Below are 137,084 nucleotides of genomic sequence, written 5' to 3' on the forward strand. Positions count from 1 at the left end.
ATATTATCATTAGGAAGGCTTTATCTGTAAACTTGGGGGAGGGAGATTGATTGTGTTATTCGTTCAGGCAGGTCGGTGGAGGGGAAAGAACTTGCAGATCCAGTGTCGGTTAAATGGTTTCAAAGTAAAATGTTTTAAGGTTTATATTTTTAAAATTTTGTTTAGACATACAACACAGTAAGAGGCCCTTTGGACCATGAGCCTGTGCCACCCAATTACACCCGGTTACGTTTTAAAGGGTGGGAGGAAACCGGCATCCCCGTGGAAAACCCATGCAGACACGGTGAGAACTTACAAACTCCTTACAGACAACACGGGATTTGAATCATGATCACTGCCGTAACCATGCCAACACTTTGTGTTCATGCAAGTGAAGTTTGTTCAGTCTAAGTACAGTATTGTATGTTTGTATTTTAAATGGTTTATTAATGCAGGTGCATTAGTTAGGCACTGTAAGAGTGAGTCTCAAGCAACTGGAAAAATCACTTATCTGGCATCTACCAATTCCCTTAGGTGCTGGATACCAGGGGTTTTACTGTATCTACATTACAAAAAGCAAGACTGAATCCTGATGTCACTGTCCTCCAGTCTGGAAAAACTGCCCACTCTTTGACTCCATTCACAAAGCCAATGTTTATCCATTTGGCTCATTGGGCCTCCTATCCCATGTGGCCTCACCTTTTATATCAACCTAACATGTGGGACCTGATCAAACATTTTACTCAAATCTATGTAAATAATATCTACTGGCTTAGCCTGCTTGACACCTCTTCAAAAATTTCTATCAAGTTTGATGTCTATTTTCCCACGTACAAATCAATGCTGGCCCTCCTAGATGTTCCCTTGACCATCCAAATGTTGATAGATTCCATCTCTCAGAATCCTCTCCAACAGTTTCCCTCCCACTGACATCAGACTAACAGCTGTGTAGTTGCCTGGATTATTCTTACAGACCTTATTTAAATAACAACACCAATATGCCATCCTCCAATCCTCTGGAACTTCTGTCTTCAGTGATGAGTTAAAAATAATTCCCTTCCTGGCTTCTCTCAGTGTTCTGGGACGCAGCTGGTCTGGACCTAGAGATTTCTGCAACATGATCAAAGACTGCTGATGCTTCTTTGCTATTGATGCAGGCGTACCCTCGGCCTGGACTATCTTTAGGTACCTCCCTCACCTCCCACTCCTGCTCCATTCACAAAACATAAACTGATGATCTTCCTCATCTCCTCTGGTTAAACACATACATGGCACTCCTGATCCTCAAGGGACCAATTCTTTCCCTCGTGATCCGTCTGCTAATATACTTAAGAACCTCATTGGATTCTCTCTTGTGGTGTCTATCAGTCATTTCATAACATATTTTAGCCCTCCTGTGCCTCGATCTCTACAAGGGTTCCTTTCCCTTGCTATTCCTACCCTTTACCCTATATTGAACAACATCCCAGCAAAACTCTTCTATTCAATGAAACATGTTACACTGAGAGTCAAAGGTTGTCAGGGCAAGTTCCTTCTGTCCAATGCAGGAACTGAGCTGCCAAGTTTTTTTGCAAGATGTTATATTCCTGACTTCCTGCCCCTGGATGAAAATAATGCAGTGTTATCTTATGCAAGAAGATCCAAGAATAGCACCCAACAATTTATTAAACAAGCTTTTCGAACTCTCCAGTTATGTAGAAATTGCAGCGCCCGAAAAGGGCTGGACGTAGACCCCCAAGTCCTGGGAGCATTGATATTCTTTGAGCAGTGGGTGAACTGTTTCAATAATTTCCTCGACGCCGCTGTGGAGGTGGTCGACTCGGACGAGAAGAAGCTCAAGATCCTTCAACCACGAGTCGGCCAGAAGGTCTACCTGACCATCTTAGGCTGTGCGACCTACACTGATGCGATGTCTGAGCTGCGGGCGCTCTATAAACCCAAGGTGAACTCGGTTTACTCCCGTTACATGCTGGCGTCCCGGAAAAAACAGCCTGGTGAGTCTGCCGAAGAATTCATCCGGTCCTTGGTCACACTAGGATAAGACTATTTGGGGAATCTCACAGGCCCGGGCACAATATCACTGAACCAGTGAGTGGAAGAGTTGATCAGAGACGCCTGTGTGTCGGGGTTGAGGTTGGACTACATCTGGCAAAGACTCCTTGAGGAGGACCTGCTCCCTCTCAAAAAGGCCATCGAACTGGTCAGAACTCTGGACTCGGCCCAGCGCCAGGCAGTGTCGATCACTGGCAGAAGCGGGCCAACCATGTGCGTTCCACCACGAAGGCCGTCGGCCTGGGACTCAGTGTTGGGCATCAGTGACCCGACCGTGGCTGTGTCATACCAACTGCATCATCGAGGTGCAACTTCTGCGGGCAGGCCAGGCACGCGAGGTGCCTCTGCCCCACAAAAGAAGCGACGTGCTCAGGCTGTGGTAAGAGGGGCCACTATCAAAGGATCTGCAGGTCCCAATCACAGCCAGCGAGCAATGCAGCGTGCGTTCCCGAAGAGCTTCCGGTGCTGACTGTGTGCATGGTGAGGGAGCGCCATCTTACCGGCCACCGCTCCCAGCCTTGGTACCTCGGCCTACTGCACTAGTTACGTCACTTCCGGCCGCCTCGACCCCACTTCCGGCTTCTTCATCCAATGCTGAGTGGTCAACATGGAGGTCGCCATCTTGGGCGGGCCTCCCCACCAACGACGACGATGAAGAAACGCCACTCCTCGCTTCAGTGACTCTAAATCAAGCCAGTCCTCACCCGATCTCGAACTCAATGATGCAGATCGAGGTGGATGGACATAAAATTAACTGTCTTTTTGATAGCAGCAGTATTGAAAGCTTAGTATACCCTGATGTGGTCCAGAGACTCTCCCTCCCGGTTCAATGATGGCTAGGGACCAACAGATGAGTATTCGGGGGTATTGTGTAGCGTCGCTGATGGTGGGGGGAGAATGTTATAACAACTTTGTTTTACTAGTCATGCCGATCCTCCTAGGCTTTGACTTTCAGAGTCAGTTTAGGAGTGTGACGATAGCGTTCGGAGGCCCCCAACCACTTTACAACCGTTTGCAGCCCTCGGCATCAGGTGACCATCCCCGACCAAATGGCTGGCCTCCGTTACCATCCTGTGGCACCAACACCCAATCCTCCGCACCGTCCAGGGTATGGGCACTCAGTCCTCAGCACCGTCCAGTGGCTCCGGCATTCGGTCCTCGGCTTCGACCTGTGGCCTCACCACCTTAAGGGTGCCCCCTCTGTCGCTGTTCACGAACCTCACCCCAGATTGTAAACCCATCGCCACCAAGAGTCGGAGGATATGCAATTTATACGGGCTGAGCTTCAGCGACTCCTGGCGGAGGGGATCATAGCCCCTAGCACCAGTCCCTGGAGAGAACAGGTCCTCGTGGTCAGGGGGGCAGGCAAGCACCGGATGGTAATTGACTATAGTCAAACCATCAACCGCTTCATCCAGCTGGATGCGTACCCTCTCCCCTGTATAGCTGACTTGATCAATCAGGTCACCAAATATAGAACTTTTTCGATCATTGACCTCAAGTCGGCTTACCACCAACTTCCCCTCTGTCCGAGCAATCAAATCTATACCGGATTTGAAGCCGACGGGAAACTTTTCCACTTCCTGTGGGTACCCTTCGGCATTACTAACGGTGTTTCTGCTTTCCGGAGAGTAATGGACCGGATGGTGGAGGAACACAGGCTGACGGCAATGTTCCCCTACCTCAACAATGTCATCATCTGCGGCCTTGATCAGCCAAGTTCTTGCGTACGGCCAAGTTACTTAACTGGATGTACAACAAGGACAAGTGCGTGTTCAACATGGAGCGCCTGGCCCTTCTTGGATGCATTGTGACACATGGTGTCATTGCACCTGGCCCTGACCACATGCGACCACTTCTAGAACTCCCTGTCCCGAGCACCCTGAAGGTGCTGAAACGATGCCTAGGGTTGTTATCATACTACGCGCAGTGGGTGCCCAACTATGTCGATAAGGCCCATCCTCGAATTTGGTCAGCCATTTTTCCACTATCGGCAGAGGCCCAAGCTGATTTTAATCAGATCCGTGGAGACATCGCTAAGGCCAAGATGCATGCCGTCGATGAGTCTGTCCCCTTCCAGATGGAAAGCAATGCTTCCAACTTCACGCTGGCTGTCACATCAAACCAGGCAGGCAGGCCAGTTGCATATTTTCCCGTACCCTTCACAGCCCCGAACACTGGCACTCCTCCGTCGAGAAGGAGGCGCAGGTGATCGTTGAGACGATGCGCCACTGGCGGCACTACCTAGCCGGTAAGAGATTTACTCTGTTGACTGACCAGAGGGCAGTGGCCTTCATGTTCAGTGCCATACAAAGGCATAAAATCAAGAACGCCAAGATTCTGAGGTGGAGGATTGAGTTATCAACCTACAATTATGACATCTTGTACTGGCCGGATAAGCTCAATGATCCCCCGGATGTCCTATCCCGAGGAACATGCGCCAGTGCGCATCTCGACCGTCTCCAGGTCCTACACAGCAGTCTGTGCCACCCTGGAGTCACAAGGCTCTGTCACTTTAGTAGGTCAAGGAACCTCCCCTACTCCGTCGAGGATGCCTGGTCCACGACCAGACGCTGCCAAATCTGCGCTGTGTAAGTCTCAGTTCTACCGGACAGAGAAGGCACACCTCATCAAGGCCATCCACCCTTTTGAATGACTCAGTGTCGATTTCAAGGGCCCCCTCCCAACCACAAATAGGAACACCTACTTCCTGACAGTGGTAGATGAATTTTTCAGGTTCCCCTTTGCAATTTCCTGCCCAGATATGACCTCAATCACCGGTCATCAAGGCCTTGAGCAGTATCTTCACTGTTCGGGTACCCCGATTATATTCATAGTGACCGGGGGGAATTGTTCATGAGTGAGGAGCTGCGTCAGTACTTCCTGACCAGATGCATACCAACCAGCAGGACAACCAGCTATAACCCTAGAGGTAATGGCCAAGTGGAAAGGGAGAAGGGCACCATCTGGAAGGCAGTGCTCCTGGCCCTCAGGTCCAAATATTTACCACTGTCCCGCTGGCAGGACATTTTGCCAGAAGCCCTCCATGCTGTCCAGTCGTTTCTCTGCACCGCAACTAACACCACCCACATGAATGCCTCTTTGCTTTCCCTAGGAGGTCGGCGAATGGTTCTTCTATCCCTACCTGGCTGACATCCCCAGGGCCAGTTCTCCTTCGAAAGCACGTCAGAGGGCATAAGACGGATCCACTGGTTGAAGCGGTACACCTCATTCATGCCAACCCCCAGAATGCATTTGTGAGGTATCTGGATGGCCACGAGGACATGGTGCTCTTACGAGACCAGCAAGGGCCAGAGACCCCGAGACTGCCTTGCTGGCTGCTGACCACGCCGTGTACCCAATGGCGTCACACCCAACCATAGCCCGGGAGTCCGAGCTGCCCAACCTGCAGCTGGACATCCAGGCTCCTACCCCTCCTTCAGCTGCTGAGGACCCCCCAGCACTTCAGGAGTCCACTGCCAGCACCCCAACCCCCACAATTCTGACAGCAGACACTCCACTATCAGCCCCCTCTTCGGAGGAGCTCCGTACTGAAAGGCCGGTTCCCCGGTAGTCCGGCAGACAGAGGAGGCCGTCTTTGCGGGTTCAACCTTTAGCCAGGGTGGGGGGTGGGAGGGGGCGTCCTCTTCCTTAGCCAGTTTTGTTGATTGTTAAATGTTATTGTTTCTGCTGTTGTATTGCCTCCGGGTTTTGTTTATTACCGGTGGGTTCTTTTTTAAAAAGCGGGAGTGAATGTGGTGATATGGCTGAATGTACTGGCTGGCCTGCCCTCCAGGGGTCTCCCTACCTTCCAATATGACCCCTGGCCATAAAGGTCGAGTCCCCTCTCCTTCCCGCGCTTTTTCCTAGCCTCGACCCGGGCCAGCAGTCTCTTGCTTAATAAAGCCTATCCTTTCCCTCAGTCTTTTTTCGGCATCATTATTGGGCCGACCGATCACGCCCAACAGAACTGTTCCAACAATGTCCTATTCAGTCCTGTTGAATAAATTTTTTAATTGACTAAAATGTAATGTCTATCATCCATAAAAAGCCACTCGGAGGCTAAATGGACACATTTGAGGAATTCATGATGAAGCCCCAGATGAGTTTTAAAAATGTTTTAACTTACCTAAGGACTAATGGTCTAAGGTGATATCATAACATTCTATGAACCTTGTAGTAACGAACACCTGTGATGAATGTCTAACCTAAAGTACTGACCATCAATCCGAGGTAACGGTCAGCAAAAAAATATTGGAGCCCCACTCACCTACTGTCTATGGCACCATACAATGTGGGCTCTCTAATTCACCAACCATGCGTCAACCGTCCCAAGTGAGTAGCGCATGCGCACTGGAAGCAACATGGCACTGGAAACGAGCAGCCTCTGGACCCCGGGGTGCTGCCGATGCCTTAGCTCCTTCAATGACATCTATTTTCTGCACATCAGCTCTCATCCTCTCTCCTGCAGGACAGAGCAACATCGTTATCTCCCAACGTACCAACGTACCCAATGGGTCATGCTTCAGAATTTTTCACCACCTTCATCACGAATCCACAACCTCACGCATATTCCCCATCCCCCTTCAGCAATCACTCTGCAACTTCTTGGTCTATTCCTTTGGCTCTACCCTCTCCTTGGAGTGTAGTGTGTAATTTTGGTTGCCTCACTACAAGAAGAATAGGATTGTGCAGAAGAGAGGGCAGAGAAGATATTAATCACAGATTATACACTGTATGAAAATGGATTTTATAGTGAACCCAGTAAATTAAGACTGCACACAGGAACTAGGAGGGAGCATGGCAAATATCCAAATCACTGGAATTCCTGAACAGTCAACTAGCAGATTATCAAAATTAACGGTGCGTTATCTTTCCACCTTGCTCCACATTCTTCAACCTTACACCTCAAGGTCTCCTCATTCTCAGCCTGATTTGTCTCTTTGTTTCACTCAGAAAGGCTTTGTTTTCTTTCAAGACTCAAGGATGTATTTCTTTTAAATCGTCTGGGCCCTGTTGCTTTTTACTTCAAACACTGCCGTAAGAGCCAAGCTTACCTCGCAAACTGATACAAAGATGTCAGTTTCATATAAATTTTACCTCAACGTGAGCTTTGAAACCTCAAAAATCATAATTGGAATATTATAGAATTTGAAGAATGAAGAAAAACACTAAATCTTCAAATCGAACTCCAGATAAAAGAATACTGAAGTAATTACAACTGACAAAGCAGAGTTTTCTTTCTTGTACAATTTTTTAAATTGGTTTTTATAATAAATACAGTACAATGAAGGGAATGAAACTGAAAATACTATACATATATATATATATATATATATATATATATCAAGATCAAACAGTATAAACTCAGACACCCTCCACTGCACTGGGTGAAGACAGAAAAGACTTCAAAAATATTACATACATATATAAAAGCCCCACCTAACCTACTCTATTAAAAAAATAAAACTAATCATTAAAAAAAATATCGGAGCAGCTTATCCTGAGGCTACAAATATTTTGTAGCTTTTGTTTCATATCGTGAATCAAAAAGCAAAGGTAAGACTCTATCTCATCTGGAAGAGTGAGTGTATCTAACCCCATTAAAAACATTTATATTAAATGAAAAGAAGACATAAAAGGTCACCATGTATCCTCAAATTTCACAGATGAATCAAATACATGATATTGCAGCAGCCCGTGCCTCGAGCCAACACGTATGGCCGTCAAACGCGGTGACCGGAAAATCATCGTGCGGGCTGAAACACCCATTTCCATAGGTCACTGGCAGACAAGTGAAACTGGCCAATCACTGCCAGTGGATTGCAGGGGGCCCAATCTGGGCCTGGGCATCCAAGGTAACCAATCAGCAGCTGGTCCACTCAAGCCACGCCCAGGTGGTGATGTCGCCGAGCTGACAAAAAAGGCAGAGCTGCCACTAAATAAACTCTATGTTGAATACACTCTACTGGTGTGTGTGTCTTCTCCTGTGGATTTGAGCTATAGCCTGAGGCCTATAACTGAGAGCTATAACCCAGCAGTATCCGTGGTGTGCTCACTACAATATTTTTTTTCCTGAACGTAATATGAGAGAACCATGGAACCAGACTGTTATCGGTCTGGTCTTTCCATATGAATAAGATGGCTCTTCTAGCCAACAATGTAGAGAAGGCCATTGTGGTGATATGTTTCCTCCATTGTGTATAGTTATTGTTGACTACTGTATACATGGAGCTGGGCTGCCCACTGATGACTCATACCCTATGACTCCTCCCATGTGGTCCTGGGCCATAAAGGTCGAGCCACCTCTCCCTTACCTCAATTCCTAGACCTGGATCCGGGCCAACATGTTTCTTCTGTATATTAAACCCTATGGTTCCCTCAGCCTGGTCTTTGTAGTGACTGGTAGTGCCTAACAGCCACAACCCATTGAACAAGTACAGAAAAACTCCCTATGTCTGGTTCAATAACCCCAAAAGAGCAGTTATTGGATTGGGCCTGAGTTTTAGCCATTTTAATTTTTAATGTTTCATTTTGTGGAAGGTTGTATTTTGGACAGGAGAAATTATGACATCAATCAAATTCAACTGGATGTAGACTGGAAGATCATGAGGACCTTTGATGTACTTTCAGAATTATACTTTGCAGGACAGCATTATTACATTTTTTTTAAGTGCAGTCAACCAATGCCAAAAATGTACTACCAGTTCAATTCTATACTAGCCCTCACAGTATGAGGAGTAGAATGTTGGCAGGATGCTGTGGTTTTCACCGATCTATTCCAAAGGCAAGCCTCGGAGCAGGAAGTTGTCTTTCAGGTGCATTCTCCGCCAAAAAGGCGCCTGCAGAAGCAGACGCAGAGCTTTGGAATCGTCGTTCAGGTGGCAGTCTGAAAGCACGGCGCTGTCCTCCTGAAAGGGGCAGCTGCACGGGAGGGGCGCCTCGGAGTGCCCCCCGGCTCCCATCCACTGTAGCTGTACTCCCGCTGCATTCAGGTGCCTAGGGGAGACTTCAATGCTCCGGCGATTATCCCTCCCGCAGGCGCCTCCTGCTCTTTCAGGTGGGTACCCCGAGGGGTAGAATATGCGGCTTTACCTCGGGGTATTCGACCAGCTGAAAGAATGAAATAGACATGATATGACATGCGCTTTCCTTTGCAGTTGAAAAACAGGCCAGATTTGATACATTGGCCAAGAGGTACATCAATCCTTCGCAGAGACGCGCTCGTTCATGTGACACGATGATTGAAGTAGCCAAGCCTGCTAAAGATTGTCCATAAAACAATCATTACCTTCGCCCGGATCTTTGCAACGCGAACACTGGGAGGCGCGGCGTGCTTTGTGTCCGAGACGTTCCAGCGTGAGCCCCGCCCGGCGCTGTCCTGATTGGACAACGAAATTGCCACTGTTTCAGTGCTCCACGCTGTTGATCCGAATGGCTCGGGCGGCCGTCAATCAGGTCCCGGGAGGGCGGGTCTTTCGGGCGTTTCAGCTGGGATTGCCAGCTGCCCGAGAATTGCTACTGGGAGCGGCGCTGGCTTCGCGGGTGCGAGCCGATGCTTTATCCATCTCTCAGCCCCGCCAATGCAAGGTATTGAGGATCGTCTTGTTTTTGCGCACATTCGCTCTCCTAACCTGGCAGTTGGAAGCGACGGGGTCGGCAGGTGCTGTCGGTGCAGGAGATGTTAAAAAAATGCAACAGTTCTTATTTTCTCGTGCTGTTCAGGGAGGTTTCACCCAGTCCCCCCCCCCCCACCCTGCAACCTTCATCAAGGATTGTGCAGTGGTGACACCAGTCGTGGAGGGTGAGAAGGCCCCCCCCCCCCCCCCTTTCCACATAGTCACTTGTGGATTTAGCGGCTGGAAACTTGGTTGTCATGGTTCAAAAATAGAATTCCGTGTGTGTCACCACCACTGGGTAAAAAATGGGAGCGATCTTGAACTTCTTCCTGTGTTTGCCTTGGGCTGCAGTCTGGCCGTGAACTCCGAGCTGTCTTTTCGCGGAACAGGATCCTTCTGGTTCTTCAGGAGCCAATGAAGGGGGCAATCCTTATTGTGCGCCATTGTCTCTTTTCTGTCATGTTGGGGTGCAGGTTGCATCCCCCCCCCCACCCCGGTTGCATCCCCCCCCCACCCCGGTTGCATCCCCCCCCACCCCGGTTGCATCCCCACCCCCCCATCTAGCTGCATTAAATCTGTGTCCGTGTGAATTGGGTGGAATTGCTGCAGATTGCAACCATAGGTGGGCTTTTGGGTCACTTTACAAGCGATTCATGACGAAGGGTTTAATTCATCATCAAAAATGGGTTTCCATGCACGGACAAGCGTTTTCTCAAAGGCAATTTAAATCTTGTTTTACCAACAATGTTTCAATTTGTAACTTGGAGGGTGTAAGTGTCCCCACCTCTTCCCAATAACTGATAAGGGCGGCGATATCTGAGTTAATCCTTTAATCCGAGAGTGCGGAAGCATTTCCTGGAAGAAATTGTGTCGCTGCTCCAGTGGAAATCTTGATTAAAACCAGGACCGATCCAGGTCCTCGCCGCACCGGGCAGCAGAGTTGGAGTTAACGTTTTGGGGAAACAAGCCTTCTCTCCCCACCGAAGGTGCCTTCCTTCCCTGTGCAGTATTCGGTTTTCGAGTCGCCTTTCCAGAAATGTTGCTTTTCCTTACTAAATTCAGTTTGGAGCGTTGAGAAATAAATGTAAGATCGACTAGACTTTATAGCCAGTGACTTCCTGTACAATATAATCATAAGTAAAATAATTGCCCAAGAGATGACAAACAGCGTAAAGCTATTTAGTACTGATTTGGACCGATTTAAAACTGACACTTTGCAGAATTTCTGATTGCATTTCCATTTAAACTTCATCAGTGTCGAACAGGCCCTTCATTCCAACTCGTCCAAGTTGGCTTTCTGCTCTCGTCCCATTTCGAAAAAAAAAACTCCTGGGTGGGGAATGCTGATAACATTCTCGTATTTTATTCGTGGTGCCTCACTCCATTTGACCCTCGATGTTATTTGCAGCTTTGCTGATCCTATTCTCACCTGAAATCTATGCTTCAATCCCCCCTCTCAACCCCATTCATTCCATCTAAGTAGTGGAAAAATCTGGCTGAGATCAGCTAACTCTCATTGGCAATAGTGAACAGTGTGTTTCCTTTTGCATGTCTGGTTCATTGAGACCTGGATTCATAATTATGTTTTAAGTGTGATAATGAACCCTAGAGTGATTAAGGATCATTTTTATTTGTACAATGTGAGACTTTGGAGTGGAGTTTGCTTGTAGTACTTCTCCCAACAGCTTGTTGCCCTTGACTTTCTAGGTGATGTAAGTTCGATGCTTGTCATGTGTTTGAGAAATGGGGTGCCTCTATGTGGTACCTACTTCAACCAGCATGCATGAGTGATGGAGGGAGTGATTGTTCAGAATAGTGGATCAGATGTCTGTCAAGTGGCTCAATTTGAATTGGATGATGTAAAGTTTCTTCAGTGCTGTGATTCTGCACTTTTTACGCCTATGGAGAGTATTTCATTCACATGTCTAATCTGAGCATTGTAAGGTGGAAAGGATTTGACAGGCCAGGAAGTGAATACGATCCTGACTCCATGGTCAAGTTCATGGTGATGGACCTGGTGATGCTAATACTGTTCGTGGTCAATGAGAGGAGGTTCATCTGTTTTGTTGGAAATGGTCATTTTCTTAACTCGATGGGGTGCATTTTGCTAGCTTGAGTGATGTATCATGTAAACATGAGCTCTTTGATTATCTGCATACTGAAAATGGAGTTGAGAACTCTGATCATCTGTAATTAATCCCATTTTATGATCGGGGAAAAGTCTTTCATGAAGCAGATAAAGATGTTTGATTCCAGGGTACTTCATTAAATTTTGCTATTGAAACTCTATTTTTAATTCCACCAGCCCCACCCAACTTTTAAGTAATATAAAAATATTGAAATACTTATGGTATGATCTCAAGGTAACTTGGTCATTATATTAAAGTCTCTGCTTTGAAGATTGGTCTTAATACAGATCCATTTACTAGGTGTGATTTTTTTTTTAAATCTTGCAGTTTAGAAACATGTCAACCATAAAATAAAGAAATTTGCATTTTTTGTTTATGAAGGAAAATGTTCCACTTTGTGTCCTTTGTTTAAAAATAATTAAGAAGGATTAAAAGATTGGATGAAACATTCATGAAAATTCAGATATCTAATTATCAATATCATTTAGGAATAATGCATCCCTTAGGATGTCAAACATATAAGAAAGATTTTTTTAAAAACTTTAATATTTTTCAAACAGAAACTTGTACAAAATTCATAATATAAAAATGAGAACTACAACTATCGCCCCCCCCCCCCACCCTCAACATTCCCCACAAGGGAAGCATTAAAAAATACATACTGCAGTTTAAGATATTACTAAATTCATACATTTCAAATAAGGTGACCACATCTTAACAAAAAAAATCATAATTATCATGCAGATTAGATGTTATTTTCTCCCTATAAATACAGGACTTCAACTCATTATGCCAACGATTTACATTTATCTCAACTTAGTCTTTCCAGGAACTCGCAACACATTTACGCGCTACCGCCAAGGCTAAACGCAAAAATGCTGTCTGAAACTTTTCTAATTCCAAGTCCATAAATGGAACAATATAACCCAACAAAAATTTTTTGGGATCTAATAAAAATTGAGTTTTAATCAAATTTTGAAGAAATTCCATAATTTTATACCAAAATGATTGAACTTTATCACAAAGCCAAACAAAATGTAAAAAAGTTCCAACACATAATCCACATCTAAAACACAACTCTGAATTACTAAATCCATATTTTCTCAATTTCTCAGGGGTTAAATATAACTGATGCAAAAAATTATAATTAATCATACTATAATCTTACATTAAATCCAATTATCTTACATTCACACCAACAAAACACATCATCTCCCAGTCGGCTTGACTGATATCACAAGTTAAATCATTTTCCCATTTAATCCTGGATTTATCTAAATTTATTTTATCCATAGTATCTTGCAACAACGCATACATCTCTGAAATAAAACCGTTATCTGAAAAATTAGAAATCATAAACTCAAATTTCATTAGCTTGGGAATTTTCATTTCTCTTCCAAAATTATCTTTCACTAACGCTCTAATTTGATAATAAACAAACAAATAATTCCCTGAAATCCCAAATTTCTCTCTTAGTTGATTAAATGATAAAAATTTACCCTCTTCAAAATGATCCTGCAATAACTTTATTCCTTTGATCTGTCAATTTCCTAAAAATCTATTATTCCATGAAAAAGGAATTAATTTGTTTTGATCTATTGGGGCCTGAACCGATATTTTGCCTATTAATAAATTCCTTTTGGTCCAAATCCCTAATAAATGTTTCAAAACCAGTACATTATAACTCTGTAATATAACAGAGTTCCATTTAAATATAAATTGATTTGGACAAGGTTCCAATATACCAGCCAAATATAAGAAAGAATTAAACTATTTGTACAATATGTTTAAAAATGTTAAGGATGTTGCCTTAGTCCATTTCAAATGACACATCTATGCACTTTGACCAGATAATAAAATGGCATTAACAGAGTAACCAAGAAGTTAAATGTGTGATTGCATTTTATAACCAATTTCAGCAAGGTGATGTCTGTAATCTACATCTGGTTTGAAGTACCGCCTGGATAAATTGGTAGCTCTTGATAGAAAAAGCACATTAGTCCTTACAAGGTTTTGTTTGTGAAAACCCAGGACTCAAGCTGGTCCAGGATTCTCTGTCATACTCCTTCATTACAATAATTCACTGCCTATCATGGATCTGTAAGTAATTATTTTCGATTCAAGTTGCAGCAATCGAAAAACATTTATCCATATGTTCTTTGTATAATATTCATAATATTCTTTGTATAAATATTAGTTTAGTGAATCTTTCAAAGTGAGTGAAAAGTTGTCTGCATAAATCTATTAACAAGGAATGTGGGTTGGAATGTAGAAATGCAAAACATAAATAAATGCACCTCCTCTGATTCATGCATTTAGCAGCCCTGAATTATCCATTGGATTTATAATTTCACTGTTCCATGATGGAGAGGGAACTGTTACAGTTCCTTGGTTCTCAGGATAGTTACATAAATTATTTTACCTGGTCCAGCAACTGGTAAAACACTGATTTCTGCTCATTCTTCTTGAAGAATGCACAGTTGGTGCTGAGAGGGGAAACACATTGATGAAGTAATGTATCTGGATTGCTATGGAATAAATCAAGCTGGACAATTTAAATGGTGTACGTACATCTAGAAACAGATGCTTGCGCACCCTCTGGAGCCGTGGTTTTCAAACTGCTCCCCTACACTCCCATTCCACCTTGAGCAATCCAGATGCCATAGGTGCTCTGTGATTAGTAAGGGATTGGTTAAGGTGGCATGTGGGTTGAAGGAAAAAGTTTGAAAAACACTGTTTTAATTGTACCTCATTGACTCGTTATGTGCATGGTTTCGGAACTCAAGGAAATGGGCCACTGACAATTTTTCTCAAGCAAAATATTTCAGTAATGGGTCTAGAGCAGAGATTCCCAACCTTCCCTTCCCACTCACATCCCACCTGAAGCAATCCCTTACTAATCACAGAGCACCAATGGCATAGGGATTACTTAAAGTGGGATGTGAGTTTGGGGAGGCAGTTTGAAAACCACTGCTCTAGAGTCTAAACAATCTGCTAGAGGAACTCAATGGGTCGAGCAGTATCAGTGGGACAAAAAGAATAATTGTTATTTCAAGCTGAAGCCCTTTATTGAGAAACCATTTATTTAGTCTTGATAGAATTTCAAAGTGTTGACCATTTTTTCTCTCTCGTACTGATGCTTCTCAACCTGCTGAGTTTCTCCAGCGGACTGTGCTTAGCTTCAGACTGCAGCACCTGCTTGGTTAGAGAACTCTACATTAATTTAAAAGATTAGTTGAGGAAAGAGATTTTACATAGAAGATGTAAGTGTTCCATCCAGAATGATCTGCATTTTCTTAAATAGCTTGAAGTGGTGTGACTCATAGAAAGTAATAAAACTTTGTAAACGTAAAGAGAAAAAGTAACATTTTCAGATGTTGAGAGCAAGGTCTGTTTGCCATTTCCTATTTTTCAAGCCAGAAGCTATAGTGATGGTTCCAGCTGGCCATACTTCATTTATATTGCTTGGCTCCAATTAGAAATCTCTCACTTGGGAGGGATGTCTGCACAATGGTTACTTCTCTCGTAAAATTTTTAAATGTTTTTACAGCTTGTTTTTAAACAGTGCTAAAAATTTAGTCGAAGGATTTAGCATATGAATAAAGTTATATTCTGTACATTATATACATGTGTTTATTCCATACGCTTTTTTCTCTCATTTCTGAGATCTCCTGGTGCCAAAAGTTAAGATTCTGAATCTAACATGCCACAGATGTAAAATGTTACTGTGATATGTCTATGTCAGGTGTTAGGTTGCTGGAGTTTATTAGATATTTTCTTAACTGGTAATTTTAGCCAAAGTCAGGCAGAGATGACAGTGTATTTAGTTTATCAGATTCCACTCATTTGTAAGATAAGCTCTGAGTTTGTTTTTTTTTATCTAAATCTACTCCATGCCCATATTTTGGGGTTTTATCAATTAATGTTTAAACAATACATTATTGGATCTGAAGAAAGTGTAGTGTATTCAAATTTGATGGAGACTTGTTAAACTGAATATGTGGAAATTGTGATTTATTATATTGATACACATTGAAGCACCTGCTTGGTTAGAGAACTCTACATTTTATTGAATGCAACCTGACACTTCAGTTCCAACTTGCATTAAATTTGTACATTTATAACTTAAAAATTAATTTTTAATGTTGGTGCGGAACAAGCTCCATTTTGCATTCACGTTGTTCGTGCTGCTTAATGTTCACGTTCCGTTCTTTGCGATGGACATTAAATAAGTCTATTTTAAAAGATGTGGAACCAGGGATGGCCAAAAGTAGTGCATCAGATGATTAAAAGTGGCGCCTCTAAATGATTAAGGTAAGTAATGTTTATCTTGTTTTATCTTTAGCAGATCAAACAAATATTTTTCCTGGTGGGGAAATCGCACAACATTTTAGAGAAGACTCTGCGAGTACAAACTTTGCGGAGACACTCTAAGTGAGAGCAAAACATTGCAGATGAAGGGTGTTTGGACACCAAAGTCACAACAAACTCTGGACATGTGCCCCGCCAAAAGCTATTTTGGCAAACCTGGCAAGTGGAAGGCTTGCGCAACGCGGTTCGGGTTGAACAGATAAGGACACTGAATCAGAGAGGAGTTGCTGAAGCAGGTTTCTCCTCCTTCCCCTGCCCCCAGCCCCGGTGGATTCTGGTTCCCTGTTCTGTCCCCCGGGGCACAGCCCGGCTCCATCAATGTGTCAGTGCTGCTCAGAGATGCCCCAAAATCCTGCCCTCTGGTAATCTGTCACAATTGTCAAACTGCACCCTCCTGCCCTGAAATTCTGAGTCAACCTATATATATATATATACACACACACAAATGTGTGTGTATTGGCGCCTCACAGTTCGGCGGGCAGCAACCCTCCTTTGAAGAAGACCGCAGAGCCCACCTCACTGACAAAAGGCAAAGGAGGAAAAACCCAACACCCAACCCCAACCAACCAATTTTCCCCTGCAACTGCTGCAACCGTGTCTGCCTGTCCCGCATCGGACTTGTCAGCCACAAACGAGCCTGCAGCTGACGTGGACATTTTACCCCCTCCATGGATCTTCGTCCGCGAAGCCAAGCCAATGTGTGTATATATATATCTATATATATATATATATAGATATATATATATCTATATCTATATATAGATATAGATATAGATATAGATATATATATATTTTTTTTAGCACAACCCTTTGCGATGACATTTTATGGACCCCCCAACGATTGTGTTAAATGGGGGTTCACTGTAGTAGTATTTCTATCCCTTTTTTTGGTTTGGAAATTTTTATGTTTTTAGTTTAAAAGAAATACCTTTAAGTTTGTGGTGTCATACATCACCTTTGATATATTATCAAAAAAAATTGTTTTTAAAATGACATTGGATTTGTTCAATAATTATTGCGCTGTGCGTCACAGAATGCATTTGAGGAGTGTTGCGTAGATAAAAGCTCACATTCGAATGGAGGGAGAACTAAGGCTTTTATTAGCTTACAACACAGGTAGGGTTCATGATCAGGCTTCAGAGAGGTTCAGGGTTTGGGCGGGAAACTAGGGTTACAACAGGCCCGCAGGGTGGGAGGCGGGACCAATTATCAGTATAGCACACTTATAGGGAATCCCAGTTCACTACAAGGACTAATAAATGTTTTTTTTAATATACTTTAAAGGTGTTGATGAAGCATTTTTTTTTAAATTAAATTTAATGTGCTGGTTGTCAAGTAAACTGAAGTAGTTCTTAAATCCATTTCCCTTTCATGCTTCCTGTTAGTATTCTGCATGTTGAGCATTAATTGATCCCTTGTGAAATAAATAGATCATTTAGTGGCCTCTACGAAAGGAAAGAGTTTTGTGATGTTGTGAAACCAGAGTTTCCATTAGCTTAACTTAATTCAACAATTTAACCTCCTTGGTAAATGGAAGACCCAGGGATATTCTGAAAAGATGCGGTGGGGGAGGTGGGGGGGGGAGGGAAAGGCAGCTGGAGAAGCTCTTTACTCTGAAAGCTTCCCTTCCATTCATCACAAATATATATTTATTAAATTAAGCCACAAGCTAATGAAGATCAATGATAAGGCATATACTGTATGGGAAATTGATTTAGAAATTAATGTGCATCAATTCTGACATGTTCATGATTCTTTGGTCTTGGAACTAGCTTAAATTATACATTGTTTATCTCCTTACAAACTTGTGTTTTTTTAATATAATGTAGAGCGCGCCGCATCCTCCATTGTCTCTGCGATCTGGATCATGTCCTCTAGGTTTTCTACCCCGTGCTCTGGCAGGCGCTGCCTCACCTCATTCGATCGAACCCCGGCTGGCCACATAGGCATCCCGAATAAGATTGTCTTGTGGTCTCCGCAGCAGTTGTCTGTGCAGGCACAGTCCCTGCCCGTTGACCTTGATGCCTGAATATAAGCTCTACAGGACTCACCGGGCTGTTGCTTCCTTGTTGCAAGTTTGTACTGAGCATAGACCCTGTTCACCGGTCGCTCGTAGAGCCTTTTCAGCACCTTCATGGATGCAGCGTAGTGGTCGCGTTCTGGATGCTCTGGTAGATTCTCGGGGACACCATAGTCATCAATATTAGTAGTCGATGGCTATCCTCTATCACGGCAGGGTCAGAGAACTGTAAGTATGTTTCGAAGCATCTCACCCAGTGCTTTGTCATTTGAGGCTGTAGCTGACTGTGGGTCCAACCATAGCATACACTCCATTCCTTCAAAACTTTTTAGTTAATAAAATTGTATAGCATGTTGAAAGAACCAAAGACTTGTTGATCCAAACCAAGGCTTTTATTAACTAAAAGACTGGAGTATATCACATGTCGGTCGATCAGTCCAGAATGACCTGGTCTGGCTAGGAGCAATCCTTTAAGACCTGCCAGTAGGTGTGGCTACGCTCTCAGCCAATCACAGTCACCCTACACTACAATCTGTACATTGGTGGTAGAATCTGTACTATCACATATAATATTTGTTATTTTGTTTTCTGAATATATCTGGTGTCAGAAATAACCTTCAGGTGAGAGAACTCCTAGTGGAGTAATAATGACCTTGCCTAAATAGTGGGTAACTTCAAAAATTGCATTTTCCCCCCAATTTTGACCTTTTTTCTCAAAGTGTTAACTTTTTACAGTAATCTACAAAAGTCCCCAGGTATATTTGTAGGATTGGAGGACAAGAGCTACATAAACATTAAAAAAGCATTATTAATTTATTCCATTAAAAAATGTTTGTGGGACAGTTTAGTCATTGCTTCTTTCCTTAAATTCTTCTTTGTATTGCTGTTTTATTCCTCTGATCAGGAAGAAAGGTGATTTTTGTTTGATTCATGGGTTTTGTAGATCCAGGCAAGGAATGGGTGGGCAAACTGTAGGTGGGAACAGTTGATGAGGCTAAGAACTAGGAAGTAAATGCAGATTGGATGGTCTGGCTCATTGCAGTAAAGGTCAGATGTTCCAACATTTCCAAAATATTGCATTTCAGTTTTGGTATGGGGGGGTGGGGGGGGGTGACTAAAATTAAAACACACTAGAAAGAGCGTAATGATAGAGATCATGGTTGCATGGCAACTAGCAATGCCTTACTGTTTGATTAGACTTGGCTTTCAGCAGGGGGCTAACACATAGAGCAGGAGACACAGTGTATGAGATCTGTAATGGAGGCTTGCAGCCTCATGATGCTGTTTACAACAACTTTAAAGAACTCACACATCAGAGTCCAAGATGAAACATGGTGTCAGAAGTGAGATGAAGGAAATTAAAATGAAATACTTTAGTATTTTATCTTTTAATCAGTGAAGAGAAGCTAAAAAAGTGAAAAATGGAGGGATTACATCCACCAGTGAAACTTCAACTTACAGGTAATGAGGCTGAATATTAGAACATATTGAAACAGCATTTTGGATTTTATTTAGTGGCAGTTGGAGCTGACAAGGAAAGTGATGAAGTAAAGTGCCAGTTTTCTTGCATGTGGTGGGTGATGAAGCCCTGGAGGTGTATAATAACTTCACATTTGCTGCTGAAGGAGCCAAAATTAACCTGGAAAAAATAATGGAACAGTTTGAGGCATACTGCATCCTGAAACATAACGTGACATTTGAAGGGCACAGGTTTTTCACATGTACAGAAAAGAGAAGAAAGTATTGATCAGTATCTCACTGAAACAGAAACAAAATGTGTGAATTTGGTGGACTGACCGACTCACTGATAAAAGACAGACTTGTGTGTGGTGTTCCAGATAATTGTCTAAGGGAAAGACTGCTAAGAGAGAAAAATCTAGACCTGGAAAAAGTCAAGGACTCTGTAGAGCTGCAGAAACTGTAAAATTGCAGGCAAAAGAGCTGTTCAGTGAAACTAGCTGCAATGTGGATGCAGTGAGCATGAACAGACATAAACCATTAAACAAAAAGCGCGCCAAAGTGGAAGGAGAAGCGTGGACAGCGAACAAAAATGAAAGCCATGCCGTCAATGTGGTGCCCAACGCCGACCAAAAAGTGTCCATTATGTGGTAAAACATGCTATATGTGCAACAAAAGCAACCATTATGCCCGTTGCCATAGGAACCAAGTGCAACGAAGCATGGATCATGCAGTAGATTAAAGGGAGATAAAGGAATTCTATGGAGATGTTGTGACTGAAAACAGAGACTGGATGTTGAGATTAAAAGTGAATGACATACATTTCAGTTAAATTGGATACGGGAGCAAAAATTAATGTAATATCAGAGACTGATTTTAAGAAGACTGAGAGCAAAGATGTATGGAACAAAAGTGAAGGTGGCAGGATATTCAGGTATCACTATACTAGTGCAAGGAGAATGCATGGTCCAAGTGAAGCACAAGGACAAAGAGCACATGCTAGCATTCATCATGGTACCAAAGGATGTACAGGCCATACTAGGATTAACAGCCTATGAGAAACTGAACCAGGTAAAAAGAGTCCTCATTGTGGAAAGTGAAGGAGAGACAGTCTATGATGAACTTGTGAGGAGTACAATGACCTATTTCAGTGTCTAGGCTGTCCTCAAGGAGAACACATGATCAGAGTGGATAAACATGTGCCACCGATAATCCATCCATGCAGAAAGTTCCATTTGCACTTTAAAAGCAACTAAAGGCAGAGTTGGACGGGATGGAAAGCTTAAACGTGATTCAGAAGATAGATGAACCAATGGAGTGGGTGTGTTCACTCGATGTTGTGGATGAAAAGAATGGAAAGCTTAGAATTTGCCTGGATCCAAGAGATCTGAACAGAGCAATAAAACGCTTATGACGCGTGAAGAAATCATGTCACAGTTTGCAAATACAAAGTTTTTCAGCAAGTTAGATGCATCATCAGGATTTTTGCAGTTAAAATTGGATGAAGCAAGTTCAAGATTGTGCATGTTCAATAGTCCATTTGGCAGATCCAGATTCCTAAGGTGACCATTTGGAATCACCTCAGCTCCTGAAGTGGTTCACAAAACTATTCATATAGTCTATGAGCACCTGGACGGAGTTGATACCTCAATGGATGACATCATTAAGAGAAATGGAGTATGATGAGAGACTAAGAAAAGTGCTGGAAGCAACAAGGAAAGCAAACCTGAAGCTCAATAGAGAGAAATGCCAGCTCAGGGTGACAAAACAAAACTAACATTTGTAGGAGATATTATTGTCAATGAGGGCATCAGACCAGATCCCAGAAAGGTGTCCGCCATTGAGAACATACCAAGGCCACAATACAAAAGGGACGTTGAGAGGTTTAATGGAATGGTCCACTATATGGATAAATTCATATCCAACCTCTCAGGAAAGATGGCTCCATTGAGAAGATGAACAGAAAAGAACATTGAATGGTAGTGGGATCATGAGCACAAAAAGTCATGGAAGGAACGAAAGAAACTGCTCCCAGAGGAACCAGTTCTGAGGTTTTACGACCCACTGAGACCCATCAAGGTATCATCAGACCCATCACAGTGGGCTCAGTGCAGTTCTGCAAAAATATGGTGAATGGCAACCCATTGCTTGTGCTTCACGCTCAATGGCAGACGCAGAGACGCGATACGCTCAAATTGTAAAGGATCTGCTCAACGTCACATATGCCTGTGAAAGGTTTAATCAGTTTGTGTCAGGACAAGCAATCAGTGTAGAGACTGACCATAAGCCCTGATTGCATTGTTCCAAAAGCCATTAATGTCCACTTAGAATATAAAGAATGATGATTAGGCTGCAACGCTATACACTGAATGTGGTGTACACTCTGGGTAAACTAATGTACACAGCAGACATGTTGTATAGAGCTGTTGACATGAGAGAGCCCGCAAACACCAAAATGGATGAAGACGTGAATGCCTTAGTGGACATGATCACAAGAGCACTGCCCATATCAGAGTCAAAAAATGGAGCTCATAAAGTCAGAGACAAACAAAGATGAAACACAGACAACTGAGAAAAAAGTCTTGGATGGATGGCCCAACATGAAGCAGGATTGCTCACCTGATGTTTCAGAGTACTGGAACTGTGGGGCAGAACTATCAGTGGATGAAGAATCATCTACAAAGGAATCAAAATCCTTATCCCAAAGAGTCTGAGAAAAGAGATGCTTAAAAGGATCAGTGGAGGACATCTCAGAATCGAAAAGTGAAAGAAAAGAGCACAAGAGGTGATGTACTGGCCAAGAATCAACAATGATTTAACAAATGAAGTGTCAAACTGTACAACATGCCAGAATTATCAAGCAAGCAATCTTGCAGAATCACTAAAGCCTCACCCAGCACCATACAGACCTTACCAGAAGGTAGGTGCTGACCATATTCAAATGTCAAGGGAAGGACTATCTTGTAGTCACAGACTATTACTCCCTGTATCCAGAAATATAGACTGAACGCCACCACTGCAGATGCTGTAATAACAGGTATGAAAGCCATATTCTCCAGACATGGCGTGGCAAGTGAGGTCTTCACAGAAAATGGACCCCAGTTCACAATTTAAAGTTCCGACATTTTGCCAGAGTGGAACTTTGTACACACCACGTCAAGTCCTCCTTTTCCACAGTCCAATGGCCTATTAGAAAAATCAGTACAGACAGTGAAAAGATTAATAAACAAGGCAAAAGACAGTGGAACAGACTTCTACCAGAGCATGCTAGTATACTGCACAATGCCACTTCAGTGTGGTATGTCACCAGCACATCTCCTTATGGGACATAAGCTAAGATCAAACCTACCCATTCAGGAGAACCTTCTAAAAATGAAAGAGGGGGAGAAACTGAGCAAGTTCAAAGAACAACAGAAAGAAAATCAAAAGTATTTCTTTTGACAGAGGAACAAAAAACCTACCGGAACTCCACACTGGTGACCAAGTAAGGCTAAAAGACAAAACAAACTTATGGACTCAGAAGGGAACTGTCCTTAGTGAAGACCAACCAAGATCATACACCATTCAGACAGATGAAGGTGCTGTTCTGTGAAGAAATTGTCAAGATCTTCAAATGGGACCAGCCACACTAGATGGAAAGATGGATACTGTTGAACAATTTGTATGTTTGTATGCACATCTGAGAAGACATCATCTGAGGCAACAACTCGGATTCAAGAACAATCAATCAGGAGATCATCAAGACATATGAATCCTCCTAAGAGACTCATTGAGCAAGTTTAAAGACTCCTATTATAGAATGAAGTAACCATATAACCATTTACGGAGTGCTATCTTATTCAATCTTCAAGTTTTAATGTATGTAAATGTGAACACACAAAATAAGTTTAAAAAATGTTAACAATGTTGATAATAATGAAAATGTAAGTTCTTGGTGTTAAAGTTAAAATTGCAGAGTTATATAAAGAAAACATGTTAGTTAAAAGTAAGCTACTTTTGTTTTAAGAAAGGGAGATGTAATGATAGAGATCATGGTTGCACGACCACTAGCAAGGCCTTAGTTTTTAAACTTGGCTGTCAGCAGGGGGCGGACACATAGAGCAGGGGACACAGTGTATGAGATCTGTAATGGAGACGCAGCCTCCTGGTGCTGTTTACAACAACTTTAAAGTAAAAAACCTTTTCCTTCATCCATGTGTTGTCTAAGAACTCGCACATATGAATACAAAATGAAACCGATCCAGGCAAGGATTGGGTGGGCAAACTGTAGGTGGGAATAGTTGATGAAACTGAGAACTAGGAAGTGAATGCAGATTGGATGGTCTGGCCCATTGCAGTCAAGGCCAAATGTTTCGACATTTCCAAAATATTGCATTTCAATTTCGGTATTGGGGGGTCACTAAAATTAAAACATACAAGAAATTTGGTCCAATGGTGATTTAGTTGTAGCTATCAACACACTTACTATCGTTACATCAGTGTAGCCATAAACATCTATAGCATTGGAAGCCCATTCAATCACTGGTGTTGGTACTGACTCATTATTGAAGCAGTTCAAAGCTAATTGTCTTTTCTAACTTTGGAGTCCTGCAACTCTCTTAATGTGACTTGGTCCACTAATCTGCATACAGCCAATAAAACATCAGTTCAAGTGACACTTTGGGGTTTGTATCTGTTGAAACAGTTTAGGTGCACAGTCCTAGTAGACCATTATGAAAATGCTGAGTTTTGGATTTAAATAAAAGCTAAATCTTGACACAAAATTTTACAGCACTATTGAAGAGAGAGCTCAGAACCCTTGCCAATGCTTACATTCAAGAAACACCAGCAAAAAGATTGACAATTTTTTGATATGATATATTCATGATATGAATCAAAAGCTACAAAATATATAATGCTCCACATAGATTACATGGAATTTAATTTCAATTGCTCTGATCAATGTTTTAGATATAACAGTGATTTTTTTACATGCAGTATGACAATGTGAAAAAGTAGAAAAATTCTGGGAGGATGTGAGTACTTTATTGGGACAAATTATGAAGAAACAAGTTCTAAAACCTCCAAGAATATTTTTGCTAGGTGATATTCATAATATGACGTTAGATAATTTTCTGCGGAAGTTTCTAAATGTAGCAATAGCAGTAGTGAAGAAATGTATGAGGTAACATGGAAATTAAACAATGATGTGGGGTTGAATAGATGGAAAATGAAATTACAAAATTGTATACCATTAGAGAAAGTAACATAATTTATGGAATCAACCAGAATTTTTTTTTAAACAAGATCTGGAAACCATAAATGGATTTTTTTGGCAAAAGTTCATCTACAGCATCTGTAACTCCTGCTCCAACTCATCCTTGGAGGTTTAAGATTATATTTGTAAATTTGAAATTTAATTAATGAATGAATGATATATGACAAATTCAGGTAGCCTTTTTTCTTCCTACTTTTTTGGGGAGGGTGAGGGGGAGAAAATATAAAATCATGTATTCTTTTTGCATAGTTTATGATTGTGTATGATTATGGAGGAACACATTTGTTATGGATGCAAATGAAAAATAAAGTTTTCAAAAAAAAAGCTACAAAATGTATGTAACCTTTGGGATAAACATAGAAGATAGGAGCAGGAGTAGGTCATTCGGCCCTTCGAGCCTGCTCTGCCATTCAATGAGATCATGGCTGATCTTAAAGTTCAGTACCCCGTCTCCGCCTTCTCTCCGTAACCCCTAATTCCCTTATACTGAAGAAATATAACTAATTCCCTCTTAAATATATTCAATGAACCTGCCTCTACTGCTCTCTGTGGCAATGAATTCCACAGATTCACCACCCTCTGGGTAAAGAAATTCCTCCTCATCTCGGTTCTAAATGGTTTGCCTATTATCTTCGAACCATGGCCCCGGGTTCTGGACTCTCCCACCATTGGAAACATCCCTTCCGCATCCATTCTGTCCAGTCCTGCCAGAATTTTATATGTCTCTATGAGATCCCCTCTCAATCTTCTAAACTCCAGTGAGTACAATCCCAAATTGCACAATCTTTCCTCATAAGTTATTCCTGCCATTCCAGGTATCAGCCTGGTGAATCGCCTTTGCACTCCCTCCATTGCAAGAGCATCCTTCCCCAGATAAGGCGACCAAAACTGCACACAATACTCCAGGTGTGGTCTCACCAAGGCTCTGTACAGCTGCAGTAAGGTATCCTTATTCCTATACTCAAATCCTCTTGATATGAAGGCCAACATACCATTTGCCTTTTTAACCACCTGCTGTACCTGCATGCTCGTCTTCAGTGATTGGTGCACAAGAACCCCTAGGTCTCTCTGCACTTCCCCATCTCCCAATCTATTGCCATTCAAATAGTAGTCTGCCCTCCGGTTTGTATTACCAAAGTGTATAAACTCACATTTATCCACATTGTAGTGCATTTACCATGTATCTGCCCAGTCCCCCAATTTATCCAAATCACACTGGAGCTTCCTGACCCCCTCTTCAATGCACACAACCCCTCCTAGCTTAGTGTTGTCTGCAAATTTGGAGCTATTACATCCAATCCCCTCATCTAGATCATTAATGTAAATTATGAACAGCTGGGGTCCCAGTACAGATTCCTGTGGCACCCCACTGGTCACCGCCTGCCACTCAGAAAATGAGTCATTTATCCCAACTTTCTGTCTTCTATCTGCCAGCCAGTTCTCAATCCACATCAATACCTTGCTCCCAATCTCATGAACCTTGATTTTGCAGGCCAGTCGTTTATGTGGAACCTTATCGAAGGCCTTTTGGAAATCCAGGTACACCACATCCACTGGCTCTCCCCCATCTATTTTACCTGTCACCATCTCAAAGAATTCCAATAGATTTGTCAAGCACGATTTACCTTTTGTAAATCCATGTTGACTCTGTCCGATCCCTTCTCTGCTAGTCATATGCTCCGCTATTACATCCTTAATAATGGATTCCATCATTTTGCCCACTCATGTAAGGCTCACCGGCCTATAATTTCCCCCCTTTTTCTCTACCCCCCCCTTTTTAAATAGTGGGGTAACATTAGCTACCCTCCAATCCATGGGTACTGATCCTGAGTCTATCGAGTTCTGGAAAATAATTCTTAAAGCATCTGCTATCTGAATGTCCACTTCTTTAAGTACCCTAGGATGTAGATTATCAGGCCCTTGGGATTTATCGGCCTTCAATTTCCCCAAGACCATGTCCTTAGAGATACTGATTTCTTTCAACTACTCCCTTGCATTAGTCTCTATGTTTCCCAACATCCTTGGGAAGTTATTTGTATCCTCTCTTGTGAAAACAGAACTAAAGTAAGAATTTAATTGGCCTGCCATTTCCTTATTCCCCATTATATATTCCCCTGATTCTGACTGCAAGGGACCTACTCTGGATTTCACCAATCTTTTCCTCTTGACATATCTATAAAAGCTTTTGCAGTTGGTTTTTATGTTTGTTGCAAGCTTACTTTCGTAATTTATTTTTGCCCTCTTAATTAATCCCTTTGACCTCCTTTGCTGCATCTTGAACTGTTCCCAGTCTTCGGATTTGGTACTTTTTTTGGCCAATTGATATGCTCTCCCTTTGGACCTAATGCTGTCTCTAATTTCCCTTGTTATCCACGGTTGAGTCACCTTTTTTGGTTTATTTTTATGTCAAACCAGTATGAACGATTTCTGCAATTCTTCCATTAGATCTTTGAATGCTTTCCATTGTCTATCCACCGTCAACCACCCCATAAACACCACCCAATCAATCTTAGTCAACTCCCGTCTCATACAATCATAATTCCCTTTATTTAAATTCAGGACCTTAGTGTCAGTTTTAATTTCTTCACTTTCCATGTCGAGTGAGAATTCAATCATATTGTGATCGCTCCTACCCAAAGGGCATCGTACAACAAGATTGCTGATTAGCCCCTTTTCATTCCTGAGTTGGTTCCTTGACATATTGGTCTAGATAACTGTCCCATAAACATTCAAGGAATTCCTCCTTCTCTGTATTTTTACTAATTTGGCTAGTCCAATCTATATGTAAATTAAAGTCTCCCATGATGACAGCTGTTCCCTTATCGCACACTTCTCTAATTTCTCTTTTTAATGCCTTCCCTCACCTCTACATTACTATTTGGAGGCCTATATACCACCTCCACTAATGTTTTCCGCCCCTTGCTATTCCTCAGTTCTACCCATATAGATTCCGCATCTTCCGAGTAATATCCTTCCAGTCAATTGTGTCGGTCCCTCTCTCACCATCAAAGCTACCCTACCCCCTTTTCTTTCTTGCCGATCCCTCCTAAATATTGTATACTCCAGGATGTTAAGTTCCGAGGCTTGCTCACCTTGCAGCCATTTTTCTGTAATCCCAATCAAATCGTATTTGTTTGTCTCAATTTCCACAGCCAATTCATCTACCTTGTTCTGAATGCTTCTTGCATTAAGATATAAAGCCTTCAGATTTGCTTTTTTCACCCTCCTTGCTCTTTCTGATTTTTTTACTTTCGCTGCCTAACCCAACTTTTCCTATTTTATCTTTCCTGTCCTTTGCCCTATCGTACAGGTTCCCATCCCCCTGACAAATTAGTTTAAACCGCATCCGACGGCTGCACCAAACCTAGCTGTCAATATATTGACCCCTTTTGGGTTTAGGTGTAACCCATCCTTCTTGTAAAGGTCATGCCTTCCCCAAAAGAGATCCCAATGGTCCAAGAAGCCAAAACCCTGTCTTTTACACCAGCCCCTCAGCCACACATTCATTTGTCTTAACCTTCCATTTTTGTCCTCAGTTGCACTTGGCACAGGTAGCAATCCAGAGATCACCACCCTGGCGGTCCTGTTTCTTAGCTTCTATCCTAGATCGCTATAATCCTTTTTTAGTACCTCCTCCCTCTTTTTATCGATGTCATTGGTATCCACATGTACCAAGACATCAGGCTGCTTACCCTCTCCTTTCAGAATACACTGGACCCGATTTGAGATATCCCGTACCCTTGCACCAGGGAAGCAGCACACCATGCGGGTATACCTATCTTGCTCACAGAATCTCTCGTCTGTACCTCTGACAATGGAGTCCCCAGTGACCACTGCATTCCTTCTTACTTTTTGTACCACCGTACCAGGCTCAGTGCCATCGACCTTATCACTGCGGCCAGCTTATGTCAGGTCATCTCCCTCAACAGCATCCAACACAATATACCTGTTGCTGAGAGGAGAAGTCACAGGTGTGCTCTCCATTTTCCAGGCATTTTTCTTACTTCCCCTGACAGTTGCCCACTTACCTGACACATCTGGTCTCGGGCTAATTATCTCCCTGAAAGTTGAATCTATTAACTCCTCACTCTCCCTTACCAGCCGCAGGTCCTCAAGCTGCAGCTCCAGATCCCCAACTCGGTCCTTAAGGAACTGCATCTCGGTGCACCAGACGCAGATGTGGCTATCTGGGAGGGTGGAACTCACCCATGGTTCCCACATCTGACACCCAGTTCAAAGCACTAAACCCATAGGCATGACTGAGTTAAAATAATGCCGCTTACCTTTCTCCTCGGCTGCTTTCGTCTAAGCCTGTTGAGCCAAAGCCTGGAAGTCCCACTCCTTCGCTGCATCGCTCGCTCGCCGGGCCACTCACCTCACCTTCTCGTTACTATCACCAAGCTCCTCCACCTCCGACTCTCAGCTGAACCAAGTAGGCCCAAGCCCCAGTAAGCCCCCGACTTTTATAGCTTACCTTCTCGTCACTTTCCCCAAGCTCATCCTCCTCCTCCTCCTCCGACTTACAGCCGAACCAAGTTGCTCAGATGTGTATACTTTTTGTTAGTTATATCGATATGATATTTTTGTCTTTTATCTTGAGATATGTATATATACCTTTGTGATATTGTATCTTCAGTTTTGTTCCCATTTTGTACTATATTTATAAAAAAAATTAAAGAATTAATTATAAAACCCTTTGCTATTTTTTAAAGCAATTCTTTTGTGTTGTGCAGTCTTGCCAATGCTTTCCCTTTGGTTCTTGTCTTGGTTATCATTCTGTAAGATCTGTTTGCAATATCGTAAACCTCAATTTGTTTTAACCTATCTGTTACCTATGAACTCATAATCCTTATAGTCCCAGCTGTCTTTATTTCACTTGTATTTTATTTCTCTCCCCTTTCTTTTACTTCTCTCTAGTTCCCCTCCACAGTCCCACTCCGCTCTTCCATATCTGAATGCAAGAAAATTGTGCTGCAGAATGAAAGATGAGATCCTGGGCAATAAAAGCAGTAAATGCTGGAAATACTTGGTGGATTAGGCTGTATCTGTGGGAAGAGTGAGAGAGAGAGAGAGAGAGAGAGAGAGAGAGAGAGAGACCTAACATTTCAGGTCGAAGATCCTTTATCAGAACTGGAAAGGAGTCAAACATGGCTTGTTAAACTGGAGAGAAGGTGGGAAAGGAAGTTGTTTCTGATAAATTAAAGTGGTCTGACCATGGGAATCAACCAGAAACCCGATTATCTGGTCAATGATCAAATGGGGGCTTTTTGTGAGCAAGAATGTGGGGCCTTCAGCATGAAACATTAACTCTGTTTTTCTCCTCACTGATGTAGCCTGAGTTGTTGAATATTTGCAACATTTTTGGTTTCTACTTTAGATTTGGAGTATCGGCAGGTTTTTTCCATTTTCAGATGAACTCTTGGGTTCCTCCCATTGTGTCAGCATTTCAGTTCTCTCCCACAGTTCAGTTGTAGGGTGGAGCATCACAAGCAAAAGGAACATTTACTGCCATTCTTAATTACTCCTGAACTGAGTGGCTCACCAAGTGGCTTTAGAGGGAAGTTGAGGGTTGATGTAGTGTGGAATAATACATTGGCTAGAAAGGTCAGCATAGTCCTTTCCCTAAAGTGAACCACATGGGTTTTCATTGCATCCAGTGGATTTCACATCATTATTACTGATGCTCTTTATTAAAATGCAGATCCAGTTACTTGACTGAATGTCAATTATTTGTCCAAGACTCCAGATCATTGGTCTATTGTGTGCTCTTAAAAATATACACGAGGATGTCACTAGTCGTAATTAAGCATGCACAAGTTATTTCTTGAAAGGCAGCCAAGGTTCAGGAATGACTGAAGAGCCATCCTTTACAGGTGAAAGACTCACTGTTAATTTACATGGCTCCTGTATGTGCAACCTGTCCCATATATGAATACGTTACTTCCTGCTGTTATATACTCTTGCACAATTTAATTTGTCACATTTTATTCTGGCAGAGCTCCATCTTCCTGATGATAGATTTCCAATTTTTCAGAGTCTTGTTTCACAATTTCTTTTGTTTATTTTTCTTGAATTGCTGGGGGGGGGGGGGAATAAAACCACTTGGTTAGACAAGAACGTTGACTAAAACCAAATATAATGAATGTTTTTAAATAATAAATTACCTTCAAGATCCATTGCAGAATTGATTTATGACAAGAAAGCTGTTTAGAGCAGCTGGTATAAAGAACACATAAAATGCCATTTAGTCTCAGACTTCATGTGTTACAAGATGTAAAGCTATCAGGGACAGTTACATAGCTGGAATACTTCTTAAGTAATATGAGCAAAGCACGACTAGTCAGTGCAGATATGGCATGTGTTTTCCCAATAGCTCGGAGTGTAATGAAAGCTGCTTCAGTTGCTTAAAGACAGCTGCTTTTGGCATACTAAAAATAATTTATATTTGTTCTACAGGATGTGTTGCATTAACAAAACTATCAACTCCATCTGTTTTAGATGTTTTTCTAAGATTTACGCACTTGAATGATGGTCAACTGTTGTGAATCATACTCTTAACAGTTTGTTTATTGCACTCCATTGATTAATGATGTAATTGACGAGGGGACGCACAAACTTGGATAGTTTCTTCTAATGGAACTGAAGTTGGCTAAAATGCAAATTGTATATCGTGTCAAAGCAATTGGAAAGAATGAATGTAAAGAGTCTCTTTTTTCACCCCATGTGCCTCCAGCAAATTTTTTTTGTGTATTTCCAAGTTCCTCATCCTGACAGCGAGGGACTATAATGGAGCTATGCAAGTATCAATGTGTACAGTGGTCATGGCTGTATCTGCAAAATTAGTTTCAAGCTGGAGTACAATTGCATAAACACTAGTGAAAAGCTCCCAGCAGCAGCAAACTGTTCTTTAGTCAGAGGGTCCCATAAAACTGTTGCCATGTGCCATGACTAAAGCTACGGCTTAATGATTGTGCAAAATACTGTATGCAACTTGCAGAGCAGAGAGCTTTAAAAATCTGTTCTTTCACTTGTGAGTTATTTGCAGAAGGATTTTCAAACATATTGCACCAGGGTAAAGTGATGATGCGGTGGTCGATTTTTGCTAATAATCCAAGAGGGACACAAATTAGCAATGTGGAATTTAAACGCTATGAATTTGATTTAAACCAAATCTAGTCAGTGTCAAAGGGGAACACAAAACCATTGGATTGTGGTTTCAAACCTCTTTGGTTCACTGATTTTCTTTAGAAAGTAGGAAATCTGCCATCCTTACTCAGCCTAACACGAGATTCGTGACTCATCAGCAGTTGACTGTTTGGTGCCCAAATGAACTGGTCTAGCCTCTCTAAAATGTATATTGAAATAAAGAAACAATCTAAACCAATGGAACCCAAACCTTGACCTAGGAACTGAATTCGGGCATTGAGCTGCATTCCAGATGATTAAATCCCCTCGAGTATAGCGACAGATGTCTAAACTGGGAGAGTTGACGTGGGTCAGTCCAGCAACATTCTGGTAGGGCCATTCTTACAGAATCATTCCCTACTGATCATGTGACAGACTTCTCCATCACAGCCCCTTTTGTGAGGTGGGAGCTGGAAAGGTGCATCTCTAGGAGTCTTGAACATTGATTCCGATGCCAGTGAAGTTTTGTGGAATCATGTCAAGCAGTGCATAGAAATATTCTCTTGATTATTATCTGCCAGACTCTTGTATTGATGAATTTGTCTTGCCTCTTGTTTGAGAAAAGAAGCATTAAAAGTAGCAAGAGCCTGGGGTGGGGGGGGGGGGGGGTGGTGGTCTTTAATATCCATCATCATTAATGGTTTGATTTGGTAGAACCACCACCTGCTGAAATGCAGGAATCCTAAGTGAACAAAGGAATTAAACCAGTTGATTCTGACAGCAATGGTGGGCATGACCATCTCACAGTCCTTATGGGAGACTCATGTTTGTACCGAGTTGTGTGGGCCTATAATCACGCTGATTGGATAGACTCAGAACAGATCTGGCAACTCAAAATTGGGCACCGCAATGGAAATGTGCACTGCTGGATTCTGTGAATCGTGGCCTATGTTGTACTCAAGGTCATATTCAAGTCAATGGACTTATCTTTGCCTTATCTTTTTCTTCCTTTTAATATACTTTCATTTTTTTTTCTTTGGGGTCTTTTTGGGTGGTGGGGTTTGGGGAATTGGGTTAATACTATCATGAAGTAAATATTGAATGTACTTTTGTTCTTGTAGTTTTAGTTTTGTAATTGACTCCATGTTTGGTTAAAAATTTCTAAATAAAATATTTTTAAAAACAGTGGATCGGATCAAAACATATATGGGGTCCAAATTCTTCCAAATCTGGCTGTAGTTGTGTCCAGGTTGTACCATCGGAAGTCTTAATAAACACATTTCTTTACTCTCATACAGCTACTGGGTTGCATATTGATACCATGTGTCTCACCGCACATGCACCACTCAAGTGTGACATGGCTCTTAGTGTTATGCTTTAGCATAAAACAGTCCCAGGTTTCCTCAGTATTGGTGGAGAGCTAAGAGGGGGGAGGTTCGTGGAAGATCTCCACCCTCCATGTTGGTCAGATGCATCTTGTGTCTGCTCAAGCATTTGCTATTGTGTTCCTCAAGAACTGTGGAGTCTGATCTGTCTGATTCCTCCTGAGATATCTACCATCGCAGAAAGCAATCTTCAATCAATTTTATTCACATCATCAAGAAATAATTGAGAGCATTCGATAAAACAAACTTTGAAGGACCAAGCAACTTGCTGTCTGTAGAACCCAACACTGGCATCTACTGACCTGATAGAAAATCACCCAGATATGTACTGTTCTCAAAGCCAGGTTAAGTCCAATCAGTCTAATTGCAGTCAAATCAGCTGACTCTCATCAGCAGGGTGACTAAAGTTCCTGTCAAATAACACTTGGCAATAACTTGGCCAGTTTGGCTTCACAAGAATGACCCAACTCCAGACCCTTTCACAGCTTGGGGCTGTATATGGGCAAAGAGGTAATATGAGGTATGACATTGACTGCCTTTGACATTGAGGTAGTATTTGACCAAGGGATTGGAATCTGGAACAGAAACTGAATGCTGGAAGAACTTGCTAGGTCAACGAGCATCTGTGGAGGCAAAAGATGTAAGCAGATATTTTAGTCAAGATCCTTCATTGGGTGTGCGTAAGGAGCCTTGGTAAATCCCAAGTCCTGATGTTCCTGTTCCTAAGGTGTGGGAATTGACTGTGCATGATTATAGTTCATTGTAGGATAGTCATTGCGCACCAGCTACCATGTGGACCTGACCTGGTTAAGCCTTAATATAGTGACAGAGGTCCAAGATGACCAGAGACCTCACTCTGTTGTGTTTACCTAATGTTCAGACATACATGGGCACAGGTATAAACACTTCTCAATATGTGTAAATGCATACAGTATATGCACGGACAGATGTGTGATTCGGGGATTAAGGGCCTTGGAGATCTGGCACAAAGAAATTGGTGAGGCCTGGGCTAAATTAGCTGTGTTCATATTGAATGGCAGGATAATCTTGAGCAAGATTAGCATCTGGCCTCTCCTGTTTTGTGTTCACTATGCTCTTCATTATTCACTAAATAAAATGTTATAAATGTATATTAAAATGTAAAAAAAAAAAAGGATCTGGAAACATTTGGTGGTTCTTAGGGGTGATGTATGAACTACTTAAAAATGTATCTGTAGTTTGTCACCAGCTTATTTGTTCCTTCATTGTGTGCTCAGATTTGATTTACTTGTTGAATTACTGATGTTTACTATTCAGAGACTTGGACTTCACAAACTACAGATACATTTTAAGTAGTTCATACATCGCCGCTAAGATCCACATCAACAGTGCAATTGTCATTCTTTCTCACCACAAAAGCAGCTTCTAGACTATAGGAACACCTAATTAAACCTGAAAATTGAAAAGTAGTGCTGTGATTTCTTGTTCTTCCAAAAGGTGGATGGATAGTAGCCTACTCCATCTAATCCTGAGAAATGCAGTCTACGTTATTCTGAAAATGTTACCATTTTAAAAAGAAGTGCTTTTAAACAGCATACTTAGTTATTGCACATAAACCGTTTTAAGGTCCTTGATGCTGGTTTCATATGTGCGGATCACAACTAGATGCTTTACAATGCTCACTGGAGTAAGTATTTACTGCACCCTCATAAGCCATCCTGTTATTTGCATTAATATTTAAACCTTGCATTAAATGGAACCATTGAAGGAAAATAACAGATCCTTAAATGTATTGTGCAATTTTGTCCAACCTTTTTGCCTAGATAATGAAGTAGATTTTTTTTTTCATTCCTTTTCTAAGAAATTTCTTGAAAAATTAAATTTGCTCATGCAATAAAATGTAGGTACTGTAGTAGTGTTGTGTGTGAGTGCAATGAAAGAACTGAGACAGCAGGTTGTGAGCTCATTTGGCACAACTGATTTGCTTTCAAGTTCGCACTGCAGGCTTTAAGGCCGTCCCGGGCCCGCCCCTCTGGTCCAGGAACATGTGTCACTTTGACGTAAGTGTGTTTGCGTTTTTCCAGTCTGCACCGGAAGAGAGGGAACTGCGACACCATCTTTGCTGCGGCTTCCCCGTGTGATGAGCGAGGCCAGTTCGCCACTGCCATTATGTGCACCACCACACAACCCGGCCCCCCCCCCACCCAGAACCGGTGCCGGTCTCACCATAGACCAACTCTGCTGAGGAGGTCCTTGACGTCGTCCTTTGGCACTGTGTGTATACTGAGCAGTTAATCCACCCAGTTTGGCCAGTCCAGCCTTGCCATCAGTGCCAACCTAAGGTGACGATGAAAACGCTCGACTAGTTCGTTAGACTGAGGGTGGTAGATAGTGGTGTGGTGTAGCTGGGTTCCCAGGGATTTGGAGAGTTCGTTCCAAAGGGTGGAGGTAAATTCGGCCCCTTGGACGGTAGTTATGTGTGCTGTGACTCCAAACCAGGTGAAAAGGAAAGCTCTGGCGTGTTGGTTGTGGTGTTTGGGATGGGGACAGTCTCCAGCCATCGGGTGAATGTATCCACTATTGTGAGCAGGTAGTGCGACCCTCGGGAAACTGGCAAGGGGCCCACTATGTCGAGGTGGACATACTGAAACCCGCGAGTCAGTTTGTTGAACTGTTGGATGTGGGGTTCAGTGTGCTGCTAAACCTTAGCCATTTGGCAGTGCATGCAGGTTTTCGCCCATTCGCTAACTTGTGCATCCTGTTGGGCTCAAGCCAAGTTGTGGCAGCTGATGCCATGTGACAGGGCATGAGCCAGCTTGGAGAGTGTGTCAATGACAGCATTCTCTTTGACCGAGAGATGGTGGATGAAGATAGTGAATTTCGAGATGCATGATAAGTTCCACTGCTGGCAGGAGGACCATGGGTCAGAAGATTTGGAGAATGCAAGCCTCAATGGCTTGTGGACCATGTAGACCATGAAAGGCCACCCCTCCAAGAAATAGCAGAAATGGCAGATGATGAGGTAGAGGGCGAGGAGCTCTCTGTTGAATGCACTGTACTTCAGTTCAGGTGCTTGTAAGTAATGGCTGAAAAAGGCGAGGGGCCTCCAGGTATTGTCCATGAACTGTTCCAGGACACTGCCCACCACTGTGTTGGATGCATCAACCATGAGGGCTGTGGGCATGTCCATGGATGAGTGGACCAGCATCGTTGTGGCAACCAAGGCCTCCTTGGTCTTCTGGAAAGTGATCTGCGCCTCGTCAGTCCACTCGAGTTCTCTCTTGGCGTCTGACATTAAAGCGAAGACTGGGTGCATGATGCTGACAGCTGCGGGGATTAAGCTGTTATAGAAATTCACCATGCTCATGAATTCCTGCAGTCCCTTCAAAGTTGTCAGTCTGGCGACTGTCAGATGGCCTTCACCTTGTCAGGTAAAGGAATGGCGCCGTCCTTGGTGATTTTGTTGCCCAAGAAGTTGATTTCCTTGAGCCCGAACTGGCACTTTGCTGGGTTTATTTTGAGGCCAAACTCAGCCAGTTGGTCGAAAACCTGGATGTGCTCCTCCAGAGTCTTGCTTGCTACCAGAATATCAGTTGAAGAGGAAGGGCAAGTCTCTGCCGACTGTGAACATGAGACGCAGGATGGTCTGGGCTGAGTTTTTCAGGCCAAATGGCATGTGAAGAAACTCAAAGTCCAAAAGGGGTGATGATAGCGGGGCCTTCAGGGTATGTCCAGCTGAACGGAGATCTGGTGGTATCCCCGGATCAGATCAGCCTTCGAAGTAGTGTGCACCATGGAGATTTGCTGCAAAGTCTTGTATGTGAGGGATTGGGTAGAGGTCTGGCATCATTGCATAGTTGTGGTCTCTGTAGTCTCCTCAGGGTCTCCAGCTGCCATTGGACTCGGGCCTGCGCCCATGGACTTTTGGAGTGTCAGATGATACAGAGTTCTTCCTTGCACTTAAACTCTATGGGGTGGTTGAGTTTGTCAGGTGCCAGATCATTGGCTCGAGAATGGGCCTGTGGTTGCAATGTGGTGGTGCACACTGTGTCTCAGCATGGCGACAGTGAACTTGGGAGCACAGGATGGAGGGATAGCTGGCAAGGAGGAAGCTGTATTGGCCATGCAAAGTCTCCATGGAGGCGAGTTGGGTGGCTGGCTCATTGAATGTGCCAAGGGGTATTGTCTGGAAGGACTCTGAGTGGACAAATCATTTGCCCTGAAGATCCATGGGTAGAGAATGTGCACACAGGAAATCTGAGCCTGGAGGAATAGGCTGGTCCATGGATGTCAGTGTGAATGTCCAATTGAAAGTGGTCTTACTGAAACATTACAGGGATGCTCCTCTTGCCAAAAGTTTTAATGGCAGTGTTGGCTGTGCACAGGGTGGAGCCGTGAGGTCTTGTACTTGTCTTGATGTAGTGGGAATGACATTCATCTCCGCACCCTTTTCCATGAGGAATCTGCAGCCTGAGATCCTGTCTCAGACATGGAGTAGACTGTTTAATTGTCCCGCCGCTGCAGCAACTAACGACGGCTGGCCCTGTTGTTTCCTTGAAATGAGCATGGGTCACGCAGTACCTGCGTGTTCCTGCACCCCACCGTTAATGGTAGAAGCACCATTTTGGGTTGGACCTTTCAGTTTGTGGGTGGGGGGGGATTCCAGCTTATGTGTTAGACTGGCCTTGGGCATTGCCTTGGCTGGTGGCCTTGAAACGCGATTGGCTGTGCCTGCGGGCTCAGGTTTGGAGTGGTAGAGGATGTCTACCCGTGCTGCAACCTTGCATGGGTCACAGAAATACACATCGCCCAGTAATTGCCTGATGTCATCGCCCATTTGCTCAAGGAGTGCCTGCTCGAACATGATAGGGCTTGTGTCCCTCTGCCAAGGTGAGCATGAGGGTGGACAAGATCCTGTCCCCTCAGCCATCCAGGTGAACGAGCCTGATGGCTCTTTTGAGCCATGATAATGAGGAGATTCTTTAGAGCCATGTATTTACCTTCCTCTGGCGGCACCTGGATGAGGTCATCGACCCGTGAAGCGGCTTCCTGATCTAGTGCGCTGACGACATAGAAGTAGCTCATCGAATCCGAGATAATCTGCTTGACCTGGAACTGAGCCTCCACTTGACTGGACCAAGTGCAGGGCCTGTTTGTCCAGAAAATCGGCAGCTTTAGCGCAACAACTTGTTGGGGTCACCAGTGTGGCGTGTTGTGCGCGAGCGCAGTGAAAGAACTGAGACAGCAGGCTGTGAGCTTGTTTAGCACAACTGATTTACTTTGAAGTTCGCACTGCAGCCTTTTAAGGCTCTGATCCTGGAACTTGCATCACGCTGGCATATACGCGTACTTCCGGTCTGTCCCAGAAGAGAAGGTCCCGCGACACCATCTTTGCAGTGGCTGCCCGGCTGACTGCGCACGGCAAGCGGGGCTGATTTGCTGCTGCAATTATGTACAGCGCCACAGTACAAGCAAATTTGTGTTTTCCTAAACCAAGGAATTGTCTGGTGTTTTGGAGAAATAGGCAAGCAGAAAATATATTTTATAGTGGACTTAAAACCTATTTTGGAAGATTTGGTCAGATCAGTGTTCCTCCTGCAGACTGTTGTACCAGATTTGAGCATATCCAGAATGTTTCAATTGTGGGGCATGCCAATTCGTCACTCCCAGATGTAGACACTTGCTTCATGATGACCAACTCTGGGGCTGGTTGATTACACCAAAATTGAAGTTTGTTCAATAGTCGTGAGTAGCCATGAGCAGGGTAATTTGCACAGGAACCTTTGGGGAAAAACAGCTTTCATTTGTTTTCTCCGAGCTGCAGTGTAAATACCACTTGTATTGCAAAGAATTCTTAATAAATTGCAGCACTTTCCCAAGTCCTGTTTTAAAAACAACACACTTGGTTTCCGTTTACTGGAGTTTGATATACAGATGCACTTGTGCAGCAGTTTACAGCTTGGATTACGGTTAAATGATGGAATTCCCAACTTTCTGATATCCAGTGACCCTCATGATTATTTGATGAGAAGCATGCAACTCCAAAGGCTTCACTGATATTATTTCAAGCGTTTGCCCCCCCCCCCCCCCCCCCCCCCCGCCCCTTGCGGATGAATTGCAATTTCCTCTCGCTCATGGGAGTTCTCAATGCATTGGTTACCTTTTGCCTTGCATGCCTAAAGATGCATCTTCTCAAGAAAAGAGCAGAAGAATTTGAATACATTAAATTTAGGGGGGGGGGGGGAAGCATTTCCCAGCTGTGGCGCGATCAGTGACCACTCGCAGACACAAAGCAAGGGTCAAGGGCTTTATTGATCATGAGACCCAGACGTGCTGGCTCACATCCAAGGGAGGAGACTAGGGTTCTTGTCCTTTTTGAGGGGATCTTACGGGGAGGGGTTACAGGTACAGAAGGCGGGCCAGCCGGCCCAGCCCAGTGAGGACATGCCCGCAGTGCCACGTTCCACCACACTAGCTAGTGCCCAAAATAAATATTGATTGGAAGATCCCATTCCCAGCAACTGCCTTTAGAATTCTCGATCAGAATCCCCACTGATGACTAAAGTTATTAGAGGCAAAATTTATTTGCATGCTCGAACCATCTCACATGGTCTCACCGTCATTGGTGTAAAATTGCTTAGAACTCCAATTTAAATTCTGATTATGTTTGTATCCTTCGATGACCACTTTAATTTGGCCTGTTCTTCTAATCAGTGGGGAAGATGCTCTTGTTGCTGAATTTAAAAACCAGTCCCCCCATAAAGTTTTGGGATTCTGCAGCATGAATTTATAAAAGAGTAGGGGGGGGGTGTGATGGTTTAAAAAAACAGAATAGAATGGTCTGGAGGAGAACACCAACAGCTGCACGGGCTGGGGGGTGGGGGGGGGGTGTGCGGGGTGGGAGAAATTGGCAGTCACGAGCTCGGTATAAGACTAGAAAGCTGGAAGGGAGTGCACAAGCAAATAAAAATGACAAGGTGTAGCGGGCCGAGCGGGCGCAAAGTGCAGCAACGCAAACTGTCACCCGCACGGTTCTGTGGGCGTGCAGAACCATAATGTGGACGCTGCAGACTCACCTTATGGACTGCATGCGAAAGATACCGAATGCCGAAGAACGGCACGCCTGCCGGAAGGCGCGGGACACTTACAAGGCTAGATTTAAACCTGTCGGTCCTGTGGGTCAGCAACAATCCCATAGTGACGTCCCACCTTGTCCTGAGGAACCCAGGACGCACGGTATATAAAAGAAGCCTGTAAACCCTGAATAAATCAGTCTTCCTTTGACTAGTCTGGTGTGTTTTTTGTATTATTTCACTACCGTAGTAGCTGCTGCAAAGTGTCCTGAAGCTTGGACTCGTGAAGTTGATTAAATTCCACCATGTGATCAGCTAATTGAATCTAGATTGTCCAGAGCTAATGCAAGTCTCCAGTTGGGATGTTGGTGCTCTCCAACGTGACAGTTGTTTCCTTGATGTCGATTGGGCGTGCTGGACATTGGTGGCTGCGTTCACAAATCTGCTTCTCGGATGGCTGTACCTCAAGTGAATTAAATGAGGGTAGTGCCATCTTTAAAGAGGGAAACTCGTGTAGTGCAGCAGAAATTTTATCAGTTGTTTCATTTCCCCCCACAAGATTCAAATCAAAAGGAAATTCGGTTATTACAACGTAGTTTGCCGTTGGATGTTTTTAACATTTTTTTAAAGAAAATCATGCAGGAAGTCTTGTGCAGTGTTTTCATTGCAAATGTTTGTTTTGTATTTAGTGGCAAAAATGTTGATCATTGGGTTGTAAATCACATTCTAATAATTCTGCACATGGCAGCACATTTTTAAAAACACACACCCACACTTGTCTGATAATGTATAGTTCTGTCAGGGCAAGGAACTTGATGCTGACCTCTACCAGAAAGAAATCTGAAAACCTCCACTATTTTCTTCAGTTTGATCTTTTGACAGCCAAGATATTTAAATACAGCACACTGCATTTTTTTAAAAAAAGAAATACAGTGATCTATTTATACTGCAGTGCAGTGAACTGGCATTCACTGGTAGTGCATTGTACTAATGGCTGGTTCCATCTGCTCACATGTAACTCCCGGTTTCCCTCCTAAACCCAGAACTGTTCTGAAGACCACTGTAAGGCCTTGCCCTCAGTTCTAAGCTAATAAAAGTATTTGTTCTCCCTCCAGTCGTGAGAGCTTTTATTCGTGCTACAATTTTACTACCTTATTCTCTAAACAATGGAAGGGCTACTCAAGCCAGGCATGACCCTCTGTCCCCCGACACGGCTGAGGAGTTCATGTACTGGCTAGACTGCTTCCAGGCCTGAACGCGACCAGAGACGTCTTCCACACTGATGAACTCAGGAGGTCCGCACTCGTTTCAAGGGTAGGAACAAAAGGGTACTGCATCACATATGATGATGCCATTGAGGCGTCGAAGGGTAGGTACTTGAAGGCACAAAACGAGGTCCTAGTGAGGCATCGACTCACTCAACGTCACCAGCAGCCTGGAGAGACCATTGATGACTACCTGCTGGATCTGTGGACACTGGCCAAGAAGTGCAGGTAGGAAATGGCTATGGGCCATATTAGTGAAGAAGAACAGATCCAGGACACTCTAGTCACTGGGGTCCACTCAAGGTACATGAGGCAGCGACTACTCAAGCCGGCTAAAAAAGAACCTGACCAGCCATGTTGACCTGGCCAAATCGCTGGAACAGGCCAAGCTCAAGAATGATTACCTCGAAACCAGCGTGCTCACTCACTGAGGTGACTCCTTCCAAGGACCATTTGCTTCCACTACCCATGCTGCCACTTCCTGTGCTAAGAAGTGCTTTTTCTGTGGCAAGAGCCAACATCACTGATCTCATTGCCTGGCTAAAGACTCAGTGTGTTCCAGCTGTGGCAAGAAAGGGCACTGGGTGAGAGGAAGCCTGGGTAAGTCCAGCCCCAAGCCATCTGCCACAAATTCACCTGAGCCCACTTGCTGCACTTTGTTCCAACGGAGGGTGGCAGTGAGGAAATGGCGTGAAAAGGCTCAGTTGCCATCTTGCTGTGATCCCCTTCTCCCTCTAACGGTTCGGAACCCACATGCAGCCTCTCCACACTGAATATCTCTTTCCTCCCGAATTCACCCGAACCCACCTGCTGCACTTTGTGCCAATGGAGGGTGGCAGTGAGGAAATGGCGTGAAAAAGCTCGGTGGCTGTCTGAGATTTCATAAAGTCTGGGACACAATGTCTGCTCAATGAAGGTATAATTGAACCTAGCACCAGCCTGTGGAGAGCGTGTGGTAGTGGTAAAAGGTGAAAACAGGTCCAGGTTAGTAATTGACTATAGCCAAACTATTTATCGGTACACCCTCCTAGACAGATACAGATAGAGGCAGATGGACAGAATGGTGGATGAGTATGGGTTGAAGGCTACCTTCCCCTACCTCGATAACAACACTATCTGTGGCCACACCTTGGAAGACCATGAAATCAACCTCCAGAGCTTTCTCCACACAGCAAAAGCCCTGTTTGGAATTCTCTAACCAGGGAAGTGATTGAGGCTGCCTCATTAAACATATTTAAAATTCGGTTAGATAAATTTTTACATGATAGAGGAATTAGAGGATATGGGGAGAAGGCAGGTAGGTGGAGTTAGGTCATAAATTAGATCAGCCATGATTGTATTGAATGGCGGAGCAGGCTCGATGGGCCATTTTTGGCCTACTCCTGTTCCTACTTCCTATGTTCCTATGAACTTCACTTATAACTCTAACAAATGCATATTTAGGACTAAACGTCTGGCTCTCCTTGGCTACGTGGTGGAGAATGGCCTCATTGGTCCCGATCCTAATAGGATGTTCCCCCTGTTAGAGTTCCACAAAGGCTTTGAGGAGATGTCTGGGGTTTTTCTAACATTACGCCAAATGGATCCCTCAATACCCTCTCTTAAAAGCCATCATTTTCCCCCTCTCGGCCAAACAACTTTTAACTACATCTGAAATTGCATTGCAAAAGCCGCCATACATGCAGTGGACGAGAATGTACCTTTCCAAGTGGAAAGCCACACTTCAGACGTACCCATGGGTGCTACCCTCAACCAGGTGGGTAGGCCAGTTACAAGGCCACGAGCTCCGGAACCCATCTGTGGAAAAGTAGGTTCAAGCCAATGTAGAAGCCGTGAGGCACTGGAGACACTACCTGGCTGGTAGGAAATTTACGCTCCTCACATGTTTAATAATGTCAAGAGGTGCAAAATCAAAAATGACAAGATTGCTCGGTGGAGGATCAAGCTCTCCACCTCCAATTATGATATTGCTTATTGGCCAGGAGCTCTCAATGACCCTCAAGATACCTTATCCAGAGGAAGTTCTGCCTCTGCACACACCGGCCAACTGAGGTCTCTGTATAATGAGCTCTGCCATCCAGGGGCCACCCACATGCCTCATTTTGTCAAGGTGCCCAATCTGCCCTACTTCAGGGAAATGGCCAGGTCTTGCCAGGTCTGCGCGGAGTGCAAGCTGCACTTCTACCGTCCCTCAAAGGTGAACCTGATCAAGTCATCCATGGCCTTTGAACAGCTCAGTTTTAAGGGACCTCTCCCCTGCACAAATGGGAACACTTTCTTCCTCTCTATCATTAATGAGTACTCCCATTTCCCATTCTCCATTCCATGTCCAGAAACATCCATTTCATCAGTCATAAAGACTCCATTTTTGCTCTGTACGAAATTCCAGCTATATTCATAGTGACCAGGGCTCATCCTTTATGAGTGACGAGCTATGTCAGAACCTGCTGGTGAGGGGCATCACGTCCAGCAGGACTACTAACAACAACCCCTGGGGGAACAGGCAGGTTGAAAAGAAGAATGTCACGGTCAGGAAGGCTGTCAAATTGGCACTGAAGTCAAAAGGCCTTCCAGATTCACGCTGACAGGAAGTCCTCCCTATGGCGCTTCATTCAATCCGGTCACTACTATGTACTGCGGCCAGTGTTACTCCTCACTAGCTCCTATTCAATTTCGAAAGAAGGTTGGCATTGGGAACTACACTCCCAATCTGGCTCACCACTCCTGGTCCAGTCCTTCTCAGGAAATCCGTGCAGAGAAGCAAGACTGACACACACACCCCCCCCCCCCCCCCCCGGTGGAAAGGGTGAAACTACTCCACATTAATCCTACATATGCCTATGTGGAGTACCCAGATGGCAGGGAGGACACCACCTCCATCAGGGACCTGGCACTCACTGGAACAGAGGGTCTATTGCCTCAAGTGCCCTGCGAGCCATGGAGCTCATTCTCGCCACCCCCAGTCAGGGCCTCAGGGGATCTGGTTCAGGAGAAAAGTGCATCCCCCTGCAGTGAACTGGGATTCACTGGGAGAGTACTGTATTGATGACTGGCTCCACCCCAGTTTACCACCCTGGTTTCCCGCCTAAACCCAGAACCCCTCTGAAGCCTACTAGTGACCCTACCCATTGTTGAAAGCTAATATTGTTTGTTCTCCCTCCAGTTGTGTGAGAGCTTTTATCTATGCTACAATTTTCCTGTTCATCAACTACAGCTCTGCATTCAATACCCAGTAAACTCGTCCCCAAACCTTAGGATCTAGGTCTCAGCACTCCTGTTCTGCAACTGGAACCTTGACTTCCTGTCACACAGAGTTTAAACACTGAAGGTAGGCAGCGACACCTCTTCCGCAATCCCATTCTGTAAACGTGCCCCAATCCTCTACTATACTCTCTAAATCTGACTGTACAGCCAAATATCACAAGACACAGGAGCAAAAATAGGCTATTCGACCCATCGAGTCTGCCCTGCACTTTAATCACGAGCTGATCTATTTTCCCCATTCAGCCCCAGTGCCTGACCTTCTCCCCGTAACCTTTGATGCCCTCTGGCAGAAGAAATTTCTGCATGTCTCTGTTCTAAGGAGAAACCCTTCAATCCTGCCCTAGACACTCCCACCATGGGAAACAGCCTTTCTACATCTACTTTGTCCATCAACATTCAATTTGGGCGGCATGGGCTCTTGGGCTGACGTGACCTGTTACCATCCTGTATGTCTAAATGTTAAAAAAAATTAAAAACAAAGTTTGATATAAAATTGTGATCATAATTTATGCCAGTATATGATCCTTGATATTTCTTTAAGATTAAGTATGACATTTAAATTGGAACAGCTATATGACTTGGCAGTATTTTAATGGATACAGCTGTCTCTCACTTTGACAATTCAGAGATTGGTGCAAATGCATTTAGGTTGACTGCATCATTCCAAATATTGTCATTTGAATTTGTGTTAAGCTGTGTTTCTGTTTTTATAAGAATCTGATTTAGAATAGACTGAAACTCTTCAACAGTTAGGGTTGGAGGGGAATGAAATAATTCTCCAGTCTGTGTGGACTTGCAGGACAATAACAGTATGTTTTTGACCAATTTTCACGTGATTTCCACACTAGATGGCAAGGGTCCCTAAGGTGGCTAAGAAATCTTTGATAGAGGGAATTTATTTTCCCATGATTTAAAAAAAAAGTTTGTAATGTAGGAGTAACTCCTATACCTCACTCAAATCTTACCTTCGTGTTCTGGATGTTTTAATTAACCTGAGTGAAAATGTAAACTTATGAATAGATCTCTGCACATAAATGCTCAAACATTCAAGATTTTATTTCAACGTGCATGTTACTTTGGTCAATGGCACAATCCAATAAATGTACATGGTCAAACATTTTTAGAAATAATCATTGTAAATTTAAAGATGAAAAAATTTTAATAGGATAATATTTTATGCAGAAATTGTCCCTCATTGTTTCAACACAGTTTTCCTCTTTCAGTCTTTCATTCAAAGAACCCTCACAACTGCTCTCCAAGTTGATTGCTGACTGGAGACTGTTAATTGTATTTGGCTCCCATCAGTTCATGGCCCCAGAAAGGAGAGTAGAGCGCAGGCATTTCCCATAGGAATGTATCAGCATTAAGACACACTTTCCTTCCCTATTCAAAACTAATGGCCAGAGAGAGGTTTGGAAGAGGAAGTACATATAATGTAATGTATTATGTTGAGGATGTATCCAAGTGGGGTGTTGAAAACAAAGGTATAGTATTCTAAGTTGGACATTATTATCGAACTTGTCCCATGTGCATCTGGACACTTTTGGCGCCTTGTTGGCTGCTAGAAGAAATAAATGGCCTTTTGTATGTAATATGTGATAGTACATTTTCTATAAACAGCCAATTTTGCCTAACTCTAAAGACTTGGGCACAATATCCAGACTGATTGTCCAGTGCAGACCTGTGGGGATATTTGACTTGTTTTGATTAAGATCATAGAAAAATGTTGCACAGGAACAGGCCTCCTTGGCATGATGCCAGGCCACAGGTCATGACAGCTCTCAATGTTGTGCTGCCCTATACATTCCTACCAAAAAAGTACCAACCTTTTTTACCTCATAACATTATATTTTTCCTTCATCCATGTGCCTGAGTCTCTTAAATGCCCCTAATGTTTCAGCCCCAAGCATCACCCCAGCAAGGCATTCCAGGCACTCACAACTCTTTTATAAAACTTGCCTCTTCTAAACTTCCCTCCCTTCACTCTGTACATGTGTCCTCTGGTGTTTGTTATTCCTGCCCTGGGAAAAAGGAGCTGGCTGTCCATTCAGAATCTTGTAGACCTCTATCAAGTCTCCTCTCATCCTACTACGCTCCAAAGAGAAAAGTCCCAGCTCTGTTAACCTTGCCTCATAAGACTTGTTTCCCAATCCAGGTAACTTCCTTGTAAATCTTCTCTGCACCCTCTCCAGAGCTTCCACACCCTTCCTGTAATGATGTGACCAGAACTGAACTCCATACTCGGGTGGGCAAGGGGAAGAGACAGCACCTTGAAACGGGTGGGTGAGGGGGGAGAGAGACGCCAGTGCGACTTGGGTGGGCAAGGGGGGGAGAGAGATGCGGGCGAGGGGGGGAGAGACGTCAGCACGACTCGGGAAGGCGAGGGGAGGGGGGTCATATTATACATGGGGGAAAAATTTTCTCCCTTTTTCACCTCAAAAATGGGGGAGGGGGTCGCATTATATACAAAACGCATTATACACGAATATTTATGGAAGATATTAATGTTGGCTCACTGGCAGCTAGAAAGCAACTGGAATCATGAATATTAATTTTCATAACCTAATAATTGCTTCATGTGATGTTTTGCATCCAATTTTAACTTCAATTCTTGGCTGCACCCAGCTAATCTTCCTTAAGTGGATGGCTGAAATAATCGGCTATGCTTAGGGTGGTGTAGCTGGACCTTAAGAGTTTATAGTGATACTGGAATCCTTCAGGCAGAATGACATTGAGAGAAAGAGGATGCTACTTTTCAGTGCCAGCCTCGGTTGGTCAGAGACCTCTCTGGTTGGTCTCTGATGTCCTTATCTGTTCACCAAGTGGAAGGCTGCTCAGAAGAATAAGAGGTGCTACTGAGCAAATTGGGGTCAGTTTTGCTGGTAGTATCTGAAAGCTGAGGACACAAAGGAGAATGTTCCAGAGTGCTAGGAGTTTGTGTTAACTTCTGATCTGGTTTTCACGTCATTGTTGAAATTAATGAATACATAAGTGACCTAATGTGGCTGGAGAAACACAGTAGGTGAAACAGCATACACCCAGTGGCTGACCATTTCAATTTTGCTTCATGTGTTGCCAAACCAAGGCCACCTGCAAATTGAGGGAGTAACACGTAATATTCCTTCTGGGAAGTCTTCAACTGGATGGCATTAACATTGATTTCTCTCTCTCTCTCTCTCTTTTTGCCTGGCTCCTCCCCTACCCATCCCCCCATTGTTTTATTTAGGCGCCTGGCTTCATTTTGTTCATACCTCGATAAAGAGCTTAGGTCCAAAATGTTGGTGATTTATCTTTGCTACATAATGTGCGCTGTTTGACCTGCTGAGTTTCTCCACCAGTGTGTTTTTACTTCAATCACGGTGTCTGTAAACTTTTGTATTTTATTCTAATGTTACTTGTTTTCAGTTTGTGGATTTTTAATACTTGGAGAATATATTTGTTACCAAAGTATTGTGACTTAGTGATGTAGTTGAAGCCATTTCCCTCAGAAGAAAATAAAATACAAAACTATTAGAGTACAACTCCGATTATCTGAAATTGGATTATCCATAATCCTCAATTATCTAAAAGTATTTTGGACCTGGAAGTGACGTCTGTTCGGCTCCAAATTTTTTTCCGGCTAATTGAAGATTTCAGAAAAATCAGAAATCCTCATTTATCTAAAAAATTTCAAAGCTGAAATGACGTCATTTCGCCTCAGAAAATTTTTTTGAATAAATTAGGATATCCAAATTTTTTTTTTGAGCTGAACTGCGTCACAGGTTGAAAAAAGTTTGGAATTTTGGAAAAAAACTCGGAGTAGAATTTTAAGTTTCTGGTGTTGGATTGATCTTATTTTGTTCAGGTTGTTTTTTTTTTTGGTGAGAATTAAACATTATTTCATGCTTTAAAAGCCTTCCCTTGTTGTTTGTTGTTGTTTAAACACTGTTACAAGTGATCTTCTGTTGCTATTGGACTGTTTTTAAAAAAAAAAATCAGTTCTCCGAAAAATAAAGTGTATCCGAAGTAGGCTCGGTCCCGACCATTTCAGATGATAATTGGAGTTGTACCGTAGTTGGAAATACTGCGCCACTGAAGTTCTGATTATTAGTCTGCAGTGCCTGTTCTAAATGAATGAATTAAAAAGCAAGTTATACTTGTAGAGTTCGTTGAAAGAACCAAAGACTTGTTGATCCAAACCAAGGCTTTTATTAGCAAACGACAGGAGCTCTTCACAGGTGGCCGACCCGTCCGGAATGATCCGACCTGGCTAGGGACACAACCCTTTAAGGCCCAGACAGTAGGCGTGGCTAAGCTCTCAGCCAATCGCTGTAAGCACAGTCATTACACTCTAGATACTGTAACTATATACATTGGTGATAGGTTTGTACTATCACAGTACTCAATTGAGAAATTTGCAGAATCCTTCATCCTCTTCAATTGGAAACCAGACCACAGCATCAGCTGACAATTGTTTCAATCTTTCTTTGTGCTGTGGTCTGGTTTCCAATTGAAGAGGATGAAGGAAAGTTGGGGGCCCTTTCAACTGGAAGCTTGAAACCACAGTATCAGCTGACCATGATTCTGCAAATTTCTCAATTGAGTACAATTTCCTTTTTAAACTGACATTTCAACAGGAAAACATCTACTATATGCTATGCCGTGGATTTACTCTTGTGTACCGAGTTAAATATTGGTTGTGGTGGCCCACCACTGCGGAGATCGAGCCAGCACATCGCGCGCGGTAGTAAACAGCAGTATAACACACTGTAACACAGCGAACTGGCACGGTTGAAAGCTGGAGCAGTAGAAGACCACCAAAATGGCTCTGGCCAAGCCCAGTGAACAGATCAATAACAGGCTGGGGAAGAAGGGTATGCAAGAAGGTTCCCGCCCACTATTGTTATTCATCTGGCTAATGTCAGCCAATCAAACAAATGGCGGGAACTCCAATTGTATAAAAGGCCTTTCCAGCCTCAATAAATCTCTGAGCTTAACCTCCCACACTGCGAGTGTGTGGGTTTCTTGTAGCAGTCGGCTATATGGACATAATTGTATCACTGCTGCAACTCAGTTCATCGTTTTGCTTCTCCCTATAGAAGTTCACTTTTGAGAACTGTGTGTCGGGAAGTCAATTTGCACATGCATTGACTTGCAAGTCACTTGGTTTTAATTGCAAAAGGGAATTGCAGAACCCCCACCCCCCCAAAAAAAAAGAAAACACTGATCAATCCTCACCCAGCATATTAAATTTGAAAACATTCCTCATTATCAAGTCAAAGGTTCACATTTCAACCCATCATCCCCTTATTCATTCTCAATAGGAATAAAAATTTTCAAGTTCAGTAGATTGAGTTATGTTCGACTGCTTTGGAATGTACAGCCTCCTATTCTAACGAATTAATGCAGAGAAATTGGGCCATGGTTTGACATTCAACGGCAGATGGAGCAACCTTGCTCTGACTTTATGCATTTAGTGTTCCGTGTTCAAGTTTATTATCATCTGGCTGTACTTGTACAACCAGATGAAACAGCGTTTCTCTGGACCATTGTCCACGCACATATGCACATAATGATCACATAGATACATAAAGATGTTTTTTAAAGTAAATGCATACAAATACTTTGGGATGATTTACTTGGCAGGCCTTGCGATTTTGTCACCTGTCACTGCCTCCTTAATTTCAATCTGAAAACTTGCAGATTAGAGGCGGTTTTATATTTGTATGGCTGTATCAAAGACCACATTACTTTTTTTTGTTTTAAGTTGAATTGAATGAATTGATTTTATTTTCCTCCATATACAGCAATATGGATATCTCTGATCAAGTTCATAGCATTCTGCAAGGGGAAGGAGAACAGCCAGAAGTCGTGGTCCATGTGGGGACCAATTACTTAGTTAGAAGTGGGATGAGGTCCTGAAACAGGATTATGTGGAATTAAGTAGGAAGTTAAAAAACAGGACCTCCAAGGTAGTAATCTCTGGATTGCTGCCGGTGCCATGTGCTAGTGAGGGTAGAAATAGGAGGATGTGGAGGATGAATGCGTGGCTAAAGAGATGGTGCAGGGGGCAAGGGATAAGATTTCTGGATCATTGGGATCTCTTCTGGGGAAGGTTGGATCTGTTCAAAAGGGACGGACTCCACTTGAACTGAAGGGGGACCAATGTGCTGGCAAGCAGATTTGCTAGAGCTGTGGGGGAAGGTTTAAACTAGTTTGGCGGGGGGTGGGAAACAGAATGTGAGAGCAGTGTCAAGGGAGCATGGCCACCTAGATAGGAATAATAACGATAACAAAGGTAGGATGGAGATTAGGGTAAAAGGTAGAAAAGAGAATATATGTGAGGGTCATTCTCTGAAATGCATATATTTTAATGCAAGAAGCATTAAGGTAGATGAGCTTAGAGCATGAACAGATACTTGGGGTCATGATATTGTGGCAATTAGTGAGACCTGGCTACAGGAGGGGCAGGACTGGCAACTTAATATTCCAGGATACATTTGTTTTAGATGTGATAGATCAGGGGGTAAAAAAGGGCGAGGAGTTGCTCTGCTTGTTAAGGAGGACATTACTGCCGTAAGGTGCCAGGATGGTGTGGAGGGGTCATCCAGTGAGGCTGTTTGGGTGGAATTGAGGGGTGAAGGAGGCGTGAGGGTGCTAATAGGGGTGTATTACAGACCACCAAATGGGCCAAGAAAATTAGAGGGACAAATTTGTAGGGAGATAACGTATATGTGTGAGAATCATAAGGTAGTGATCATGGGAGATTTTAACTTCCCTCACATTGATTGGGATACCCATACAGTTAGAGGGCTGGATGGGCTAGAGTTCGTTAAATGTGTTCAAGATTGTTTTCTAAATCAATTAGTAGAAGAACCGACTCGGGACGGTGTAATACTGGATCTCCTGTTAGGGAACGAGCTAGGTCAGGTATCGGACATTAATGTTGGAGAACAAATTGGGTCTAGTGATCATAACTCTGTTAGTTTTAGGGTAGTTTTAGGGAAGAGCAAGGAGGGCCTAAAGTTGAGGTTCTGGATTGGAGAAGAGCAAATTTCAAAGGAATAAGAAGGGATTTGGGGAGTATTGAGTGGGACAGGATATTTTCAGGTAAGGATGTAAATGAAAAATGGAGGATATTCAAAAAAGAAATTTTGAGGGAACAGAGCAGATATGTCCCAGTGAGGATCAAAGGAAAAGCTGGAAGTCATAGGGGGGCTTGGTTTTCGAGGAATATTGGAAATTTGGTTAGGAGAAAAAGGGAGGTATAAAGAGCAGGGAGCTGAGAATTTGAAGGAGGACTACAAGGAGTGTAGAAGAAATCTTAAGAAAGAAATTAGAAAGGCCAAAAAAAGGCATGAAGAGGCTTTGACAGACAGAGTAAAAATAAATCCAAAGGGTTTGTATAGGTACATTAAAAGTAAAAGATTAGTGAGGGATAAAATTGGACCCCTTGTAGATAGCGAGGGTAGGCTGAGTGAGAAGTCAGAGGAAATGGGGGAAATTTTGAATGATTTCTTTGCCTCAGTATTCACTAGGGAAAAAAATATTGAACCAGTTGAAGTAAAGAAAAATAGTGGGGAGGTCTTGAAGCATATAAGGATAACCGAGGAGGTAGTGATGGCTGTGTTGAAAAAGATAAAGGTGGATAAATCTCTGGGACCGGACAAAATATTCCCAAGGACACTAAGGGAGGCTTGTGGACAGATAGTGGGGCCATTAACAGAGATATTTAGGATGTCACTGGCCACGGGGGTAGTGCCAAAGGATTGGAGGGTGGCGCATGTGGTTCTGCTGTTTAAGAAAGGGTCCAAATATAAACCTGGGAATTATAGGCTGGTGAGTCTGACGTCTGTGGTGGGCAAGTTGATGGAAAGTGTTCTGAGGGATGGTATTTACAAATATTTCGAGGTACAGGGATTGATAGGGAGTAATCAGCATGGTTTTGTCAGGAGTAGATCATGCTTTACAAACCTGATTGAGTTTTTCGAGGGTTTACAAAAAAGGTTGATGAAGGGAAAGCTGTGGATGTTGTCTATTTAGATTTTAGTAAAGCTTTTGACAAAGTTCCCCACAGGAGGTTAGGAAAAAAGGTGGAGGCATTAGATATAAATAAGGAGGTAGTGAAATGGATTCAGCAATGGTTGGATGGGAGGTGTCAGAGAGTAGTGGTAAAAAATTGTTTGTCCAATTGGAGGCCGGTGACTAGTGGAGTTCCTCAGGGATCGGTCCTGGGTCCACTACTGTTTGTTATATATATATTAATGATTTGGAAGTTGGGGTGGAGAATTGGATAAGCAAGTTTGCGGATGATACAAAGATTGGTGGTGTTGTGGACAGTGAGGAAGATTACCATAGATTAAAAGCTGATATAGGAAGGCTGGAGGTGTGGGCTGAGAAATGGCTGATGGAATTTAATACAGTTAAGTGTGAGGTGTTACATTTTGGAAAGGCAAATCTAAATAGGTCATATGCATTAAATGGTAGGCTATTGAGATGTGCAGAGCCACGAAGGGATTTTGGAGTGATGGTAAATAGTACCCTCAAGGCTGATACTCAGGTAGATGGTGTGGTGAAGAAGGCATTTGGCCTTCATAAATCGGAGTATTGAATTCAAGAGTAGGGAGGTTATGATGAAATTGTACAAGGCATTGGTGAGGCCAAATTTGGAGTACTGTGTACAGTTTTGGTCACCAAATTATAGGAAAGATATAAACAAAATAGAGAGAGTGCAGAGAAGGTTCACGAGAATGTTGACAGGATTTCAAGGTTTGAGTTACAGGGAAAGGTTGTGCAGACTGGGGCTTTTTTCTCTGGAGCGTAGAAGATTGAGGGGGGACTTGATAGAGGTGTTTAAGATTTTAAAAGGGACAGACAGAGTAAATGTGGATAGGCTTTTTCAATTAAGAGTGGGGGAGATTCAAACTAGAGGGCATGGTTTAAGATTGAAGGGGGAAAATTATAAGGGGAACATGAGGGGAAATTTCTTTACACAAAGGGTGGTGGGGATGTGGAATGAGCTTCCGGGAGACGTGGTTGAGGCAGGATCATTGGTTACATTTAAGGAAAGATTGGATAGTTACATGGAGAGGAGAGGACTGGAGGGGTATGGACCGGGTGCTGGTCAGTGGGACTAGGAGGGTGGGGATTTGTTACGGCATGGACTAGTAGGGCCGAACTGGCCTGTTCTGTGCTGTAAGTGGTTATATGGTTATTTGAAGAATATAATTTATATTTAAAAAAACAATTACTTTTGCGAGGAGTGAATTTGGGCGTCTGAATCAAATCGTCACCAAGAAACTCTGCGCGCTCACTGAAATTTCTCCAAAATACTGTGATGTTACATTTCAGACTGGTTCTGTATGTTTTCTTTTTGCCGACTTGTACCCATGAACACGCCCTCAGACAGAAACATTATTTTTCCCCATCTTTAATTAAAGTAATCCACCATCGAGCCACATGTGCCATTTGGATCATGTGTCCAAACAAAATTAGTGAATGTTTTTGTGTACATTGGCTATTAATGAAACTAGATACATTATTTCAGGATTTGCTCTCCTTGATTTACAAATAATAGTTCAGTTACAGCAGTGAAATCTATGTTGGGTGTCAATTAATGTGCTTCCTATCTATTTTGAGAATGTCTTTGGTGCAGGATTCTCACAGAACCCTCTTGTCAATGGCTTTGCTGAACTTCACAGCAGTATTCTTTGATTGGAATGGAATTACATGAAAGATACTTGCGTGGGTAGAGCATTAACTAATCAGGAAATGGAGAGTGGAAATAAAGGGATCCTCTTCTAGTCGGCTACAATAAAACGATATCTTTATACAAAAGGAATACAAACAAAAAAGACGTATCATCTACTTATTCACATTAAATCTGATCGTGTTTATCTTCTTATCATTTTAGGTGGTGGTGGTCTGAGGCCTGCTCTTTCTGCCATCTTCCATGTATGGTTCCCAGGTTTCCCCAATCATTATAACTTTGTGTTTTAAATTATATGTGATTTTTTTTTTCCAATGGGATACACTTAAACTTGGTTATATATTTCATTAATGTTTATAGTCATTTAGTCCAACATGGCCATCTTATATCTTTATTTTCACTTCTTTTCTGCCTCTTCACCACCTCCTTCCATTTTTTCCATTACTGTTTTTTAAGTTTTCCTTTTTAATCTCAATATATGACAATGCATTTAAGACATGAAATACCCCAACAATCCCCACAAGCAATAACCCTTTAACCCCAAATGAACCTCCCCTCCTTGGATTGCCTCCTGTCCCTTGACGGCAACCACAACTCCCCTTTCCATTCAGTTTGCGAACTTGCTCGCAAGCGTCAACCGATTTCGCAGTGACCCTTACCTTGGCCTACTGTTGAAGGTAAACTCTCCTCTCCCAGGGGTGACTTGTGGTCAGAAAAAAGTGGCCCAGTGGGATCAGCCAAAACGGCTCTTTAACCGGGACACTGCATGGCCAATTAATTGGGATGCCAAGGAAAAAAGGGCTCAAGTTTACTTGCATTTCAGCAATTGATTTTAAATGTCTACCACAGACCACGATGCTTTGCAATGTTCAATCTGTTGATTAGGTTTAACGATAGAAGATGATGATGAACTAAAGGTGCCCTATATAAATAGTAACCTCTGTTCTTGAGAAGAGACATTAAATTTAATCGTTGTTTTGAAGTGTGCAGTCATCATTACCCACACAGGTGGAAGGAAGTTGTATATGTATGGTTTCTTTCATGAGCGCCCTATATCCTACAACAATCTGCAGTCTATTAAACACTTCCATGAAATGTACTCTGGTTTTTCATAACTAGGTCCCAAGGAGACAAGACCAATGTTTTTTGTCATGTTTGTTGAGATAATTCTAACACAAAGCTTTTTAAAAAGCTCAGTTATTATCTTTTGTGCACATCCACAGAGATGATGAACTGCCTCAGAGATAAATTTGCCTGCATTTAGCCATGCCCTTTTCCTAAACTTGTTCATGAATGTGTCCAAGTGCCTTTTGAGCATTGCAAATGGACTTATCCTTATCACTTCCACAGTTACATCCAGAAGTCAGCAGTCCTCACTCAATACTACATTTCAGTGTCGGCCTAAGTATTTGCTCAAGTTTTGGGAGCAGGACGCGAGTCAGTGGAAACAATACTGGTGTTCGAGAAGGACGCCCTATGTTCCTGACCATGAATTTAAAAAAAAAAAGGTTATTTCATTAGTTGTGCATTTCCATGCAGGTTATTTCCACAAAATGGCTAATTTTCCTAAATGCCTCCGAATAATACATTGTGTGGAAAATATTTGAAGCATTGAAGACTTAGAGGCTAAGGTTAACAACGTTGCGTCCAATATCTGTTTTGGTGCAGCACTGCATTTTTCCAGGGAGGGCCAGATTGACCATCTGAATGACTTCTGAGGGGGATATATTTTAACCATGTCTTACTGAATATTTGCATCTTTCATCCTATGTATGTGAAGACACAAATGATGGAACTTATTAATATTCTTGTTTCCTCTCAGATTGCAGCAAAGAAACCATAAACCAATAACGTTTTCCTTCATTAAAGAATAGGGAGAATTGTAAATGTTTTCAGTTTGACAACATCCTCTACTTTAAAGCCTTTATCAGTCCCTGCTGTTCATTTTTTAAAATGTTAACACCTTTCCAAACTGAGCATTTATTTGAGCATTAATTTCCACAATTATGATTGTAAACTGGGAAAGTTGATGTTCTGTCTGCAGAATAATAAAAATAGTAAATAATTTGCTTTCGTATTTTACTTTATCCTCCAATACCGCAGCAAGTTATAAGTGAAGAATCTTCAGTTATATCCAACTGTCAATTAAAAAACCACACAATTTCTATTTGCATATTTTTGTAGATTAATAAGGTTTACAGAAAGAGTTTATTTTCTTTGTTTGGTATGCGCTAGCACCCTACTCCAACCATACCATCCCCCTCCTTTAGCATGTCTTTCCTTATCTGTATTCCAAGTAATTAATACATGATTCAACAAGCAATATTAGACAATGATCCAGACATAGGGGAAAAAATATTTACAGCCTGCATGTTCCAAGTCACTTGAGCATTCTGCCCTGCTCTGTCCTTTGCAGTTCTAAGAACCAAACGCAGGTGGTTTCATACTGCAATGTATGATGACTAGCTTGAAGGCTTATGAAATTCAAAGAAAACTGAAAGCAAAAATCAAGCAAGACTGTTACGTTACAGAAATTTGGGTGGATGGAAATTAGTTAAATTCTGTCAGTAAGTTGTGCAATTTAAACTTGTCAGTTATAGGAAGGATGGCTTTTTTTTTGGTACTTTCTCAAAAATGTGTCGAGTGTGTGTTATTTTTAATCTTTTCTGTAAACCATTTCCTCCATAAAACGCTGGGATAAATGGGTGGCATCTTCTTCAAACTTGTGTCACAGTGGAAGGTAGGGAGCAGTCCAGGTTACAAAGCATTGCCATTCTAAAATGGTATATTCTGCACTTCAGGGGTTTTTAATTCCACATTTCTGCTACACTTTCAATCCAAGGATCTGTATTAAATGAAATCAAATGAATGAGATTACTGGCACATGATGTGCGAATGAGTGTGTACTCAGTGGGTTGAATTAATTGAAAATACTTCTCCAGAATGTTTTTGTGATGTAAAAGATGGTTCTGATGGCGGAAAACCCAAATTCAATATAACATCAGATTTTGCAATATTCTCCATTAAAATGATGAAGAATAATCAATGAGGAAGTAACTGGTATGAAAATGTTTCATTGGAAAGAAATTGCAGGAAGACTTAGAACATTGGAAAGATTTACCGCTAACGTTGATAGGGAGGGTAAATTGCATTAAAATGAATGTCTTCCCAAGGATACAATACTTATTTCAATCATTGCCAATTCCCTTAACAGAGAAATTCTTTAATAAACTAAAGAGAATAATAAGGAAATTTTTATGGAAAGGGGGGAAACTGAGGATAGCGTTAGATAAATTAACAGAGAGGTACAACCAAAGTGGTTTGCAGTTACCAAACTATAAAAATTATTATAGAGCAGAACAATTAAGGTATTTATTCGATTTTTATCAGAAAAGGGAAAAACCAGATTGGACTAAGATAGAGCTAGATAAAATAGGGGAGAAGGTACCGGAACATATACTTTATAAGTGGGATGAAAACTTGAAACGATATAAAAGCTCACCAGTATTGCATCATTTACTCAATATATGGAAGAAGATTCACTTAGAAAGGAAAAAAAACAAATTACCAAATACCAAAATTATTATTGACGCAAAATCAGCTAATCCCTTTTACATAGATAACCTTTCCTTTAGAGGATGGGAGAGAAAAAGAATTAAAAGAATAGAAAATTGTTTTTTGGGAAATAATTTATTAACATTTAAACAGTTGAAGTACAAATATGGAATAACTCATGGTACAATGTTTGCATACTGAAAGCCTACTTCAAGGACAAATTGGGAAACAGACTGAGATTACCAGAAGGAAGCAGCTTTGAATATGTGATTACAGAAACAATGATAATAAAAAGATTTATAACGAACAAGAGAAGGAAAATGATGAAATAAGTTATAAACCCAAACAAAGTGGGAAAAAGATTTAAACGTAAAGATAAAAAATGAAACATGGGAAAAGTTATGTTCTGGAACTATGAAGAATATAATAAACACAAGGTTACGCATGATACACTATAATTGGTTACCCAGGTTATATATCATGCCCCAAAAGTTAAATAAATGGGATCCAACATTATCAGATAGATGTTTTTGCTGTAAGAAGGAAATGGGAACAACAGTACATGCAATTTGGGCATGTGAGAAAGTAGAAAAGTTTTGGGAAGATCTAAATCAGGTATTAAATAAAATCACAAAAAGCAACATACCAAAAAATCCAGAGATTTTTCTTCTAAGTAATATAAGAAGTAAAGAATTAGGCCTCAAACTGGATGAAGCACAAAAAAGATTTATTATGATAGCCTTAGCTATAGCAAAAAAAATGTATAATGTCAACTTGGAAATCAGAAGAGAGTCTGAGAGTACAGCAATGGTACATGGAAATGAATAAATGTATTCCATTGGAAAAAAAAACACACATAATTAAAAAATAAAGTCACATTATTTGAACAAATTTGGGAGCCGTACGTGGAACATAACAGAGAGGGCTTGCTTTGGACCTCTACCCCCTAAAATGATAAGAAGACAAAATGACTTGATCCAGTGTAAAAGTAGATGACACAATTTTCTTGTTTATTTTCTTTGTGTGATGACATTGTTTAATGGCTTTATTGTATTGTATCTGTTGGGTTTGGAGGGGGGTAGGAAGAGGGGAAGGAAAGTAGGGGGGAAAAAGGGGAGAAAATGCCACTGTGTATATTTAAGAGGGAAATGTTTGTATGTATTTTGGTTGATATGGTTCACAATGTGAAAAATTTGAAAAAATTTAAAAATGTTTCATTGGATGAGAAATTTGGCAAATGCCTTTGATGTTCTGCCAACCCATATATTCCTTCTCAAAAAAAGTACTAAACCCTTCCTACTATGTAACCCTCTTTCATTCTTCTCTTATCCATCTGCCTGTCCAACAGTCTCTTATACACCCCTAAAGTTTCAGCCTCCACCACCACCTTTGGCAAGGCATTCCAGGCACCTGCTACCCTGTGATTATTTTTAAAAAAACACACCCCTGACATCTCCCCTAAACTTCCCTCCCTTTGTACATATTGTCCTCTGGTGTTTGCTGATCCTACCTGGGGAAACGGGTGCTGGCTGTTCACCCTACCTATACCTCTCATGATCTTGTACGTCTCCTCTCTCCACTCCACAAAGAGACAAATCCCAGTCTGCTAATCTTGCCTCATAAGATTTCCCAATCCAGGCAACATCATGGTAAATCTCCTCTGTACCCTCTCCATACCTTCCACATTCCTCCTATAATGAGCTGACCAGAACTGAACACAATACTCTACATGTGGTCTCACCAGAGATTTGTAGAGTTGCAACTTGACCACTCTCCTCTTGAACTCAATCCCCCTATTAATGACATCCAGAATTCCTTAGGCCTTCTTAACTACCCTGTCAACCTGTGCAACGACCTTGAGCGATGTATGGATTTGGAGCCCAAGGTCCCTCTGTTCATCCACGCTCTTAAGAAACCAACCATTAACCCTCTACTCAGCCTTCTGGTTTGCCCTTCCAAAATGCATCACCTCACACTTATGCAGATTGAACTCCATTTGCCACTTTTCCTCCCAACTCTGCATCCTGTCTACATCCTCTTGTAACCTTCAACCTTCGTATCATCCACAAACTTACTAACCCATCTTTCCGCCTCTTCATTTATTTTTACAAAATCACAAAGAGCAGTGGGTCCCAGAACAGATTCCTGCGCTTGTCACCGATGTCCAGGCAGAATACTTTCTGTTCACAATTACTCTCTGCTTTCTATGTGTAAACCAAGTTTTAATCCTCACAGCCAAGGTTCCATAGATCCCATGCCTCATGACTTTCTGAATGAGTCTCTCATTGGGGACCTTGTCAAATGCCTTACTAAAATATATATAGACCACATCTACCACCTTACCCTCATCAATTTCTTTTGTTACCTCTGTTTAAAAAAAAATTAGGCTTGTGAGGCATGACCTTCACTTCACACTATCCTTGAGTAGACTGCACTTCTCCAAATGCTCATAGATCCTATCCTTAAGAATCCTCTCCATTAGTTAGGACACCACTGATGTGAGACTGGTCTATAATACCCAGGATTCTTCCTGTTACCCTTTTTAAACAAGGGGACCACATTTGCCATTCTCCAATCCTCTGGCATCTCCCATGTGGCCACAAAGAATTCTAAAGATCATAACCACTGCTCCAGCTATCACTTCCCTCATTGGCTTCAGCTATCACTTCCCTCATTTGCTCCAGCAACCTTTAACCGCACAAACTTAGCAATCTTAATGTTTTTAAGAAGATCCAACACTTTCTTAATCTCAACATCAGCAAGCTTATTCTATTCTGACATCACCCTGATCAAGGACTTTTTGTCTTGTGAATTCTGAAGCAAAGTATTCATTTAGGACCTCCCCAACCTCCTCCGCCTCCAGGCACACGTTGCCTCCTTTAAATTGCCCCACCATCATTCTCGTCATCCTTCACCTAGAGTATCTTTGGATTCTCCTTAATCCTTCATGCAAGGCCTTCTCGTGCCCCCTTCAAGCTCTCCTAAGTCGTTTCTTAAATTCCTTCCTGGCTCACCTCATGAGCCCTTCCTGTTTCCAGCTTCCTATATCTAATATATGCTTCATTCTTCCTCTTAACTAGCTGCCTCACCTGATTCGTCAACCACGGTTCCCTTTTCCCTGTCCCAGTGGGACAAACCTATCCTGAACCCCACACAAGTGGTCCCTAAACTACTTCCACCTTAGTTCTGTACTTTCACCCTTGAACATCTGTTTCAATTTACTCTTGCTAGTTCCTGCCTCATCCCATCATAATGAGCCCTTCCCCAATTAAACACTTTCCCATTTTGTCCACTTTTATCCTTATCCATAGTTATGCTAATGCTCAGGGAGTTGTGGTCACTCTCACCAAAATGCTCCCCCTCTGAGAGGTCCACACCTAACCAGGTACATTTCCCACTATTAGATCCAGTATGGCCTCTCCTCAGAAATCCTTCTTGAACACACCTGACAAATTCAACGATAGCTATCCCCCTTGCAGCCAGGAAGTGCTAGTTGGGAGGCATGGTTAGCGTAGCGGTTAGAGCAATGCCGTTACAGTGCCAGTGATCAGGACCAGGGTTCGAATCCCATGCTGTCTGTTTGTACGTTTTCCTGTGTCTATGTGGGTTTTCACTGGAGGGCTCTAGTTTCCTCCCATCTCCTATCGGGGATGTAGGCCAGTGAGGTGTAATTGGGTGGCATGGGCTGAAATGGCCTGTTACCGTGTTGTATGTCTAAATTTAAAATTCAATATTAGGGAAGTTGAAGTCTCGCATAATAACAACCCTGTAATTCCTGCACCATTCAAAATCTGCCTGCTTACCTATTTCTCAGTGTCCCAAGGGCTATTTGGGGGGCCTACAGATGACTCCCAGCACTGATTGCTCCCTTCCTAGCTCTGACCCACACTGACTCTGTGGACACTTCCTCTGCAGCGTCCTCCCTTTCTGTAGCCATGATAGTATCCCTGACCAGTAATACTACTCCTCCACCCCACACTCTCTTTTACCTCCCATCCTATCCTTTTCAAAACACCCAAACCCTGGTACTGCATCAACCAATCCTGCCTTTACTCCAGCCACAACTTCTTAGTTCCAGAATCAGAATTTATTGTCATAAGTCACAAAATTGTAACACACTACAAACATTAATATAAACCACCTTTCAAAAGATCAATAAAAAAAGTGCACGAAAAGTCAAAGTAAGGCAGTGTCTTTGGTTCATTGATTATTCAGGAATCTTATGGCAGCGGGGAAGAAGCTGTCCTTGTGCCCGAGTGCTCGCCTTTAGGCTCCTATATATTTTTACCAATGGTAGCAGAGTGAAGAGGGCATGGTCTAGGTGGAGGGTGTCTTTGAGGATAGAGGCTGCTTTTTTAAGACACCGCCTCATGTAGATGTCCTCGATGGAGTGAAATCTGGTGCCCATGATGTCGCAGGACAAGTTAGCAAACCTCGAGTTTTTTTCTTGTCCTGAGAATTGGTGTCTCTGTACCAGACAGTGATGTAACCAGCCAGAATGTTCTCCACAGTTCACCTGTAGAAGCTCTTGAGAGTCTTCAGTGACGTACCGAATCTCTTCAAACACCTCACAAAATATAGCCACTGGCGAGCCTTCTTCGTGATTGAATCAACGTGGAGGCTCCAGGACAGATCCTCAGTGACACGTACTGATCCATGCTCTGTATATAAATTGCATCTTATGAAATTAGGGTAGACAGCTCAAGTAATGGTGCTGAAAATATTGAACCGGGAGCTATCTTCATTTGTCAAATTGATTCTGTTGTATTTCTAATGCAGAACTGCTTTTCACAATGCAATCTCTGGAATCTAATTTTCCCACAGTGTGCTGCCTGACATCTCAAGAGTACTTCATATACGAGGGGGGTGACAGCATGAATATACCATGTCAGATAGCTTGTATTTTCTTTGTTCAGCCTGTCTGACTCATTTGAAGATTTTTTAAAAACTCTATATCTTCAACATTCCATTTTCAAAGACTGTACTAATGAAAACATTTGAAAATCTAAGCATATTTGCCATCCATTTCTTGACTTGATGATCAATAAATGATCAGGTAAACTACCTTTTTAAAAATGAGATTTGAGATATTTCCTATGTTCTTTTGAATAGTCCCTCAAGGTCAAAATGAAGAATATTGCTGATATAACTTTGAAGTTCTAACATCACATCTTAAGACGATGCATAAATTGCATTTTTTTCCAAAGTAAATATTGCTATTTCCATGTTGTTCCCATTTATTGTGATATTTACAAGAAACTGATCAATATGTATGGTATGTAGGACTAGATGTTAATATCCCTTATTGCACTCCACTCTGTGGAGTGGTGTCATGTTCTGGGTGATCAAGTGGGTGCCCTCCTTCCTCAGTGTTTCACTGATAGACCCACAACACCTCCGGAGGGTTCAGCAGTGAATCCCGGCATCACGGGCTCACCACCTAGATGCCATTCACTCACTTGGGTTCCCAGATGGAATCCTTTCTCCTTGTGCTGAACCACTGACTACCCCTTTTGAGCAGCTCTGGAGAGATCTTGGACTGCTTGTCGGCGCATCTTTCCTCACGCTCCCATCTCCCTGTGTAGCCTTGATGTCCATATGGCTACAAATCCTCTGTCACCTGCTTCAACCGGTCAGACCCAGTAAAATATCAAAATGTGTTTAATTTGAAATGTGTGTTGAAAGTGGTTTTATTTTAAAATTGTGATGTTCTTAGTTTCTGCTTTTCTTTATTCACATTCTTACCATATCCTCGGATTTTCTCAGTAAACCCAACTTTTTTTGTTAGATTTTAAATGTTTTTCTTAATTTCAGGTTGCAAAGTATTTACACAAGATCCAGCCTGTGACCTGTATGTACCAATGAATAAGTGGAACATTGATCTTATATTCTGTCCCTCTTCTCAATTTGCCAGTTATGCAACTTTTATAAAGCTCATTGACCTTTTTTGAGTGTGTGTTATGGTTTTAGACTGCAATGTTGGGAAAATTGCATTTAAAAAATAATTAACACGATTACTGCCCATGTGGTCGTTCACACTGGGTGCCTTTTTCACTGCCACTATCTGAGTGTCACAATCCCGGTGATTGGACGTGCCGTTGTCATACCCACACTCCTGTTCGGCTCCGAATCATGGGTCCTCTACCGGCACCACCTACGGCTCCTAGAACGCTTCCACCAGCGTTGTCTCCGCTCCATCCTCAACATCCATTGGCGTGCTCACACCCCTAACGTCGAGGTACTCGAGATGGCAGAGGTCGACAGCATCGAGTCCACGCTGCTGAAGATCCAGCTGCGCTGGATGGGTCACGTCTCCAGAATGGAGGACCATCGCCTTCCCAAGATCGTATTATATGGCGAGCTCTCCACTGGCCACCGTGACAGAGGTGCACCAAAGAAAAGGTACAAGGACTGCCTAAAGAAATCTCTTGGTGCCTGCCACATTGACCACCGCCAGTGGGCTGATAACGCCTCAAACCGTGCATCTTGGCGCCTCACAGTTTGGCGGGCAGCAGCCTCCTTTGAAGAAGACCGCAGAGCCCACCTCACTGACAAAAGGCAAAGGAGGAAAAACCCAACACCCAACCCCAACCAACCAATTTTCCCTTGCAACCGCTGCAATCGTGTCTGCCTGTCTCGCATCGGACTGGTCAGCCACAAACGAGCCTGCAGCTGACGTGGACTTTTTACCCCCTCCATAAATCTTCGTCCGCGAAGCCAAGCCAAAGAGAGTGGATGACCAGCAATGAATTTTTCCAGTACGATTTGCACTGCAGGCCTCCTCCAAAAAGTTGTAGGGGTTCTGCAGGATAAATCGCGGGGCAGGAATTGACTCCAAATTCCTGCACAATCCTTTTTAGATAGCCTGTACAGCAGGAAAATTCCTTGATTGTGCTGTTACGTGCCTGCAGTCTAAAAACTATAGGTAACTCATGGACTGCCTGACAGGAAGAGGCCATTTTGGCAGGAATTCTGCATGGCAAATTCAAGATTTGAGTTTGCATGAAAGAAGTTGAATCCAATCTTTAAAATCTCCATCTTCACCACCTCTTAGATATGCTGTTCACTGAAGGGCTCATATTCTCCTTTCTGTTGTAAATCACAAAATTCTGTAGACACCGTGGTTGAAGTAAAAACAGAAAATACTGGAGAAGCTCAGCAGGTCAAACAGCCTCCTTTATGTAGCAAAGGCAAAGATACAGAACTGGTGTTTCGGGCTTGAGCCCTTCATTAAAGTGTGACAAAATGCCGGCAGATGTCTGATCGGGGGGGGGGGGGGGGGGGGGGGGGGGTGGGGGGGGAGGAGGAGAAAAGGGTGACAAAAGCAGGAGATGATAAGTGGAGAAAGGAGGGAGGGGGGATGACTGGGTGGATGGGTGGAGGAACTGGAAAGGCAGGAAAAGGGGGGAGGGGAAAGTAAAGTCAATGTTCATACCATGTGGCTGGAGGATGCCCAGACAGAAAATAAGGTGTTGTTCCTCCAATCTGCAGGTGGTCACGGTACACAAGGCCATGATTCCTCCTGTCTGCTTCCTCCACGATTTCCTCGTGCACTCATCCCTCCCCACCCATCGCATGCCCGGCACCTTCCCCTGTCCTCACAGGAGGTGTAATACTTGCGGCCACATCTCCTCCCTCACCACGATCCGGGACCCTAAACAGGCTTTTACGTGAAGCAACACTTCACTTGTACATCCAGACGACTTATTTACTGCACCCTTTGTGGCCTTCTCTACATTGGAGAGACCGGTTGCAGATTGGGAGATCGCTTCACTCAGCACCTCCGCTCCATTCGCAACCGCAGCGACCTCCCAGTGGCCAACCATTTCAGTTCTGAATCTCACTCCCGTGCTCATGCCTGCCCAAGGCCTTGTGTACTATCCCAACCAATCCACATGCACATTGGAGGAAAAACACCTTATTTTCCATCTGGGCACCCTCCAGCCGCATGGCATGAACATCGACTTTGCTGGTTTCCATTAACCTGCTCGCCTTTTCTTTCCCCTCCCTGTTCCAGTTCCTCTACCCACCCAGCCATCTTCCCTCCCCCTCATTGCTGCTGTCCCCTCCCTCCTTTTTCTACCTATCTCCTGCCTTTGATACCCCCCTTTCTTCCACCCCCCCCACACCCCACTCTCTTGTTCCTCATTCCATTTGTTCATTGGTGTAAGTGCACTGAATTTAACAATGCAGGATGACGCGTGGTTTTTGTTTGACCATTATGCCAGTGCCACTCTCTAAGAGCTAGTGTCTTGTGCTCTGTCCTGTATGCCAACATTTTATTCTTATGGTCACTTTAGGACTCTCTTCAAAGTTTATGTACCCCATTCCCTGTGAAACAGTCAAGTTTCTTCCATGCTTCTCTCCCACTGACTACATAAAAAAAGCACAAAAAAATTATTTCAGTCCGTGACCTCCCGTCCCGAATGTGCCGTGGCCTCCCATTGAGAATGGCCGCTCAATAACCAAACTTTTTTAGTTACCAATTATTTACTCTGTTGTTTTTATGAAACGAATTATGAATCCTGCTCATTGATTTCTTACATGAAATCCTCCTTACCTTTAAATGCTCTCGCACTTATTCGTAAATACACTATGCTTTTCTTCTTGCAGATTCACTGGTCCATGAAAATTGTTTTTCACTCTTTACATAATTTGATCTCATGTGTCAGAATTCTTTAAAGTTTCTCTGCTCTGATTTGAAATAAAATCAATTTAATTCATCTTTCCATGTACTTCTGCTGCTTGGCATGATTTGTTTCAAACTTTTCTGTACCCACTCCTTGCTTGGGATATTTATTCTGATGTAAAACCGCAGAAACCAACTTCAGCATTCTAATGCCCCTTAAATATTGATTGGTACCCATTAGCCATGACTTTTTCCAAGCTTCAAACCAACTATAAAGCAGAAAAAACTGGAGCAAAACCAATTCCTCTGAACTTTTCTGCTGTTTAATAAGATCATGCTTGATCCTTTTGACTTCAACACCACTTTCTTGTTCTCCCCAAGCCTCTTTGGACTCCATTGTAGTACAAGTACCTGGCAGTTCTTGCATGTACTCAAATGACTCTGTTTCACAGCTCAAGGTGTCACGATCTCATCAGGGAAAAAAAAAATTCTCATGTTCATCTTCAATGAGCAACCCCTTAATCTGAAAAAATGGTGCTCTAGTTCCTCTCAGCATGTATCCAGTCAGTCCCCTTCAGACTCTAATGTTTTGCAATACCCTTAATTTACCTATTCTTGATAGCTTTTTGAGTTGAGGCAATGCCACTGCTAGGCAAGTTGCTACTTCACAACTCAGACTTGGTTCTGATCATAACCTTTAGGCCTATCTTTGTGGAGGTTGTGTGTTCTCCCTGAGACCCACTTGTGAAATACTTCAGTTTCCTGCTACTGATAAATATGTGGGTTGCTAGGTTAATTGTATATGTGGGAAAATCTGAAGGGGTAGTTGAGTGATAGCAAATGGGAATGTGGACTTGGGTAAGATTGGAGTGCAGATGGGTGCTTGATTGATTGATTGACGATTGGCACAGGCTTGACGTGCACCCGTGTATTTCTTATCACTCAATGACTGAGAATTCCAAAGACTCGCAGTCCTTTGGAAGAAGTTCCTCCTCCCCTCAGTCTCAAAAGGTTGATCACTTTATCCTCAATACCCCCACTGGGGAGGTGTCCCCACAGTCCTACTTTTCAATAAGATGACAGTAAAACCCCAGGTATCTGGCAACTATAGGAATTGTTTCATGCCGGTTAAGTGAAATTTCCGGTTGCTTGAGATTGCATGGATTGGTGAACTAACCATTCGGTTTTGTTTTTAACCTATTGTGCACAATTTTTGTTTTGCCAGTTGCTTGAGGCTGCCGGTTACTTGAATTCTGGATGATGGGGATTTTACTATATTGTTTTCTATTCCATGAAGTAGAGGCCCAACCCCTTCCTATAAATTAACCAAATGAATGTTCTTTTCAATTGCCCCATTGCAGATATATCCTAGCCTAAACACCAAAACTGCACATAGTATTCCTGGTGCATCCTGTGAAGTTGCATCAGAAATTTGAAACTTCAATGCTTCATTTTCCAGACATGCCTGGTTTCCACTTCTGATAAGAAGCAGTAGGCATTCAGCCCCTTCAGCCTGTTCTCCTCCCCAGGACACTGTGATCTTTCTCCTTGGCACCATTTTCCATCGTTCTTCTATGACCCTCAATTTTCATGGTGCTCAGAAAGTTATGGGCCACTGTTTTAAATGATCAAGCTTCCACATCTATCGAGTGTGGAGAACTCCAAAGATTTACCAGCCGCTGGAGAATTTTCTGCTTCTCTCCATCTTAAATGGCTGGCATCCTCGGCCAGGGGAAATGTCCTCTCTTGCATCTAGCCTGCTAAGTTGCTTAAGAATGTAATAAGTTTCCATTAAGACTCCCTCTCATTTAACTGCACCAAATACTATTCCTTATTGACTTGATCTGCCTTCACCCGGCAAATCAGCCAACCCTAGACCTGTCCAGTGAACCTGCTCTCCCTCAAGTACATCTTTTTATAGGTAAGGAGACCAAAACTGTACCCAGTGCTCCAGGTGCAACAGTACTGAAAGATCATCAAGCTGAAATATTCAGTTTCTTTTGGAAGGTGCAGCATTTTCAGTTGTTAAGAATTTGAAGTTATCTCCAGGCAGTGGTGTCCCCAGAGATGAATAATTTAAAATTTACTTTTCCCCACTTTCTTCCAGGTGGAAACATGAATGTTCTGCCCACTAACTGATGGATTAATTACCTGCTGCCATGACAGCCAACCATCATAATGGCCTGCCTGATGTCCTTCCAGACTGCGCTGGCTTGGCTCCTTTAGTAAAATCAGTGGATGTTTCTGGAAGTGCCACAAATGAACAACCACAGTATGTGATGCAAGTCTCGGCGAAGGACAAGCAACTGCTGTTACCAACGGTGATCAAGACACTGAGCACACACTGGTACAAAAAATGTTTTCAATCAGATCATTTGTGACATTTAATGTCTAGTCTGTTCCAATCCCTATTTTATCTCTGCGATCTGGTTATACAGAGTGAATCTTTATCTCCTGCATCATATAAATTATCGGTTGGATTGCTGGCCTTGTACAGTACAACTCCATTAATCCAGCACACTCAGGTCTTTGGTGCTAGATGGGAGAAATTTATGGACCTCCAGATGTTTTTCCCTTTTGACACCAAATTAAAAGTTGGGCACTCCATGTTGGGGAACAAGGCTCGTATGAGTTTCAAGGAGGGTGGGGAAACATTACCCAGTGAGCCACGTGCCAAATTTACACTGTGCTGTGGACAGTAGGCCATTCTTCAAGATTCAACGCACAAATGCCTGGAGGAACACAACCAGACAGCAACCATGGAAGGCAGGAATAGATAGTCGATGTTTTGGGTCAGGAATCGTGAGAAATGGGCTGACACTGAATAAAAGAATGGGGCAGGGTGGTAGATGGGAACTCGTTGCCAGGTGATGGATGAATCAAGGTGCCAGGGGAAGCAAAACTAAGAGGTGATAGGAAGTGGAAGAAGAGTGAGGAAGGAAGATGTGGATTACTTTGGATATGACAAGGTTCTTCAGGATGTCATCTTCACACAACCATCAAATTCAAACCTGAAAAATACATTTCCAATTATGTCCATTCTGTGGCAAGAAAATCTCTATTCTGAGAGAGATCCATTTAATTCTGAAGTACATTAGTTTTTGTTTAAACATGCAATATTAAAAAAAAAGGCAGTGCTTCCAGGAGAGTGGGGAGCAGAGACATAGCGAGAACCCCATGGGGTCCTACCACCCATTCCTACTGCTGGCTGCTCCGTCCAGGCTTTATACAGCCTGTTAAAGGAGCCAACAGTGTTTTATTTAAAGTCCTGTGTCCACTGGGTCTGTGGCCAAAATGGTGGCGGCTGTGTTCACAGCAGTCTTGAGGGGTTGCAGACCCCAGGAGGGCAGCAGATTGGTATAGGGCACCAGTAACGGAGAGGGCACCCCCCCCCCACCCAATTGAGAAGCAGAGGAGACTACCCTAGGGATGGTGACCATGGTGGAGGACCAGCGAGGGGCTCTGCAACTGAAAGACCCAGGCAGCGAGCTGTTGGCTGCTTGTGGGCAATGAATCCACACAGGCTGTGGGCTACCAGCAGCTTGGGCTCGAAGCACTTGTTCCAGGCTGTGGACTGATGGAGACTGGCTCATTGGAACCGGGATTCGAGAGGACGCTGAGGGCAAGAAGGACTCTCAAATGTCCTTGGGTGCTGAAGGCTTTCTCATTGTTTCAGAGGTTTGGATCTGGGCTTGGGTTGCCAAAATGGTTTAAACTAAACTGGAGTCTTGTGCGGCTACAGAGGCTGTGGGAGCGCTGGATGTGAACCCACGAGCACGCGATAAATCGGCGAGGGACTCAATTTTGCTTGTCTTTCTCTGACTGTAACAGGCACCGGGCAATGCTAATAGTGAATCTTTGTCTGCTTTCTGGCAGACTAAAGGCAATTTTGTATAATATTACATTTCTGTTTTATTACATGACTATAAATAGTATCTGATCTGAAATGGTTACCAACTTTTATTTATACAGATATTATTGCAACCAGTGTAAGTAAACCCAATATGTGTTCCAACCTTGCTGTGATTCTCATTTTCTTGCTTTGAAGAGAACTTTGTACATATGAAATAAATGGCTGTTTTGCAGCAGTTGCATGTTACCTGTGGAGGGATGAATTAGAGATGTATAAAATCCCAAGAGCGGCATGTTAATCTCCGCACAAGTAAAGGTTCCATTATTGTCACATAATACTACATTTAAAATATAACATACATGAAATTCTTACACTTTTGTCCTCCGTAAGGCGGAGAGAGTCGCCACTTTGTGCAGTGCCCCTCACAGAAACCTACAGCACCTGGTGTTCCAAGTTCTGACCAGGCCTGAGCTTACTTAGCTTCCGACTAGGAAGACATCTCTAATACTGCAGTGGATTGGTGAACTTTGATATCATGTGTCCTTGGTTCCAGGAGTGATTAATATAGTTTTCAGGAGGTCTCAACTACAAGCAATTTCATGTGGGATGCTTAGACCCAAAGGGAAAGGATTTAAATCTTTAGTCTGAGAAGAGTTAGGTCAATATGTTGGAAACTGAAAGGTGATGTATTTGGTGCATCAGTTTCTGTAATGGATCACTTATTTATAATCCCTGTTTCATAGGTTGACTTCCGGTCAACTTCTGTTTTAAATGTCAACATCCAAATTTATAATGGAACTTCCATATGTAAACTTGGAATTAAACTGTAGTGTTTTATGCAATTACTAGGTCCTTGTCGCTTTATCATGCGGCTACAGGATTTGAACTTCTGATATGTGGCATTAATGAAATAAGAAATCTGTTATCTGTATGTTTTCCTTCATGTCCATTATCTGCAAAAAAAATTGGTTTACTTTTTTGCAATATAGTTGCTTAATAAAGAATTTTTGAATATATGAGGAGAACTTTTGAGTACTTTAATTTGTTTGTGATGGTTTACTTAAACTGCCTGATATTAATGTAATTTCCATGAATTTATATTTAGTTTCAGGCATTGATGATGAACTCATTTCCTTTGCAGCACATTTAATGACCGGCCTATGTGTAGGATCTGTCATGAAGGCAGCAATCAGGAAGATCTGCTCTCCCCTTGTGAATGTACAGGAACTCTGGGAATGATTCATCAGAGCTGCTTAGAACACTGGCTTTCTTCTTCAAACACCAGTTACTGCGAACTCTGCCACTTTATGTTTTTGGTGGAACGAAAACCTAAGCCTTTCACAGAGGTCAGTCTTTCTTCTTTATCTACAGAAATTGATTTGAAAATGTGCTCTTGCTGTCCATCAATTGGTTCACAGATGGTGGACGGCTGCAGAGTAGCTTGGGCTCCAATTGCACAAGCGGCCAACTGTGAAAGTGCTTTCAAGACTCATTGTGCTGTCCGAGACCCATCTTTGGGAAGCTCCCGTGCTTTACTTGACATGGAACACGTTTCCTTTTGAGTATGGATATCCTTCATAAATAATGTGCAATATTTTCAAAAGTAGATTTTAATTTCCAATTAGTAAAAATGTATTTATTGTCTTACACATATGAACCAAAATTATTTCTTGCTGCAACCAAACAGCTACAAAAGACACCCCAACAACAATAAAATACATTAAATTTCCTAGTGTCCAAAAGATAATAAGTATAAAGAACAGATAGTTAAATATTCACTTATAGTTAGTGCAAGAAAAAAGGGTTTCCATTGCCTTTTAATAGTTGTTCCAGAGGCTGAGGTAGTATGGGGAGGTTCAAGAGCCTGATAGCCATTGGATACATCAAAACACAATCTGCTGGAAGAATTCACTGGGGTGAGCAACATCAGTAGCAGAAAAAAGAATGGTTGAAGTTTCAAGCCGGGACCCTGTATCATTCTTCTTCTCCCACTGATGCTGCTCGACCCAGTGAGTTCCTCTAGCACAGGGGTGTCAAACTCAAATTCATAGAGGGCCAAAATTAAAAACTTAGACTAAGTCGTGGGCCAAACTAAATATTTATTGAAAATTTTCAACAACATCTGCATGTTTTCTCTTCTTTCAACATATGTAATGTTAAACTTTTTCTTATTAAAATAAATGTTTAAGAATAGTTTTGGTTAAACTCTTTCCAGAAGAAGCATTAACAAATGAGAAATAAAATATTCAATAAATAGTATTTCTCTATAGCCTTTCTTTTTTTTTCTTTGGCTTGGCTTCGCGGACGAAGATTTATGGAGGGGGTAAAAAGTCCACGTCAGCTGCAGGCTCGTTTGTGGCTGACAAGTCCGATGCGGGACAGGCAGACACGGTTGCAGCGGTTGCAGGGGAAAATTGGTTGGTTGGGGTTGGATGTTGGGTTTTTCCTCCTTTGCCTTTTGTCAGTGAGGTGGGCTCTGCGGTCATCTTCAAAGGAGGTTGCTGCCCGCCGAACTGTGAGGCGCCAAGATGCACGGTTTGAGGCGTTATCAGCCCACTGGCGGTGGTCAATGTGGCAGGCACCAAGAGATTTCTTTAGGCAGTCCTTGTACCTTTTCTTTGGTGCACCTCTGTCACGGTGGCCAGTGGAGAGCTCGCCATATAACATGATCTTGGGAAGGCGATGGTCCTCCATTCTGGAGACGTGACCCATCCAGCGCAGCTGGATCTTCAGCAGCGTGGACTCAATGCTGTCGACCTCTGCCATCTCGAGTACTTCGACGTTAGGGATGAAAGCGCTCCAATGGATATTGAGGATGGAGCGGAGACAACGCTGGTGGAAGCGTTCTAGGAGCCGTAGGTGGTGCCGGTAGAGGACCCATGATTCGGAGCTGAACAGGAGTGTGGGTATGACAACGGCTCTGTATACGCTTATCTTTGTGAGGTTTTTCAGTTGGTTGTTTTTCCAGACTCTTTTGTGTAGTCTTCCAAAGGCGCTATTTGCCTTGGCGAGTCTGTTGTCTATCTCATTGTCGATCCTTGCATCTGATGAGATGGTGCAGCCGAGATAGGTAAACTGGTTGACCGTTTTGAGTTTTGTGTGCCCGATGGAGATGTGGGGGGGCTGGTAGTCATGGTGGGGAGCTGGCTGATGGAGGACCTCAGTTTTCTTCAGGCTGACTTCCAGGCCAAACATTTTGGCAGTTTCCGCAAAGCAGGACGTCAAGCGCTGAAGAGCTGGCTCTGAATGGGCAACTAAAGCGGCATCATCTGCAAAGAGTAGTTCACGGACAAGTTTCTCTTGTGTCTTGGTGTGAGCTTGCAGGCGCCTCAGATTGAAGAGACTGCCATCCGTGCGGTACCGGATGTAAACAGCGTCTTCATTGTTGAGGTCTTTCATGGCTTGGTTCAGCATCATGCTGAAGAAGATTGAAAAGAGGGTTGGTGCGAGAACACAGCCTTGCTTCACGCCATTGTTAATGGAGAAGGGTTCAGAGAGCTCATTGCTGTATCTGACCCGACCTTGTTGGTTTTCGTGCAGTTGGATAATCATGTTGAGGAACTTTGGGGGACATCCGATGCGCTCTAGTATTTGCCAAAGCCCTTTCCTGCTCACGGTGTCGAAGGCTTTGGTGAGGTCAACAAAGGTGATGTAGAGTCCTTTGTTTTGTTCTCTGCACTTTTCTTGGAGCTGTCTGAGGGCAAAGACCATGTCAGTGGTTCCTCTGTTTGCGCGAAAGCCGCACTGTGATTCTGGGAGAATATTCTCGGCGACACTAGGTATTATTCTATTTAGTAGAATCCTAGTGAAGATTTTGCCTGCAATGGAGAGCAACGTGATTCCCCTGTAGTTTGAGCAGTCTGATTTCTCGCCTTTGTTTTTGTACAGGGTGATGATGGTGGCATCACGAAGATCCTGAGGCAGTTTACCTTGGTCCCAACAAAGCCTGAAAAACTCATGCAGTTTGGCATGCAGAGTTTTGCCGCCAGCCTTCCAGACTTCTGTGGGGATTCCATCCATACCTGCTGCTTTGCCACTTTTCGGTTGTTCGATTGCCTTATATGTCTCATCCAGGGTGGGAACCTCATCCAGCTCTAGCCTTAGGGGCTGTTGAGGGAGCTGGAGCAGGGCGGAATCTTGGACTGAGCGGTTGGCACTGAAAAGAGATTGGAAGTGTTCTGACCATCGGTTGAGGATGGAGATCTTGTCGCTGAGGAGGACTTTGCCGTCTGAGCTGCGCAGCGGGCTTTGGACTTGGGGTGAGGGGCCGTACACAGCCTTTAGAGCCTCGTAGAAACCCCTGAAGTCGCCAATGTCCGCGCTGAGCTGTGTTCGTTTGGCGAGGCTAGTCCACCACTCATTTTGGATCTCCCGGAGTTTGCGCTGAAGATGGCTGCATGCGCGACGGAAGGCTTGGTTCTTCTCTGGACAGGACGGCTTTGTAAGGTGAGCCTGGTGGGCAGCTCGCTTCTTTGCCAGCAGCTCCTGGATTTCCTGGCTGTTTTCGTCAAACCAGTCCTTGTTTTTCCTGGAGGAGAAGCCCAGTACCTCTTCAGTGGATTGCAGTATGGTAGTCTTCAACTGATCCCAGAGGGTTTCAGGAGACGGGTCCGTGAGGCGGGTTGCAGCGTCGAGCTTTGCTTTGAGGTTTGCCTGGAAGTTTCCTCTCGCTTCGTCTGACTGCAGGTTTCCAACATTGAACCTCTTTCTGGGGGCTTTATTGTTCCTGGGCTTTGGCTTGAAGTGAAGGTTGAGCTTGCAGCGAACCAGCCGGTGGTCAGTGTGGCATTCCGCGCTAGGCATGACCCTGGTGTGGAGCACATCTTGTTTGTCACTTTCTCGCACCAGGATGTAGTCCAGGAGGTGCCAGTGTTTGGATTGGGGATGCATCCAGGTGGTCTTAAGGCTGTCCCTCTGCTGAAAAAGGGTGTTTGTAATGACCAGTCGCTGTTCTGCGCAGAGCTCCAACAGGAGGCGCCCATTGTCGTTGCACTTGCCGACGCCATGCTTGCCCAGGATTCCTGGCCAGGTTTCTGAGTCTTTGCCGACACGAGCGTTGAAGTCACCCAGGATGACAACCTTGTCGGCTGTAGGGGTACATTGGATGAGGTTGCGCAGGTCGGTGTAGAACTTGTTCTTTTCTGCTGGTTCCGCCTGGAGGGTTGGAGCATAGACACTGATGAGGGTGATGTGACGCTTGTTTTGAAGTGGGAGTCGCATGGACATGATTCGGTCCGAGAGGCCTGTCGGAAGGTTTTCGAGTTTGGAGGCAATGAAGCTCTTGACCATGAAGCCTACACCAGATAGGCGTCGTTCATCCGAAGGCTTTCCAGACCAGTAGAGTGTGTAGCCCGCGCCGCGTTCTTGGAGGCTGCCTACATCTGCCAGGCGGACTTCACTGAGAGCGGCTATGTCGATGTCAAGTCTGAGGAGTTCATGTGCAATGAGGGCAGACCGACGTTCAGGTCGGTGGCTGTCAGCCTTGTCTAGCATGGTTCTGATGTTCCAGCATGCTAGCTTGAGTTTGTGAGCATCTTTTGAGGGGGAGGACGTGGAGGGGGAGGACGTGGAGGGGGAGGACGTGGAGGGGGAGGACGTGGAGGGGGAGGACGTGGACCTGTCCTCAGGCCTGCGCAAAGGAGCTTTTAGGTGGAGTGCAGTGCGCGCAGTACTGGCCCCACCCTTTACACCCATGGTTCGTGTGCCGTGGCCAAGCAAGCTGGGACGTGGCAGCGAGGTCCTTGGGTCGTAGGTTTTATATCGGAGTGGCCTTCTCCTATGCAGGTTTCTTACCCGGGCTGGAGGGGCCTGCCTCCCCTCCTAGGTCGGTCCATACTGCCCGGACCTTTAAGCTCCTTTTATAGCCTTTAAGCTCCTTTTAAATGTATTTTTTTTCACAAGCCAACAAGTCAAAAAAAAAACAACATGCTTCAATGAAAATCCAATCTTTCAACTATGAACAGTCCAAAGTTAACCAAAGAAAATATTAATCCAAGCTTCGCTTGCTACACTGTAATTTACTCTGATGCACCTGGGTCTAAACCAGATACTTGGCATCTCTTCTTAGATGCAAGTTCATCAAACTTTAGGGTCAGAGTTTGCCTCCCACCTGTCTTGTAAGGTCCTGTTTTCTGTCTTTCGTTTGGCCATTTTTTGTAAGGGGTTTATTTCATGTGAGTTAGGCAACAGGTCGCAGATGGTAATGAAAATAAAGAGAGGAGGTGGGGGCGATTAGCGGGCTGACGGGCCAGCGCCAACGCATTTGCAAAGCATTCTAGGATTTGTAGTATTAGCTGTGCATGCGCTATACTGGCACGGGCCAGCTCTAATACATACTTGATATGATCTTGCGGGCCAAATATAATTATATCACGGGCCAAATTTGGCCCGTGATATAATTATATGTGGGCCTGAGTTTGACATGTGTGCTCTAGCAGATTGTGTTTAGCCTCAGGTTCCAGCCTCCTGTGTGTCCCTTGCGATTGGATAAAACTGTCCTTGAACCTAGAGATGCTGGACTTGAAGTTCAGATTTATTGTCAGACATGACTTCACATACAACCCTGACCTTTTTCCTGCAGAATTGTCCTTTACTGGTAATGCAAAAACAAATGGTACACAAGGGACTTTATCTGTATAGAAAGAATACAAAGAAAAATCCAAGTGCAAAAGTAAAAATCCCTCAACAAGTTTGTTTATGGTGGAGGGCTGACTTCTGGGCCTCTTCCTGAAGGGAACAGTGAGGAGAGGCTGTGACCAGGGTGATGAGGGTTATTCCTGTTGGCTGACCTCTTGAGGCAGTACTTCACATTGATGCCTTCGGTGGATGGGATGTCGGAGCTATGTTGAGCGAGGCTTTGTCTGCTTCTTTCTGCAGAACTACTTATTATGAAGAATGCTATTTACTAATGTTTAATGCTCACTACTGATAAGTTCCAACATTTTTTAGCTGAATTGTATTTCTTTTGAGACATAATATTCCCCTCTCCTAATGATAATCACACCCAGAAATTATCCAGGGCATAAAACCACCCTTCAACCACCCCACAGCCTCTCTTTATTCCAAACACACATAACGTTGTAGATAAATTTCTGTGTTGGGTGCTACCAGTTGCCCTAATAATGCACAGACAAAGACTGAGGGGAACGATAGGCTTTATTACACTAGAGATTGCGGACCCGGGTTAAGGCTAGGGAAAATGAGGAGAGGAAGAGGGGACTCGACCTTGATGGCCTGGGTCACAGGGGAGGAGTCCAGGGAGGAGTCTAGGAAAGGATGTCATCAGGAGGGGCGGGCCAGCCGGTACATACAACCATATCATTACATTCACCCCCTCTTTTAAAATATAGGTAATAAACATGAGAAAGAGAAAAAAAAACGGTTGGGGAGGGGGGAGGAGAAAGCTCCTTCAGACTAGAGGTTTAGTCGCACGGGCCTCCTTCTACCAGACCGCCGAGGGGCCGGTGTGTCCGATCGCTGCTCCTCCAGAGGTGGGGGGGGTCACTGCAGGAGAATCCGGGACAGGGACCAGTGGGGACGGGGTGCTGGCAGGGGACTCCTGAGGGAGTGAGTGGTCCGCTGCCACACTGGGGGTTGGCTCCTGGAGGTCCGGCGGAGAGACAGGTGGCTCAGACTCCAGGATTGTACTCCTGTGCAGTGCGATCGGGTCCACAGTTTGATCCGTGGCCGGCAGGGCCGTTTCGGCGTCTCCAACCCTCGTCAGATCTCAGATCGGTACAGTGTCCTCATGGTCATCAGGGTACCTCACGAACGCATATTGGGGGTTGGCATGAATGAGGTGCACCACTTCCACCAGTGGGTCCGTCTTATGGCCCCTGATGTGCTTCCATAGCAGGACTGGCCCTGGAGTTGCCAACCATGGAGGGATGGATGAACTGTTCGCCGATCTCCTGGGGAAAGCAAAGAGGCGTTCATGTAGGGTGGTATTAGTGGCGTAGAGAGCCTTGGGCAACACGTCCTGCCAGCAGGACACTAGCATGTTCTTTGACCTGAGGGTCAGGAGCACCGCCTTCCAGATGGTGGCATTCTCCCTTTCTACCTGGCCATTACCCCCTGGGGTTATAGCTGGTGGTCCTGCTGGTAGCTATGCCTCTTGCTAGAAGGTTCTGTCGCAGCTCCTCACTCATGAATGAGGACCCTCGGTTGCTGTGATTGAAGTTGGGGTACCCGAACAGGGTGAAGATGCTAAGCAGTGCCTTGATCACAGTCGACAAGGTCATATCCGGGCAGGGAAAAGCAAAGGGGAACCTGGAAAATTCGTCCACCACCATCAGGAAGTAGGCGTTCCTATTGGAGATTGGGAGGGGACCCTTGAAATTGACACTGAGTCGTTCAAAGGGGCATGTGGCCTTATTTAGGTGTGCCTTTTCTGGCCAGTAGAACTGCAGCATCTGGTCATGGACTGGACGCCCTCAATGGAGTACGTGAGGTTCTGACTCTTAATGAAGTGGTACAGCCTCGTGATTCTGGGGTGGCACAGATTATCATGTAGGGCCTGGAGACGGTTGAGATGCGCGCTGGCGCACATCCCCCGGGATAAGGCATCTGGGGGATCGATGAGTTTGCCTGGCTTGTACAAGATATCGTAGTCATAGGTGGACAACTTGATCCTCCACCTAAGAATCTTGTTGTTCTTAATTTTATATTAAACATGAAAGCCACTGTCCTCTGGTCTGTCAGCAGGGAAAATCTTTTGCCGGCTAGGTAGTGTCGCCAGTGGCGCACCGTCTCAATGATCGCTTGTGCCTCCTTCTCGACAGAGGAGTTCTGAGGTTCGGGGCCATGCAGGGTGCGGGAGAAAAACGCTACCGGCCTGCCTGCCTGGTTAAGTGTGGTGACCAGTGCAAAGTCGGAGGCATTGCTCTCCACCTAGAAGGGGATGGATTCATCCACAGCATGCATCGTGGCCTTTGCGATGTCTCCTCGGATCTGGTGAAACGCAACCTGGGCTTCCGCCGATAATGGGAAAGTTGTGGACTTAATCAGGGGGTGGGCTTTATCGGTGTAATTGGTCACCCATTGTGCATAGTAAGAAAACAGCCCCAGGCACCTCCTCAGCGCCTTTAGGGTGTTTGGGAATGGGAGCTCCATGAGGGAACGCATGCAGTCAGGGTCCAGGGCAATGACACCATGTGCCACAATGCATCCAAGAAGGGCCAGGCGATCTGTATTGAACACGCACTTGTTCTTGTTTTACATCAAGTTGAGGGACTTGGCCGTACTTAAGAACTTGGCGAGGTTAGTGTCGTGGTTCTGCTGGTCGTGGCCACAGATGGTGACATTGTCGAGATATGGGAATGTTGCCATCAGCTTGTGCTCCTCCACCATCCAGTCCATAACCTTCTGAAAAGCAGAGACATCGTTAGTCACTCCAAAAGGCACCCGCAGGAAGTGGAAAAGTTTGCGTTGGCCTCAAATCCCATGTAGATTTGATCGCTCGGTCGGAGGGGGGAGTTGGTGGTAAGCTGACTTGAGGTCAATGGTTGACCTTATTGACCAAGTCGGCTATCTGGGGTAGCGGGTATGGATCCAACTGGGTAAAGCGGTTGATGATTTGACTATAGTCGATCACTATCCGGGCTTGCCTGCCCCTCTGACCACAAGGACCTGCACCCTCCAGGGACTGGTGCTAGGGGCTATGATCCCCTCCGGCAGAAGTTGCTGAACCTCAGCCCATATGAACTGCATATCCTCAGTGCTGTAGCACCTACTCTTGGTTTGCAGTCCGTGGTGAGGTTCACGAATAATGACAGAGCAGGGTGGTGAGACTGCAAGACAGTGCTGGAGACTGGGTGCCTGGTTGGGGAGTGGGGTCCGAGAGCTGGGGGTTGTGAACAGTCAGCGGTGGTTGGGGGCCCCCGAACGCAATCGTCACACTCCTGAACTGACTCTGGAAGTCAAGGCCTAGGAGAATCGGCGCACAGAGCTGGGGCATGACCAACAATACAAAGTCATTGTAACAATCCCCCACCCCCCCCTTCACCGTTAGAGACGCTATATAGTATCCCCAGATACAAGTTTGTTGGTCCTTCGTCACCGATACCGATCCAGTCATTGGCCTGATGGGCAGGGAGAGTCTACGGACCACGTCGGGATGAACAAAGCTTTTGGTACTGCCACTGTCAAAGAGGCAGTGCATCTTGTGCCCATTCACCTCGAACCGCATCATGGAGTTCGTGATCGGGTGGGGGCTGGCTTGATCTAGGGTGATTGATGCCAATACAGGCATCTCGTCGTCGTTGGTGGGGAGGCCCGCCCACGATAGCGGCCTCCATGTTGACCACGCTACCCTCATCGGAGAAGAAGGAGGAAGTGGAGTCATGGTGGGGGGATGTAATGTCATCATAGGAATAGGCCGCGGCGTAGAGGTTGGGAGCAAGTAAAATGGTGTTCCCCTTACCGTGCATGCAGTCAGCACCGGAAGCTCCTCGGGCACGCACGTCGCACTGCTCTTGAACAGAGTTCTGGACCTGCAGACTTTCTGGTAATGGTCCTTCTTCCTGTAGCCCGAGCAGGTGGCTCCTTTCGTGGGGCAGAGGTGTCTCGAGTGCCTAGCCTGCCCGCAGAAGTTGCATCGTTGTGATGCTGGCGTCACTGGAGCAGTGGTCGGGTTGGTAACCCCCAATGCTGAGTCCCAGGATGGAGGCCCTCTTGGTGGAACGTACGTGGTAGGTCTGCTTCTGCCCACGATAGTCACCACGTGGCGCTGGGCCGAGTCTAGCGTCCTAACCAGGTTGATGGCCTTTTTTAGCGGGAGTTGATCCTCTTCGAGGAGACACTGTCGGATATAGTCCAACCTCAACCCTGACACACAGGCATCCCGGATCAGGTCTTCCATGCACTGGATCAACGATATCTTGGCTGTGGGGTTCCCCAGACAGTCTATTCCCAGTGTGACCAAGGATCAGATGAACTCCTCAGCAGTCTCACTAGGCTGTTGCTTTCTGAATGCCAGCAGGTAATGGGAGTAAACTTCGTTCACCCTTGGCTTACAGCGTCCGTAGCTCGGCCATGGCCTCGACGTAGGTCACGCTGCTCTGGATGGCCTGGTTGTCCCTCAGGCCAACTCTCTCCTGTAAGATCTTCAACTTCTTTTCCTCGGAATCGATCACTTCAGTGGCGGTGTCTAGGAAATTATTAAAAACGTTCACCCACTGTTCGAAGAGTACAGATGCACCCGGGACTTGGGGGTCTACTTCTAGCCGTTCAGGGCGCAGCAACTTCTCCATTACCAGAGACTTTCAAAATCTAGTGTAATAAATTGTTGGGCACTACCAGTTGCCCCAATAATACACAGGCAAAGACTGAGGGGAACAATAGGCTTTATTACACTAGAGATTGCTGGCCCGGGTTAAGGCTAGGGAAAATGAGGAGAGGAAGAGGAGACTCGACCTTGATGGCCTGGGTCACAGGGGAGGAGTCCAGGGAGGAGTCTCGGAAAGGATGTCATCAGGAGGGTGAACCAGCCGGTACATACAACCATATCATTACATTCTGCAAACTTATTATCATAATAGATTTATAAACAGGGGATAAAATGAGCCCATGATCGCAGCAAGGAAGACAACTATTTTGTTGTCGAGCATGTTGAAAGGAGATATGTGAAAACAAAGACGAAATATTGATCCTTTTCCTGACTTTCCCGACTTCTGTAAAGTTTGTGATTAAGGTGAATATTTTGAAGATTACTGATGTTGAAACTTCAGTTCAGGCAAAGCAGCCTTGATCTTTAAAACATGGAAATAACCTAGTATTCAAGGAATTGTTATCGTCCTTTGTGACAGGGTTGATAAACGTCACTATCTTTGCACTGTATTTTGTTACAACATAGACCAAATGGATTTCTGCATTCTGAAGGAAATTGCAAGTCAGTTGCATAAAGACCACAAAGGAGAATTAAGCTTGGGTAACTCTAATCTTCACAAGATTAAAGATTTGGCCCATCGAGTCTCCTCCGCTAATCCACCCTGAGCTAAACTCTTCTCACATCTAGTTCCAAATTCTGGCTTTTTCCCCATATCCCTTGATACCCTGACTAATTAGATACCTATCAATCTACCCCTTAAACTTCCCCAATGATCAGGCCTCCATAGTTGTATGTGGCATTGAGTTCCACAAATCCACGACCCCCTGGCTAAAGAAATTTCTCCTCACCTCAATTTTAAATGGGTACCTTCTAATTCTAAGACTGTGCCCTCTTGTCCTGGATTCACCCACCAAGGGAAACATCCTATTCATATCTACTCTGTCCAATCCTTCCAGCATTTCAAAATATTTTGATGAAATCTCTTCACTTCTTCAATACTCCAATGAATAAAGTCCAAGATCCGCTAAATATTCCTCATATGTTAACCCTTGAATTCCTGGAACCATCCTGGTAAATTTTTTCTGAACTCTCTCCAACATCATTACATCCCTTCTAAGATAAGTTCTCACCAGTGCCCCATGGATCCTCGTCAACACCGCCTATGCACGATTCCTCTTGAAACGAATGCCAACATAGCATTCGCTTTCTTTTCTGCTGATCCAACCAGGTGGTTAACCTTTAGGGAATCCTGTATGAGGGCCCCCAAGTCCCTTTGCACTTCCAAATTTTGAATTTTCTCCCCATCCAAATAATGATCTGCCTGTTTATTTCTTCTTCCAAAATGTACCACCGTATATTTCTCCATATTGTATCTCACCTGCCATTTCTCTGCCCCTTCTCCTAAACTGTCCAAGTCTCTCTGCATCCTTTCGGTTTCTTCAACACTTCCTACCCCACCACCTATCTTGGTGTCATCTGCAAACTTCACCACAAAACCATTCGGTCCATAATCTAAATCATCAATATACATTGTAAAAGACCCCTGCAGAACATTGCTAGTAATCGCCAACCAACCAGAACAGGATCCTTTCATTCCTGCCTGTCAGCCATGGTCCACCCCATCTAATATCTATCATAGTCTTGCTTTTTGACATGTCATAGTTTTATTCTGCTGGACATGACTGAAATCTGTATAAATGAGTGGATTAAATTAAAAAGGATTGGGTGTTGGATCTTCCTGAAATTCTGAAGAATTATTATGACTGAACTCTCTTGGTGATGGGATTAATTTTTGAACTAATTATTTAGGATTGGCTAAATAAACTAACCCCTCATTTACATTCTCCCTGATGATCACTGTGCTTGCTTACACTATTTAAGGACTGAGATGTATGGCCTGTTTCTGCGCTGCAAATGGTTATATATGTTGAGTTTTATTCTAGTCCTCTTTTCAATGAGAACTGCAGGTGAGTTAATCTGATGCTGGGACCTCAGCAAAGGATTGCAAGTGTTTGGATACCTGCTCTGTATTCCTCACTAAATGAGTTTCTAGTTCTTGCCAATAACAAATGAGGAAAAGGGAAGCAAAAAATATCAGACTCTTACTTTGATTCCAAGTCAGCAGTCCACATTGACTGCAAAATGAAAGCACTTAAAAACCTTTCATCACAAGAATACAGGGAGATCATTGTTAGAACAGTTAGTTGTTCATAGTAATTCTGTAATTTGATCTGGAATGAATTATTTTCCTTTTATCGATAGAAAGGAAAAGGAGACTTTCAGTCCATTGATGTTCTGTTGCTCCTTGTAGAGCATAGTTTTTGCCTTGTGTGCCACAGAAATTGGCCCATTGGTCGACCACATCTACATCACCCTTTTTGCTCATCATTCACAGCCTTCAAGCGAGTTTCACCCCTTTTCTTTTTCCTCAGTACCTCACAAATGCTTTTCGCACACAAATGTTTGAAAGTGACCATTTGGGTTTTTGTTATATTACATAGAACTTTTTGCTTGAAGTAAAAACTTGGAATACCAAAGTTAGGTATACTATTTATAACTAGAGAGACCTTGGGTAGATTTTAATGAAATTCTGGCCATGGCACGTCGAGAACGATGTCAAGGCCTTGACTACAAAGAGGTGGCGTGCTGCAAAACCCAAACCCGAGAGGAATTTATACACAGATTAAGTCATACTTTTCCATTGGGAATTGGAGAGGCCCTTGAAACATTTGCATAATATCAGCAGATTCTCTTCCCGTCACCTCACAATGGCAATGGCCACGATCTTGGCATTAGACTGATAAAACACCGCAGCATAGAAACGGACCCCTTGGCCAAACTATTATTCTGCCTAGTTCCATTGACTCGCACCTGGACCATAACCCTTCATGCCCCTCCCAAACATCTACCTCTTGAATGTTGAAATCGACCCATTCCTTTTTTTAAAAAAAATCTATATCTTTTGCTATTACAAATGACCCCATTACTTATTTTTCCTGATTTTCAATGACAACTTTTAAAAAAATATATTTTAAAAGACTCATTCAGACGATGACATCCACATGTGCTAGATGAGACAAATGAAATGCTTGATATATCAGTTGTGGAAGTGGCCATTAACTATAGAACAAAATGGTTTCTGGTTGGGTAAATCTACACTGGTTTGGTTCGAAGGTAACTCGCACATGCCTTTCAGTCAGAGATTCCTATTCCTCTCCAAGGAGTTCCACAAATAGATTAAGTGGATATTATAGTGTGGTACTGAGGAAGTAATGTACTATATATTTTAAATCTAGACCAAGACGCACGAAGGACAACTCCATTGGAATTTGTTTGGCTTTATGCCATATATTAGCATATTTTTTAAAACTTTAGACTTGCAGCACAGAAATAAGTCCTTCTGGCTCCTGAGTCTGTGCCATCCAAATACCGCAATTAACCCACAACCCTGGTGCATTACGAAGATGGGCTGGATTTATTTTCCTTGAAGTGAAGAATGCTGAGGGGGACCTGACAGATGTGTAAAAACAATGAGGGGATAGATAGTAGGAAACTTTTCCCCAGGACAATGTCACCCAAAATTAAAAGTAGTACAGTGGTTCCCCCCCCCCCCCCCCCCATCCATGGTTTCAATTTCCGCGGTTTCAGTTACCCGCAGTCAACCACGGTCCAAAAATACAGTACAGATAGTATTCAAATTGACTGACACGGTATTGCAAGTAACCCTTTTTTTAAATATTGTTATAATTGTTCTTTATTATTAGTTATTGTTGTTCATCTCTTATTTTGCCCAATTTATAAATAAAATGTTATAGTTGTATGTATAGGACAAAAACATAGTACTATATATAGGGTTTGGTACTGTCCACGTTTTGGGCATCCTCTGGGGAACATGTCTCCCACAGATAAGAGGGGACTACTGTATATTTACAATGAGGGGCAATAGGGTTAGAAGGTGTAAGTTTCATGCAAAGTATGACCAGAATGTTCTCTCTTTATAAGTAGAGGCAGGTAATCTCAAACCATTAAAGTAGGATCCAGACAAGCACTTGTATCACCAAGGCATTGGTAAATGAGATGAATGTAGCTGAATGCATTGCAGGTCAGTTTGGACACAGTAAACCTATTTCTGTCCTCTATGACTTAATAAAATTCATGATAAGCGGCCACTTGACCAAAGATGTCTTTGACATTTGACAATGACCTATTTAGCTTTATCTGACTTTCACAATATTTGGGTCTGTAATCGGCAGGTTGCAACTCTAATGCAAACCTGTTCTTTTTAAATGGGTTTCTGCCTTGACCGTTCTTGTTGGCAGAGTTCTGACTTTGTCCTCCAGGGTTAAAAATCTCAACTCTCTTTGATCATTCTATCAATTACTTGAAAGTTGGGCTTGCTTGCTTTTTATCCTTTCTGCCAAGGGAAATCAAACCTTCCCTTTTATTCTATGAAGGCCCTTTTTTTTGTATATTTCAGTTTAATCTCCCCTCCGCTTCCCATGTAGCAGATGTTCCATTACTGGCAATGTCCTCTGCTGAGCAATCACTTTGTTCCATAATGTGACCAGACGTGCAGTACCAAACTTGACCTATTAGTAACATTTACACTTCAAGTGTAACCTCTTAGCCCTCGTATATTATACTTCAGTTCACAGGGGAAAGCATCCCATGTGCCCGTCTAACTATCTTACTGATGTGTCCTATGACTTTGAAGAATCTTTGAACGCACACTCAAAGGTCACTCTATTCATTCACCCCGACAGATCCTCTGTGTCCTTCTTTGCCCGTCACCAAATTGCAGAACCTCACACTTGGATTAAAATCTATTTCCCTGCTTGACCTTTCACTCACTTCTTCAGCATTTAACCCACAGCCAATTTTCTGTATCATTTACAAAGTTCTTCATTTAGTCTAAATATTTCATTATAAACAAGACAGAGGGGTACTGATCCCTATGGATCCTAATGGAAACAGCTTTCCAGTCACAAAAGCCCTTACTAGGGAAAGATGCAATAGATAAATGTTCTTCAATGTAAGGATTAAAAGAACTGCTACTCTATTTCAGATGGGTATTTGATGATGATCAGCATAATTTTTCAAAAACATTCGCAAACTTTATGATGCAGAAAAGGTTTTTTTTTTAAATTCTACTTGGAGAACGTGTTTCCCTAGAATTCTGTGTAGAAAGTACATCATAGGATTTTCAATTTTCCAAGGACTCCCCACATCCAGCAAGGCAGATATTTAAATAAATTTAAGTATTAAACTGAGTGCCAATCTTGCACATTTTCAAGAGAGAGCCGATGGTTTTGCGAGGCTGTAAGTAAAATACAATTGAGACAATTAGAACATTTGTGTTTGAGAAAAGTAGAACTTTCACAAAATCATGTTTTTTGTTCCTTTTCTTGTTCATTACAGTGGTTGAGAAATCCAGGCCCACAACACGAGAAGCGGACCTTGTTTGGCGACATGTTGTGCTTTCTGTTTATAACTCCTCTTGCCACAGTCTCAGGGTGGTTATGTTTAAGAGGTGCAGTTGACCATCTACACTTTAGCAGCCGCTTAGAAGCTATTGGACTCATTGCCTTAACTGTTGCCCTCTTTACTATTTATCTCTTTTGGACTCTAGTAAGTATAATTTAATTATTGTACATTTTTGATTATAAATTCACCAACACAGGGGAGACATTATTAGCTATAATTATTATATTCCTCTGCCAAACACATAATGAAGTAACAGGTTAACCAATGAGGTTTTCTATTGATTGAAAAATTTTCCTTGAAACAACATTTCCTGCACTGTTCCTCTCAGTTGTTGCATGATGAATACAAGGACCATCTTGAACCATTGCTTATATTTACTTAATCCTTGGTGTAAGACGAAAACAGATACAGTAAAACCCCTGTTAATTGGAATTCAGGCAACCAGCAGCCTCAAACAACTGACAAAGATTAAAAATATGGGTTTAAAAGAGAAAGCATCCCATTCAACCATTACTATTGAATTAACTATTTACATTTCCAACCACCCTAATGGGAATTGAACTCTTGCCAATGGACCAAAGTGATATATGGGACTAGAGTGTGTGTTAGGGATGCTTTTGCTATCCCCTGTTATTGTGCTGTGGGAAATGCACTAACTGTTTTTTTTAAATCAGGTTTCATTCCGTTACCACTGTCGATTATATAATGAGTGGCGTCGAACCAATCAAACAGTAATATTGTTGATCCCAAAAGCATCAGATGCACCATTGACTCAACAACTGCTGCTTGGCCTTCATCCACTGGAAAAGAACTCAAAAGAGACAATTGTGTAACCTCTACAATTCTGGATTTAAAATTGAGCTGTAGCCAAAGATTTGTTTAGTGTGTAATTTCACAATTTCTAAGCAAAAAAAAAGTCACTTATTTTCTTTCCAGCATCATGCTTAATGATAAAATGCTTTTTTTTAAATGAAGAATTTTAATTCACTTAATTTTACCAGGTACAGCAAGTTGGTTCCAATCAAGCATTTTCTGTGGTAGTGAAGATTTAATAATACAATGCTGGGAGATATCAGCTTAAATCCTGAAGTACAGCAGTTCTCGGGCATCCCCCCCCCCCCACCATCAACTAAGTTTTATAATGGGTAGGCCATGTCGCACTGAAATGAGGAGAAATGTCTTCAGGGTGCAGGCCTCCACCCTGGGAGGCTGTTATTTTCATTCAAAATACAGCCAATGGCTTTCTGAACATTACTAAGGAATGTGGGACCAGTGCAAGAAAATGTCACAAAGTAAATGGTTCCCTTTTCCTCCCTTGCAGACCAAGTGTTCACAGCTGACCCTCACCCCCAGTACTTTACTTACAGGTGCACTGCCAGTATATAGCTTTGAAGCACTCAATGGCTTGGTTTCACACTACTGAATTTAAGCTATGGGCGCCACAACCAAAGCTCTTATTGCCCAGTGATGGATTAATGCTGTTGACTTTTTTAAATGACATGAAAATCTATCAACGTACCAGAGGTGTAATTTTCATCACCATGGATGTGAACATTTGCTACCAACTCACTTTAGATATGAAACCTGCTAATTGAAAAAGAAATTAACGTCCTTAATTGGATTATCATCCTTGGCTATTGTGAATTTAACGTAATATTCTAGAAGCTGTAATGTTGCATCATTCTTGTCTTGTTCATAAAATGTTTAGAAATTATTTTTTTGAACTCAGTCCATAATTTATCTTATAATGCAGAGAGGTGCAATTGATTTGGTCATACATTAACGATTTAAGAAATTCCCTTAATCTTCAACACTTATATCCCTATTCAGTTTGACTGCTAAATATGTTATTTTCACAAGCTGCATTACCAGCAGATTTTATTTTTTAACATTGAAGAATAGTTCTTTATGTAAAATATGCAAGGACTGAATTGATTGATGTTCCTAATTTTTGATAAGCGCATAATTGTTTCTTATTTATGCTGAAGTGCAAATTTTTAATATTTATTCAACTAATAGAAACAAAACCCAATGCATTTGGTTTTCCATCAGTCGTCCTGATCTGCCTTTGGGTTTGCATAAAACTATGAATTTGATTCAAAAGTACAACGTAGTCGAGATTTATTTTTTCCCCTCGAGCTATTCATTTTCAAAAAGAGTAAGTTGACTTGAACTGAAGCAAATGTTAATTGCTGGTGGCAAAATTCAGCCTGTGGTCATTGTAATTCCAAACTTCATTTTTCAAATTTGTTACCTTCAGAATCACTCACTGGAATGTCAAATTATTGTCCAGAGTCTAAGTATTAATAAAGGTGGACCAAACATTAATGACAGGCAATGCAGTGAATTTTATTTCAACATGATTTGATTCTCCACCGACAGATTCCAAATTTCACAAAACAAGAGGAAGTTATTTTTCCTACCTCTAGGAAAGTATATGTGAAGTGAAGCTAGAACATACCATGATACATCAGATGTCAAGCTTGGGTACAAAACTATTTCCACTTTAATCTTTTAATGAACTTCATTTTTTAGGTGCCAAAATGGAGGATTAAGAAAAATAGGATTTTCTTAGCAATCTTCCCAAAAGTGAATCAAATGTGTGATCATAACCATGTACAGAATGAATTTGCAATGGAGCAAACTTTAGTATTAGTAAACAAGGAAGGTGAAAATACATGTACAAATGACCTTTTAATTAATCTGGGAAATTAGTGTTCCTATAATTGGTACCTTTGTGGTGTACTGCGCCACAACTTATCTCATTGAAGCTTCAGAGACCTGGGGTCTAATGATGTTAAGGCTTCTGGGAGCCATGTCATTTCCAAGAGTTGCGGGGAGCACGCAAAGTTTGGATATTTAAACGACTGTAAGAACTCCAGTAAACCAGCCAGCTCCTAGCATCTCTTGTGTTCTTTGTGGCTTCACCACTTACTACAGTGGTGACACCGACTGTCCAAACTACATTTTGGACCTCACTATGGATGTGCTGAACACCATTGTGCTCAAACTTCCAGTATTTTGGACTTCGCAGCCACAGGTCTTGTTAGAGCAGGCCAAGGCCAGTTCTATCTGCGCCAGATTACCGCTGATGCAACAAAATACCACTATGTCGTTGCATCGCTAGACCAAGACACTGCAGGGTGTATTATCAATTTCTTATGCCAGCCTCAAGCCATCAAAGTCCTCCTCATATGTACTTTTGGCCTTTCCCGATGCAACACGGCAGCACAACTTCTCTATGTGGGCCTGGACGACTGCACTCCTTCTGAACCTCCTTTTTCTCTGGGAATAACATTCAGATCAATTCTTGGTCGAAACTGGGGCAGAGGTTAGTGTCCCAGATACATATTCTGAATAAGATGCTGGCGCTCTTGGGCGGTCACAAGCCCTGTCTGCTCTTTGAGCAGCTTTTTCCTCAAGCAAATGCCAGAAAACATCTGTTTGCTGCTTGCAGACGATGACTTTAGCGACCTCCATCGTTTAGCAGCATGGAGGACTTAGAAGGCGTACAATAAGGTGCCACAGAAAAGACGTACGCAAGATCAATTTTAGGCACACAGCAACCGGCCAATTCTGCCCACAAACTCTACCAGGCTGCTCCTGCCGTTTCTCCCCCCACCACCTGCACACATCCGGGAAATGCCGAGGCTGCACGTCAGTAGTGACCATGGCAGGCAGCCACAGGGTCAACCTCCTTTTTCTCTGGGAATAACATTCAGATCAATTCTTGGTCGAAACTGGGGCAGAGGTTAGTGTCCCAGATACATATTCAGGAAAAAGAGGGCCTCCCCTCATGGCCTCTAACAACAGCAGCATCTAAACGTACAGATCACAGACCATTCAATTTGGCTCATTGTGGTTCAGCTGGTCCTTCACCATTGCTGATGCATCATAGCTGCCCCTGGGAGCTGATTTGTTTTCTTCTATGAGCACACTCCCTTCTAGTAATCTCAAAAGTCAGCACCTTGTTCAGTCGAAGACTTGAGTCCCTCGTCCTGCACCCCACGGCGTTGCCTGTACCTCGCCTCGACTCAGTGATGCTCTCAGAGGATGAATACTCCAGAATCCTAGCAAAACTCCCCAGCATTATTACTCCACAGTTCACGATGGCCCAACCGAAACCACATTCTGACTCATGGACGTCCCCTGCATTCATGAGTGTGCAGGCTGCCTCTCGATAAACTGCAGCTGGGTAAAGACAAATTCTGACACATGGAGGAAATTAGGATTGTTTGCCGCTCCAACAGCCCTTAGGCGTCATCGCTGCATATGGTACTGAAGGCATCTAGGAAATGGAGACCTTGTGGGGACTATTGGCATCTGAACGACATCACTACGGCAGATTGTTACCCAGTTCCTCTAGTACAGGATTTCTCTGTGATCCTTCACAGCGCTATTTTCTCCAAAATTGACCTGGTGCATGGGTACCATCAGATCCCAACTGCCTTAATGACCCTGTTTGGGCTATTTGAATTCCTCCATATGCCCTCTGCTTAAAAAGCACGGCCCGGATATTTCAATGCCTATGGACATAGTTACCAGGGGTCTGGATTTTGTATTTATTTATTTGGATGACATCCTTATCACCAGCCACTCACAGCAGCAGCACCGGGTCCATTTCCGTCAACTATGTCAGCAGCGAGATGACCATGGGTTAGCAAGCAACCTGGCCAAATGCCAGTTTGGCCTCACATCAATCAGTCAGCACAGAACGGTTCCACTACCTTCCAAGGTCGAGGCCATCTGCAAATTTCCAAGACCCTCTGCCATCAAGGGCCTGCAAGAGTTTGTTGGGATGATCAACTTTGACCATCGTTTTGTGCCAGCTGCAGCCAAAGTTGTGCAGTCACTTTTCAAACTCTTGTCCAGATATCCCAAGGAACTGAAATGGATGGATGAGGCTGCGGCCACATTCGAGACTGGCAAAGGAGAGCTAGCGAGAGCCACTAAGCTCATGCACCTGAGGGTTGATGTGCCCAAAGCTTTGACGGTGGAGGTTAGGTGGGAAGGCAGGGTCCTGGAGAAGGTCATCAATGGCATCTTGAAAACCTTAGCTTAGTCGTCATTTGAGACCCCAGGAGCAGAAGTACAGTTCCTTTGACAGGGAAATCTTTGCCCTCTACTTGGTCATACAACATTTTTGCTATTTCCTGGAGGGCAGAGAGTTCTGTCTACATGGATCACAAGCCATCCTCTTTCACCTTCACCAAGATGTCAGATCCGTGGTTGGCACGGCAATAACAACAACTCCCCTACATTTCAGATTTACAACTATGATATAACACATGGATGGGAAGAACAATCTAGTCGCCAACATGCTATACCGCATCACCATTGCTTCCCTTCATTCGCCTGCTCCCAGTATAGACGACACGGCTTTGGCTGCAGCTCAGCCAAAAGGAGACAGCAGCGCATCACACTGCATATCAGGACTGAAATTGGAGGACATGTTTTGGTCCAACAAATGTCTCCCTACTCTGTGACGTATCCACTGGCCAACCGAGGCCCATTGTACCTGCTGCGTGGCGACATCGGGTGTTTTGATGCCATACACAGGTGGCTCACCCTTCAATTAAGACAACAAGGTTTGTGGTGGGCAAATTCATGTGGCATGGCCTGGGCAAGGACATTCATCCAGTGCCAGACCTCAGATGTTCAGCGTCTCACCAAAGCCCCACTACAGGTTTTTGCATCCACACAGTGCGGGTTTGATCACATCCACATTGATATTGTCGACCCATTACCCCTGTCCAGGGGCACTACTCACCTCTTCACGGTAGTAGATAACACCTCCGCCTTAGCTTGTGCAAGAGCCCTCATCGCCAATTGGATAGTGTGTTTTGGAGTACCCATGCATATCTCCTCAGTTTACATCTGGGTTATGGTTCACAATCGCACAGATGCTGGGCACGCAACGTCATCAGTCAACAGCTGTCATCCCCAGTCCAATGGCCTTAGTGGAACATTTTCACCATCATATGAAAACGGATTTCATGGCACATCTTTAGGGACCAGATTGAATAGATGAACTGCCTGGGGTACTTTCAAGTGTCCACACATCCTCCGCAAAAATGGTTTACTGAGCATCCCCCCCCCCCCCCCCAACTGTCCCAGGGGATTTCATTCTGGCAGCATGTGGGCAGCAGGAATCTCTCTCACTTTGGTACCTACACACTTAAGGGAGAAGGTGGGTACACTGGCACCTATCCCAGCCACCCAGCATTGGTCTACAACTTCATACATTCCATCTAAACTCAAGGACTGCCCTTGAGTGTTTCTGCACAGGACGCCATTGCAATGGCCATATGAAGGTCCTTTCAAGGTGGTATGGAATGACGGCTCCATGTTTGTTATAAACATTGGCGGCAGGTAAGGAACATGCACAAGTCGACCTAGATCAGCTGGTACAGGTGGCATGCCCCCAGCAGTACCTATTGGCCAATGTTACTCATGACAAGATTGGGGTGTCAACTCTTCACTTGGATTCTTTAGGGGGGTGGAGTCATATGGCAGACCGTGCCACTACTTACCTCACTAGAGCTTCAGAGTCGCAGAGCTGGGAGTTTCCCAGGGACTAATGATGCTAAGGTTTCTGGGAGCTGCATCATTTCCAGAAGTTGCGTGACATGGGGAGCGCGCATATCTTGGCTATTTAAATGACTACCAGTCACCATTATATCAGTCAGCTCTTGTGTTCATTCTTTGTTGCTTCACCACCCACTTCAGTGGTGACCTGTTACATCTATTAAAGGTTCAATAGCTTACCCCTCAAATTGTAAGTGATTTTTTTTCTAAAGGAATACAACTTTGAATCACAGCGTGCCATCTATCTAATGTTAATGAAACATCAGATTTCCATGTTATAGCAATACATTTCCTTGCTATTACTAAAGCTAACTTAAATTCTAATTGAGAATCTGACAACAATAATTTAGGATTTAACTGGGGGGGGGGGATTACTCCATTGCAAAAATTTACTAACAGAAACCCAAAAAGAAGTAACAATCAAACAAGTCCATGTAGAATGAAAAAAAGTTCCAATTTCCATTCCACATCTAAAACATTGATTCGATCTTCAAAGCTTCAAACAATTGATGTACAAAATTATAGTGAAGTAATCTATACCTTAAATTAATAGTATTAGACATAACTTTTTAACATAAATTTTGCCAAATCCTGCTGATCTATTATCGTATCTAAACATTGTTCCCACCTTTCTTCTAAATTAAACAAATTTGGAGCCCATACACTAGAACTGTGAGGCTAAAATTATAATTTATTCAAAATTATTTTTTTTAATCCTCCTGCCCAGTGAAGTTTTCCCTGAATGAATAATAATTTTATATTATTTGGGTTCCTTGAGTGTCATCTGATGCAATCCAAATTGATTACAATGTAGTTATGAGATTATGCATTTTAGTTATGAGATTAGATTAAGTTTAAGGGTGGTGGGAGGGGTTACTAGTTATGAGTTAGTTAGTTTTATATGTTTTTCTATACATCTTCAGCATACATTTGTTAATATATTATGATTACTTATCAATTTTACAATCTTGATTAAATAAAATGTTTATAAAAGATTCAATAGTTGATAGAACCATTAAATAACAAGGGCTGGCCATTTACAAAAAACCAGAGTTGCAAGAACGATGTAGTTCAATCTTTCTCCATTTTGAGAAAATGCATCAGACCTGAAACATTATCTCTGCAGCAATTTGTGTGCTTTTATAAATCTCATATTAACTGTTTTCTGTTAACCTGTATCCCCAAACATGTGGTCTTTTATCTCAACCTTGCAGCTCCTCTCAAAACCTCTGGAAATCTACATCCCCTGCAAGTACTGGACCCACTTCACCCTGTTAAATCTTTTTCTTTTAAAAAAAGCTTGCAAATTAGTGAACTGAGATTCTCCTTTTGTTACTGTGAATGGTTTTCTGTGGACAGCATAGTTAGTACCAGTGACCCAAGTTTGAACCCAGCATCCTGCAAAGAGTTTGCACGTTGTCCCCATGTCTGCGTGCAATTCCTCTGGGTGCTCCAATTCCCTTCCACCCTTCAAACATCTGGGGCGGGGGGTTGGTTGTAGGTTAACTGGAGTACTGTTTATGGGTGGTACGAGCTCATGAGCTGGATACCTGTATTTTTAAAATTCATTAAATTATCTTCTAACTGTCCTGTTACTTTTTTTACTGTGGATTTCAGCATTTTCCCCATCTGTCTTGCTGGCCTACCACAAACTCCCCTGGAAATTCAGTTTTTAAACATTGCCTTCCAAGTGTCTGTCATAATTCAGTTAGAGTAATTAATATCAATAGTTAAATCTTGAGTTGTGAAATTTTAAAAAGTGATTTGTTGCAAAAATCTACATGAAAGAATTTGCCATGAGCATTTTTAAAATAGTGTTAATTTAAAATCGACTTCCGACCACCACACATTTCCCAAAACTGGCCATTGACAGGGTCCTACATTTTCCTGTCCTCTTACTGAAACCCCTGAAGCCCCAGTAAGTCTTTCTTAACTTTGTCCAATTTGCAAGCAACTGCACGCTGGGAAATTCCTGTTGTCTGCTTACTTCAATAGTGGTATTAGTCACAAGATCCTCCGAGATCTTCTATCATCCAGGGACATAAATTGCTCCTTACGAGAAATATCCATATGCCCCTCTACTCCTTCAGTATGGTTCTTTCTCCATTCCCACTCATCCCATCGAGTTGGAATGTACAACACCCCCCTTTATCATAGGTAGCTTCAGTTTAATTGCAGGCCTTTAGAACCTTTTTCAGCATTTTTATATCACTCTTGCATGGAGTATTTACACAATTAATAAATTCAGCTGAACATTCACCCATATTTAGAAACCCAAACCACTTAATCTTTTTAAATGAAGGTCTTTCAAATGAATGGAAATGTGCCGGATGCTTCATTTATGCCTGGCCCGAAAATGAAGGCCAGGTACAAGGACTTTACAGATACCAACATGCTCCACTCTCTCACATGGGTCTCCATCAGATTTGGGCAATACATTCCAGATCAATTGTAGCATGAACTTTTGCCTTATCCAGCTTATGGAAAATATGCATCAAACCCACGGTTTTGGGTCAGTTCTCCCCCACCTTCCCAATCCCAGAGTTACTGTAGCAGCAGTTTCTCATCGAATGCTTGAGATTTAACATTAGAAACTGCCACGTTTTCAGGCTGCAAACTCTGGCTGTTCCCACCGATGCTACTTTTCCTAACTAATCTGTTCACCCTACATTATTCTGATCTTTCACTCTCTGACCTTCCATTTTGATCTTTAGGGTCGGAGGCAATTGGAGATAAGAAATGCAATGTTTCCAATGCTTAAAGATGGTTTAAACAGGAAAGCCTGCTGATGCAGTGCAATACTGTACACAACTGCTGTAGGTCACACTCCAGCACGTTTCTATATTTCTTTAACAGCTGCTGCCTGATCACTGTAAATCAAAAAAAAAAGTATTTTTTTTATAATTTCCTGACATCTGTAGAGGCAAAAGTCTCACTTTGATGCAACTAGTATTAGCAAGGTGCACCAGGGAGCAGGAACACTGAACTCCATCTGAACAATAGGAAGAATCTCTTCACTCAATTTTTCCACGAGTTGAACAAAAACTTGGGCTGCAAAGAATGCAGCTATCTAGACTTGACTTGGATGGTTTATTTGTTTGTAAATATGGATGTTCTCTGGTGGTAGTCTAAGCAGAAATAGAAACCCAATAAGCTATTCAAAATTTGGAAAACTATGACCATTGCCTGTTTTTGCGCGTGCAATTATTCAGTTTCCGCAAGGTCCTTCTGCAAAACTCTAGTTACAAGTAGATTGTGTGAACAGCCCAAAATAAAATATGCGCAAATGACAGTCGGACGCAGTGCGTGTCCTCCAGTTATATATGGATAAAGGAAAATATGGAAAAGAAAAGCAATTTCTTCAGAAGAAAAACTTGGAAGTTATTAAACGACATGAAGACTGTACCAGCAACGTGAAAAATCAGACACAATCTAGGCTACAATGAGTCAACGGTACGCACTATTTTAAGTAAGAAGCATGAATATAATAAACAAGGTAAAGTTGTATCAGTTTCTCCAAGCACAAATTACTTGAAACAGCCCATTAATGATTGAACTGGAACAGCCACTTCATCTTTGGATTGAAGACTGTAACCAAAAGCGAATACCACTTTGTACAAAAACAAACGTTCAAACCATCAAAGCATCTCTTTGATGCTTAAAGAAAATTAGTTTAGGTTGGTTTAACTGCTTTAAACATTGAACAAGATTACACGATGCAAGAATTACAGGGGAACCTACTGACATTGATTTTAAGAAAATGCTGCTGCACGAAGTATTTGAACTTGTTGGTCACTATGAATTTTATCTAAATGCCAAGCCTAACATGGAAAGAAGCAGGGAAGTCCGCAGCAATTTACAAAAAGCGATCACTATCTACATAAAATTTTATGAGAGAAAAAAAAAATCAAAATCTGTGCAGTCAACTTTGAACAAATATATTTTTAATAATTTAGTTATGTAATTATGAAATAAATGAAAAATATCAATTATTAACTTTAACCGTTTTGGCATTATATGCAGCTAAAAGTTGTTTTAAAAACATTTTTTAAATAAATCTTGATGGACGATCTGAAAGGATGAGGATTCATTGTAATTATTCCCATTGATTCTATTGTTCGCTTAACTCAAATTCATCTCAAGTAAAAATTGGGATAGATATATGGATGGGAGAGGTCTGGAGGATTATTGAATGGGCACAGGTCAGTGGAACTAGCGGAATGTCGACACAGACTAGAAGGGTTGAATAGACTGTTTTCTGTGCTGTAGTGTTCTAGTATTCTAATGCAGGGTTTGACCATATGTTCATTGGTCAGGGGGACCCATCACTCCTCCATCAGGTGGCATTGCCTATTAGAGGGGAAAAGGCTAGAAATGTAAACATGCATGCTCAATGAGATACTGCAAGTTTAAATTCAAGATTAAAATGTTCTACAGTGACATCTAGTGGCTACAGTAGTACAATTATAATAACACTGAAATGTTATGAGGAACTCAGCTGGCCTTTTCAGTTTCAGTGTGCCTTTACTACAATCACAGCGTCTGCAACCTCGTGTGTTTCACTTCGAACAATTACGCCTATTACACACTGCAATTTAGATTCCCCGTTTGTTGAATAGATTGAAGAAACAAATCACTTCCTATTTTTTCTACTACGTTTCTTTACATCCCAATCGACAGGATCCTTAAAAGTTTACAAAAGTTAGGTGGATTGACTGTTGGGTGTCCCAAACACTGACAATGACCACTATTGACCACAGGTGCAAAATTCAACATGCCTATAAACTTTAATGCTGCAGGTTCATTTCAGGATGCAACATCCCACTGTAGTAATATCTCCTGCATCCAAGAGACAAGGGGTGAAAATTTACAACCAATTCCCCAAGGATCATGTGTGGCAAGAATCACAGGTTTCCCATAAGCTGTGAAAGCAGATACATGGACATTTGTCACATACTCCTCTGAAGAAATCAGCGGCAAGCCGTACTGTCACAACAGGCATTAAAAAAGAGCCGGCCAACAAAAATACTGAGCATATTCAAAATAACAATCAGAACTGCTGTGAAGCCTGTCCAAGATGGGTCATTGCATAACAACATGAACTGCAGGAGTAATAATTCCCCAGACTTGCCATTCATGTATCAAGCCTAACAAGCATCTTATTCTTGTACAATCCATTTACAAATACGATAACATTTGCAAACAATTTACAGTATAATTCACCACACTTTTTCCCCCACAATAACCAAAGAATCTTCCTTCCCCACATTGTGTGCACTTCTGTGGATCTGCCACAAGTACAGCCAGGAAGGTAAACTGGCATGAAATATCCAAGGACGTTCCTTCAGGTGGTTACATAAAACAACTGAGCAGTTCCGATATTTTCAGAGCCGAGCTGCACATTTCACTCGCTGAGATCCTTCCATGCTGGCAATTTGGGAAGAAATGAGATTTTAGAATTCCCCCAATTTCCAATCTCCTGCCCACGTTCAACATCTAGGAGAACCGCCCATTATATTAGATTACTTATCAAAGTTAATCTGAGGATACATGGGCTACCTCTTCCTGGCTGGTCAACATTACAGCAAATTCTTGATATTTTGAAAGATTCAATCAAGCAATAATTTGATTTCATATAATTTCTTAAAAGTTTAGAATGTGTTACTGTTTACCTGCCCATTCCCCAAAGGACAAACTACCTGCTTCAGCACAAGATATCTTCACCTTCAAGGCTCATCGTCAGAATAATAGATTAACAAAGTGTTACAGTTCTCAATCTGGTCCCTCACAGAAAGGAAAACACTACACTGATCTAATGCCATTGAATTAATACAACTTTAATTCTCTCCAAAATATCCAAACCTTATCACTGTAGTTAACTTGCAGATCCTACTATCATTATCTCAAACAAAAAAAAAGTGGACAAATTAAAAACCATATTTAGGAAAAACTCACTGCACTGTTGATGGGAGTGCAATAGCAATATACTTGAAACAATTTTGACATGCATTGAAGTCTAACAATGCAGGTTCAACTCCAGTAAATAACATTTTATTAAACAATGTTTTATTTATATTTGCCATGAAAACTCAAATAGGCCACCACTACATTAAAATATTTGTATGAAAGCATACCATGTTCCTCCTCCACTAAATGGGAATGCTACAAACAATACATTTTTATCTGTTCCTGTGGTACATTTTGGCCAATCTAGTATAAACATTTTTTAAAAAGTCAGTACTGTTCAATTTATAAATTTACAATGTCTTTACCAAAATGCCTATTCACCCCTTTCCTGCTGCAGATTTTAACCCAAAGTCCAGTAACATTTGCAAGCTGCTCAAAATGACAGGTTTCTGTAACTAAACACATTATTTTTCATTGGTTTCATCTGTAACCCTATTCAGATAAACGTCTTCTGTAGCTTTAAAAAGTCATTCACATTAAGTTTTGTTAAATTCTAGTTCTTGCAATGCTCTAAAAATTCAGTAATAGTATAAAAAAATGTCCAGAATCATCATGTGTACCAAAAAAATTAACAAACTATCTAAAATACAAATTACTGAAATACAAAAATATTTTGAATTTCTAAAAATTAAAAGTTCTTCATGGACAGTAACAAGTTTTTCAAGTGGTCTTGGAAGATGATCACATTATTGCACAGCTCCTGTTAGCTGCTCTTGGATCTCCCTGAAAAAAAATCAACGTACAATTTAGAGTGATGGCAGAACTGATAGAATGCAGAACAATTATTTACATGGCCTAACGCTTCCACCAGCGTTGTCTCCGCTCTATCCTCAACATCCATTGGAGAGCTTTCATCCCTAACGTCGAAGTACTCGAGATGGCAGAGGTCGACAGCATCAAGTCCATGCTGCTGAAGATCCAGCTGCGCTGGATGGGTCACGTCTCCAGAATGGAGGACCATCGCCTTCCCAAGATCGTGTTATATGGCGAGCTCTCCACTGGCCACTGTGACAGAGGTGCACCAAAGAAAAGGTACAAGGACTGCCTAAAGAAATCTCTTGGTGCCTGCCACATTGACCACCGCCAGTGGGCTGATATCGCCTCAAACCGTGCACCTTGGCGCCTCACAGTTTGGCGGGCAGCAACCTCCTTTGAAGAAGACCGCAGAGCCCACCTCACTGACAAAAGGCAAAGGAGGAAAAACCCAACACCCAACCCCAACCAACCAATTTTCCCCTGCAGCCGCTGCAACCGTGTCTGCCTGTCCCGCATCGGACTTGTCAGCCACAAACGAGCCTGCAGCTGACGTGGACTTTTACCCCCTCCATAAATCTTCGTCCGCGAAGCCAAGCCAAAGAAAGCAAATACCATTTACAACGATGGCAGAAATAAGATGATGTTAAAGCAACCAAGGGTGTCATAAAAATGAGCATTATTAAAATAGGTATGCTAATACAATTCAGAAATACAGTAATATATTATTGATTCCATTTGGTGGGAAGCAACACTAATAAGGAACAGTGTTATAACAATAATTTGATGAGTCATCCAATAAATGCCTCAACAATTCAAACCCAAGTTCAAATCCAATGATGGCAGCAGGGAGGGAGAGCCAGTTAATAACATGCAATTAATATGTACAATGGTAATCATGAAATCACCAAACTGTTCAAAATTCTTCAAGCAAATTTGCATTCATGACATGATTCTGCCTGGGTGCAAATGCAAATTCTTAATAGCCAGGTTTATTTAACTGAATCAAAATTGAATGTGGCAAGGCATATTACTCCAAGTTCACTTCAAAAACTGGCTTTTCAAAACCCCTCCCATAACCATCTGAAGTAGAACGTCAACCCTCAATTGGATCCTGTTCCACTTGCAGGTCAAAATACATTGGGTCGATTTGGAGCAAAGAAACCTGCCAATTAAAGTGGAAGAATGGTTTGCACGTGCTTTTCGTCTCCAGGAGGCTTGTTACCAGTGATGTTCTAAGGGACCCAGTAATTTGTCTTTTGCTTACTGTTATCTATATTCTGGCTTGCTCATATGGTCTATCGTGTCACCGAAATAAACAGGGGGGACATGATAATGAACATTGTAGGTGGTAGAAACAAGAAGACTAGACCAGTGGTTTTCAAACTGCCCCCTAAATTCACATTCCACCTTAAGCAATCCCTATTCCATAAATGCTCTGTGATTAGTAAGGGATTACTTAAGCTGGCATGTGAGTGGAAAGAAAAAGTTTGAAAACCACTGCTTCTAAACTGTAGGAAACAAGGGCTAGACAGTTAAGAGAGGAAAAAAATGCACATGGAACAATCCTGAGCAATGCGATATATTTTTGAAAATGCAGCAAGGGGAGGGAATACACAATAAATGATAGGATATAGAACAGTGTGAAGAATCAATGGAATCTTCAGAGACAGATTAAGTAAAGATCAAAAATAGGAAAGGTGTAAGGCAGACGCAGGATGTATTCAGCAAAGGTAGTTCCTGTTTGACAAACTTAATGGAGTTGAGGATATAACGAACGCGAAAGATAGAGGGGGGCAGATGGACATCGTTTCCTTGGATTTCCAGAAGGCGTACAATAAGGTGCCACAGAAAAGACGTACGCAAGATCAATTTTAGGCACACAGCAACCGGCCATTTCAGCCCACAAGTCTATGCCGTCCAATTTACATCCAATTAACCTAAACCCCTGGTATGTTTTGTACAGTGAGAGTAAACTAGGGAAAACCCATGCAGACACGGTGAGAACGAACAAACTCTTTACAGAGAGTGCAGGATTTGAACCCCAGTCACTAGTGTTGTAAAGGCATTGCACTAACCATGTTGTCCATAAGGATGGATAGAGGATTGGTTAACAAAGAGAAAGCAGAGTTGGGGTACAGGGGTGTTTTTCTGGTTGGCAATCAATGGTAAGCAGGATGCCGCAGGGGTCGCGCAGGGCCCACAACTGTTCCCAATGGTCTGGAAGAGGGGACAGGGTCCAGTGCACCTTAAGTTTACCGCTAACACTAAATTGAATGGAAAAGCAAATTGCAGAGGATACAGAATCTGCAGAGAGATATAGATAGGTTAAGTGAGTGGGCAAGGCTCCTACAGATGGAGTACAATGTTGGTAAATGTGAGGTTATCCTCTTTGGAAGGATAAAATGGAAGATCAGTTTATTATTTAAATGGCATGTGATTGTAGCATGCTGATGTGCAGAAAGACTTGGTTTGCATAATCAGTAGGCCATCAAGAAGGCAAAACAAATGTTGGCCTTAATTGCTTGAGGGAAGGATATATTCTAACTGTAGAAGGTACTAGTGAGATCACATCTGGAGAACTGCATCCCCTTACTTGAGGAAGGATGTACTGGCTTTGGAGTCAGTTCAAAGGAGGTTCATCCAGATGAGAAGTTAGCTTACGAGAGGAGATCAAGTCATCTGGGACTTTACTCCCTGGAATTTAGAAAAATTGAAAGGGGATCTTATAGAAACGTATAAAATTATGAAAGGCATAAGTTAGTTATTTACATTGGTGGGGGAGTCTAGAACTAGAGGGCATAAGACTTGATAGTAGATTTAGGACGGAGATGTGGAGGAACCACTTTTGCCCAGTTGAGGCGATCTCAGTAAGATAAGGTTGTATAGATTTTTACATAGTAAAAGATATAGGGGAAAAGCCAGGTAGGTGGAGATCAGCCATGGCAGAACAAGTTTGATGGGCCGGATGGCCGACTCCTGTTTCTATTTCTTATGTATAATTACTCCAATTGGGTTATATTATAGGCTCCCAACAGCTATTGAGATAGAGGAATAGGGACGTAGGCAGAGTGTGAAAAGGTGCAAAACCAACAGGGCTATGGTAATAGGAGATTTTAATTTCCTCAATAATGAGGCACAGATGGGGAAAAATTTAAGTGGGTCCAGGAAAGTTTCTTGAAACAGCACGTGTCTGGCCCAAAGGAAGGGGTCATATTAAATCGTAGTGGGAAATGAACCTGGCCAAGAGATCAGTTTTGGGGATAGTGACAACTCCTTACGCTTCAAGATAGATACGAATAAGGATAAGCCTGAAACTCGTGGGAAAATATTAAATTGGGAGAAGGCAAATTATGACATTAGACAGGCGTCAGGAGCTCCGGTGACCAGTTCACCAACGAGTGTTCCACCAGCCTGGGAAGCCTCCCCAATCAGCGGTGTGTATGTGTTTGGAGGTCGTGGTGATCGGCGGCAGCCAGCATTTTTTTGGGGAGAGAATTAAACATCATTTTAATGCTTAAAAAACCTTCCCTTGTAGTTTGTTGTTGTTTAAAACACTGTTACAACTGGTTTGTTGTTGCTACTGGGCTGTCTTTAAAAAAAAAAGACCAATTTTCCGAAATAAAAAATGTATCTGCCATTTCGTATAATCGGAATTGTACTGTATAAAGTTTCAGCTGCTAAAAACAGACGGAATTGTGGAAGAATATGATTGCAGGAAAGCTCAAGCAGGGCATTAGGAAGGCCAAAAGGGACCTTAAAGAGGACGATTAAAGAGAATCGCTGGATATTTTATACTTGCATTAAAAACAAGAGGATGACTAAGGAAAGGATAGGACAAAGAATTTATGCTTGGAGTCAGAAGTAGTGAGTGAGGTACTAAATGAATACCCCAAGGAGGACAGAATTTAGCAATGGATGCCCCATTACAAGGATGGCTTTGGAAAAGGTATAGAAGTGATTTAACAGGATGTTGCTGAGGTTAGAGGGTTATGAGCTATGGAGAGGTTGGATAAACTTGGAATAGAGGCTGAGGAAGACCTGATAGGAGTTAATAAAATGAAGGCAATACACGAGCAATGTTAATTAAACAATCAGATGGAGAATGCGAATGCATTTTGAGATCAAGAGATGGTGTTAGGTCTTTTGAAGAGCATGAAGGTGGATAGGTCTCCAAAATCTAATGGGATGTATTGCTGGTTATTGAAAGAGGCAAGGAAGGAGAATGCTGTGGTTTGAGAGGTCTTTACATTCTCATTAGCAACACGCAAAGTCCTAGAGTACTGGAGGGTAGCCAATGTGTTGTACCTTTATTCAGGGGGGGACATCAGAATCCAGGAAGTTGTCAGCCAGTGAGCCCCACATCAGTGAAGGGAAACAAGAGAGGACACTCATGGATGGGATTGACTCACGTTTGGAAAGGCACAGTTTAGAGACAGATGGCAGGGCTGTTTGTCGGGCAGATCAAGGTTAAGGGAGTGTCAACGGTGGTTGATAAGGGTAGTGGATATTGTAGTAAAGATTTTGACAAGGGCCCTCACATTAGGTTAGTCCAGAAGTTGCTGTTGGGTGGGACCCATGGTAAATTGATAGCTTGGATATGGAATTGCCTGGGCCATGAAAAAGTGGTGGTGGAAGGGTGGAGGCCCAATACTAGTGACATTCCACAGGGATTGGAGTTGAGATGAATGTTGGATGAAATAACCTGAATGAAATACAAGTGATTGGATAAGTTTGCAGATGACAATAGACTGTTGGAGTTGTGGACAAAGTCAAGGGCTATCAAAGAGTACAAAAGAACATAAGATAGATTAGTTGCTGGTATGGGTAGAGAAATGGCAGGTGGAGTTTAATTCAGACAAATACAAAGGATTAGTACGGGAGGTCATATGTAAACAGAACATATAGGGTCATGGCAGGACTCTTTAAAGCATCAACATGTAGAGGGATATGGGGGTTCACATTCTCATCTTTGAAAGTCAACGCACAAGAAGATAGAGTAAAGAAGGTATAGGACATGCATACCCTCACTGGGCAGAACACTGAGAAGAAAAGGAAGTCATGTGCCAGCTGTACAAATCTTTGGTGAGGCTCCATTTGGAATAAGATGTGCAATTCTGGATGCCTCATTACAAGGATCGGTTTGGAAAGGGTACAGAAGTGATTTAACAGGATGTTGCCGAGATTAAAGGGTTACGAGTTATTAGAGAGATTGGATTAACTTGGAGTAGAGGCTGAGGGAGACTTGATAGGAGTTAATAAAATAATGCCCCCCCCTCCACCCAGGTAAAAAAAAAGTCATACTGGAAGACATGCATTTAAGGTTGGGGTTGTGGGGGCAGGAAGGGGTAATGAAACAGTTTCAAGGAGATGTGCTGGGCAAGTTATTTTACATACATGGTAAATACCTACATAAAACAGGCTGCAAGTAATAGTGGAAGCAGATACAATAGCAGTACTTTTCTTTGGCTTGGCTTGGCGGACAAAGATTTATGGAGGGGGTAAAAGTCCACGTCAGCTGCAGGCTCGTTTGTGGCTGACAAGTCCGATGCGGGACAGGCAGACACGGTTGCAGCGGCTGCAGGGGAAAAATGGTTGGTTGGGGTTGGGTGTTGGGTTTTTCCTCCTTTGCCTTTTGTCAGTGAGGTGGGCTCTGCGGTCTTCTTCAAAGGAGGTTGCTGCCCGCCAAACTGTGAGGCGCCAAGATGCACGGTTTGAGGCGTTATCAGCCCACTGGCGTTGGTCAATGTGGTAGGCACCAAGAGATTTCTTTAGGCAGTCCTTGTACCTTTTCTTTGGTGCACCTCTGTCACGGTGGCCAGTGGAGAGCTCGCCATATAACATGATCTTGGGAAGGCGATGGTCCTCCATTCTGGAGACGTGACCCACCCAGCGCAGCTGGATCTTCAGCAGCGTGGACTCGATGCTGTCGACCTCTGCCATCTCGAGTACTTCGACGTTAGGGATGAAAGCGCTCCAATGGACGTTGAGGATGGAGCGGAGACAACGCTGGTGGAAGCGTTCTAGGAGCCGTAGGTGATGCCGGTAGAAGACCCATGATTTGGAGCCGAACAGGAGTGTGGGTATGACAACGGCTCTGTATACGCTTATCTTTCTAAATAGGCATATGCAGAAAATATACTGGATGGCACAGTTGGCGTAGTGGTTCGTGCAACACCTTTACAGCACCAGTGATAGGGACTGGACCGAGGTTCGAAGCCCGCGCTGTAAGGAGTTTGCATGTTCTCCCCGCGTCTGCACGGGCTTTCCCCCAGGGCCTCCGGTTTCCTTCCACTGTTCAAAATATACTGGGGGTATAGGTTAATGGGTGTAAATTGGGCGGCACGGTTTTGTGGGCCAAAATGGCCTGTTACCGTGCTGCATGTCTAAAATCTTTTAATAGATGTGGTCTGAAGGGCTTGTTCCTCTGCTATATGGTTCTGCGTTTTATGCCACTGCCAGGATAGACACATTGCAGACGAGGATAAATTGGATTTTTTTTTAAAATGTGGATGTACACAAAGACCTGTGGCCTAAAGATTAATACATTGGTCCCAGAAGGATGCATAGGGATACGAAGCCCCCTTTCAATGGTCTAAAGAGCCTCTTGGGACACAATATTTCAGCAAATCATTTCTACAATTCATACGGCTGATGAAATTAGTTTCCATGTGTTGGTAAACTAAGGGCACAGAATACACTGCTGGGAAATTTCAATACGCATAAAAGCTAGTCCAGTAGCATCAGCTTTGGCCTCCCAAGAAAGATATTGTAGTCAGGCTTGGAGCAGTGGGTCACGTGTAAACCAACACAAGGCATAAACCTCTTTGACCCAGTCCTCATAGTTGTTGGATATGCAGGATTCAAAGCATATACTTTTGCTTGGATGCAATCCCAAGGTTGGTCATGTTTCACCTCTTTTAAATATCTCTACTTGTCGAATCAAGGGGCCTTAAAAAATATATTCAAAGGCCAATCTTCCTTTGCTCTGGTTGGGATATGATACAAGCCTGGATGAAAGAGCTGCGCTTACAAGACTATATCATGTTGTTTATCTCTCCTTTCATCAACAGTATACAGCAAAATAAATCAGGACATCAGAGCCTCTCTCATTGCCAACTTTACCCCAGAATATCCAGTTAACCTAGATGACATGGCCAACAACATCCAGGGACTATGTGATTCTTAATACCACTTCATTGTTACAATCCGTGGATCAGAGTATAATCAAGACACTCTTTCCATCTCTGATGTAAACTGAAAATTTGCTTGCTGCATCAGCTAATCTATAGCCAGTGCCAATCAAGAAATTTTCCTCTAAATTTCCATTACAAGATGGAATTATCAGAGGAATAAGGTACCTGTTGATGGAAAAGATCTTCGTCTATAATCTCAACTTCTTCCTCCTCTGGTGGGGTGGTGGTAAAGATTGTGGTTCTCTCAGCCACTTCCTTTTGAGAGAAAGGAGCACAATTAATTTCCAAATTAGAAATATTTAAAACTAGAATTTCACAGCAGTCTCTTTCTACAAAAGCCTTGAAGTTTATACTCGTTATTAAAAAAGCAGAGTAAAAGGAGGATCTCCACAGCAAACGATCTTTTCAAAGATACCTTTAGTACATTTGATTGCACTTTCATTTAATTCTACAAAATACCCTCATTCCCCCTTCCCTTCAACAACAGGGAGACAACGTGTGCAAACTTCAAGCATTCACAAGAATACAACCACATCTTCCAACTTCTTTGGCTTTAAACAGATAAACGTACGACAAATTTCAAAGAAATATTACCTCTCCCTGAGAATTCCTGAGAATTACTTTCACATCTGACCCAGTGCCCCAAGCTTTTTGATTCTTCCAGATGAGATTGGTGGGTGGAGTAGGTGCTACACCAGCATCAGATACCCAGATCTGCAGTGATGAGATTGTTAAACATTATGTGCAAAATACCATCATAATGCCCACTATTTCCATGGTAGACCCTTTCACTGAAAGTTTCCTTGAATTAAATTGTGGATAAAAGCACATCATATTAAATCATATTAACTAGTGAAATTAGAAAAATGCTCAGAAGAATTTACTGCACAACAATTCACACATTATCCCTAATAAATACAGGGAAACGGGCAGTAATACATCGAGATAAACAAGACAAAGGTTTACAAAGTACCAAAAGAGAAATCAAAACAGAATTAACCTTTTGGACTCAGTTTCAGGGACCACCAACAAGTGCAATTACTCAGTATCCTGGTTGTCAGGAACCACCAACAAGCGCAATTATTCAGTATCCTGGTGGTCAGGGACCACCAAGTGCACATACTCCCTGCCCCAGTTTTCCAGGTCTGGTTCATACTGGTGTTTGAACCTTTACAGTCTGGAGTATATATTATGAAAGGTTAAAAGTGGCTGGAGTCCAAAGAGTTAAACATGCAGACTAACAATTTAAAGGTAAAAAGTTGGAGCAGCTACATCTATTAAGAGACCACAATGGCAATCAGGGAACGATGCAACACTGGTCAATATAACAGCAGAACCCACGTGGGTAATAAATGACAAACTACACAATAGATTTAGTCTGCAGACTACCTGCTAATGGAAAGGAAGCTGAAGCAAGGAAAATAAGCCTGAAAATAAGTAGGAACACAATTACCACAGGCAGTTTCAACCATCCTGAAATTACTTAAAGAAAAGAGAAGGAGATGAAGAGCTGGGGACGGTGAGAGATAAAAGACACAAAGGAAGCCCTGCATCCTCCACAACCAACATCCATGGGAGCTCCGCCATCTATGGGTTTCCTTTCAGGTACCACCCCAGGGCTGCAACTCAACTACAGTGAGTGCAACTTCATCCACGTACCAATACTGGATGAGTAATTGATCTAGTGACTATAAACACACGATTTTTAATAATAATTTAAAAAATTTAAAAAGGCACATCTAACAAAGGGAAATGGATTGAAATTTGCAGTACAGCAAAACCTATTATGCAGAATTGCCTCAAGCAACTGGCAAAAAGAGGGGAGTCACGTGATGGAGTAGTAGCCGGTTAGGAGAATACCAGCCTTCTCCAGAAAAGAAGAAATAAAGTGAAGAAAACACAAAGTTCAAGAAACACAAAACACAACAAATAAAAGATAAAGTTGTGGAGAAAAGAAAGAAAATGGCACACAAGGAAAAAGTAAAAACAATGGGAAAAAGAGAAGAAAAGACGCTGGAAAAGGAGAAGGCCTTACCTGCATGAAGAAACAGGGAGCTGTCATGGAGAAAAGAGCCCCAAGGTTGGTGATGACCCCGCAGAGTCGCGACCTCCTGACCGCAGGACTGAAAAAATGGCTCTCTGAGTCAAACAGAAGTGTGCAAACTAAGGAAAAAGAAAACACCAACAGGAGGGGGACCCAGCTGAGGAATGAACTAACACAACACGACCAGCTGAGAGATGCCCGACATCAGGGCTCTCAGCTGGAAGAAGAGGAAAGCGATAGGAAAGGGAGTGTTAGGAAAGAAGAACAGCAACAGGAGGCCCAATAGTTAACTAGCCCAGAAGAAGAGGACCAACAGCAAGAAGCCATGCAAAAAAACACCCAGCAAACTGAGGCAAGCAGCTCAATAAGAAAGTCAGAAGAGACACCGATACAAGGAAGAGAAGTAAAAGACACAAACACAGGTGCAGACACAGAAGAAGAGGAAGAAGAACACCAAGTTCTGCACAGAGGAATAGAAGGTAAAATAGTTGGACAGTATATAGATTTAAAAAATTTTTGAGACCATTACAAGAATGGCTCACATTAGAATTTAGTGAAATGAAAAAAAAAGTAAGAAGAAAAAGTGAGTAGAATAGAGCTGGTCATGACAGAAATAGGGAAAAGATTAGAAAATGTGGAAGAACGAGAAATGGCTGTAGAAATGGAAGTGAATGACTTAAGAAGAAAATTGGAAGAAAGTGACCAAAAAGTTAAAGAGTCACAAGAGCTGTTAGCTCAGAAGATTGATATAATGGAAAATTATAGTAGCTGAAACAACAAAGATAGTGGGCCTAAAGGAAGATGAAGACGGCACAAATATGAAAGAATTTATAAAAGAATGGATACCAAAGGTCCTGGGAATGCCAGAAATACAGGAAGGAATGGACATAGAATTCGCACACAGAACACTAGCCCCGAAACCACAGCCACAACAAAAACCAAGATCCGTTTTAGTAAAATTTCTGAGATACACAACAAGAGAAAATATACTGGAGAGGGCAAGGAATAAAATTAGAGAAGACAAAAAACCATTGGAATACAAAGGTCAAAAAACATTTTTTTACCCAGACATAAATTTTGAACTCCTAAAGAAGAGGAAGGAGTTTGACACAGCAAAATCGATCCTATGGAAAAAAAGGCTATAAATTTATGTAAAGATATACAGCTGAGCTTAAAATATTTATCCCGGAGGAGCGAAACAGACTGTTCTCAGATCTGGAGAAAACATGAAAATTTGCAGAACGCCTGCAAGACAGAAGGAGAGAAGAGATGTAACAAGAACGAAGACAAACTACATATAAAGATGTAAAAAATAATGTATAAGTAAGAACTAAAGAAGGGAAAGAAAAGGGAAGGAAGGAAGTAAGGCGAAAAAAAGAGGGTGAGCTTTGTTATATGTGAAGATAAAAGTCTTTTCTGGAGGGGGTTGGGTGGGAGAAAATAACAGTCACAGAAAAATCAGTGGACGCTTGTGAGTAGGTTCACAATCCAAATGGAGAGGGGAGTTGTGATTGCCCAGCAAGGGACAAGGGGCATTTGGGGGGGGGATGACGACATTTAGGGCTAAGGGAATTTTAGATGTGGGAGCTGTTGAAATATTTTATGGTTTAAAAGTGTTGTCATCTATTGAGTTCAAAAAGGGAAAATTGAGAGATGAAAGGGGAAGGTGGTGTTGAGGAAGCGGAATAAGGTGTAAACAGAATATGAGATGGCCATGTTATGACTATAAATATTAATGGAATACATAACCAACAAAAAAGGCTATTAAATTTTCTGAAAAAAGAAAAAATAGATATAGCATTTGTGCAGGAAACACATCTAACTAAAGTGGAACATAATAAATTAAGGAGAGACTGGGTAGGACACATAGCAGCAGCATCATATAATTCAAGAGCTAGAGGTGTAGCTATATTAATTAATAAAAATATACCAATCAAAATAGAGGAGGAAATAACAGATCCAGCAGGGAGGTACATAATGATAAAGTGTCAGATCTATTCAGATTTCTGGAAGTTGATCAATATAAATGCACCTAATGAAGAGGATCAAAAGTTTATGCAAGATATTTTTTTGAAGATTATAGATACGGAGGGGAATATATTGATAGGAGGGGATTTTAACCTTAATTTGGATCCAATGTTGGATAAAACTGGACAAAAGACTAGCAAAAAGAATAAAGTAGCCAAATTTATGGATAAATCAATGCAGGAAATGAAACATGGATATATGGAGGAGGCAGCACCCAAGGGAGAAGGAATACTCATATTATTCAGGTAGACATAAAACATACTCAAGGATAGACCTATTCCTGTTGTCAGCCCACATCCAAGGGAGAGTTAGAAAAACGGAATATAAAGCGAGATTGTTATCGGATCACTCACCCCTGTTATTAGCAATAGATCCGGAGGACATTCCACCAAGAACATACAGATGGAGGTTAAACTCCATGCTACTTAAAAGACAGGAATTTAGAGAATTTATTGAACCCCAAATTAAAATGTACTTTGAAATAAATACGGAATCAGTGAAAGACAAATTTATAATATGGGATGCAATGAAAGCCTTCATTAGAGGGCAGATAATAAGTTATGTAACTAAGATGAAAAAGGACTACAATCGGGAAATAGAACAGTTGGAAAGGGACATAGTAAGTCCAGAGAAAAAAACTACCAACAAGGGAAGATATAACAAAAAAGAGAATTGGTGGACAAAAAAAATACGAAACATTACAAACGTATAAGGTGGAGAAGAACATAATGAAAATAAAGCAGAAGTATTATGAACTAGGAGAAAAAACATTAGCCTGACAACTTAAAACAGAACAAGCTAAAACAACTGTATTGGCATCAAGATAAAAGGACAAACAAATTACATATAATCCAAGGGAGATTAATGAGAACTTTAAGGAATTTTATGAACAATTATACCAAACTGAGAATAAGGGAAAAGAAGACAAAATAGAAGAGTTTTTAGCTAAAATTGAACTGCCGAAATTGGAAGAAGAGGAGCAAAACAAGCTAATAAAATCGTTTAAAATAGAGGAAATACAGGATATATTAAAAAAGCTGCCGAACAATAAAACGCCTGGAGAGGATGGATTCCCACTAGTATTCTATAAAACATTTAAAGAGTTATTAATTCCTCCTCTCCTGGAAGTAATGAACCAGATAGAAGAAACACAAAACTTGCCAGATTCATGTAAGACAGCAATAATTACAGTAAAACCAAAGACGGGGAAGGATCCACTAACAACAGCATCATTTAGACCAATATCTCTACTTAATTCAGATTATAAGATAATAGCAAAATTATTAGTAAAGATTGGCCGACTGTGTACCTAAAATAGTAAAACAAGATCAAACTGGATTTATTAAGAAAAGACGAAAAGTGGATAATGTCTGTAAATTTATTAATCTAATTCATGCAGTTCAAGGAAATAAGAAGCCAACAGTGGCTGTTGCTTTAGACACAGAAAAAGCCTTTGACAGGGTAGAATGGAATTATTTATTCAAAGTATTATAGATGTTCAATCTAGCAGAAAAATATATTAATTGGATTAAAGGATTATATAATGGACCATTGGCGAAGGTGTCAGTAAATGGATATGTATCGAACCAATTTAAATTAAGTAGGTCAACTAGGCAGGGATATCTACTGTCTCCCTCACTGTTCGCTTTAGCAATAGAACCATTGGCAGAACTGATAAGAAAATAAAAGGGATAAAAATAAAGGAGAAGGAATATAAAATTAGTTTATTTGCAGATGACATCACAGTATACTTAACAGAACCAGAAATATCAATAAAAGAACTATATAAGAAATTGAAGGAATATGTAGAAATATCGGGGTACAAGATCAACACAAATAAATGTGAAGCGATGCCAATGAATAATGTGGATTATACAGAATTTTAAAAAGAATCACCATTTAAATGGCAAACACAAGCAATCCGATACCTAGGTATTAGATTAGATAATAATTTAAGACACCTATACAAATTAAATTTTTAGCCATTAATGAAGAAATTACAAGATGACTTAGAACATTGGAAAGAATTGCCACTAACGTTGATAGGGAGGGTAAATTGCATTAAAATGAATGCCTTCCCAAGGATACAATACTTATTTCAATCGTTACCAATTCCCTTAACACAGAGAAATTCTTCAATGAACTGAAGAGAATAATAAGGAAATTTTATGGAAGGGTGGGAAACCAAGGATAGCATTAGATAAATTAACAGAGTGGTACAAACAAGGTGGTTTGCAGTTACCAAACTTTAAAAATTATTATAGAGCAGCACAGAAAAACCGGATTGGACTAAGATAGAGCTAGATAAAATAGGGGAGAAGGAACCGGAACATATACTTTATAAGTGGGATGAAAAGCTGGTGCAATATAAAAGCTCACCAGTACTCCATCATTTACTCAATATATGGAAGAAGATTCACTTAGAAAGGAAAAAAAAAACAAATTACCAAATACAAAATTATTATTGATGCAAAATCAGCTAATCTCTTTTACAATAGATAACCTTTCCTTTAGAGAATGGGAGAGAAAAGGAATTAAAAGAATAGAAAATTGTTTTATGGGAAATAATTTATTAACATTTGAATAAATGAAGTACAAATATTGAATAACTCATGGTACAATGTTTGCATACCATCAACTGAAAGCCTACTTAAAGGACAAATTGGGAAGCAGTCTGAGATTACCAGAAGGAAGCAGCTTTGAATATGTGATTACAGAAACAACGATAATAAAAAGATTTATAACGAACATGTACATCAAGTGCAAGAGAAGGAAAATGATGAAATAAGCTATAAACACAAACAAAAGTGGGAAAAAGATTTAAATATAAAGATAAAAAATAAAATATGGGAAAAGTTATGTTCTGGAGCTCTGAAGAATATAATAAACACAAGGTTATGCATGATACAATATAATTGGTTACACAGGTTATATATCACGCCCCAAAAGTTTAAAAAAATGGGATCCAACAGTATCAGATAAATGTTTTCGCTGTAAGAAGCAAACGGGAACAACAGTGCATGCAATTTGGGCATGTGAGAAAGTGGAAAGGTGTTGGGCAGATCTAAACCAGGTATTAAATAATGGGGAAGTCGCATCAGTAGGCAGCATCTGTTCTTGTCCTTTTTAATTATTGTAGTTATAATTATTTGGCCCCAATATGAGAAGGGACCTGTTTTCATCAAAGAAAAATGAAGAAAATCTTGCTTGTGCTAGCTAGATAGTACTTAAAATCCGGAAGCCTAAGTCCTTCCAGTTTATAGTCCCACAACAGCTTTTCCAATGAAATTGGTCTGCTATTATCTTGATAAATATGACATATTTGTTCTTCAAGTGAAGTAATTTTTTTCCATAGGTATGCAACTATTCATCTCAGCAGTCCATCGTGCTATATGTAGAGCAAAGTTGGATATCTAAGTAATCACCACTGCTAAGGCTATTTTAACCAATTCAATTTGGAATTTAGTTAGTTTATTGCTTATTTCAATAAGGTTGGCCAAAAGGTCACATGTGAAGGTCAGCCCTGTTATCCTTGTTAATATTTCAGTAATATCCTGCCAGAAAGGTCTCATCTTCACACACGACCATGAAGCATGTACCCCACATTTCTACCCCACACTTAAAACATGTCTCCGATATTTCAGATTTTGATTTAAGCAACTTCTGTGGTGTGAGATATAATTGGTGTAGGAAATTATATTGTACTAATCCATACCTTACATTTATAATTAATGCCATGCCGTCCAAACACCAATCAAACCAGCGTCCTTCCATTATTGCAACACCTAGATCCAACTCCCATCTCTCTCTCAATCTCTGTAAACCTGGTTTTGCACTTTCATACTGGAGAGCATAGTGCATCTTGGTTATAAATTTAGGTGTATTCCCCAGCCAAATAGTTTGTTCCATTTCACTAATTTCAAGTGGGCCCAGACTTGGCCTCCATCTTTCTCTTAGGAATGATCTTAGCAGAAGAAACCAAAAGAAAGTCCCATTAGCTACTCATGTATTTTGAACAATTAAGAAATAAATACAAAGAGATCCCTCCATATAAAAGGAATTTGACTATGATGATGTATCATAGCAAGATTGTTATCATACTATGAATGTAATATTTTGTTACCCAGATTTATTGGCAGCAATTTATTTTTACATAACTGAGTTCTTAATGATATACCTGCTTTTTTCCCTAATACTCCCATTTATTTCTTGCCATATTTTAATCATATGTATTGATTATAGGATTATCCATCTTTGTTATTAACATTTCACTTCTAAATAAATTCCTCCACTGTTCTCTTTTATTGAATTCAGTCCCATTTGGATCCAAGAATGAAAAAAATCTTGCTTGTGCTGATAGACAATACTTCTTAAAATCCGGAAGCCTAAGTCCTCCCAGTTTATAGACCTACGACAGCTTTTCCAATTAAATTCTCAACATTGATATGCTATAGGAATTGCTGTTTTAAATAATTTTATTTTAGTAGTGCAATAGGCAATGATTGAAAAAGTTACTATAATATTGGCATCACATTCATTTTAATACAATTTACTCTTCCCACTCAAGTAATAGGTAGGTCTTTCCATTTCTGTAGATCTTTCTCTTTTTTTTTCCTAAGAAGAGTAGTTAAATTTATACGTTCTATACATTATTAGCTGTCATTATTCTTTCTTTGGCTTGGCTTCGCGGACGAAGATTTATGGAGGGGGTAAAAGTCCACGTCAGCTGCAGGCTCGATTGTGGCTGACAAGCCCGATTCGGGACAGGCAGACACGGTTGCAGCGGTTGCAGGGGAAAATTGGTTGGTTGGGGTTGGGTGTTGGGTTTTTCCTCCTTTGTCTTTTGTCAGTGAGGTGGGCTCTGCGGTCTTCTTCAAAGGAGGTTGCTGCCCGCCGAACTGTGAGGCGCCAAGATGCACGGTTTGAGGCGACATCAGCCCACTGGCGGTGGTCACTGTGGCAGGCACCAAGAGATTTCTTTAGGCAGTTCTTGTACCTCTTCTTGTACCACCTCTGTCACGGTGGCCCGTGGAGAGCTCTCCATATAACACGATCTTGGGAAGGCGATGGTCCTCCATTCTGGAGACGTGACCCACCCAGCGCAGCTGGATCTTCAGCAGCATGGACTCGATGCTGTCGGCCTCTGCCATCTCGAGTACTTCGATGTTAGGGATGAAGTCGCTCCAATGAATTTTGAGGATGGAGCAGAGACAACGCTGGTGGAAGCGTTCTAGGAGCCATAGGTGATACCGGTAGCAGCTGTCATTATTACTAAATATTTAAATCTACTACCTTCTTGATATAGTTCATAAACAAAATTTGTCAATGGCATTACCTCACTTGTCCATATTTATTTTATAACTGATATTCTCCCATAATTTCTAATGTTATTTGTAATTTTATCAAGGGTTCTGCTGGGTCAGATATAATAGCACATCTTCAGCAAAAACACTAATTTATGTTCTTTCTGGATCTCTCCATAAAATCTCTACCAGTGGCTTAACATCTGGGATAAAAAGCGCTGGAAGCAGAGGACACCCCTGTCTACTCTATCTACTCAAGGGAAAAACCAGTCACATCTTTTTGGCTTGCAGTTTATGATAAAGAGTTCTTGTCCAATTTATAAACTTTCTGCCTATACCAACTTTTTTTCTAGGTTTTAAATATTGTAATCAGTCGAATGCTTTTTCTACATCTAGGGAGATAGTTATACTTGAATCCAACTTTGATTTTGCCATATGTATTATATTAAATAGTCTACCTAGACTATTTGAAGAGCATCTTCCTTTGACAAATCCAATCTGGTCTGCATATATTAATTTTGGTAGATATTGTCCTAATCTATTAGCTAGTGCCTTTGCCAACATTTTATTATCAACATTGTGGAGTGATATAGGTTGAAGTTTTTAATGGGTCTCTACTTTTCTTCAGTAGCTCTGTAATTATAGCAGATGAGAAAGATTCTGGGAAGGTCTGGGTCTCCACCGCCGGGTCCAATACATCCATCATAAGAGGGATCAATAGATCTTTAAATTGTCTGTGGAACTCAGGAGGAAACCCATCCTCCCCAGAGATTTGTTAGCTTGTAAAGTACCCAGGGATTTCTCGATTTCTTCTCCTGAAAGACATCTAAATCAACTCATTCTCCATCTTCTAATTTTAGAAGTTCAACATTTGTTAAAAATTCTTCCATCTCATTTTAATAATTCTGATTTATATAGTTTAATAGAGTGTCTAATTATTTATTTATTTTTGATTATACAATAGCAGCCTCTGTTTTTATTGCATTTATTATCCTCGATGACTCCTCTGTCTTTACCTACCAAGATAAAACTTTGTGCCCGCTCTCCTAATTAGTTTGGTTTTTAATGTTTTTTTTCCCATTCTAGTTGTAATGTGTTATATTTCAGTTTTTAATTTCTCTAATAATCTATATTTTTCTTGTAACCCTGTTCTGATATTCTTTTTCCAATTTTGTTATGGCTTTCTCTAAACCATCCGACTCTGTAGCATATTCTCTCAAGATTTTTTTTGTATAAGATACATGTCCTCTTAAGTAAACTTTAAGCATGCCCCATATAAAAAAGCTATTATCAGTAGAAGATTAGTTTCACAAAATAGTTCTGTCTCTTTACAAACTCAAAAAAGTCCTTCCTTTTCAACAGTGTGGTATTGGGACACCATTTATACACACTTTGTTTTTTTGTTATCACAATAGTTAAAGTTAATGGCAAATGATCTGATAAAAGTCTCACCAAATATTCCGTTTTACCTTTTAACTGGGCAGACATTAAAAACAAATCAATCCTTATATGTGAATAAATAGCTTCTTTCTACGGGGTTAAACTGCCTCCATATATAATTAAATTTAAATCCTTCATAAATGATAATGTTGTTTTTGCAGCTTTTGTCCTTGGTACAGTTCTGATTGACATATCGAACATTGGATCTAGACAGAAATTGAAACTTCCTCTGACCAGTATATTTTGTCTTCCATCTGCTGCTTTTAAAAAGATATCCTTCATAAAGGCTTCACCATTGTAATTTGTAGCATCGAGGTTCATAAACATCCATGATTCTGCATAAATTTTACAATGTGCCATTACAAATCTTCCAGCTCAGTCAGTCAACGTCTCTTGTATTTTTTTTTATTAATTAGAATCGCTACTCCTCTTGCTTTTGAACCAAATGTCGACGATATTACTTGTCCCGCTAATCCTCTTTTTAATTTAGGAAGTTCAGATTTGATAAGATGTGTTTCTTGTAGAAAGACTACATCTGCCTTTAATTTTTTTTTGGTGTGCAATGACACACTTCCTTTTCACTGTCCCGTTAACCCATTAACATCAAGACTAATAAATTTTAGCATTCTGTCCATATCAATTTTCAAACAAATAAAAACCTTTTCTATTGCTTAAAATAAAAGTGATCTTTCCCCATTAAAAAAAAACATACAATGTCCCTCCCCTGACAATGACACAAACAGGAAACCCCAAAAGCCTGCAAACCAAGTCAGCAGAATCCCTTGAGGAAGAAGAACCCCTCCCTTTAGCGCCATCTTTTATAGATATTCCACTCTAGGCACCGCCGTTCTCCCCCAAGACCAGAGTCTCCACCCTGCTACTAATTTTCCCAAGTTTTCACTCTTTACCGAGCTCTCCATGAACATTTCAATAAAATTTGCTTTTCAACAATAAATACAAGACGGTTTTAAAAAATATAACTTTTAATCAGTCCCATTGTAAACATTCTGCACAATCTTCTTTGGCAGCCTTAGTTTTTTCATTAACCTCGCAGGAAGTCTTGCACCTCATTCTTAGTCTTGAAAAATCTAAGCAGGTCGAAGTACTTTCTGCTACTTCGACCCTCAGAGTTGCAAAGTACATCAACGAGTATTTCAAGTTTTATGAACGCAATTGTCTTTTGACATCGACAAACTCCCTTTGCTTAATCAAAGGAGGATGAAAATCTTGGGGGGTAAAAAAGCACATTTTCATGCTTGATCTCGGCCGTTATTTTGCTTAATGTATTCATATGCCTGCTCCTAGAATTGTTTCCTGTTCCCGGTAACTCAGAAGTCTTACCAGACTGGTCATGGTTGCCGGCTCTCCTTGGTTCAGTGAGCCCTTTCAATGTGATTTTTCTCTGAAAATGTCTTCTCCCAGCATGTTTCGAAGAAGTTCACCAGATCTCTTCCCTCAATTCTTTCTTTCAGTCCGATAATTTGAACATTATTACAGCTGCTAAAATTCTCCACATGGGCTGATCTTGTCCAGCAGACTTTGTCTATCCGACTCCCATTTCTCTGCATTTTTTTCCCCCAAAGCTTTTAGCTTTTCTTGTGTCTACTTCTGCTTGGATCACTCTTTCCATCAAGTCTTCAACAATTTATTTTATTTCAGTCATGTCTCTCATTACAGTTTTGACACCTACAAATTGGTAGCTCAAGTTTTCCATTTTCTCCAGGATAATATTTAGTTCTTGTCCCAACTCCTCGGCTCTGCTGGGATCCACCAGTCCTGAGGACACTCTTGCGCCATCCCTTTTCACTTGATGCTCCTGGCTGAGTAGAAACTTCCTCAATTTAGGAATAAATATGGAGTTTTAAATGCATCTTTTTTTCTATCTTCAGTTAAGATCTTATTTAAGGGACAAATTAGGTCCAGCACTAACCTTACCCCAGTGTAGCGAAATAGAGACTCTGGTTTGAAAGGGCAGCACAAAAAAATTCATTTCAAAAATGTATTCCTTACTTCAGGCAGAAACCCCTAAACAAGGCCTTGATAAATCAAGACAAAGGTAGGAATCAGATTTGGGTTTAGAAATTGATCAATTTTGCTGGTCCAACTTCTGTCGGGACATCATGATAAACACCATTAATGCAAAATATGGGCTGTTCCAATAACTTCTTGCATCAGCTAAACATTACTCCACAAAAGTTACATAAATTCAAATTAGAAATATCAGACCAATGTTTTTGATGTGGTCAAGAAATAGATACCTAAAATGAGGCCTTTCTGGGAAGATTTAGGTAATCTCCTGGGGAAAAAATAATTACTGGATTCGATACCCTCAGGTACCTGAATTATTTTATTGGGGAATTTAGAAGATACAAGACCTAAACTGAGGCTGTCAAAATGTTAATTAAAATTCATTAAGCTTTTTTAGCAGCAGCCAGAAAATGTATAGCAGTTACATGGAAATCTGATTCCCAACTAGGTTTAGCTCGCTGAAGACAAATATGCATCACTGTGTTCCCCTGGTGATCACCTATAACCTCAGAAACAGGTATGAGATATTTTTAAGAATATAGAATTCAAATCCAAGGTACATCGGGGTAAATCTTTACTGATTCCCCCTCCTGTCTCTTCCCTGCCCCCCCCCCCCACCGGTCCTTGTAGCACCGAGGACCCTAGATAAGTCAGGTTATTTGTCCCTTGATGGGAGTGGGGTTTATCCGAGGTGAAGCCAATCTTTTCTTTCTCTTACTTTTTCTTCTTTATTGGGGGGTGGGAGGTTTCCTCTTATTTTGTTCTTCTTTCTCTCGATCGTCATTTTCTCCCTTTGCTTCAACATGGACATCGAATTTGCATTTTTGTGGTATTATTGTAATTTTAAATGCATCTTTTTTCTATCTTCAGTTAAGATCTTATTTAAGGGACAAATTAGGTCCAGCACTAACCTTAATTGATTCAACCTTAATTGAATCAAATGTTGACTCTTTTTTCCTCACGTTCTTTAATATCGACATACGGATTGATATTTGCATTATTTTGTTAGTATAATGGATATTGATGTCTTACTTTTTGATTATTCTTCATTTTGACTGCAGGTTGATTGAAAATTCTCCAAATAAAATGTTCAAAAAAAAAGTCGGGATGTGAATGAGACCACTGTGTGAATGTACTGAACATCCTTTTAGTTGTATAGAGTGGACCGAACATCAGAAGAGATTAGAAAACATTTGATAGTAACATTGGAATAAAATTCTCTAGTGTATATGTATTGTATTCATACCTTTTAAAAGAACCCACGAGAGAGAAGCAAAATAACAGCAAATATAAGATACAAGAGGCCCATGGTAGCTAATGTTCATCTTAAAAATACAACTGCGCAAATAAGACTCTCTGCTTATTGGTTGAAGATGAAATACAGTGAAATCACAATAAATATTCTGAGATAACAGAGAGTAATCAAGTTTAACAGTTATAATTGATCCAAAAGGTTTTAAGCAAGGGTGCTAGAAGGTGCAGACCTAAGGGGCAAGCAGCAGAATGGATAAACTCAATGGGCCAGGCGGCATCAGTGGGACTTATTGACTCTTTGGGCTGAAATTTTTCATCAGGACTTGTGAGTTTTATCTGAAGTGAGAACAATTCATTTTCTGCAGCAGATTGTTACTCCAGATTCCAGCATCTGCAGTCTCTCGTGTGCCCCCTAGGAGAATGGGTCGCTGACGGAAAGCACAGAAAAGGGCAGCTATTCAGACTGACAAAAGGAGCCAAAATGAGCTCTTTGGCTGGAATCCCATCGTTGATAGTGAATAGTGACCAACCTGGACTGGAACTGACAATTTTAAATTGGGAGGGATGACTGTGACTGAGTAACGGAACAAAATTCCAAAACAATCTTGCAAATCAGTTGCTTTACCCAAGGTATTTTAAAGAAAATATATTTGGAAAATAAAAATCAAAATGGCACTGCAAGTAAGAGGTGTATTTACTTAAATCAATATTGCAACCCAGACCAAAATTGTCATAAAAATGAACTTGGCATTACTTTTTATTTGTTCAAGGATATAACTGGAGGTTATGCATCAGATCATGGTTTGACCTTATGAGATATCTACTTGGCATATTATAAAATGAACCTATTTTAGAAATGTAAGATTATGGCAATCAGGAATTAACAGAGTAAGCCTCAATTGGGGAACCACAAAATTAAAAAGAGTTTTATGAGCTATTCATTATGGGGACACCCTCAAAGAAAGAACTCCAAAGGCTATAAATTTAGCACATCTAAATTCAACGTAAAATCTAATCAGCTAAAAATTATTGCATGACGTGGGGAAGGGGTGTAGTTTGCGTGGTGGATGCAGCAGAGCGCACAAACAGCAAGTGCTTTTAGCTATGTATTCTTCCTCTGTAGTAAGCTCAATAACCCAAAGCCCAAATAAATCAAATCTACAAGCAATTTAGACTTGTGATTCAATATCAGGATGGCTTCCATGTAATCCTACAAGCTAATGCCAAACAAGAAGACAAGATGATCATACGATTGGTTTATCAGTGAACTGTCACTAAACTGAGTGTTTAGCCTTTTAAACTGCACGAGAGGAGTTCCAGTCTCTATTACAGTATATGCTGTTGTACAGGTCGATCCTTGAAATTTTAAAAAAAAAATTACCTTAAAATCAGGGTCATCTAATACAACGGGTCTAAAATTGTTACCTTAACAACGAAGTCGCGACAGCACCACCATCTTCCCAATGGCTCTGACACAATCTCACGCATGACCCATTATTTATATGCTAAGTCTCAACAGTCCTCCACGGAGTCTATCTATACTGGTGTCAGCTCTGTACAGGCTTTAAACAGCCTGACACAGGAGCCCACAGCGGTTTGGTTTAAATTATCCAAAAAAATGTAAATCTTTAAATGATCATCTGTTATGAAAATATTGTAACTTGCTTTTAACAGCAACAAGTGCCCAATTTTTTTTTTTTTTTTTTCCCGGGGGGGGTCATCTTATACAAAGAGTATAGCTCAAAACCAACATTTTAGGCGGAAATTCTGGGGTCATCCTTTACAAAAGCATATACGGTACATGCACGATTCTCTCACCTTCTCAGAATTCAAATAGTTTGTTCCCTTATGAAACGACAATGTAAAATTAGAAAGATATTTAAGGGACCACGTGCTGAAAGGTACTCTTTCATTAGAAATATTAACGTGCCTAGTTTCTGCGAGCTGTTGCAAGATCAAATATTATGGGCCCTTTCATAACTGCTCATCCAGTTTGTATTGAAAATACAGAAATGCTGGAGCAACTCAGCCAGTCTCGCTGCGTCCGTAGGAGGTAAAGATTATATTACTGATGTTTCTGGCCTGAGCCCTTCAAGGTATCCAGAGCAGTTATTTCCAAATCAACATTTTCATTTACTCCAAATGGAATGCTCCTTAACAGAGAATCAGAACTCACTGGCCATTAAGTACAATCAAGAAACAATGATTTTTCTAACATCTCCATTTCTTTGCTCCTTCCCATCTTCCTAATTTTCTTCACCACCTCAGTAGAGGGCTAAACCGTTAGATTGTTACAGAGCACATCAATAAAAATGTTTATTAAACTTACAGTGGTAGTTTGTCCAGCCTTCAGCATGTACTTGGTGGTAAACCTGTAAGTGGCAATTTCATCACCAATTCTTCTGATCACTTCCCAGCCACCCATATGTTGATCCTGTGTTAAGAGGGGAAAAAAAAAATCAGCGCACACAAAACTTGCTAATCAACACTAAGTTGACACACACATACCTGTTCAGAATTGTTCTTTAGGCGTATAAATTTGCCATCTACATCCAGTTCCTCTATGACAATATTCCCAATGGCAGAAGCCTGGTGACAAATGCTGACACTGCTGCTCGCCTCGGATTCTTCAACATCAATGCGCTTTCTCTTTCCACGAGCTGTACGGACACTGCGGCTTGATGTGGCACGAGAAACAGTCACTCGTGAAGATGGACTTGGCGACAGCTTCAATCTGAAAAAGTAAAAAGCACCTACAATTTATTTAATGCATAGGATTTCAGAAGAAGATCATTTTTAAATTCAGCAAAACAAATAAGGCTCAAAATGTTATACCATTTTTGTGTGTACACTCCAGAACTCAAAGTACCTAGTCTTGGTTTAACAGAAATGAAGTCTCTATAAAAGGGTATTTAAGGAGTCAGGTAGAAAGTTGCAAAGCATGATCTCTTGGATTTTAATTTCAGAATTACAGTGCAACTTGCTAATGAGTATAGAACAGCTACATGTGTGGTTAAGGAGCTGGTACAAGAATGAACGCCTCAGATTTTTAGATCATTGGGATCTCTTCTGACACAGAGATGATCAGTACAAGAAATGGTTGCATCTGAACTGCACAAATAAGAAGGGCTGATAGAGCCAATCGAGAGGGGTTGAACTATGAAGACAAGGAGATGAGACCAAAAACTATGGTTCAGGTGGGGAGCCAGAATCATATGTAGAAGTTAAGTTCAGTGGGTAGAGCCAGCAGAAATAGGAAGGGAAACACAAGAGGGATGGTAAAATCAACTATATTTACTTAATAACAAGAAGCCTTCCAGGTAAGACTGATGAGTTGAGAGCATGGATCAGCATGTGGGATGATGTTGTTACAAATCAATAATGGGTTGTGGAGATTGTTTTTAAATTTGAGAATACAACAGTAACAAGCTCGTCTGGCCCACGCCATCCAAATACACCTATGTGACCAATTAACTCACCAACCCTGTATGTTTTTGGAACATGGGAAGAAGCGAAATCACCCGGAAGAAACTCGTGCAGACAGCAGCAGATTCAAACCCAGGCTGCTGGTACTGTAATAGTATGGCGTTAACTACCCCACCCTGACTGGAAGTTCAATATTCCGAGTACAGGGGTTTCTGGCGTGGAGAGGTGGGGTGTAAGAGAGGATATGTTGCACTGATGATCAGGAATGATATCCTGCAAGGATTGGCTTACATAGCTACATGAGCAGAAATTTTCAAACACTGTCACTTTGATGGAGTTATTCTATAGACCTCCCCAACAGCCAGCAGGAAAAAGAACAGCTCTGAAGAGAGTTTGCAGGAGTGTGTAAAAGCAATAGATTACTAGCAGAATTTTAACTTTCCCCATTATTGACAGGTAATGCCTTAGTACAGGGACTTGGATGGAGAGGAATTTATAAAATAGATTGAAGGTTTTCTGATGCACTATGTGGCAATTGGAGGTGGGGGGGGGGGGGGGGGGGGAGAGGGGATCGTACTTGACTTTATCATGAAGAAGGAAAGATGGAAAATGGTTCAATGAAAGATTTTGGTTTAATCAGGGAAAAGAATATGAGAAATTATTATTAAACATGTCACAAAGTTTATGCGGGGAGGAAAAAAAAGTGGGGGAAAAAAAACAAGGGAAGACTAGGAATGTAGGATTAAAAAGAATACCAAAACCTTTTAATGTGTGTATATACATATATAGATATATATCTATATATATCAAAATCAAGACTAGCTAAGGAAGGAATGGGTCCCCTCAGGACCTGAGTGCAATGTACATGTAGAGCCAGGTGGTATGAGCAATATTCCAAATGATAACTCTCATCAGCATTAGGTGGAAAGGAGGAAGATGTTGGACAGTTAAGAGAGAGGACAGTGATATTCTAGAATACACCATTATCAGGAAGAAATATCAGAAATACTGAAACACATTTGGGTGGATAAAATCCCAGGGCAAAGACAGGGTCTATCCCAGGATACTACAAGAATCAAGAATCAGGGGATCTGCTGAGATTTATGCATCTTCGTGAGCCATGGGTGAGGTAGAAGAGGGGAGGAGATCAAATGTGGTCCATTCATTTTAAAATGGCAGCAGCGATAATCCTCGAAACAGCAGGCTGATGCACCTTGCATTAGTGGTAGGCAAGTTGTTGAAGATGATGCTGAAGGACAGGATTTGTGTTCACTTGGATTTGCAGAAGTCAGAGTTTTGTGCAGGGAGAAAATGTCTCACAAATCGGAGTTGTTTTGAGAGTAACTAAGGAGACTGATGAAGGTAGGGCAGTAGGTATTTTCTATATGAACTTTAACAAGGCTTTTGACAAGGTGCCGCAGGGTTCACAGGTCCAGAACTTAAGGCACAAGAATTGGAGACATATTTGTGAACTGGATCCAAAATTAGCTGGGTAGTAGGAGGTAGGCTATAGTGTTGGATGGGTGCTTTTCTGACTGGGTCTATTAAAAAAATGTTCCTGCAGAAATTATTTGGATGGGAATGTTGGGGAGATGTTTAATGAGTTTAGCAGACACTGAAATTTGTGGAGATGTGGATAGTGAAATGTTTCAGAAGGACACAGATCAGATAGAAGGTAGGAGAGAAGAGGCAGAAAAAATTTAATCCAGTCAAGTGCAAGCCAAATGCTGACTGGGTATCACAAATAAATGGTGGCCCTCAGGAATGTACAATTTAAAGCATTGCAGGTGAACAGCCAAATAAAATAAATTGAAATTTACTGTTTATATTCCCATTCTGTGCAAGCAGCTGGATATATGCAAACTACCTGTTAACCTTTTCTCCATTATGAATAATTATATTTGAAAATATCAAAAAGTTCACAAATTTAGAACATCAAATCCAAGGTTACCTCTCTTCTTCACCCTCCAATAATTTTCTGTATGCACTAATTTCCATATCCAAAGCTAACTTGACATCCAAAAGATCTTCATATTCATTTAGCTGACGCTGCATCTGTGCTCTGATCTCAGCCATTTCTTTCTCCTTGTCTGTCAAGAGCCTTCGATTTACATCTTTTTCTTTTTCCAGAGATTCTTCCAATTCCCGGACTCTATCTTGCCAAACTTTTGCCTAGGTCAAGGAGGAGAAATATGGTTAAAACAGTTTAAAATACATACATACATCCCATCAATGAATTGACTTACATGTTTCTGCAAGTTCAGCAACTGAGTGCTGAGGTTCTCGATCCTCATGTAGTTTTCTTTCAGTTCTTCTTCAGCTGCCTTGGCTGACTTGGTATTCATCTCCAATGCAAGCTTTGAATTTTCAAGCTGAAAAACATGCTGAAATTTCAGTATCTGAAGTTATGTCACAATGTATGGACCACACTGACAATTTGTCCCAAGTTTGGCAGGCATGATTACATTGCAACAAAAATTAAGGTGCTGATAATCTGATTAACAAATATTCAGTCACTGGGTAAAACACAGTCAAGGAGTAGTAGCAGGATAAAATGATTTGGCCTCATGTTCTGTCATGTCTGCCCAAAGCCTCCTGTGCTGTCAAACCAAGATCACCTGCAAAATTTGAGAAGCAACATCCAATTTTCCATCTGGGCACTCTCCAACTGGATGACCTTAGCACAGACTTCTCTGGTTTCCGCTCTCCCTCCATTTACATTCCCTCTGTCTTCCTTCCTCCAGCTCCCTTCCCTCTATTCAGAGCCATCCTCCTCTCCCACTGTTTGCTGGTGTGCACTCCTTCCCTTATCCACCTATTACCTCCTGCCTGTGGGACTGTGCTCCTCTCATGCCCCCTCCCCTCCCTGGCACCAACTTGTTCAGGCACCTACCTACATTTAGTCACAACTTGAAGGGCTCACGCCCAAAATGTGGGTTTTGTATACTTAGCTTTCCTATATAAAGTACATTGTTTGTGTTTAACCTGCTGAGTTTCTCCAGCTTTGTGTATTTGCAATATTCAATCACTGATTAGATCAGACTAAAGTGATCCACTATTGAAATAATGGATTCCTAATATCTCTTTTCTCTCTTTGGCTTGGCTTCGCGGACGAAGATTTATGGAGGGGGTAAAAAAGTCCACGTCAGCTGCAGGCTCGTTTGTGGCTGACAAGTCCGATGCAGGACAGGCAGACACGATTGCAGCGGTTGCAGGGGAAAATTGGTTGGTTGGGGTTGGGTGTTGGGTTTTTCCTCCTTTGCCTTTTGTCAGTGAGGTGGGCTCTGCGGTCTTCTTCAAAGGAGGTTGCTGCCCGCCAAACTGTGAGGCGCCAAGATGCACGGTTTGAGGCGTTATCAGCCCACTGGCGGTGGTCAATGTGGCAGGCACCAAGAGATTTCTTTAGGCAGTCCTTGTACCTTTTCTTTGGTGCACCTCTGTCACGGTGGCCAGTGGAGAGCTCGCCATATAACACGATCTTGGGAAGGCGATGGTCCTCCATTCTGGAGACGTGACCCATCCAGCGCAGCTGGATCTTCAGCAGCGTGGACTCGATGCTGTCGACCTCTGCCATCTCGAGTACTTCGACGTTAGGGATGTAAGCGCTCCAATGGATGTTGAGGATGGAGCAGAGACAACGCTGGTGGAAGCGTTCTAGGAGCTGTAGGTGGTGCCGGTAGAGGACCCATGATTCGGAGCCGAACAGGAGTGTGGGTATGGCAACGGCTCTGTATACGCTAATCTTTGTGAGGTTTTTCAGTTGGTTGTTTTTCCAGACTCTTTTGTGTAGTCTTCCAAAGGCGCTATTTGCCTTGGCGAGTCTGTTGTCTATCTCATTGTCGATCCTTGCATCTGATGAAATGGTGCAGCCGAGATAGGTAAACTGGTTGACCGTTTTGAGTTTTGTGTGCCCGATGGAGATGTGGGGGGGCTGGTAATCATGGTGGGGAGCTGGCTGATGGAGGACCTCAGTTTTCTTCAGGCTGACTTTACAATATTTACTGTTACAATATTTAGCATTTCTTTGTTTCTGGATTAACAAATGAAAAGATGGCCTTTTTATTTTCAGGTTTCAGTTTCTTTTGTGAAAAGCATAATCCTTAAAATAATTTTGTTTCATACAATTTTAAACACTGAAGTCCAACGTATCCACAGCATCTGGCTACCACAGGATTACTGTATATTTTGGCATACAAGTCATCCCCCCCACCCCCATTTTTCTTCCTCATTTTAAGGTTTTTATGGTATATCCAGCATACAAGTCAACCCCAATTTTCCGGATGCCTGAGATGGGCCGTTGACCAATGTACAAGTCGACCCCCCCCCCCCCCCCAAAGATCGTGCAGATTGATCTGCTGGGTGTTAGCTGGAGGGTCCATCAACACAACGCAACTTGCAAAAAAGTGTGAAGTGATTTTAGATTGAAAGTGATAGAAATGGTCAAGAAAACCAACAAATGCATTGCTATAAGAAAAATTTGATGTACATGAGAAGTTGGTTAGAGATTGGAGGAAGAAAGAAGAGACTTTAAGAAACATACTAAAAAGACAATGTTCAAAGAGTAAGGGCCAGAGTTGGAAAAACACATTGCAGAATGGGTATGTGAACAGAGGCAAATAAAAATAAGAACATTTGCACCTCAGTGGGAAAAGTCAGACCCAGACCTCAGGAAAAATTTTGAGACTAAAGTTGGCTGGTGCAACCATTTCATGACCAGGAAAAATCTGGTATTATGCCAAAAAACAAAAATTGCAAAAACTACCAAAGGATCTTAATCAGAAGTTGTCAGTTTTCACCAATTTATTATATGTAATCGGCAGAACACCAGTTTGCATTGGCAAATATCGGAACCATGGACAAAACTCCTATGAATTTTGACATGATAGGCAACAGAACAGTGGAATGGAAAGGGGTTATAACTGTGCAAACCTGAAGTACAGGCCACAAAAGGACCAGATTTACCATGGTGTTAGCATGCATGGCCATCGGGACAAAGTTAAGACCCATGGTGATCTTCAAATGGAAAATTAAACCTGAAGTAAAATTCCCTGTGGGTATTTTTATACATTTTCATGAAAAAGGATGGATGCATGAAAATGGTGTAAAACTATGGACAGACAATGTGCAGAACAGACGGCCAGGTGGTTTATCCAAAAAACGGAGTTTGCTCATCTGGAGATCACTACAAGTAGATTAGCACTAAATAATACTTGCATGGCGGTTATCCCAAATGGTTTGACATCTCTATTGCAATCCCTCGACGTCTAAATAAACAAGCCATTCAATGAACTATGTGCATGAGGAATGGAATACATGGGTGTCGAGGGCAGAAAAGTCATTTACATGCATGCTTGATGTGCTGCCTAACTTCGTTCTCAAAGCATTGGATAACGTTAGAGAATGTGATTAAAATCATTTAAAGAGTGCAGCATCTCTTGTGCAATTGATGGCACGGAAGACGATTTGTTATGGGACACCGATGACGAAGATGAAACCGCCTCATCAGATACAGACTGGGACCCATATGATGACGACTGTCTAAACAGTGACAGTATGGATCTGCTTGCTGCCGTCTTTGCTTCAGACGATGGTGGCGAGAGTGATTTTGAAGGGTTCTAATTGTGTTGTTTTCATCAAAATCTCAATGAAAATCTGTCGCAGCCAGGTTTTTTTTTGTTTTTCAGGGTCGACGTATGCTGAATCATCTTGAATTGGATTTTGAGCTGAATTTAGGTCTCAAAAGCATATCCAGCGTACAAGTCGACCCCCTTTTATGAGAGTTTTATTTGGCTTTCACAACTCGACTTGTACACTGAAATAAATTCAAATGATACAAGGAAAACAATAGAGGTACACAATCCTTTGTATACACAACCATTGAGGGACAGTGTATTCTGAATTTCGGACTTTTCCAGATTTCGGAAAGCCAGATTTAAGCCTACCCGAACTGTGCTGCCATAACTACCCCCTCGCCCGCCCGGCGCTGCCTGTCTCCCCCCCCCCCCCCCTCCCGACTCATACTGCTATCTCTCACCCCACCTGCCAGATTTCGGAGCTTTCCAGATTTGAGATGTCCATATAAAGGATTGTGTACCTGTACTGCTCAACCACTTCACTATCTGTTTCCCCATTTCTGGTGCAAAATACCCATGTGGCACAAAGAAAGCAAATAGCACAATTGCCTCTACATGATAAAGAATCCAAGATGCCTCACAGAAAACTCAGATGATCAGAAGGTTCGTTAAAGAGATGGGTTTCAAAGGGAATCAAGAAGTACAAAGGTTAGGGAATCAACAGAAGAAAGCATGGCCTCAATGGTGCCATCAATTAAAATCAAGGATTTACAAGAGATCAGACTTGAACCATCCAATGATTGTTGGGCTAGTGAAGATTAGAGATGCAAATAAGCAGAGAAAGCAAACATTTTTAAAGGCTCTAATTTAAAGGAGTATTTATTAAATCAAAAACTAAAATACATCCCCAAGGAAAGCAACAATGAGTGAAGAGGCCTCAGTACAAATTAGGACCTGTCCAGCAAATTCTGAGCAAACTTGAGATGATGGGACTCCAGCATGCAGTCACAGTCCGTCATCAAACAGGACCTATGCCAACCAAGGTGCCTTTCTGAACAAGTCTCCTTTGCCTGTGTTTAGGCCAGAGTTGTACTTGTCCAAATATTGTTTGCACATTAAAAATGCATTCTCCTCTTACTCTTTCAGCAGTTTGTTCCATATGCCTGCTCTCTCCTCTCCATCTTAAATTTGTGCCCGAGTTTTAGATTCCCTGGGAAAAAGAAACTTTTCACCTTATCCATGTCCCTCGTGATCTGATAAACCTCAATAAAAGGCCATCACTCAGCTCTCTGGGAAATGGGAAAACAGTCCCAGATTATCCTGCCTCTCCTCATTTTTCAAGCCCTCCAGTCCCAGCAGCATCTTTATGAGTCTTTTCTACATCTTCTCTAGCTCAATCACCTAACAAAAAGAAAACATTAAATCTGAACATTTCTTTAAAAAAATAAATCATTTTTTTGTCATCTAAATTTACTATCCCATACATGTTTTTATATAAATGGTGGGAGAACAGTTTTAATTACCTTGTTGTGAAAGTTTTTCTCTAGCTCTTCTTTATAGATTTTCACTTGTTGATCATGTTGTTCTCTCAAATCCTGCAGTGCTCGGGTCAGCTTGTGTTCATATTCAACCAAGCGGCCAGTATCCATCTCAACCAGACGGGTCTCGTGTCTCTTCTTAGTTTCTTTAATTTCCTGGAGTCAGAGAGGGAATAAAAACCAAGAACATCAATAGCAAAAATCAGCCAAGTTTAAATTTCATTAAATACCCTCTCTTTCCAGGCAATGAATCATGGAACAAGTTCCCGTAATGGCCAAGAACAAAACCTACAAGCCTGGGTGAGCTTGGATGAAATCTAAAGTACCACGCTGAAGTCAGAGGAAGCCAGTTTGCTTCAAAGAAAACAGTCTGGGCTCGTTTTTTTACCAAGCCACATATAATATTTGCCACTCCAGTCACTTAAGATCAAATTCCAATAGATGACCACACTAAACTGACTTTCTATGTCAGTCATTATGTCCCCAACACCCCCATCTCTCATTGAGCACTGCTCCACTTTCTTTCCTCCATGGCAGAAATATAACCTTTTGAAAACAAGCAAGCACCCATTATTCTAAATTTGGCCCTCTGCACCTTGCCCATTCACCATCTTTATCATCCGTTATCCTCTTGTAATGGCCACCAATATTTTTCAACTCCCCACTAATAAGTAATGTACCCATTAGTCACAACACAAGAGGCATGTACATAACAACTCATCTCCTCCATCCCAAAGTGACAATTCACCAGCCCATCCCCCCTTCAACCGCTAAGCAGAGTATATAAATGAGTACATCGAAAACTTGCCATTGGCAAGAGCTGGACTGCAGGTCTTCAGTAATAACCCTGCCTGTTATCTTGCCCCAGCATGTCTAGTGTTGTAATTTCCTGATACAAATTTAGCTGGAGGCATAGCTAGTACAGGAATACAGGTCTTCAGTAATACATCTGGGACACTGCTGTGCCCAATACTCTCAGTCATTTCTTAATATCACATATATATATACTGTATAGTATTGGCCAAATTCTGTCTTGAGTTTGAAGGCATCTCAGAAGGAAACAGAAGGATCTGACTGATTGTTATAAAAGCCTTATTTTTAGTGCTTGTGCCACCATTCCACAGAGGATGGGATTATTCTATAAATCTCCTCCTCTCATTAGCAGGTTAAATGTTGACCACAATTCTCATCTATGTTCAGAAGGATCACTGAGATCATTGGATGTTGATCCGAAAATGCTGAATCAGCATGCTGCTTAGTTCTAAGATGCAGGTTCTCTGGTCTGACACATCATTTTTCTCAGGTACATCTGGTGCTATTCATAAAATGCCTTCCACATTCATCAATAAACTAGGGTGGACCCTATGGCTTGATAATAATGACGATGGAAGGTTTGCAGGTCATGAGGTGAGAGTACTGTAATTCCTGCGGCTACCGATTGCCCACAGCTCTTCTTGGATGCCTGCCTTTGAATTGGCAGATCTAAACTGAATCTAATCGCTTATATAGCAATATTTCTAGTCCCTTACCACATAATGGAATGTCCTCAGTGTTAAGGTGGAGTTTTGCCTTTACAATTACTGTGTAGTGTTCATTTCCACCAAATGCAATCCTGGAGAGAGCCATCTGTCCCAGATGGATAATGAGACCTCTTCTATCCATGTGATTCAGAGGTGAAGAAGGCAAATTCAATACTGGCATTCATTTCAAGAGATATAGAGAACAAGAGCATGGATGTGATGTTGAGGCTTTTCAGGGACTGGTGAAACCTCACTTGGAATATTCAGTAGCTTTGGACTTATTTAAGAAAGGATGAGCTGTATTGGAGAAAATTCAGAATAAGTTCGCGAGGATGATTCCAAGAATGACAGGGTAAGAGGAATGTTTGAAAACTCTTGGCTGGACGTTGAAATTTAGGAGAATGAGGGGGTGGGATCTCATTGAAAACTGTAGCATGTTTAAAGGCTTGGACAGACGAGATATCAAAAGGTTCTTTCCTATGGTGGGAGAGTCTTGGACAAGAGGGCACAACTTCAGGATTGAAGGACATCCACTCAGGACAGAGATGTGGAGATTTTCTTTAGCCAGAGGGTGGTAAATCTGTGGAATTTGTTGCCACAGGGAGTTGTGGAGGCCAGGCCATTGGGTGTATTTAAGGAAGGAATTGATAGGTTCTTGATTGGACATGGAATCAAAAGTTATGCAGAGAAGCCCAGGCAGTGGGACTGAGTGGGAAAATGAATCAACTCACGATTTGATGGCAGGGCAGATTCGATGGAATGAATAACCTATTTCTGCTCCCATGCCCTGTGTCTATAGATTACGACTCACAACTGTTATCCAAAAAGTCCCAATATCTGCTTCTTTTAATTAAAATCGTTTAAATTAGAAAAACTGTCAAAGCCATAAGTGTACCTTAAATACGGTCTAACAAATACTCATTTTTTCCATGTTAACTACCGGTTAGAGAGTTTTTTTTAAAATGATCTCAATTACATACATTTCCTAGGAATTTAATCGATTAAATTTTTAATTTTTAATTCAATATCTAACATTTATGACATGTTCTTGGGAATGAGAGGTTCCCTCAGATAAAATTTTAAAAGCCTGGGAACAAGGCCAACAGCTTTAAATTCCTGAAGAAAACTTGGAATATAATTTTCAAATAGGTTAGTTAATACCTCTTTTTTATGTGCCCGCCATTCTCTCCTACAATTTAAAGTAGTCCAATAGGGCAAAGTCCAAAGTCAAACTATCTCATTTTTATGCAAATGTATTTCCTTGTTGTGATGAATTTAACAATGGAGATGTTTCATTAATTCATATGTTCTGGACATGCCAGAGTCTTGAGAAAGAGTGGAACGAGGAGGAGCCACGTGATGGAGTTGTGGCCAGTAGGGGAATATCAGCCCTCTCCAGAAAAGAAGAAATAAAGTGAAGAAAATACAAAGTTCAAGAAATACAAAACATAACAAATAAAAGATAAAGTTGTAGAGAAAATGGCACCCGAGAAGGAAAAAGTAAAAACGGGAAAAAAAAATGAAGAAAAGACGCCAGAAGAGAAAGGGGAAGGCCTTACCTGCATGAAGAAACAGGGAGCCGTTGTGGAGAAGAGAGCCTGTTCCCTGAGGTTGGTGACAACCCCGCAGAATCGCGACCCCCCCCGACCAGTGGACTGCAAAAATAGCTCTCTGAACCAAACAAAAATGCGCAGTGCACTCACTAACGAGAAGGAGAACACCAGCAAGAGGGGGGCTCAGCCAAATAGCGGGCAAACACAACGCGACCAGCTGAGGGATGCCTGACACCAGGGCTCTCAGCTGGAGGAAGAGGAAAGCAAAAGGAAAGGGAGTGAAAGGAAAGAACAGCAGCAGGAGACCCAACAGATGAGTAGCCCAGAAGCAGAGGACCAACAACAAGAAGCCAAGCAAGAAGAAGCCCAGCAAAGTGAGACAGGCAACTCATCAGGAAAGTCAGAAGAGGGACAGATACAAGGAAGAAGACACAAACACAGGTGCAGACACAGAAGAAGAGGAAGAAGACCAAGATCTGCACAGTGAAATAGAAGGTAAAACAGATAAAGCTTTTTTTTTCCCCAGAACAAATGAGAGCATTAAAAGAATGGTTGGCATTAGAATTCAGTGAAATGAAAAGAAAAATAAAAAGTACAGAAGAAAAAATGAGTAGAATAAACCTGGTCATGACAGAAATAGGGAAAAGATTAGAAAATGTGGAAGAACGAGAAATGGCTGTAGAAATGGAAGTGAATGACTTAAGAAGAAAATTGGAAGAATGTAATAAAAAAAATTAAAGAGACACAAGAGTTGTTAGCTCAGAAAATTGATATGTTGGAAAATTATAGTAGGCGAACAATATAAAAATAGTGGGCCTGAAGGAAGATGAAGAAGACACAGATATGAAGGAATTTATAAAAGAATGGATCCCAAAGGTCCTGGGAATGACAGAAATGCAGGAAGGAATGGAAATAGAAAGGGAACACAGAACACTAGCTCCGAAACCACAGACACATCAAAAACCAAGATCCGATTTAGTAAAATTTTTTGAGATATACGATGAGAAAATATATTGAAGCGGCAAGAAATAAAATTAGAGAAGACAATAAACCATTGGAATGCAAGGGTCAAAAAATATTTTTTTACCCAGACTTAAGTTTTGAACTCTTAACAAAGAGGGAAGGAGTTTAACATAGCAAAATCGATCCTATGGAAAAAAGGTTATAAATTTATGTTAAGACATCCAGCTGTGCTTAAAATATTTATCCCTGGGGAGCAAAACAGACTATTCTTGGATCCGGAGGAAGCACAAGAATTTGCAGAACGCCTGCAGGGCAGAAGGAGGGATGAAGAGATGTAATAAGAATGAAGAACGGCGATAAAGTATATATAAAGATGTAAAAATAATGTATATGTGAGAA

The 137,084-nt window shown here is 42.1% G+C and overlaps 2 protein-coding genes across 2 annotated transcripts in view; one reads left to right on the forward strand and one right to left on the reverse strand.

Moving 5' to 3' along the window:
• The first annotated feature begins 9,532 nt into the window (after positions 1–9,532).
• Positions 9,533–89,839, forward strand: LOC138740413 (E3 ubiquitin-protein ligase MARCHF3-like). Its single transcript, XM_069893010.1, has 5 exons — positions 9,533–9,621; positions 68,956–69,195; positions 71,843–72,047; positions 87,446–87,655; positions 88,186–89,839. The coding sequence occupies exons 2-5, from the start codon at positions 69,008–69,010 to the stop codon at positions 88,342–88,344; spliced, it is 762 nt and encodes a 253-aa protein (XP_069749111.1). The 5' UTR covers positions 9,533–9,621; positions 68,956–69,007; the 3' UTR covers positions 88,345–89,839.
• A 9,023-nt stretch (positions 89,840–98,862) lies between these two features.
• lmnb1 (lamin B1) overlaps positions 98,863–137,084 on the reverse strand; it is a 96,857-nt gene continuing 58,635 nt past the window's right edge. The window contains exons 4-11 of the mRNA XM_069892997.1: positions 132,635–132,805; positions 127,785–127,910; positions 127,490–127,710; positions 124,621–124,846; positions 124,442–124,546; positions 108,610–108,729; positions 108,181–108,270; positions 98,863–100,789 (exon numbers count right to left, since the gene is read on the reverse strand). Of these exons, the coding sequence (XP_069749098.1) occupies positions 100,748–100,789; positions 108,181–108,270; positions 108,610–108,729; positions 124,442–124,546; positions 124,621–124,846; positions 127,490–127,710; positions 127,785–127,910; positions 132,635–132,805 (1,101 nt within the window). The 3' untranslated portion in view covers positions 98,863–100,747. The remainder of the gene's footprint in view (positions 100,790–108,180; positions 108,271–108,609; positions 108,730–124,441; positions 124,547–124,620; positions 124,847–127,489; positions 127,711–127,784; positions 127,911–132,634; positions 132,806–137,084) is intronic.

The sequence above is a fragment of the Narcine bancroftii genome, chromosome 1 (assembly GCF_036971445.1).
Source record: "Narcine bancroftii isolate sNarBan1 chromosome 1, sNarBan1.hap1, whole genome shotgun sequence".
Taxonomy (NCBI): Eukaryota; Metazoa; Chordata; class Chondrichthyes; order Torpediniformes; family Narcinidae; genus Narcine; species Narcine bancroftii.

Bases quoted from the DNA above. Each gene is read 5' to 3' on its own strand.
- LOC138740413 (XM_069893010.1), top strand. From the start codon at position 69,008: ATGACAGCCAACCATCATAATGGCCTGCCTGATGTCCTTCCAGACTGC. The intron at 72,048-87,445 runs GTCAGTCTTTCT...TGTTCATTACAG, and splicing joins AACCTAAGCCTTTCACAGAG to TGGTTGAGAAATCCAGGCCC. The intron at 87,656-88,185 runs GTAAGTATAATT...TTTTTAAATCAG, and splicing joins TTTATCTCTTTTGGACTCTA to GTTTCATTCCGTTACCACTG.